The following is a 139,199-nucleotide window of genomic DNA, read 5'->3' as shown; positions in this document are numbered from 1 at the left end:
TCCCTGCCCTTCAGAGACCAGCCCCCCACAGATCTTGCCACCCCTGCCCCTCAGAGACCAGCCCCCACAGATCCAGCTCCAAGCCTGCCCAGAGACCAGACCCCTAGGGACACCTCTGCCCCACAGATACCAGCCCCCCCTCAACACCCCTCCACCCCACAGAGACCCAGAAGGGCATTGCCACCCCTGCCTCAACGAGACTAACTCTGGAGACGTCACCATCCCCAGCACACCTGGGGCTCCCTCACCTGCATTCCATCTATAACAACCAGCCACTGATGCTAAATCCTGGACCATGAAGCTGCCCCCCCTTGTCTGGGTGTGTCCCTGCACCATCCAAGAGAAACCCCTGGCCCTGCCCTAGCTCCTGGCTGGATGCCAGGCAGGCAAGAGGTCCCTGTGGAGGCAGCCCAGAGATGGGGACTCACTTCAGCAGCTGGGGGCTGACAAACACCAGAAGGTCGTGCACCACCTTGAAAGCCACAGATTTCAGGAGGTTCCCCGCAAAGGTTCTGATCAGGGCCTTGGCCAGCCAGGCTTTGGGGTAATCCCCGCTGGGGCCACCCACATCCTTCTTCTTCTTCCGCTTCGGTCGCTTCTCCTCCTAGACCGGAGCCAGCATGTGAGAAAGAGAGCTGGATCAGACAGGCATCCTGCCAGCCACCCCACCCTGGGTCAGACACCCCACAGGGTCCTCCCCCATAGCCAACACTCCATGGGCCCCCTGGATCAGACAACCCATACAGGGACCCTCTCCCAGCCCAGAGGTCCTTCCCCAGGTCAGGTGCCCCCACCCGCCCAGGGACCCTTCCCCGGGACAAGTACCCTGCACAGGTGTAAGGCCCAGTCCCGGATGGCAGGGAGGCAGCATGGGATGGTGGAAGCAATGGGTGCTCGGGAAGGGGTGGGAGAGCTTCAGGGGTTAGTGCTTCACATGCTCCCACCAGAGACTTGGGGCTGGTTCCCAGGGTTGGGAGGGAGGTGTGGGCAGCACAGAACCCCAGGGGAGAAGGGGCTTCACAGCCCTGTGCTTAGACCCTCAGCTCATGATGGAGCAGCACAGATGGTCCAGGGAGAGGGGAGCTGTGAAACAGGCCTGTGAGGAGCTGGTGAGGAGAGCAAACCGTAAGACATGTGGGGCCATCTATTGCAGGCTCCCTCCAACCCTCCTCACTCACATCATTGCAGAGTCAAAGCACCAATGGCCTGTGCCAGGGACACAGTGACCCAGCGCCAGAGCCCCAAGTCCAGCCCAGGGGGCAGCGAGGGAGTTACCAGCACCAGGATATCTTGGCTCTGAGCCTTGCCGAGTCCATTCCTGTGGTCTGGGGCTGCCTCACACAAGCTCCTCTTGCAGCGCCGTCTCTCCAGCTCCCGACGGGCCTTCCTCACCTCGGCCCGCATGTTCCTGTCAAACCTGCTTAAGATTTGCTGCGTTTTCATATTTTCTTTCAAGTCCCAGAGATCTTCCATCTCCAGGGGTTTGCGATAGCCCTTCAGAACCATCCTGTGGGGCAGGGAGAGCCTCTGGTCAGCAACACCTTCTCCTGCACACTACGGAAACGGGCCTCTCCTGTCCCTCACACCCAGCCCGGAACAGGCACAATGCCAACACTCGGGGTCACCGGGCGCTGGAAGCTGAGACAACAGTGTCCCAAGCAACCGAGCTGCCTCTGGGGTGCTGAACCTCACTGCAGTGCAAGCCAGGAGTGACTCATTTCACCTGCAATTCCTCCCACCCTGCGCCTCCTGCACCTGGCATACAGTGATACTCAGCAGAGTAAGAGAACAGGATCTGAGCAGAGCTTAGCCTCACACAAGGCCCTCCCTGCCATCCCAGCTGTCATAAATAGATAGTTAAGGGTTAATGTCTCTTTTACCTGCAAAGGGTTAACAAGTTCAGTGAACCTGGCTGACAACTGACCAGAGGACCAATCGGGGGACAAGATACTTTCAAATCTTGGTGGAGGGAAGTCTTTGTTTGTGCTTTTTGGATTGTTCTTTGTTCTCTCTTGGGATTAAGAGGAGCCAGACATGCAACCAGGTTTCTCCAATCTTTCTAAAACAGCTCTCATGTTCTAAATAGTAAGTACTAAATAGAAGGCGAATTAGTCTTTATTTTTGTTTTCTTGATTTGCAAATGTGTATTTTGCCGGAAGGATATTTTACCTCTGTTTGCTGTAACTTATACTTAGGCTAGGAGGGAGCGAGTCCCTCTGGTCTATGTAAAGCTGAGACCCTGTAAACATTTTGCCATCTTGATTTTACAGAGATAATTTTTACTTTTTCTGCCTTTAATTAAAAACTTTTCCTTTTAAGAACCTGATTGATTTTGTCCTTGTGTAAGACCCAAGGGGACTGGGTCTGAACTCACCAGGGAGTGATGGGGGAAGAGAAAGGGGCGGAAAAGGTTAATTCCTCTCTGTTTTAGGATCCAAGGCGTTTGGATCAGTGTACCTCTCAGGGAAAGTCTGGGAGGGGGAAGGGGAAGGGAAAGGTTAATTCCTCTCTGTTTTAGGATCCAAGGAGTTTGGATCAGTGTCTCTCTCAGGGAAAGTCTGGGAGGGGGAGAGAAGGAGGGGAAAAGGTTAATTCCTCTCTGTTTTAGGATCCAAGGAGTTTGGATCAGTGTATATCTCAGGGATCCCCAGGGAAGGATTTTAGGGGACAAAAAGTGTACCAAACACTATATTTTGGTTGGTGGCAGCGTTATCAGATCTAAGCTAGGAATTAAGTTTAGAGGGGTACATGCAGGTCCCCACTTTCTGGATGCTAAAGTTCAAAGTGGGAATCAGACCTTGACACCAGCCCTGGGCTTGCCACAACTCACACCGTTCTGCCGGGGCCCCTCAGTCCCAGCCTGCAACCCCCCACTGTTCCCGCCCTGCTTTGCCTACCTGCTGTACCAGCTAAAGGTGATAGAGCTCAGGAAGGAGGCTGTGACTTCTGGGTTCTAGGATACAAGGAAAGAAGAGAGTCTGTTCACCACAACTGTGTCTGTGGCAAGAGCTGACTCGTCTCCGCCTTCCAAGGTGGAATCGCGGGGGCCTCACATTGAGGCAAAGGGGATGGGCCACAGCGAGTCCCACAGAGCACATGGGGCAGTTCTGGCCAGTCCTGGGACCTGCACAGGCTGAAGGGCAGGGGTTGAGAGCCCTGTAGGGCTGAAGTGTAGGGACTATCTCCACCCGCCTGGCCCACACTGAGGCCTCACAGACACTGTCTCACGACCCTGGCCCCAAAGATGGGTGGAGATGGGATCCTGCTATGGAGCCCACGTGCCACCGACCAGCCTCTCTGTGCTGAGGCACCTTGTGGCATCCTCTCCCTCCCGCAGCCACCCGCAGGGTCTACAGTCTGTGCTCATCCCAAACCCAGACTGGGGCACAGAGCTCTCACCTTCTTGGCCATTTCCTCTGTTTCTGGGGCAACATCTGAGAAAGCAGAGATGATCAAAAGGAGGAGCTGGAGCCCATAGGAGATGAGGAAGAGGCTGAACCGTGGCAGGTCAGGAACCAGGCCCTGTGGGGAAGGAAATCCTTCAGGGATAACTGGTGGCACCTGCAAGCGAGGTACAGGCCCAGCCTGGACCCAGGGACGACCAGGAAAGTGAGTGGGGCTAAGGCTGCCGGAGCGTTTCCGCTCAATCCCTCACTTCAACTGCTCCTGAATTCCTGGAGCTGTCTCCTTTCAGCCCAGGCCTCTCTGGACATGACCCCCAGGGGCACACACTGGGGTGGGCAGAGCTGAAGCCCTATGGGAGGAGAGATAGGAGTGATTTCTCCTTTACCTCCACTCATGTTCCCCATAGGTGCTTGCTCACAGGGGGCTGCAGTGCCCCAAAAGCTGATGCTAGTTAACAGCCCACAAGGAAGGGGATTTTCCTGGGCCAGGCCCTGCCCTCTGGGAGAATGGGGAGTGTGAGGGATTTCCCAGGGGCCCTTGCACGTGGTCCCCGTTGCTCCTCACCAGCAGTGCCTTCCGGACCAGTGTCTGGAGCGCGAACACCCCACAGAGCAGGGAGACAATCCAGAAGAGGAAGAGTGGTCCAGAGTCCCTGCGCTGGTGGAAGCGCTGAGTGTCATGGAGCAGCAGAACCAGGCACTAGGGAGAGAGGGAACTGGGTCACAGCAGGGAGTGCAGGGAAGCTGGTGACAGAGGAACACAGGACAACGTAACCTGGGCAGGGGGTAGGACCCCAGAGGCTCATGACCTGGAGATTATACATGGGCCCCAGGAAGGCACAGATGCAGAATCGGGCTTCACAGTACTGGCTTTTATTTAAAAATGTGATCCAAGTGTAACTGATTGTGATGTTATCTGATTAAACTATGGAAAATCATGTAGATCATTGTTATATATGGAGATATACCTCTCTCATAGAGCTGGAAGGGAACCTTGAATGGTCATTGTGTCTAGCCCCTGCCTTCACTAGCAGGACCAAGTACTGATTTTGTCCCAGATCCCTAAATGGCCCCCTCAAAGGCTGAACTCACAACCTTGGGTTTAGGAGGCCTATGCTCAAACCACTGAGCTATCCCTCCCCCCAGTTGTTGCTACCACTGTTATATAACTGCAACAAACCTTGTACAAACTGTGGCATGTAAGATGTCTATGCAAAGGTTATGATTCGCTGAATACGATTACGCTATTTGTATGCATGTATCATTTTTGTATCTGAAGTAATGAGTATTGGCTCTATAACTCTATAACTGGATTCCTAGTGTGTTTGCTTCTGGGAAACACCAACAAGTGGCTCATCAAAAGGACACTTAACTCACAATGGAAGACGCCCATCTACACTGAATGGACTATCCTTCTGTTTGGGGTATAGGTAATGGCTTCTTCTGCGACTAAGAGAAATCAGGCATGGACATGTGACTTTCCCATGTGACTCCAAACTCCATCTTTTACCTGTAATTTTCCACTAGCTGTGCTGAGGGCTTTTTTAGAAACAATGGATTTTCCTCTACGTCGCAGAAGCTATAAAAGGCACTGGAAACATCTCCATTTTGCCTCTTGCCTCTGGCTAAGCAGGTACCGGTCCTTCAGGGACTCATCAAAGACTTAACCATCCATGCCCAGCATATGCCACAACGGCAGTATGCTTGCCATAAAAAAAAATGAAACTGTTAAAATGTCAATTGGCCGTGCATTCGGTCCAGGTGGTGGCGAGCCTTACCGGGGGGAATTCGGGTAATCCTTGTAAGGGCTTTAATCTCTCCCTTTATAAGAAACCTCAGTTTTGGACCGGAACCTTGTTGCACCCCTATAGTGGCCCTCATTAAGACTGAGGAGGGGTCCAGCGGGTGAAGGGGAAAAAGGTCGTATGTACGGCACCCCCAACTACAAGGAGAGCACCCTGTGGGGTTGTCATAAACAGATAGCTAAGGGTTAATGTCTCTTTCACCTGGAAAAAAATTAACCTGAAGCACCTGACCAGAGGACCAATCAGAAAACAGGATTTTTTTCAACTCTGGGTGGAGGGAAGTTTGTGTCTGAGTTCTTTGTCTTCTGCCTGAATCTCTCTCAGCTAGAGAAGGATTTTTCTATTTCCTGCTTTTCTAATCTTCTGTTTCCCAGTTGTAAGTACAAAGAGATCAAATAGTAAGTTATATGGTTTTTTTTTCTTTTGTATTTACATGTCTATAGTTGCTGGAGTGCTTTAAATTGTATTCTTTTGAATAAGGCTGTTTATTCATATTTCTTTTAAGCAATTGACCCTGTATTTGTCACCTTAATACAAAGAGACCATTTGTATGTATTTTTCTTTCTTTTTCATATAAAGCTTTCTTTTAAGACCTGTTGGAGTTTTTCTTTAGTGAGGAACTCCAGGGAATTGGGTCTGCAGCTAACCAGGGAATTGGTGGGAGGAAGAAGTCAGGGGAAAACCTGTGTGTGTTAGATGTACTAGCCTGACTTTGCATTCACTCTGGGTGAGGGGGGAAGAGAGATTGACTCTTGGTAATTCTGTTCTCCAGGCTGGGAACAGGGAGGGTGGAATCCCTCTGTTTAGATTCACGGAGGTTGCTTCTGTGTATCTCTCCAGGAACACCTGGAGGGGGGGGGGAAGGGAAAAGGTTTATTTCCCTTTGTTGTGAGACTCAAGGGATTTGGGTCTTGGGGTCCCCAGGGAAGGTTTTTTGGGGGACCAGAGTGCCCCAAAACACTCTAATTTTTTGGGTGGTGGCAGCAGTACCAGGTCCAAGCTGGTAACTAAGCTTGGAGGTTTTCATGCTAACCCCCATATTTTGGACGCTAAGGTCCAAATCTTGGACTAGGTTATTGACATGGTGGCAGCGGTGGGAAAGATAGAATCCAGAAGCCAGTAGGAATATTATATTTTTCTTTTCTCTGCTAGGGGCTTTTTAGCAGAGAGAAACAGTTTGGTTTTAAAAGGGAACCAGAAAGAATTTTTTTTCTCTGCTCTCTCTGGCAGCTGTGGCTTGCATATTAAGCAAGCAACCATTAAGAGACTGTTAAGGGTCTTTTGTCACAATAGCACTCCCATTAGGAGGCAAATACCAGCACTATATACATGCAAATAAAGTGGTTTTTCTGGTTTACTTTACATTGAAAAAAATTAGCTAGGAAGAAAGGGAAAAAGGCACTGTTGCTAGGCAGACCCCAGAAGGCAACAGAGACTGCAGTTCAGAAGATAAACACCGGAGGGCACCCCAACACAAGAAAACAGGAACCATGACTTCTAAGGCAAAAATGGAGGCCGAAGGACAAAGCAAAGAAGCAGAACACAGGCGACAACTGGAAAAAAGAGAAAAAGAGGTGGAGCTGAAAGAAAGAGAAGAACAGATCAAACAGGCAGCCCATAAAAGAGAACAAGACACCAAAAATGCAGCCCACCACAGAAAACTAGAAAAAGAAGAGGTGGCCCACCGCCGAGACATGGAAAAACAACAAAAAGAAAGTGAAAAAAAGGAAAAACAAAGAAAACATGAACTGGACTTAGCGCAAGCTGGGCTGCATGTGCCAGCCAATCCTAACAACCCTTCGCCAATTATTGTTCCACAGCACAGAAAATTTCCCACCTACAAGGCAGGTGATGACACCGAGGCCTTCTTGGAAAATTTTGAAAGAGCCTGTCTTGGGTACCGCATCCCTGAAGACCAGTACATGGTAGAATTGAGGCCACAGCTCAGTGGACCTTTAGCAAAGGTGGCAGCTGAAATGCCTAAGGAGAACATGAACGACTATAAACTTTTTCAAACCAAGGCCAGATACAGAATGGGGATAACCCCGGATCATGCCCGTCGGCGTTTCAGAACCCAAAAGTGGAAACCAGATGTGTCATTTCCCAAACACACCTACTACGTTGGGAAAAATTATGAGGCCTGGATATCAGGACACAATGTTAAAACCTTGGAAGAACTGCACCTCCTCATACAAATGGAGCAGTTCTTGGATGGTGTTCCTGAGGACATAACACGGTACATACAAGATGGAAAACCCAAAAATCTCGCTGAGGCGGGGGAGATTGGAGCCAGATGGATGGAAGTGGCAGAAAGCAAGAAAGCTACGGTCAAGGGGAACGAATACCCCAGGGGGCACACCGACCATAAACCCTACAACCGAGGACAGCCAAAGACCCCACATACAACCCAAGTAAAGCCACAGACGCCCTATTCTTCCACCTCACCAGTCTCCAGTAACTCACCTCGGCCCAGTGACCCATCAGATGGAAGATGCTTTAAGTGTAATGAACTGGGACATATCAAGGCCAACTGTCCAAAGAACGCCATCCGAGTGCAGTTCATTACACCACCATCACCCAAAAGATCCCCAGGCCCAGATGCCTCTCAAATACCCTTGGAGTGAAGGGAAAATTTGAGAGTGGGCAGAAACAAGGTTATTGCGTGGAGAGACACGGGAGCACAAGTGTCAGCTATCCACCAATCCTTCGTAGACCCCAAATTCATCAACCCAAAGGCCAAAGTGACAATTTACCCCTTCATGTCACAAGCTGTAGACTTGCCTACAGCTGAACTGCCTGTCCAGTACAAAGGCTGGTCAGGAATGTGGACTTTTGCAGTCTATGACAATTATCCTATCCCCATGCTACTGGGGGAAGACTTGGCCAACCAGGTGAAGCGGGCCAAGCGAGTGGGAATGGTTACACGTAGCCAAACCAGGCAAGCTTCCAGACCCATTCCTGTTCCTGAGCCGTCCACAGATGCCCCGTCTGTGTTACCAGAGATCCAGACAGAGGTAGTGGACCCGGATTCCATGCCAACCACTGAAACAGCCACAGCACCTCCAGTCCCAGGCCCAGAACTGGAACAGCAACCAGCACCAGCAAGTGCAACCACATCTTCAAACTCAACGCCAGAGGGCGCCAGCGAGCCAGAACTGGCAAAAGCAACAGACAGCCATACCCAAACGGCTCAGCCAGAGCCCGAAATACCCTCAGGTGCACCAGCGGAGAGCGGTTCACCAGCAACGGAAACAACCCCATCACCTACATCGCTTCCAGAGGGACCAAGCCCAAGTCCACAGTCTGAGGAAGAACTGGTGACCCCAGCCTCAAGGGAACAGTTCCAGACTGAGCAGGAAGCAGATGACAGCCTTCAGAAAGCTTGGGCGGTGGCACGGAGCACCCCACCGCCTCTCAGCTCTTCTAATCGATCCCGGTTTGTTATAGACCAAGGACTTTTATACAAGGAGATTCTTTCTGGTGAACACCGGGGAGAATGGCACCCGCAAAAACAGTTGGTGGTTCCAACTAAGTACCGGGGGAAGCTCTTAAGCTTAGCCCATGATCATCCCAGTGGCCATGCTGGGGTGAACAGAACCAAGGACCAGTTGGGGAAGTCCTTCCACTGGGAGGGGATGGGCAAGGACGTTGCCAAGTATGTCCGGTCTTGTGAGGTATGCCAAAGAGTGGGAAAACCCCAAGACCAGGTCAAGACCCCTCTCCAGCCACTCCCCATAACTGAGGTCCCATTTCAGTGAGTAGCTGTGGATATTCTGGGTCCTTTCCCAAAAAAGACACCCAGAGGAAAGCAGTACGTACTGACTTTAGTGGACTTTGCTACCCGATGGCCGGAAGCAGTAGCTCTAGGCAACACCAGGGCTAACACTGTGTGCCTGGCCCTGACAGACATCTTTGCCAGGGTAGGTTGGCCCTCCGACATCCTTACAGATTCAGGATCTAATTTCCTAGCAGGGACCATGGAAAAACTGTGGAAAACTCATGGGGTAAATCACTTGGTTGCCACCCCGTACCACCATCAAACCAATGGCCTGGTGGAAAGGTTTAATGGAACTTTGGGGGCCATGATACGTAAATTCGTCAACAAATACTCCAATAATTGGGACCTAGTGTTGCAGCAGTTGCTGTTTGCCTACAGGGCTGTACCACATCCCAGTTTAGGGTTTTCACCGTTTAAACTTGTGTATGGTCACGAAGTTAAGGGGCCATTACAGTTGGTAAAGCAGCAATGGGAGGGGTTTACGCCTTCTCCAGGAACTAACATTCTGAACTTTGTAAGCAACCTACAAAGCACCCTCCGACACTCTTTAGCCCTTGCTAAAGAAAACCTAAAGAATGCTCAGGAAGAGCAAAAGGCCTGGTATGACAGACACACCAGAGAACATTCCTTCAAGGTAGGAGACCAGGTTATGGTCTTGAAGGCGCAACAGGCCCATAAGATGGAAGCATCATGGGAAGGGCCATTCACGGTCCAAGAGCGGTGATTACAAAATAAAAGGAACCGGGAGGGGTTGGGGCTAGTTAAGGAACCCACCCTCCTTGCTAAATTGGTAGTGGAACAAAGCCTGTGCCCATGGAAAGAAACGGCTCAACAAAAAAACAAAAAATTTAAAAAAAAAATCAGGTCCAAACAAGCAGGCAGGCAACAAATAAAAACATAAAAAAACGGGTTAAAAGCCTTGAGGGCCTAGAGCCAAAAGTTAAAAAAAAAAAAAAAAAAAAAGTAAGTGCAAACAAGGATTTTAGGTCCCTAAAACAGGCCTTAAAATGGTAACATCTAAGTTAATCAAGGTGTCGTTTTAAAAAATAAGCAAATAATTAAAAAAAAAAGGTATTCAGTTAACTCTGTAAATGCTAAAAAACTAAGCGGTTCAAGGTTGTAAAAATGTTTTTTAAAAAAGTTATTGGTTTCTTTGCACCCATTCTGAAGGAAAAATGGGCCCTTTTCCAAAAAAAAAAAGTCTAAGAATAAGCCAGGCACAAAAACAATCTAATTTAAATCATTTGACTATCAACAATTTAGTCAAATTTGCTAAAAACACATAAGGGGTGTCTATTGGAACATAACTGTCCCCAAATAAATATAAATGTCATCTATGTACAGCTGTGTAAAAAGTAAAGCACTGTAAGGGGAATTTAAAAAAAATAAATAAATTGGTTTTGTTTTTAAATAATACCACTAAAATCCATTCAAATATTTCATTCAAAGTTTTAAAACCAAAAAATGTTTTTTGCCTGACACAGGTAACTAGTATTGTTTGGTATTTAGCATTTAACCCTTACGGGGTAACTCAACGCTTTACAAAATGTAAATGTTTTAAAATAAAGACCAAAGTTGTGGCTGCAGCAGGGCAGTCAAAGCCAAAAAAAATAAAATATATATACATACATTTGTTTTTTGGTAATAAAACAAATAAAAGCTATATTAAAAAAAAAAAAGAAAAACAGCGCCCCATACGAAGCCTTAAGGCGACTGTGTAATCAAACTGTCACTTTGCTAAGGGTACACAAAAATTCTGCAACCACAAAAAACCACCACCCAGCTACACCTTATGTAAAATTAATATGGCTAATGTTATAAAAAATAAATTATAAAAAAATGTGCATTTTCCCCAAAATATGTGCAGTGTATATAAAATTCAAAAATATACCATGGTACTTAATTAAAATCCTATTAGGGCTCCAAAGGGAGCCACAATAGGTTGTATTTTCCTTTTCAAATCACTGTGTGTTTGGGAAGCAGAAGTTAAAAGTTAAAAGTAATCAAAACTCTGGTGAAAGTCGATTGTGTCCCTTTTAAAACAAAGTCTCTAAGCTGCTAATAGCTTTAAATCCAAAAGAAAGCCAAAAAGCGTCTAATGCACATTACCTAACTAGTAAAGGTAAAAGACGTTCAAACCTGGCCTGCCTGTAAAACAAACACAAAAAAATATGGGGGTAATTCCTCTGTTTTGCCTGCAATCAGCAAGGGCATTTGTAAAAAATATATCTATATATTTTAAGTAGTAATCTGCCACCCTCCAAGGGGTAAAAACATGTTCTTTTGTCTTTCAAAAAATCAAAAAAAGCTCATACTAGCTGAAGAGCAACCCCAAATACCATAAATCTACTGTCACAATAAAAATTGTGTTTTGGGTTCCATGTTTTGTCTTGTTTTGTTTGTCTTGTTGCTAGCACTGTTGTGTATTAAAAAAAATACTGCAAAAAAACATCCTCAGGTAGTAGACACCATATGAGGGCAAATTGGTTTTAAAGCACAGATATGGAAAGTTAGCCCACTCCCCATATGGCACGTAAAATCCTTCTGGCTACTCCAGAGCTCAAGCCAGTGGGCTGGGGAGGGAGGGAAGCTATTAAACACCAGAGATTGTACCGAGTGGACTCCTCAAAAGTGGGTGTGCTTGTCCTGGCCTGTTGCTCCAAAGCCCTGTAGAAAAAACATTTCCCTAAAATCCTGCATGTGGGATACACTGAATAATAAAACCAAAGTACTGTATAATGGGCAATGTGCATGTGTTAATTCCAAAAAAAAAAGTGTTTAAAAAAAATGGTAGTGTTAGCAACCCACTAGTAAACAAATGTAAATGTAACGTAAGTACGGTGTTTACCAATAATCACATTTACTGTTTGCCACAACCAAGAAAGTCCTAGCTTTGCCCAGTTAAAAAAAAGCTATGTAAAACCCATAAAGGCCACTTTAAATTAAATAAAGGCCAAGTGTGTAAAAAAAATTGTTGTTAAAAACATATGAAACTAAACATCTGAAATTAAAAACAAGATAATGTTGCAAAAGCTAAAAAAAGCGGCCCACACCTTAAATGTTAAGTAAATGGGCCCATATCCCATTGTAAAACAACCTCTCTCCGGTAGTATACCAGCTTCAACTACCGGGCAAACTAAAATGGGCGCATGCCAATCAATTCAAAACAAGTTTCTTCCTAGGTTTCTGGTCATGGCATTGTGGGCCTCGGTTGTGGACCAGCCACCTGCCTGGACCATCCGGGTTTCCAGCTATCCATGGGATTATCTGGATAATTATAATTTTAAAAAGGGAGAATACCTCCAAAGGCTCTCCCTGGCTCAAGCAGCTAATGGGGCCCGAGCCACAGTGTGGCACAAGGCTGGAGGGGAGGTGCCTTGGAAATGGTGCATAATTGGAAAAGACAAAGAAGGGTCACAGCAAAATACATGGTGGGTGGCCCAAAACCTTCCCTGGATCCCAGGGGGACAAACCCTGTTTCTCCTGTGGCAGCCTGGAACGAAAGCAAAATAAAAGGCCCTTTGGCAAGTAACAACAATCCCTAATCCCTAAGCACAATATTGTTGTTGCAACCTCTTAAACCAAGCAAACAACATTGATGACAGAAGCCAGGAAGGGCTGTACCAGAATAACTAATAACTTTAAAAAAAAATTCTATGTGCCTCAGTTTCCCCAATATGTACACTTACGTTGTTCTTTTTTTCCTCCTTTTGCTTTGTTAACAGGACAAGGCAGAAAGAGCAAAAGCCCAGGGACACCTTGAACAGGAGTGGTGGAACTGCTCTTGCTGCTTCAGGCGTGCAAAATCCTTCATTGTAATGCAATGTTTTTCTGCATATTCTCCAGGGGCGGCCCCTGGCCGAGAGCCCCCGGTTCCCTGGCATATCCCTTCCAAATTGGGTCCCAGATGGGATTAACCCAAAAAAGCTCCATACCCCACCAGGCAGCCCCAAACGGGACAACGTTACGTCCCATCGCCCCAACAGCGGTGGTGGCAGATGTTACCTGCCACCTAATGAGAGGCAGCCACTCAACCGTGAATCTTCCTAAATGCCACCCTAAAAGCCTTAAACATTTACCTGCTCCTAACATGCTTTCAGGTCCCAGTCTTCCTGCATATTGTACCAGGGGCCACCCTCCAACTCACCCTCCTCAGGCATACACTGTCCTTGTCATCCCCACCTACCGGAAAAGGCAAACCATAGCGGGCTCCTTGTGGGATGGGGCTAATTCAGCAGTCAATATTTAAAATATTCAGCAGGGGGCCATAAAAAATAAGCAGTTAAGACAATTAAAAAAGGCCATAAAACTGGTCAAAAGTGTGGCTCTCACCCACCTGACAGTGGCCACCTCCGCCCTCAAACAAACTGCCAAATTGGCACTCCACATGCAGAATACCTTGCTAAAACTAATTAAAACCATAATTAAGGCAAAAAACCAACTAATATGGAATTCGGTGTGCTCCCAGCCCCAACAATATTTAACCCAACAAATTTGTAGCATGTGCATGCTATGTTGCTGGTAGGGCCGGCTCCAGCTTTTTTCCTGCCCCAAGCAGCGAAGCGAGGGGGAAAAAAACAGGCACAAAGGGCCCTAAACGACAACACCCCAAAAAACCCCAAAACTTAAAACCCTCCCAAGAGCCCAAGCAAGGCAAAAATTACAGCAGACCCTGGACAACCTGGGCCCAAAACAGAACTCCCATCCACCGTTCCCCCTCTTCTTACATTACACCCAGGGTTGGCCAGCCATGAGTAGAGCATGTGTGAGTATGAAAGTGGGTTAGGGCTTGGGGCACTAACACTTTCTTCCTTCCTCTAAGTAACATGAGAAAAACCCATCACTCTCCGCTGTTACTTTATTATTTTGTTAATAAAGCTTTAAAATTTAAACCCTTGGTGTGTTTCATCATCTCCTCTCCAGACAATCCTGTGGTCAGCATAATCACCTGACGCCTCAGGCAGATTGGTAACTGAAATCTGTCACAGAGTGCAGTGGTCTCAGCGCTTCTTTCCAGGTGGCCATGCCTGCTCCATGCACCAGGCGATCCCTAGTTTGGAGCAATGCCGAGCTGCTGGACCTTATCAGCATTTGGGGAGAGGAGGCAGTGCAGTCACAGCTGCGTTCCCGCCGTAGGAATTATGATACCTATGGACAAATTTCACGATGCACGACAGAAAGGGTCCATGACTGGGACACATTGCAGAGCAGAGTCAAAGTCAAGGAGCTGTGGAATGCCTACCACAAGGCACGGGAGGAAACTGCCGCTCCAGTGCTGTGCCCACGAGCTGTTGGTTCTATAAAGAGCTGGATGCAACACTCGGTGGTGACCCCACCTCCACTGCGAAGGCCTCTGTGGATACTTCGTTGGCTTGCATGCCAGTAGAGAGTGGACCAAGCCAGGAGGAGACAATCTTGGACAAAGAGGGGGAGGGGGACCTAGAGGCAGAGGATGACTTGGAGGTCAGAGGTACATGCAGTCAGGAGCTCTTTTCTACCCCGGAGGAGCCTAGCCAGTCACAGCAGTCAGATCTTGGCGAAGTGCAAACAGGAGAGGATGCCACTGGTAAGTGGCTTTGATTTTGGGAATTGCTGAAGCGAGTTGTTGGGGGCAGGAGGGTCTTGTCTCCCACCACATGCCTAGTCTGAGCAGCAGAACAGGCTGTTGATAGACTCTCTCACTTCACAGGAATCTCCCTCAGAGATCTCCAGGAAACTCTCCTGGAGATACTGGGCAATGGCAGAGCTGCTTTGTTTCTTGCCCCATTAATGGTAACTTTCCTGATGTTAGGCCTGAATAAAGATATAGCAGACAAAACCAGGTATGCCAACCTGACCAAAGTCAGGCTAACAGAGGTTTGTGGGTAATCCCTGAGTGGAAAACACTGAGAAGCAGCAGCATGTCTCACAAGCGCTGGGAAAAAGTGAGATAAGAGAGAAGCTGCATTCCTGGCATAGTACCAGATGTGCTGTGTTCGGGCAGCTCCTTCGAAGAACTGATAAGAGTCCTAGTTTCCCAGCCTCCTTGTTTTTGCTCCCTGGTTTTGTTCTTTGTTTGTTTTTAACTCCCCTACATTTCTAACTTTAGGCATGCATGTATACTAAAGGTGTCTAGTTTCTAGTTGTTAGAAGAAGGGGGTGGGTTGCTCCAGTGAATAATTTATGACGCGACGGAACTGTCTATATAGGCTTATACTAAGATGTAAAGAGCAGGCTGGTTCTCTCTGGAGACGAGCTGCTCTCTATTGATGCGTGCACTTGTCAATAAAGAGCTTTTGATCGGACCTTGCTGGTGTTGCCTGTCTCTCTCGCGGTCAGACAACGAACTTTGCCGCCTGGGTTAGAGTCCCTGACACTGAGATATATTCCATAATGATCACATCCTGTGGAAAGTGTGGGGACAGGAATGATTATCAGGCCCCCCTACAATGCTGGCTCTCCCGAAGTGCCCAAAAGCCACGTGCACAGTGTACAGCAGGATCCGAGGACAGTGATTTACCCTGTGGCTACTCACCATTTTGGGGGTCTTGTGGCTCATGTGTGCTTGCCTGGGGTCAGCCAGTCAGTGACAGGTGTGTGAGTACTGGCTGTGTTTTAAAGTACTGAAATAGTGTTTTCTGTGTTGCAAACAACACTGCTTCTGTAAAATGTTACATTTAAACTTCACAGAGATGACCTTGGGAGAACAGCCTCCCTCTTTGTTATCGGCAGCAGAATCATAGAATATCAAGGTTGAAAAGGACCTCAGGAGGTGTCTAGTCCAACACCCTGACCAAAGCAGGACCAATTCCCAACTAACTAAATCATCCTAGCCGGGCTGTGTCAAGCTGGGCCTTAAAAACCTCCAAGAAAGAAGATTCCACCACCTCCCTAGGTAACCCATTCCAGTGCTTCACCACTCTCTGAGTGAAATAGTGTTTCCTAATATCCAGCCTAAACCTCCCCCACTGCAACTGGAGACCATTGATCCTTGTTCTGTCATCTGCCACCATTGAGAACAGTTTAGATCCATCCTCTTTGGAACCCCCTTTCAGGTAGTTGAAAGCAGCTATCAAATCTCCCCTCATTCTCCTCTTCTGCAGACCAAATAATCCCAGTTCCCTTTGCCTCTCCTCATAAGTCATGCGCTCTAGCCCCCTAATCATTTTTGTTGCCCTCCGCTGGACTTCCCCTACAGTGATCTTCTGGTCAGGGAAGAAAGTCCGTGCTTGCAGGTTCTTGAACAGGCCAATGTTCTGAAAGATCCGTGTGTCATGCACCTTTCCAGACTAGCCTGCATTAATGTCTGTGAAACACCCACGATGATCCACAAGCCCCGGAGAGCCATTGAGAAATGACCTTTGTGATTAATGTACTCAGTGGCTAGGTGGTCTGCTGACAGAATTGGAATGTGCATGCCATCCATCGCCCCTCTGCAGTTAGGGAAGTCCATTTGTGCAAAGCCATTCACAATGTCACGCATGTTGCCCAGAGTCACGGTCTTTCGGAGCAGGAAGTGATTAATGGCCCTGCACACTTCCATCAACACGACTCCAACGGTCGACTTTCCCACTCCGAACTGGTTAGCAACTGATCGGCAGCAGTCTGGAGTAGCCAGCTTCCACGGTGCAATCGCCACGCACTTCTCCAGCGACAGAGCAGCTCTCATTCTTGTGTCCTTGCGCCGCAGGGCTGGTGCGAGCTCATCACACAGTCCCATGGAATGTGGCTTTCCTCATGTGAAAGTTCTGCAGCCACTGCTCATCATCCCAGACATGCAGCCCTATGCGAGCCCACCACTCAGTGCTTGTTTCCCGAGCCCAGAAGCGCCATTCCACTGTGGTCAGCACCTCTGTGAATGCCACAAGCAATGTCTGTCGCAGTTAGTATGTGTGGTGAGATCAATGTCGCACTCCTCTTGCCTTTGTAGTTTAAGGAATAACTCCACTGCCTCTTGTGATGTGTTGGTCAGAGTGAGCAACGTACTGGTCAGCAGCTCAGGATTCATTCCTGCAGCCCGAAGAGGCAGGGCAGGGCGCGCAGTACACAAACTGTTGAAAGATGGCGCCAAATGTGGACAGAAGCACAGGGATTGCTGGGATGTGAAGCAATGCATCACGGGGCATTGGGACAAGACCAGGATGCCCCGCGACCCCTTTCACCTTCCCATACGTCTTAGCGGCAAAAGAAAAAGAGGTGCTCTCTGGGATAGCTGCCCCGAGTGCACTGCTCTGAATAGCACTGCAAGTGCTGCAAGCATGAACACGCTATGGTGCAGGCACCTGTCAGTGTGAACACACAAGAGTGGTTTTCCTTCAGCGCCCTCTGAGCGGTGCTGTAACTTCGCAAGTGTAGACATGCCCTTAAGCCATCAGTTTATTCCATCACTGCTACAAGCTTGATCCAAGAACTTTGCAATTATTGTATGTATTTGATTTCTTTAACCAATGTTAACCCTCACCTTTCTTTCTTTTTATAAATAAACCTTTAGATTTTAGATAGTAAAGGATTGGCAACAGCATAATTATTGGGTAAGATCTGGGTGGTATATTGACCTAGGTGTGTGGCTGGTCCTTTGGGATCAGAAGAACCTTTTATTTGATAAAATTGGTTTTAAAGAACCACTCATCTTTAAGTCTAGTGTTTTTGGTTGTGATACAAGGACTGGAATGCCTAAGGAAACTCCTTTTCTGACTTCTTGTTAGCCAGTGTAGTGAAACAGACCTTTACTTTTGTTGCTGGTTTGGTATATCTTATGGGAGAATAACCACCAATTTTGGGATGTGGCGTCTGCCCTATTTCTCAGCAGTTTGTCTTGAATTTGGTATTCTCAGTTGTGACCGATGCTATGACCACTGCTGAGTGTGCAGTGAGCCTGGAACCATCACTCACCAGCCCTCCAGCTGAATGACAGGTTCGCTCTGGAACCTAAAGGTGCACATTGACATTTCTATATTAACTATTTCACTGCTGCCCGTGTTAGCAGACACAGCTAATGAGTGTGCTGCTCCCACAACCCACCTGTCCCCTAGGCTATGGCCCCGCTCTGCTAGGGAGTTTTCCTGAGATTCAGCCTAAACCTCTCTTTACTGTTTCCTCCCCTCACCCCAGCTCTGTCCCCTTGATGACCCAGCATGAATTCAGCTGGTGGCAGGCATGGCAGTCTCTTACCCATGTCACGGCGTACAGAGCAGGGTTCGTGTATTGGACAGCGGGGTTCCTGCTGGCAGGAGTCGGGTGGGGGTACTGGCCAAAGTCCTCTGCAAGCGTGAAGACCAGTTCAGCCACTGCTGTCAGTAAGAGCAATGTTGTCAGCGCCTGGGGAAGAGCAGCTGTTAGGAGTGACACTGGCCTTGTCCCTGCCTGTTGGGCTACTGGGGAACACCACCGCAGGGGTCTGTCAACACCACCGCAGGGGAGACAAAGGGTGTGATGGTGGAAGTGGTACCATGCCCACGGGCCCCACACCCCATTACATCCCTTCATCCCATGTGGGCTCAGTATTAACCCTCTAGTCCTGGGCGATTCCCAAGGTCCTGTTCCAGCTGTCTGGGTCCACATGCCCCGTTCCTCATCTGATCATGCCACTCTGACCTTATGAGCACAATACTCCCATACCCCACAAAGCCTCCCTACCCACTGTGCTCACCACCCTGCACTCCATTACGCCCCATTACATCCCTCCAGTCCCAGGTGTTCCCCACCCCATGCCCCATTAAACCACAGTACATCCCTCCAGCCCAGGGCATTTCTCCCCCCCGCCATGACCCATTACATCCCTCCAGCCCAGGGCATTCCCCACCCCACTCCAACTCTCCAGCCCCGGGCATTCCCCACCCCTGACCCCAATACACCGGATTACATCCCTCCACCCCTGGCCCCATTATCCCCCTGGTTCTGTAGGGCCATAGGATGCTGTACCTGCTTGGTGAGGTAGATTTTGGTTAGAGATGATTTCTTGGTCCTGGGTTTAAACATGGGAAGAAGCTGCCAAGGAGCCAAAAGCCAGAGAAAGCCCAGAGGGATCCAAACAAGCACAGTCTGTTCGAAGCAGAGCGGCAGGTCGGGCTGGGGCACAGCCAGTAAGGAAGCATTCTGGGCAGGGAAGAGACAACGAGAGCAGTCACACCACAAACTCACCAGCATCCCCTGGCCGGAGCACCACTCCACCTGCATGCACCCTACCATGCACCTCAGTGCCTTTCCCCCTACACACCTCAGCCTCTCCCTGCAGGCAACCTAAACCCAAAACACTGAGACCACCCTTCCCCCTTCACCTGCCCGACCCCTAACCGCCTCAGAGCATCCCTGCCCTAATCATGCACCCAGCCCCATATACCCCACAGCACCCCTCCCCCTTCACTGTTCAACCCCTAACCCTCCAGTGCATTCCTCCCCCTAAACACACATCCAACCCCATATACCCCACAGCACCCCTCCCTCTTCACCTGCCTGACCGCTAACTGCCTCAGCGCATCCCTTCCCTAATCATGCACCCAGCTCCATATACCCCACAGCACCTCTCCCTCTTCACCTGCCCGAGCCCTAACTGCCTTAGCACATCCCTCCCCTAATCATGCACCCAACCCCATATATCCCACGGCATCCCTCCCCCTTCACTTGTTCAACCCCTAACCCCCTCAGCACATCCCTCCCCCAAACACAAATCCAACTCCATATACCCCACAGCACCCCTCCCCCTTCACCTGCCCGACCCCTAACCCCCTCAGCACATCCCTCCCCCAAAAACACATCCAACTCCATATACTCCACAGCACCCCTCCCCCTTCACCTGCCTGACCCCTAACCGCCTCAGCGCATCCCTCCCCTAATCATGCACCCAGCCCCATATACCCCAGAGCACCTCTCCCCCTTCACTGTTCAACCCCTAACTGCCTCAGCACATCCCTCCCCTAATCACGCACCCAGCCCCATATACCCCACAGCACGCCTCCCTCTTCACCTGCCGACTCCTAATTGCCTCAGCGCATCCCTTCCCCTAAACACGCATCCGACTCCATATACCCCACAGCACCCCTCCCCCTTCACCTGCCCGACCCCTAACCCTCCAGTGCATCCCTCCCCCTAAACACACATCCAACCCCATATACCCCACAGCACCCTCCCCCTTCACCTCCCCGACCCCTAGCCCCTCAGAACACCCCTCCCCCAAACACACCCGACCCCAACCCATCAAAGCACCCCCTCCCCTTAAACAAACCCTGATCCCCAGAGCAACCAACCCCCTAAACAAACTCTGACCCCAAACCCCTCCCCTAAACACCCACTCAACTCCTAAGCCCTCAAGGCACCCCTCTCCATCAGGGCTGGCTCATCCCAAGCGGCGAAAAAAAAACCCAACAAACTATTGAGCTACCGCGGAAGTGCAGCCGAAGAGGAAGACAGAGTGAAGGACCCACTGCCGAATTGCCACAGAAGACTGAAGCAGACCAAGTGAGCTGCCGCCGAAGTGCCACTGACGGACTACCGCCCCTTTCTACTGGCTGCCCCAGGCACCTGCTTCCTTCGCTCATGCCTAGAGCTGGCCCTGCTCCCCCTAACATACACACGACCCCTATCCCCTCAGAGCACCCCTCCTACACACTTGTGCAATAAATATGAAATTCAAGAATTAGAGTTAACTTAAATTTGGTATGAAATAGATCTATGCTGTAAAGAAAGGGCCCTGAGTAGCAAGTAGAAGGAAGGCCTTGAAAATAATGAGTTGCCAGGCCAGAAGGAATGAAGTAGGGAGGACGTCTTGTTCAAAGAATAACTAATGAGATAAAAGGAAGTTTCTAAAAAGAAGCCTCTGGCTGATGGGGATGACTGTAGATTATTTTATATAAGAGAAAAGCAATCTCTCTTATAAGGAGCCAGCATGGCCCTTCCCAACACACTAGTGTTAAAGCCTGTGTGAGCCCAGAGAAACTGTGGGGCAGCAAGGAGGGAGGAAAGGCCTTGAGGAGAAAGGTGGTTGTAAATCTTGTCTGGATTAAAACTGGAGCCCTCGTCCCGCTGTGCAACCCCTGACCCCATCCATCCCCCGGAGCCCTCATCCCCATAGACACACACTCTGACCCCATCCGTCCCCTGGAGCCCTCGTCCCTCTGCTCACCCCCGACCCCATCCCCCACGGATCATTCATCCTCCTGCCCACCCCTGACCCCATCCCCCTGTGCACCCCCAACCACATCCCCCTGGAGCACTCGTCCTCCTGTGCAACCCTTGACACCATGGCCCCCAGAGCCCTCGTCCCCATAGACACACACCCTGACCCCATCCGTCCCCCGGAGCTCTCATCCCTCTGCTCACCCCCGACCCCATTCCCCCAGAGCATTCGTCCTCTTGCCCACCCCTGACCCCATCTCCTTGCGCACCCCCAACCCCATCCCCCGAGAGCACTCATCTCCCTGCACACTCCCGACCCCATCTCCCTGCACACCCCTGACCCCATCTCCCTGGAGCACTCGTCCCCCTACGCTCCCCTGACCCCATCCCACCCAGAGCATTCGTCCTCCTGTGCACCCCCAACCCCATCCCCCCAGAGCACTCGTCCCCCTGCGCACCCACTAACTCCATGCCCTTGTGCACCCCCAACCCCATCCCCCTGGAGCACTCATCCCTCTGCGCACCCCCTAACCCCATCCCCCCAGAACACTTGTCCCCCTGCGCACCCACTAACTCCATGCCCTTGTGCACCCTCAACCCCATCCCCCTGGAGCACTCGTCCCTCTGCGCACCCCCTAACCCCATCCCCCCAGTACACTCGCCCCCCTGCGCACCCCCTAACTCCATCCCCTAACCCCATCCCCCCGGAGCACTCATCCCCCTAAACACTCCCAACCCCATCCCCCCAGAGCACTCGTCCCCCTGCGCATCCCCTAACCCGCAGCACATCCTCCCTGGGTGCCAGCAGAGTCCCTCATACCCTGTAACACTGAGTTAAAACAACTGCCTCCCTCCCGGGAGCAGAAAGAGCACCTGGGATTGCGTCTCTCCTGTCTCCAGAGGGCAGCATGCAATGCCCCATGTCTCTGGACATAGTCTGGCAGGGGGTGAGCTCAGGTCACTGGCTGCTTTTCAGATTATGCTCATCTCACCGTTACCTTCCCCTTCCCGGCCTGGCTTGCCATGTGTGCACAGTGCCCAGCACACGACAGGGCCCTTTGGCACTGGCATTACACCCATGGGAAATAACGACTTTAACGCCAGAACCCTGACCTGGGCCATGCCCCCATCCACCAGGGTGCTTTGCCTCCGTAAGGACTGGGGGACCCCAGGCTTTGGCTTGTGTTTTCTGCTCTCCCCAGATATCCGCGTGCCCCTGCCGAGAGGGGTGAGGGCTCTGTGAGGACATGCAGCCACTTACCCAAAAGACGGAGCCACAGAACTCCTCCAGTGGCGCAGGCATGGCCCAGGCGTTTGGGGAGCTGACAGCTCCCTGCTCTTTGCTCGCTGCAGGGGCGTTAGACCTGAATGGCTGAGCAGGGTAAAAGATCCCAAACACCCCGAAGAGGGAGGATGAGATCAGATGGCAGGGCAGTTAATCATTAACTCTCTCTTGCTCTTGCACAACGTCCCAAATGGAGCCACGACCCAGGGTCCCCAGGGTACTCACAGAACTGTACAGGACCCCGGGCAGGCAGAGCCCAGCTGGGACCAGGCGGGCAGACCCCACCTGGGAGCCACAGGGAGCCCCAGGCAGGCAGACCCCACCTGGGAGCCACAGGGGGTCCCAGGCAGGCAGACCCCTGCTGGGAGCCCCAGGGAGCCCCGGGCAGGCAGACCCAGCTGGGACCAGGCGGGCAGACCCCACCTGGGAGCCACAGGGAGCCCCAGGCAGGCAGACCCCAGCTGGGAGCCACAGGGGGTCCCAGGCAGGCAGACCCCAGCTGGGAGCCCCAGGGAGCCCCGGGCAGGCAGACCCAGCTGGGACCAGGCGGGCAGACCCCAACTGGGAGCCCCAGGGGGCCCTGGGAGGGCAGACCCCAGCTGGGAGCCACACGGGGCCCCACAGATCAGCCATCTTAGCTCAGGGTACGTCTATGCTGCAGTTGAAAACCCTCGGCTGGCCAACAGCGTCAGCTGACTCGGGCTTGCAGGGCGTTTAATTGCCATGTAGACGCTCGGGCTGGAGCCTGGGTTCTAGGATTCTGCCAGGTGGGAAAGTCCCAGAACTCAGGCTGCAGCCTGAGCCCAAATGTCAACACCGCAATTCAACATCCCCTTAGCCTGATCCAGCTGACCAGTGCGGACACAGGCTCAGGGGACAGCCCAGGCTCAGAAATTCCAGCACATCCCAGCTGTGATCCATGGGACGCCCCAGGAAACAATCTCAGACTGATCTAGTGAAATCCTTGGCAACAGGAGGAAGACAAGTGTTGCCAAAGGGTAAGAAAATGCCCTACCCTTCAGGTGTCAGTCAGGAGGGTAAACCCCTCTGTGTGACCCCCCTAGCCTCATGGGCCCTGTTCATACTCTTGTGAGACCCCCCCCAGCTGAGAGCCCCATGGGCCCTGTTCACACCCTTCTGTGTGCCTCTCCTCGAGCTCCACGCACTCTGCTCAAACCCGTGTGCCCCCTCATCCCTGCTCACACCTGTGTGCCCTTCCCCAGCATGGCAGGGATTGAGCTGACAGCACTGGCCTATACCACCGGCTTGAAGGGGGCCTTTTGCTCCTTACAACATCAAATGGGGATATGGGGCAGGAGATGGACTTCTAGGCTTTACACTGGGATGGATGGTCCTCCAGAGCTCTCTCCATGCCTCAGGGGGATGGCGGATCATTCCTGGTGAGGCTGCTTGGATGCCAAACCGTAACCACTCAGCTAAGGGAGTACAGAGTCGGGAGGGCAGCAGGTAGGGGCACAAGAGAAGCTACACAACATATCTTCTAGATAAAAAATTGGACCTGCCCTTGCAGTTCCTCTCAAGGGGCAGCAGGTAGCGCAGGATCTTGTGAAAGGAGTGTGACGAAGTAGGACTGTTCTTAATATTTCCTCTGAATAATGGGTGGGTGCCTCAGTTTCCCCTATGCATTTCTTAAGTCTCCAGTGTGCATAAATGGCCGATACTCTGTTTCCTGCCAACAAGTGGCCGGGGCCCTTCCCCCCTGCAAGGGAATAGCTAAAGGTGAACAAAGAGATTAGGTAATCTCCTGGCCCAGGAAAGAGACAACGGCCAGAAAGGAGGGGCTGGAGGGGGTTTCAGTGGGGAGCTGGCTGGGGACGGGAAGTGAGGGCAGACATGGGGGTCTGGCTTGCTGGGCCCCAGAATGGACCCGGTTGAGGGGTCCGGTTCTTTGGACCTACAAGCTCTGTTTTAGACCATGTTCCTGTCATCTAATAAACCTCTGTTTTACTGGCTGGCTGAGAGTTACATCTGATTGCGAAGCGAAGTGGGGGTGCAGGACCCTCTGTCTTCCCCAGGACCCTGCCTGGGCGGACTCGCTGTGGGAAGCGCACGGAGGGGCAGAGGATGCTGAATGCTCCAAGGAGAGACCCAGGAGGTGAAGCCGTGTGAGCTTCTTGCCTTGAAGACAGTCTGCTCCAAGGGAGACGAGGCTCCCCAAAGTCCTGCCTGGCTTTGTGGGGAGCAGTTCCAGAGTATCGCCCGGAGACTCCCCGACAAGGAGCATATGTGGGATGCTGGAGCAAACTGAGATAAGCCAAGGGAAAATTTGTTGTCTCATTGCTTATGTAATTAGTAACTAGCTCAAGGTCAACAATGGTTCAATAGGTAATTGCACTGGCATTAGCCACGAGCCACTGGCAGAGATGCGGGTCCAATGTCCAGGGATGACAATGCAGAACTCTCACCAGTTAATTATTAGAGGCTTTGTTGATTAAATACCACCTTCATTTCATATACAACGTCAACTCCACCCCATGTTGTCGGGCCCTTTAACACAGGGCTTCTCAGCGCTGGGTCCGCCTGTCCCTGAGATCTCCCTGACAGAGTTGAGGAAGGCAGCAAGCTAGTCCCTGGTATTAGAAAGATTGAGAAACACACCGTGCAGGTACCAAAACATTTCTGATGGACACCCAGGAACCTGCACCCTTGTACACAGGGGAAAGCTAGAAAAAACAGCTGTTCATAGTGCAACAAAATCTCATCTGTAGTGTGGATTATGACCTCTCTTTGAGACCTGCAACACAGCCACTTTCCTCCTTGCTTGATCACCACGGACAACTCCACCAGCCTGCCCATAACTCAACCCTGTAACCTGGGCATCATCTTTAACTTAGCTCTCTCTCTAGAGCCTCACATCCAGGCTGTCTAAATCTTACCAATTCTTTCTGCGTGCCTTCTGTAAGGTCTGACCTTTCCCATCCATCCACACAGTGGAAGCTCTGCTCCAGCCTCTCATCTCACATCTTGATTATTGCACTATTCTTTTCTCCAGCCATGACAAATGCCATCTGCCCCCACTCAGATCCATTCAGAATGTGCTGCAAAGACCATTTTCCTTGCTCATGACTTTGACCACGCCGTCCCACTCTTTGTGTCCCTCCACTAGCTCCCCCTTCTCTAGTTCATCAAACAGAAGCTGCTTGTCTCCACTTTCAAGGCCCTTCCCCATCTCTCACTGGCTACTGAGAGGCTGCCTCCCACCTCCACCCTGCCAGTGGCTCCAGCCTCCATTGTCCATTTGTCACAAGCAAGCGCTTTTGCACTTTCCCCAGCTGCTGCCCCCCACCCCCCACAAGGGATGAGCTCCCCATAACCATCCACAAAGCCACCTCATTATTCTCCTTCCAATTCCTCCTTTGCTGGGACACCTACAAAATACTTGGCAACAATTAGGCAGTTTGTATGCTGAGGCCACAGCCTGGCCTGCTGACCGAGATTTCTTCACTGCTGAGGGCTCAGTTTCTCCATTGTGCAGCCAATGATTTTAGTTTATTGTTCATTTATTGTGTGATTATGATTAACTAACATGTTATGTCATATAGTCATTGTATGCTAAAGAGAGCTAAGTTGTAGGATTATAGAAGTATAAGATTGGTCAGTAGTTAGAAGGGATAATTATGTATTCAGTATCTAAGTAAGTACTGCTGAAACGCAAGGCCTACAGGCTGAGCCTGTCAGATGTCAGCTTAGCCATACTAGGCCATAGACTTGAGAAATGCTGGACATAAGTAAGTTACCAAAGAATGGCCCTGTGCTACAAGATTATGGGAAAAGATGCACCAAGGGTAATATTGCAAAAAATTAACAGTAAGAGTAATTTTTTGCTTACAAGATCCTACACACGCCCTAATGGCAGGGTACACAATGTGTCCAAACACTAATGAGGTATAGCCAGAATCACCTTATAAAAGAGGGTGCCTAGAGTGAGACAATTGAGCTCCCTATGGGAACCATCCCTCTACTGAGGATCAATCCATGAGAGACCCATCAGACCCTAACACTACCTAGGAGGATGTGACTATAACTATATTTGTAACTTGTGCATAGGTCTCTATAGAATTTCTATCTGCTTGGGTAACCATAATTTTGCAGGTAACTTTAATAAAACTTTGTAAGAGACATGTACTGGTAAATGTGTGTGTGGTCACTACCCTTGGTCTTTATGTGTCCCTAGAGACTCTAAATCTGAAGCAAGTAGCAGAGGTGACTTTCACTCTGTTAAGCTTGAAACTGTAGCCACCAGAGCAGAACCCACGGTGATGTAATACCACATTACTAAATTCATTTTAAATAAAATAAAAGGCTACAATTTGTTCTTTGTACTAACTCCAGGATTTCTTCAATTGATTTCCCTGTGGTTTTCTTTAAGAAAAGGGGATGAGACCTGAGCTTTCAGTTTATGAGGCTGACAAGCTTAGTCAGCAGAACCTGTGTTGTTTGAGTTCTAGAGATAGTTCTCAGTTCAATGTCTCCTGAACTCCTCTGCCAACCTTAGCCACGGATTGCTAAATCAGCCTGAAAGCGAGAGTCCTGAATTCAAAGGACCTTAACTCTGAATGAAATCATTTCCTTGTGCTGACTGCATCTTGGGCAGATTCCACGGTACATAACTCCTTTGCAAGCACATGTCATATGACTCACCGTAGCAGATACCCTTCACATTGGATAGCATGACACAGACCATCAAGCCTCTCTGACAGTGACACGGGAGTGGCTGCAGGGTGTTTATTTAACAATCACTGGTGGCAGTGCACAATTTAGTTACCCTGTTAGCTAAGGTCCCCCCTCCCAATTGCTGCTGAATGGTTTATGCCACTACAACAGTCAGGAACGGGTCCTTGATTTAAAAAAAAAGAAGCCAGTTTAAGCCTCCAGTCCAGGGAGAGTGTCCAGGTGAAGCCAATGAAGAGACTGCAGGTTCCTTTATAGTATCCACTTCCTTGACAGCCCTTGTGAGACTGAAGCCAGAGCCCATCTGTCCAGACTGGCAGGGAGGATCCCAGGGTCTGCGCGCTCCTATCCCACACTCAGCACTTGCCCTCTACAGGATGTTCTTTGCAATAGCGTTCAGGGTCCTCACTTTAGCCACATCTGCTACCTTTAGGGAATATTCGGAGACAGAGACAGAGGCTCCCATGGCAACACTGCTGTTTCTGTCAGGAAAACCAACAGGTGACTGATTACTGTCTGGAATGTGGAACAACTGGGAGAAAGGATATCCCAGGCAAAGGAAAGGGTCTTAGCTCTAGGCAAGAGGCACCAGCATTAAAAGAATATAGTACAGATCTTCTAGAAACATGTCTCATAAAGATGCACCCCCACAGCACAGGTCTCATGCGCCCAAGAGCCAAGGCAGCTCCATTCACATGCCCCAGCACGCTAATGCCAGGAATCATGCTCCCAGCAGCTGAGCACAGGGCACCTTGACATGCACAGGACTCGCCCCCCCCAACGCTCAGTGCAGCTGGATTCACGTGCCCCAGAACACCAGTGCCAGGAGTCACATATCCAGCACCTCACCCAAAGCACAATTCTCACACCCTGAGGCATCAGCAGGATCAGGGAGTTTTCAGTGTAATTCACAGACTCACCAGTGCCAGAGCAGAAAAGCTGTGGGAGGAACAAACCAGACTGTAACTCCACCCTGGCTTAGTGCAGAGACAACCTCTTACCTGAACTTCATTCCCGAGTCCCGAGCTGAGCGAGCAGAGCAGTGAAACTCAGGTGCACCAGAGCCCTCAAGAATCCTCTGCAGGTTCCTCTCTGTTATACCACCCCCTAGTGGAAAGAATACATTCATACATCACATTCGAGCAGGACAATCCTCAGCATTATCACCCAGTGGCTAGCCCCTAAGACCAGACCCAGCCTGGACAAGAAAGGGAAACAGCCCCACAGAGGCACAGGAGGCTGGATGAGGCACTGCTGGGGACCCCTGGCTGATCCAGAGAGTATCCCCAGACCTCACAGAATGTGGCGGCTGTACAGGGCTTCACTGCCCACAGCAGGTAGCAGGACTGGTGGCCTTTACGCTCCCTGGAGGGAGGGTGAGGCAGCAGAATGGCTCAAAACTGAAACATGGATATTCTGCACCTGGGCATGTGCATAAGACTGGGATCCCGGAGCCAGGGACAGATTCAGCCCCCGGTACATACATAAAGTTGCAGCAGAGTCATTACCTGGCACCACCACAATCCTGCCCTTAGCCTGAAAAGGAGCAGAGTGACAGGTGTTAATGCTCTTGCCCACTCCAGCTTGACACACAGGAGAGCCATGGTACTTGCATGCACCCCATCCAGACACAGCCTATCACGTGGGGGATCTTGGAGTAGCATGAGCTATTCATACTCACACATCTCGGGACATGCCCAGTCATGGAGCTCACAGCATAGTCCCCAAGACACATTAGAGGAAACCACTGACCCTGTGATTCTGCGGGACTTGTTTAATTCCTCAGCCTGGTGCCTCCAGTGCGACTCATGCTGGAAACTCCTCCAGCTCTTCTGAAACTCGGCCCCGAGACACTTACAGGCTGGCTCAAGGCCTGGCCTACTTAATATGCTCCAGCCCAGGAACCTCAGAGACCCTGGGACATTGCAGCCACTTCTTGCAAGAGCCCTCTGAACTCCAATAACTTACAAGCCAACCAATAATACACTTGTGTGTGCATATCAGTGTGCATGCACATGTGTGTGTACAGGTACATATGTATGAGTATTGTGTGTGCCTGCAGTGTGTCTGTGTGCACATGCATGCCTGTCTTTACTATGTCCTCAGACTTAGCTCTTTGTGGTGTTGGAATTAAGTCTGCCAGACTGCAGATCCCCCTAAACACACCAACCAGGAAACAAGCAGTTAAATCATTCAACACCCCAGCTAAACTCTGCTCATCAGTCCCCTTGCCAGCCTCAGCTGTCCCTTGCCTTCTGCCACTCCTAGCCCAGACAGCTCCCTCCTCAACCCACGCAATCAACCCCAGGGCACTCCAGCCTGCTCCCAACAGTAACATTCATAAACCGTCACACTGGGCTGCCTTCCATCTGACAGTCCCACTGCCAGGCCATCTCACACCCTCCAGAGAGGCACTTCATGATTTTATGTACGTCTTGGACAGAAAAACATGCAGATGAGCCGGCCTCATTAAAGCCACATCTCAGAGCATCTGTATCCCTGGGATCCTGTCAACATCTCCCCCGCTTCACTCTCCTCGTCCTGCACCTTTCTTACTCCCATTTGTTGCATTTCATTTTAAACGGGATTTTGAGCTTTTGTGTGTGTTGCTTAGCATGACAGGGCTCAGGCCCTGATCCCCCAGGGGGCCTCCAGTGTTACCGCAATACAAATATGGTGCGAAGAACAACAGATACAGGTGCTGTCACGCTAACAGGGAGAGCAAGTTAGAGATGAGGCCCCCCCCCCGTGAGGTCACCCCATCTGTAGCCTGTGAGCAAGAGCAGCCCAAGTGGCCTACCTGTTGGCAGATGCAGATCTCTGCCACGGGGGGCCTCACAGCTCAAACCCACAAAGCCCTGATGTGCACCTGGGGCCAGTGCAGAAGCCGGAGCAGATGGGGTAGGTGCTCGCAGCCACAGACTCCCCTAGGGGCCACTGTTCATGCCAGCTAGCTCTCCAGGGCAGCCCTCCTAGAGCAGTGAGCGGTCAGGGTAACAGAGCAATAGCAGAGACAGAAGGGGGGAGAGGGCGCACCTGTTCTGTGAGTCTCTTTATTAAGGGTAACCCCTCCAGTGCTGAGCTGTCACAACCGCTGGTCAGCACCCGCTCGAATCCCAGGGACACCAGGGTCTCCAAGGCCACAAGAGGATCATGGACCATGTCGAAGGCTGCAAGACCAAACAAAGTAGCTCAGAGACACCATGATGGCAGGCTACAGCACTGAGTCCCACCCCTCAGCCAGCTCACCAGCCAAGTGGGGTGGATATATCCGGGGCATAGAATCAAAGGCCTCCCTCACAATTGGCGACCCCTGCACAGGGGCTTGGCATGCATGGTCCCCACCCCCGGGCAGTGGCATGGCCATAGAGCCTGAAAGCCTCAGAGTCCCGGGCAGGCGCATGGCCACAGAGCCTGGGCCCTCAGCGTCCCGGGCAGGGGCACAGCCACAGAGCCTGGGCCCTCAGAGCCCCGGGCAGGGGCACAGCCACAGAGCCTGGGCCCTCAGAGCCCCGGGCACGGGTACGGCCATAGAGCCTGGCCAGCTCCATCACAGCGGGACAGCACAGACAACAACTCACCTCGGTGGAAGGTGACTGGCAAGGGACGACAAACAGCTGCAAAGAGAAGAGTTCACGTGGTCAGTGCAGATCTCGCTGTGTGAGAAGAGGCTGCTGCATCAGAGTGGGGTCCTTTTCCCTTCCCAACTGCTGAAAGATTGGCCAAAAACAACTCCTGGACCATCTTTGGAGAGCCCAGCAGGAAGCATAGCCAAGCTGGAGAGGTGAGATGGCAGTTTCCTCCACTAGCCTTTGGAGAGGCCCAGGCTACCTAAGCTCAGGCACGGTTCGTATATTTATGGGCCTTTTAAAGTCTCCATGTGTTTTCTGTGAAGCTCCTTGTGTATGAACTGCCCTGCAGCCCCGGGAAGGGCTGAGACAATGGCCCATCTGTGCGGCTGAGCACTGCAATCCTAAATTCCACTCCCTATTGCGTACTGTGCTTTAGGCTCACGGAAGACGGGGCTACGCATCACAGAAAGAGCCCGAATGGGAGACTAGCACAGGGTGCTCCGCATCGCAATGGCGGAATGGCCGACCGGATTGCCAGCTTTTGTGTAGCTGACAGAGCATCCATCAATGGCCCTGAGAACAGTGATAAACTGGGTTTATGCCTAGAGTCCCTGTATACCCAGCCCCACTCATGGTGTGCATTAAGGAGAAAGGATCAACCCGGTGGGGTGGAAGGCCTGGGAAACCAGGGGAACAAACTTGTCACTGGCAAGAGTGTTTCCAAGTGTCCGATGGGAGTACCCAGCCATATCGCAGCTCCTTTGTCTGAGACAGTGAAAGGAACCAGCATTCCAGGAGGGCATAGCTGAGTCCATATTCCCTCAGATACACACTGCTGCCACCCGTGTGAACGACCCGGTGATTGCTGGGACCGGGGTGGGTGCTTCTCCCATGTCTGTCCAGACTCGCTCTGGACGACAAATTCTTTGCCTCCAGTTAGTGGGTCTCCAGTCCCACCATGGAAGCATCAAAACTTTATTCCATTTATGAGCAAGGGTGAAAGTAAAATACAGCTCTTCCTGGTACGGGTCCCACTCTGCCCCCCAAGGGGCGGGCCTCAGACAGAAGGGGCGGGGCCAGGGTGGAAGTAAGTTACATTTCTTATCCCTACAGTCCAAACACAAGCAACCCACCTCCCCTACGTACTTCATGGATCTCTCCCATTGCATGACTTAGATATAGAAAATAAAGCAACTATTACTACTACCACCAGCACTGTCTGTAATAAAATTTTACTATTGGAATAAGCCTGAAAAACTGAAAACTCACTGTCACATTTTTCCCTTGTCCTTCCTCCTCCTCCTCCAGCCAGGCTGCCCGACGTGGCTAGGCTCCACGTTCCCCTGACCCCCACACTCAGCAGGGGCTGCAGGGGCTCCCCTCTAGCTTGTAGCCAGCAGCAGGGTGACTGGCTGAGGGAGAAGCCTCCCCAGGTAGCCTGCTGCCTGCATAAGAACAGTTTAAACTTAGCCGTTCATGGTCTGAACCATGGGATTCGGGGCTATTTCTGGCATCCTTGTTAATTTCACTCATGGTGGTTGTATCATAGATTTGAACTTGGAAATGATTCCTGATTTTGATTGTATTTTTTGTGTATTATATTATTGAAGATCGCCTCATCCAGGGGGTAGAAAAGAACTGCCCCAGCTTTGGTCACCCCTCACCCCCAACAACCGTGAGTGAAATTAACAAGGATGCCAGAAATAGCCCCGAATCCCATGGTTCAGACCATGGCGTGAACAGTGAAGTTTAAACTGTTCCTATGCAGGCAGCAGGCTACCAGGGGAGGCTTCTCCCTCAGCCAGTCCCTCGCTCCCTGCTACAAGCTAGGGGGAGCCCCTGCAGCGTGGGAGGGATGGGGGAACGCAGAGCCTAGCTGAGTTGGGCAGCCTGGCTGGAGGAGGAGAGGGAGAGAAACAACAAACAAATGTGACAGTGAGTTTTCCCTTTCCAAGCTTTTATTGGCTTTGAGTTTGAACTTTTTGTTATTTAGCCAAAAGAGGTGAAAGTGAGCCAGTTCTGAATGCTCCACTTATTTGCCGGTACACTACTGCACCTTTTTTTTTTTCCACCAGTACTCTGTACTGGGCCATACTAACTTACTTTCACCTTTGTTTATGAGTAACGTCAGCAGCTGCTTTCAAGGGCTGATCTTTACCCTGGCTGTTAGGCAAGGAGCTGCCTACATCACCCTTATCTTTTGATTCACAGGGAGGGACTCTCGCTCCTTTCACAGACAGCTTCCTCTGCAGGGACTATTTCTAGGCAGTCAGAAAGGAGTCTGCTCTCCCATCACACAGGTGGGGGAAGGGTCAGGATCAAAGCTATGTGGGAAGCCAGAGAGTTAACCCCTCTGAGCTCTCCGCTGCTTTTCCACCACTTCCACAGCCCTCCACTGCAGACTGCTCCTGCTCCTTCGTTTCCTTAGGCTGTCCCCAGGAGGTTCAGCTGGCACTCAGCACCAATGGACCAGAGCTGGTCATTTTCCTGACAAAGCTCAAGCTGTGTCCTCTGTTGACTATACCAGCCCCTGCAGACCATCCCATGTCACATAGGGTGCAGAGTCCTGGACAGAGCCCTCTCCTCTCACTGCACCTTTCCAAGGGAGGATCCTTTCCTCCCTTGGCTCAGAAGGCGTTCGGGTCTTTCACAGCCCAGCCGCTCCAGGCAACGCCAGCTGTACCGACTTTCTGCATTTTTTCATTTCTCCTTTTTTGCCCTGTTTTTCTCAGCTATTTTGGAAGACAGAAAAATTCAGAGCGAGATCTGGCCAGCTGGTAGGCAGAAGGCCAAGACAAGCACTTCCTGGGCATCTTTACCAAGGTTTCTGAGCTAGCTCTGTTCTCAACCACAAATAGGAAAGGAAAGTATGGGGGGAATTTTCTAGCCATAAAATACACTGGTCTCTCCTGCATGTACCCTGCATGAGCCTCTTCCTCCCTTACCACCTCACCTCACCCAAGACTGCGTTTCATGCTGGGAAGTCCTGGGGCAGCCGTGCTGTCTGTCTGCAAAGCGCTCACCCACAATGCTGTGGAGTAGATGGCAGCATGAAACCAGGAGAGGCTGGAGTGAGGGGGCCAGACCCCAGCCAGCTATCACTAGCCAGAGCAACCTACACGGCATCTTCCAGCATCACCAGGTCAGACAGCACCAAGCTGCCACCATCAGTCAGAGCGAACCCCATAACTGGGGCCCTCCTTACCCAGCAGGGCTGTGCAGAGCTCTGTGTCGATGCGCCCGTCCTCAGTCAGGGCCCCAAACACCAGCCCATCGGCCCCATGCAGCTTGGCTAGGCGGATATCAGCCTTCATCACTTCCAACTCCCGGTCGGAGTAGAGGAAATCCCCCCCCCGAGGGCGGATCATCACAAACACTGGGACCCGCACACACTGCTTCACCACCTGCAGGAGCCCTGCTGGGACAGACAGAGACAGCTCAGCATGGGGACAAGCAGGGCAGACACCTACCCTCCCCGCTGCAGAGGCCTCCCAGCCCTCACTTCTGTCCAGCAGGAGAGCCTCACCTGGGGTTCAGAGATGGGAAGGGACCTTTGACCCCCAGTATCCTGGAGCATGGGAATTAGGCAGGAATCCCTGGGCCCCCGTGTCAGTAGGGCAGAGGAGAATAAAGGAAAGCAGGAGTGAAGAGCTAGCTGGATGGAAGTAAGGTGCTGAAGGGATGGGGATGCAACTTCCATGGGTTGGGCCAGCTGAAGAGCTGGGAGGCTCCCTGACAAATCCAGGACACGTGGGGCCTGCTCCCTGCACTGAGCCCTGGAGGGTACAGCAGCCACTGAACCCCATGGACACTGGCAAAATTTGGGCACACTGGACAGGAGGCTTCAGAGAATGCACAAATTGGCTCTGATCTCAGAGCAGTCGCAGCCTGAGTCTTTCTGCAGGATTGGCCCTGAGCCCACTGAATGCTGCCCCAGTACGTATTTCATTGGTGCAGTTGCAAGGCAGTAGTCCTGATGACCCTGTATGAGCAAAATGCCCTTGGGCACTCACCCATACTGGGCGTGGTTCCTCCTTCCATCAGCCCAGCACACAGCTCGATCCGGCCAGCACCTGGGACAAGAGAACGAGTAATAGTCGCTAGGTTAGGGCACAAACCATCCCTCTGGACTACTGAGAAGGCCACATGGACCAAGGAAGGGAACTGGGGCTTATGGAAAAGGGCCACTGGGAGACAGAAAAATGGGACCTACAGCCTGCAGAGTCAGGACACTAGAACAACAGGCCCCTGCCCTCCCATTAGGGTGATACACCTGGAGGCCAGAGCACTGTGCCAAAGGGGAGAGTCACCTGCCCTTCTCTCTGCCTCACACCACCTGTGACGGGATTCCCTGGGGTGCAGCCTGGGACTGTGGGACCGCTGTGCCCCTCTGACTCTCTCCAGCCTGGGTCGTCTCTCACAAAGCCTTGCTAGTGATCAGCAGCAAACCCCTCCAGGTGCTGCGATCACTCAGCACAAATGGATGTGGAGCCCCACACCTAGCTACACTGCATGAATGCTCCCAGAGCCACTCAGGAATCACACAGAGAAAGACACCGGCTGAATCCCCCCAGCTCCCAACACTGCCTCAGGAATATACAGTCCTGCGCTGCTCGAGAGAGCAGTGCAAATTTATTAGTTGGTTCACCACTTCATCAATGGAAAGTGGACATACACCAGCCTTTGCATATCTGAGAAGATTTGCCACCCAGTTCAGGCAAACTCACTAGTAAAAATAAACAGTTAAACAAATGTACTGACTATAAAATATAGATTTTAAGTAACTATAAGTGTTAGGCAAAGAGTAAGAGTTAGTTACCAAAAGAAATAAAATATAAGCATGCAGTCTACACTCTCAACCCTACTAGACAGAGCAACAACTAGACTAAGCAGTTTTTCTCAACCCACTGTGTATTGCAGTCCTTAACATACAGATTTGTCCCTTAAATCTGGGCCAGTCTCCTCTGCTGGAGTCTTCAGTCTTCTTCTCGGGAAACATTGGCAGAGTTACAGCGCCAGCAGTTACAGCGCCGCTCAGAGAGCACCGAAGGGAAATTGCTATTGTGTGTTCACATTGTTAGCTGCCTGCACGACAGCATGTTCACACTTTGGACACTTGCAGCAGTATTCAGAGTGGTGTACTCTGGGTAGCTACCTCACAGAGCATCTCTTCCTCTTCTGCTGCTAAGAGCTGTGGGAAGGCAGAGGGAGTTGAGGGGCATCCTGTGTCCTTCCCAATTGGGTGACCAGATGTCCCGATTTTACAGGGACAGTCCTGATTTTTGGGTCTTTTTCTTATATAGGCTCCTATTACCCCCCACCCCCATCCCAATTTTTCACATTTGCTGTCTGGTCACTCTATGTCCCAATGCCCCATGATGCACTGCTTTGCTTCCCAGCAATCCCTGTGCTTCTGTCCGCATTTGGCATCATCTTTCAATAGTTTGTGTACTGTACGCTCTGCCTCTTCAGTCTGCAGGAATGGATCCCACACTGTTGACCAGTATGCTGCTTGCTCTGACTAACAAGTCATGAGTGGTAGTGGTGTACAAAGGCAAGAGGAGTGCAACATTGATCTCGCCATGTGTAGTAGCTACAACACAAGATTGCTTGTGGCATTCACGGAGGTGCTGACCACGGTGGAACGCCACTTTTGGACTCAGGAAACAAGCACTGAGTGGCGGGATCACATTGTCATGCATGTCTGGGATGACAAGTAGTGACTGCAGAACTTTCGGAGGAGTAAAGCCACATTCACAGGATTGTGTAATGAGCTCGCCCCAGCCCTGCAGCGCAAGGACACGAGAATGAGAGCTAACATGTTATTGGAGAAGCGCGTGGCGATTGCACTGTGGAAGCTGGCTACTCTGGACTGCTACTGATCAGTCGCTAACCAGCTTGGAGTGGGAAAGTCAACCATTAGACTCGTGTTGATGGACGTGTGCAGAGCCATTAATCACATCCTGCTCTAGACAATGTGCATAACATTGTGGATGGCTTTGCACAAATGTGCTTCCCTAACTGCGGAGGGGTGATAGATGAGAAGCATATTCCAATTCTGGCACCAGACCACCTAGCCACTGAGTATATTAATCAAAAGGGGTATTTCTCAATGGTTCTCCAGGCGCTTGTGGATCACTGTAGGCATTTCATGGACATTAACACAGGATGGTCCAGAAAGGTGCATGACACATGCATCTTTCGGAACACTGGCCTGTTCAAGAAGCTGCAAGCAGGGACTTTATTACCTGACCAGAAGATCACAGTAGGGGAAGTCGAAATGCCCATTTTGATCCCAGGAGACCCCGCCTACTCCTTAATGCCGTGGCTTATGAAGCCATACATAGGGCACCTTGACAGAAGCAAGGAGCGGTTCAACAACAGGCTTAGCAAGTGCAGAATGTCTGTTGAGTGCGCTTTTGGCCATTTAAAGGCCCGCTGGCACTGCCTGTATGGGAAGCTGGACATGGCCAATGACAGTATTCCTATGCTTATAGCTGCATGCTGTACGCTCCATAATATTTGTGAAGGGAAGGGTGAAAGCTTCACTCAGGGCTGGACCGCTGAGGCTCAGTGCCTGGAGACTGAATTTGACCAGCTAGAGACCAGGGCTATTAGAGGGGCATAGCGCGGGGCCATAAGAATCAGGGATGCCTTGAGGCAGCAATTTGAAGCAGGAAGCCATTAATATTTGTTGCTATGCTTGGGAGTGCAGTGCGTGTAATGCTAGGAAGGGATTGTGATTAGTGCAGATGATGCACTATGGTGTAAGAAAATTGCCTGTTGCTTTGCAGGGCTCTGTTTGCTTTCAATTAATGGATTAAAGATTGCTTTCAAACCCAAACAATTATTTTATTAAAAAACAACAACCGGAGGAGAGACACAACCAAAAAGAACACATCAGCACTGAGGAGGATGGGGTAAGGGAGGGTCCCAGGAGATGGGGTCCCGAGGCGGTTAAAGGTTTGTGTATGTCCAGGTATCATATCCAACCTTCTCCTTTGGAGCACAGTGCAGCAGGTACAGTACTTCATCACGGCTAACCTGCAGAGGGATGGGTGTTGAGTGCAGTGGGTACTGGGAGTCCACAGGGCTGAACTGTGACAGGGCAGGAGTGGAATGCAGTGAGTACAGACTGGAGCCAGGAGGCTGATAAGAGTGTGTTGGTGGTGTCAGGGGGATACAGTGGAAAGAGTTTTGCGACAGTGGCTGCAGGGGAGGGTGGGTGCGGAGCTGCTTGGTTTGCAGTGCTAGCAGTGCCTGGAGCGTGTCTGCTTGGTGCTCCATAATGTTAAAGAGCTGCTCAGTGGCTTAGTTATGGCCTGCCGCGTTCTCCTTTCAGTCCCTCTTCTTGCTGTCCCTCCCCTCCTTCAATTCCTGTTTCTTAGCGGTGGAGTGCATCGTGACATCACGCAGAAAGTCCTCCTTAGTTCTTCATGGCCGCTTTCTTATTCTGTGCAGCCGTTCAGCCAGAGATAACAAAGAGGGGGGCTGGGCTCCCAACGTCATATCTGTGAAGCCAAAATGAAACATTTTACAGAAGCAGGATTGTTTGCAACACACAGAGCACTGATTCAGTGATTTAAAACACAGCCACTATTCACATACCTGTCACTGATTGGCTGACCCCAGGCAAGGACACATGAGCCACAAGACCCCCAAACTGGCGAGTAACCACAGGGGCAGGGGAAACCAGTGTTCCAGGACCGTACTGTACGCTGGGCACGTGGCTCTTGGGGAGAGCCATCACTGTAGGGGGGACGTGAGGCCTTATAACCATTCCTGTCCCCACATTTTCCACAGGCTGTGATCATTATGGAAGACAGCTTGCTGCTGAGGGTGAGCAGGGACTCAAGGGAGGGTCTTCTCCAAGACTGTGGCTTCCGTCCTGGCCCTTATGCAGCTTGCCTGTGTGCAGCAATGGCGTCCCAGTCCCGTTCCCCCCCCACCTCCTCATTCCAGTGATGGCAGAGTGGTGCAGGAAATTTACCCTTAATGGGGCAAAAAACAAAGCAGCTCTGCCAAAGAACCTGCAGTAGCGGATTGCCCAGTATCTCCATGAGAGTTTCCTGGAGATCTCTGAGACTGATTCCTGTGAAGTGAGGGAGTCAATCAACACCCTGTTCCACTGCTCAGACTAGGCATGTGGTGGTATGTGCATCATACAGAGACAAGCCTGCTTTCTGCAACTCTCCTGCCCCCAACAACTAGCTTCAGCGATTCCCAAAATCAAAGCCACTTACCAGGGGCCTCCTCTCCTGTTTGCGCTTTGCCAAGCTCTGACAGCTGTGACCGGCTAGCCTCCTCTGGAGTACAGAAGAACTCCGGGCTGCATGCACCACTGATCTCTGAGCTGTCTTCTGCCTCTGGGTCCCCCTCCACATCCTTGTCTAAGATTTCCTCCTCCTGGCTCAGTCCGCTCTTGACTGGCAAGTGAGCCACCGAAGTATCCACAGTGGCCTTCGCAATGGAGGTGGAGTCGCCACCAAGTATTGCGTCCAGCTCTTTGTAGAACCAGCAGCTTGTGGGTGCAGCACTGGAGCAGCGGTTTGCCTCCTGCACCTTGTGGTAGGCGTTCCACAGCTCCTTCACTTTGACCCTGCACTACAGTGTGTCCCGGTCATGGCCCCTTTCTGTCATGCATCGTGAAATCTGTCCGTAGGTATCATAATTCCTACGGCTGGAGCGCAGCTGGGGGTCAGCCTCCTCTCCCCAAATGCCAATAAGGTCCATCAGCTCATCATTGCTCCAAGTGAGGGATTGCCTGGTGCGTGGAGCAGGCATTGTCACCTGGAAAGATGCACTGAGACCACTCCATGCACCACCGAGCAAACAGGAAGGGGACTTTCAACATTCTCAAGGAATTTACGGGGTGGGGATGACAGTTGGTCACTTGAGGGTAGGGCAGTAGAGTTCACACCGATGATCAGAGAGGCGAGAACCAGCATTGTGGGACACCCCCCGGAAGCCAATCACAATGCTGTAATCAACCAGGGTGTCTACACTGGCACCGCGGCACTCAAACCCCGGCGTAAAAAGCTGTACGCTTCTCATCGGGGTGGTTTTACAGCGCTGATACTGTGCAGTTTCTGAGCACTAAGTGGCGTGGCAGTGTGAACTCCTCGGGAGTTACAACGCAGAAAGCTGCTTTACTGCACAGAAACTTGCCAATGTAGACAAGGCTTCAGTGTCTTTGTTGCTTGCAGCATAGGTGGGGCCAGGAGAAAAGACGAAACATGGGCCTGCTCTGTTCTGTTTTATACCCTCAGTCCCATGTGCTTGGGGAACACACAAGTCCAGGCATGTCTGAGGGGCATTGCTGAGTCTCCAGGCAAGGTTGAGCAACTCCCCTGGTGTGGCCTCATGCAGGGAGTCATTGAATTGTAGCTCCCTTGCTGGACAATCGCTGTTGATGGGTTGTTTGACACCCCCCCCCCCCCCCCCCCGAGCGTTGGTTACTTTCCTTGCTGTTGTCTCTGAGGAGCTAATACCTGTCTGATTCCCCAACTTACAGCATGTTTTACTGACAACCATACAACACAATTCACATAACTTCATGTGTGTTAATGACATACATATATGGATAGAACAATGACTTTCAGCAGATCATAACCTTTCCCGACACCTCACACGGCCTGCTTTATATGCAAAATCACAATTATATATAAATGAGGAATATGGGGATTACAGGGTGCTCCCCCAAGGTACAGAATGTCACACCACCACCTAGCACTGTGCTTGGACCTGGGTCATTGTCTCCTGGAGATCTTGTATCTAACTATTGGGCCAGCCCTGATTAGCTTGTGAAGGCTGATGCACACATTGACTAACATACCTTAGCTGCAGATTTCTAGTAGTAACCATTCATAAATTCTAAGGCTAATCTGACCTTCTGTATCACACAGAAGTTCCCAGAAATAATTCCTGTTTGAACTAGAGCAGAAAAACATCCAATCTTGATTTAAAAATGGACAGTGATGGAGAATCCAGTCCGGATTTGTCTAGCTTCATCTTCCAGCCATTGGATCGTGTCATACCTTTGTCTGCTAGCTTGAAGGGCCCATTATTAAATATTTGTTTCCTGTGTTCAAGTCATCCCTTCACCTTCTCTTTGTTAAGCTAAACAGATTCAGCTTCTTGTGTCTGTCACTATCAGGCAGGTTTTCTAATCCTTTAATCATTCTTGTGTCTATCCCCTGAACCATCTCCAATTTATAAACATCCTTCTTGAGTTGCGGGCACCAGAACTGGACACACTATCCCATGCTCTATGTCTGCTCCGTACAGTTATATTAGACTATGAGCTCCTTGGGGCAGGAACCATGTCTTTCTCGATGGTCTGTATAATAAAGCTGAGGCCCCTGAGTGCTCAGCTGATAACACTGAGAATCCCTCTTTCAGGAGAAGCCTTGGCACCATACAGGCTGTTGCATTCTACCCCGGTCAGGTTTTATTACACTGAGGACAGGTCAAGTTCCAGCTGTTCCCCTCTTCCTTACCTCCTCTCTCTGCATTCACAGCAGACTCCACTGAGTCAACGCACACTTCCATGAGAAAGCCATCACCCATTCCTAGGAAGAAAACACAGGAGCGGTCAAGGAGGCAGTCTTAGGGGGTAGGGTTTGGCTCAGGGATTCTCTCAGCTCCAGCCCTGGAAACCAGTCCTCCCCTCTTCAGTCTCCTGCCCCACGTGGGGTTTCCAGTTGGCCCAACTTGATCCCTCTCCTGATCTCCTACTCTGTCCAGTCTCCAAACCCTTCTCATATTCACATTTCCCATTTCTAACATACACTCCTGGTTGGGCTTTGACCACACCTGCCTGTAGCTATTTTTGGTCCTGAATCCCCACTCTGTAATGTCAAAGAACATAAGAACGGCCATACTGGCTCAGACCAATGGTCCATCTAGCCCAGTATCCTGTCTTCCGACCAGGTGCTTCGGAGGGAATGAACAGAACAGGGCAATTATCTACTGATCTATCCCCTCTCGTCTAGTCCCAGCTTCTGCCAGTTGGATGTTTAGGGATACCCAGAGCATGGAGTTCTATCCTTGACCATTTTGGCTAATAGCCAGTGATGGGCCTATCCTCCATGAATTTATATAATTCTTTTTTGAACCCACTTATACTTTTGGCTGTCACAATAGCAACTAATTCCAAACGTCGACTGTGTATTTTGCGAAGAAATACTTCCTTTTGTTTGAACCTGCTGCCTATTAATTTCATCAGGTGATATCTAGTTCTTGTATTATGTGATGGGATAAATAACACTTTCCTATTCACCTTCTCCACACCAGTCATGATTTTATAGACTTCTATCATATTCCCCCTTAGTCGTCTCTTTTCTCAGATGAACAGTGTCAGTCTTTTTAAGAGCAGCAAAGAATCCTGTGGCACCTTATAGACTAACAGACGTTTTGGAGCATGAGCTTTCGTGGGTGAATATCCACTTCGTTGGATGCACAAAGTCTTTTTAATTTCTCCTTGTACAGAAGCTGTTCCATACCCTTAATCGTTTTTGTTGCCTTTCTCTGTACTTTCTTCAATTCTAATATATCCTTTTTGAGATGAAGCGACTAGAATTGCATGCGGTATTCAAGGTGTGGGCATACCACGGAATTATATAGCAACATGATGATATTTTCTGTTTTATTATCTATCCCTTTCCTAATGGTTCCCAACATTCTGTTCGCTTTTTTGACTGCCACTGCACACTAAGTGGATGTTTTCAGAGACCCATCAAGGGGGAAGGACAGCTCAGTGGTTTGAACATTGGCCTGCTAAACCCAAGATTGTGAGTTCAGTCCTTAAGGGGACCACTTGGGGATCTGGGGCAGAAACAGCATTTGGTCCTGCTAGCGAAGGTAGGGACCTGGACCTGATGACCTTTCAGGGTCCCTTCCAGCTCTACAAGATAGGCGTATCTCTATATATTATAGTATTATCCACAATGACTCCAAGATCTCTTTTCTGAGAAGTAACAGCTAATTTAGACCTCATCATTTTGTATGTATAGTTGGGATCATGTGTTCCAATGTGCATTACTTTGGACTTATCAACACTGAATTTCATCTGCCATTTTGTTGCCCAGTCACCCAGTTTTGAGAGAACCCTTTGTAGCTCTTTGCAGTCAGTTTGGACTTAACTATCTGGAGTAGTTTTGTATCATCTGCCAATTTTGCCATCTCACTGTTTACCCCTTTTCCAGATCATTTATGAACATGTTGAACAGCACTGGTCCCAGTACACATCCTTCGGGGAGTGTGCTATTTAGCTCTCTCCATTTTGACAACTGACCTAACCTATCCTTTTGTTTCCTATCTTTTAAACAGTTATTGACCCATGAAAGGACCTTCCCTCTTATCCAATGACAGCTTACTTTGTTTAAGAGCCTTTTGTGAGGGACATTGTCAAAAGCTTTCTGAAAATCTAAGTACACTATATCCACTGGATCACCCTTGTCCACATGCTTGTTGACCCCCTCAAAGAATTCTAACAGATTGGTGAGGCATGATTTTTCTGAGTTCTAGGATAAGCGAGCCAAAACTAAAGGCCTTCCCCTTTTACTGAGGGGGTGGAACCACAAAGCACAGGCCACAACTGAATTTGGGAACAATTGCAAAAATACGAATGGGAGTGCAGGTGATGGTTTGGACACCAGGACTCCAGATACGGGCACCAAGCAAAGAACACCAGACACTGCCCACTCTTCCTGAAAGGAGCCTAATGGCTGGTCTATACTAGAAAATTAAATCAACTCAGCTAAGTCGCTCAGGTGTGTGAAAAAGCGACACTCCAGAGTGACATAGTTAAGCTGACCTAAATCCCCATGTAGACAGCACTAGGTCAATGGAAGAATTCTTCTGTTGACCTAGCTGCTGCCGCTTGGGGAGGTAGATTACCTATGCCGATGGGCGAACCCCTCCTGTAGGGATAGGTAATGTCCACATTGAAGAACTGCAGCTGCACTGCTGTAGCATTTCAAGTGCAGACAAGGCCAAGGAGTCACCGGACATTGCCAAGAGACACTCTGCTCGGAGATGTGATATGATAAGGGAACAGGAGACAGGTCCCACAGTCAGAGAGCACCTGCCATTGAGCTTTATCCTGGTCTGGTGGCTGGCCACCGTGGCCAGTGCCAGGAGGAGGCTGATGAGAGTCTCGCATCTTGGTGGGGTCATGGATGGAGTGTTAGAGAATACACAAGTGAGGGGAAAAGTGTAGCCAGAATCCCAGTTCACGGTTCTGGAGGAGCTCCAAGAGGGGCTGTAGCCTGACACCCTTGACATAGGTGTGCACCAGGCCTTTGTATCATCTAAAGAGTAAGTGCAGCCCCACCTACTCCCTCTGAAATTTGTTGGCATGAAAGCTACAAAAGCATGAGTCTGGCACCTGACCCCTGTGCTGCATAGGCTGCCTATTCCCTTGCTCTTCTGTAAACAAGTCTCCTTTCCCTGCACCTCCCTCAGGCGCTTCTACACAACGCCTCTGGTTCATCTCGTTCCACACTCTGTCACGCTTTTTCACACTTGCTACCTGCCCCCCCCAAGTCTGGAATCACAGGGACGGCTCCCAACCCAGGCTCGCTTATAGCGAGCTGTGGTTTCTACTGCACTCGGTGCGTGTTTTTCCAGCGGGGGTCTCCAGCCCCGCTGCAGCACAAAGCAGTCCCGCCTCGCCCAGAGGCAGCAGGACCCAGCGCAGGGAGACGCTTAGCGGGCCCGCCCTGCTTCCCCCGGGCAGAAAGGCAGAGCGGGACGCGCCAGGCCCACGACGGACCCCAGCCACAGGCACGACGCGCAGCCCCAGCGTCCAGCCCGCGCCTCCTGCCAGGTGCTGGGAGCCGCAGTGACTCCGAAGCGGCGCCACCCCGGTTCACACGCAGCCATGGCCGGCCCGGTTCCCGCCCCGCAGGCTACGGGCGCGGAGCTGATCCCAGCCCATCCGGGGCTCCGCCCACGGCTCTGCCAGATCCTCGCCAGCATTTCCGGTGCCAGCTCCGCCCGCTCACCCGCATTTCCGGCCCCCGAGCCCTGCTTCCGGTCCCGTCTCTCCATATCCACTTCACCCTCCGCCCCGCTGACTCCGGAGGCGGTGGAACTGTCTAGGCCTGGTCACGTGTCCGGAAGGAAGCCCCGCCCCGGATCATGTGACCCCGCCCTCCCGGTGATCGGGCCCCGCCCCCCTCGGACTCGCGCTCACCTGTCCTCAGTGCGCGCGAGGCGCTCCCTGCTCTCGGTCACGTGCTGAATTGTCATGGTGACGGCTAATAGGTCCGGAAATGCTGGCTTTGTTTCCGGGTCAGATGTCAGGGTACTGTTTCCGGTTGTGCTCGTGATGCTGCGGGCAGCGCTGGGGGGTGCGCGGGTCCTCCTGCTCCCTCGCCGTGGGGGCTCAGGGGCCCAGGTAACTTAGGGAGGCGGCGCAGCTGCCCTCCCCCCCGGGGGGCCCCGCGCCCCATTCCCCGGGCCGCCCGGCTGCGCTCATCCCCAGCGGGGCCGGCCCGGGCCCGGGCCCGGGCCCGGCCGCACTGACCCCCTCTCTCCCCGCAGCGATGTCTCCGGTGGCGGCAGCCGCAGCAGCGGCGCGCGGTGTCGGAAGCCGCCGCCCATCCCGGAGCGGTGGCCCCGCCTGTGCCCGGCTCGGCCGCGGAGCGGCTCGTGGGGCGCTGGCTGCTGGTGTGCAGCGGCACGGTGGCCGGAGCTGTTGTGCTGGGAGGCGTGACCAGGTGAGAGCGGCCGGCGGCACCTGCCTGTCCCTGCCCAACCGGCGCTGCCCCAGGCCGTGCCTCGGGCCCTACACAGACCCTGCCTGCCTTGCGCCCCTATTGTCCCTGCAGCAGCTGCCTTCTGGCCAGGCCCCTCGTCCCCTCTCCGAAGAATGCAAAAGTTTAACGGGTTACCCTATGAGCTTGATGCTTATCCGTCCCAGCTGCCGGCCCCACACAGAGCTCTAGGGACCCTTGGGGCGAGCAGCTGGGACCCCAGGGGCGGGCAGCGGAGCCCCACCTAAAACATGGGGATGCTACAGCTCCCCCCCCCCCCCCGCACTCTGGTTCATTGGGTACATGGTGGTTGTTTTTACAGTTATTTACATCCTTACCTCTCATCCACACAAAGTGCTGCTGAAAATGCTATCGATCTACTTCCAGCCCACCTTCAGCTTCCTGCATTGCCATCTCTTTTCCCTGTGTGCCCCATTAACCTGCTTTTCTTAAGGGCCCCTCATCCCGACCAGAACCCTGATCTTGTCCTTTGCAGCAATACCTTTCATTGACTGCCTTCCATTACACCTTTATGTCGTCGTCCTGCTCCCACCTCCAAGTATTTTTCCCACACTTCCCTGAGTACCCGGGTTTTCCATACTGACCTGCTTCTCCAAAGCTCCATGCTTTTCTCTAAATTCCTGCACCTTTTTTGACATTTCCTCTCTCTGCAGATGTGTTAAGGAATTGAGAGATTATCAGACCACTGACTGCATCCAGGCAAACAACTGAGTGAAGGAACTTTAACAAGTCAGGCGCTTAAAATTCACTGTTCTCACACTGCCTTTTCTTTGGCACCCATTTCCCTCTCCCTTATTTGTATGTTGTCTGTTTAGATCGTAAGCAATCTGTGGGGAGAACCTTGTTTTCATACCTGTCTGTACACCACTATGCAGCTGGTGCCGTACAAACAATAAGTACCCCTAATCTTGTCTGAACTGTTTTGAATCTACAACACTCTATTGTATGTGGCTGATGATTTATTTCTTCACCCCAAAATTAGTCATCTTACTGGTCCCTTTCCTTCATCAGTAAGCTCATCCACTCCTTAATTATGGTCTTCCTATAGGGACAGGAGGCTTCTGTCACAGACCTGCCTTTTTCTTCCCCCATCTCCCTTCTGTGATCATCTCTGTAGGAGCAATTAATTTTTATTGCAGCCTCATTCTTCCTCTGTGCAGGGCTAAATGGTGTCAGTTATGAGGCCAACATCTTTCCCACTAGATAGGGGGGTGCAGCAAGGCAGATCTTCTCTACATTGCATTGTCTCCAACTTCAGTTTGTTGTACCCACCTCTGGCTAGTATGTGCCTGATAACATTTTTTGGCCTAGTTCATAGTGTCCTTCCTCCCCATCACCTTTGCTGCTGAGGAGTGGCTGCAGTTCATTGGGGGAAATGCTGTCAGTGCTCTCCTTATTTTGGTTAAGGAGTGAGTGAGTCACATCTGTGTGTGTGTGTCTGTCCCTCCTAGGCTAACAGAGTCTGGGCTCTCCATGGTCGACTGGCACCTGGTGAGGGAGATGAAGCCCCCACAGACACAGCAGGAATGGGAGGCTGAGTTCCAAAAATACCAGCAGTTCCCAGAATTTAAAATGTAAGTGCTGCAGGTTCCAGGCAGAAGGACTGAGATGGCACAGGGAATCCTCCCTTTTGTTTTCACAGAGCCCAGACTGACTGTGAGTCAGCAGCACAAGGCTCTTTCTTTCTATGGGAATGGACTAGCTCCAACAAGGGGCACTCAATACATAGCTAACAAGGATCCAAAGGTGGCTTTGGTGTTCATCTTCCCTGGCTATCCCTGTTCTCTCCACGGTGAAGAAAATCCTTGTGAAATTGGGAGCGTGAAGGCAGCCACTGTTCGATGCCAGGGAGTTTCTTGCTTATTCTTCTGCTCTGCCTTTTCCAACAGCCTGAATCATGACATGACATTGAGAGAGTTCAAGTTCATCTGGTACATGGAGTATTCGCACCGCATGTGGGGTCGGGTTGTAGGTTTGGCCTATGTTCTTCCTGCTGTCTACTTCTGGAGAAAAGGCTGGCTCAGCTCCTCCATGAAGGGGTGTGTCCTTGCCCTCTGTGGGCTTGTCTGCTTCCAGGTAAGGGAGCTGCAGCTGCTGGGATATGTATCATTGGCTTTGGGGGCTTCTGGGGGATGATGATGTGCAGTGGTGTTGCCTGACTGTAAGTGTTTCTTGAGTGGTGGGCTGAGACTATGGCTTCTGTGAAGGCTTTGGCTGGTGGTACTGATGGTGGAAGCATGGTTATTGTACAGCTAACACCTGTATGATGTTTAAGGTCAGTGCTGGAACAGATAACTCCCTCTTGCTCCCTTTATCATGGTGAAATTGACATGAACATGGGTTCTTTGTTTCTCCCAGCTGAGGCTATGAAAGGGGACTGGGTTTTGCCCCTCAGTAGCTCTCATGTTATCTCTTTGGTCCTTTGACAGGGTCTGCTAGGCTGGTACATGGTGAAAAGTGGATTGGAAGAGAAGCCAGATTCTCATGACATCCCCCGAGTCAGTCAGTATCGTCTAGCAGCACATCTAGGCTCTGCATTAGTTCTGTACTGTGCCAGCCTGTGGAGTGGATTGTCCTTGCTGCTCCCACAACACAAAGTAAGCGGTCCATGCATAGTATATGGGGAGTGCAGGACTGCAGTGCTGGTGCAAGAATCTGGGGGATGGATAGGTAGTTGGGGTTCCAAGGCTGCTTGGAATATCTTTGTTTTAATGAGGAGCTTAAAGGAGTAGGGAGGGTGAAAGGTAATAGCACAGCCCTCACATTTCTGCTTTTGGCTTATCTTTGATCTGACAAAGTACATTGCAAAACACTGTGGCGTAGAATGAGTAACCATGGAATAATTTCCTTCAGCATCCCAGTCCATCCTGATTGCCAGTGATGCCTCACCGTATCTTGCCCCCAGCACTCTTTCACTCAGACATGTGGCTAACAGAAGATATTTCTGAGTTCTTTGGCTTAGACACTTTGCTCCATTAAGGAGGAAGTCAAGAAAAGGCATTGGGGTATCCCCAGAGTCAGAATATTTGGCCCGGGAAGCAGGGGATTGCCCTGCATCAGGATTGGATCAAGTGCCGGGGCACTGTTTGAGTAATTTTCTGCTGGCCCCATTGGTTTCTGTAGGGTTAAAGATTTCACAAGTAAAGAAAAGGCTAGTTTTGGTAGTTGCAAAGAACCACCTGAGTGGGACTCTGCTGAGCTGCTGTTACTGACAAGAAGCTGTGAGGATACTTAACATGGGGAAATAGATTCAATGTGTGTAATGGCTCAGCCATTCCCAGTCTCTATTTAAGAATAAGTTGATTGTATCTAGTTTGCATATCAATTCAAGTTCAGCAGTTTCTTGTTGGAGTCTGTTTTTGAAGCTTTTCTATTGCAAAATTGCCACCTTTAAATCTGTTACTGAATGGCCAGAGAGGCTGAAGTGTTCTCCTACTGGTTTTTAAATATTATGATTCCAGATTTAAAGTGGCAATTTTGCAACAGAAAAGCTTCAGAAACAGACTCCAGTGAGAAACTGCTGAACTTGAATTGATATGCAAACTAGACACTATCAATTTAGGCTTAAATAGAGACTGGGAATGGCTAAGCCATTACACACATTGAATCTATTTCCCCATGTTAAGTATCTTGTCAAACTGTCTTAAATGGGGTATCTTGATTATAACTACAAAAGTTTTTTTTTCCTCCTGCTGACAACAGTTCATCTTAATTAATTAGTCTCTTAGAGTTGGTTGGCCAACTCCCATCTTTTCATGTTCTGTGTGTGTGTGTATATATATATAATTTATCCTCACTATGTGTTCCATTCTATGCGTCCAAAGAAGTGGGCCGTAGCCCACAGAAGCTTATGCTCAAATACATTTGTTAGTCTCTAAGGTGCCACAAGTACTCCTGTTCTCTTTTAATCACAGGAATTTCCCCTTTGACATGTTGGCTGCATTCACAAGTGACCTCACCCTTTTTGTTTCTGCGCTGGGGGAGATTTCCTCACCTGGTGCAGCCAGCTCATCCCACCAGGAGCATCAGTGCCCAGTCTCTTGCAAGGCCCCTGGGGAGTTGGTTTCTATAGCCCTTTCTGTGGCTTGTGTTTTACAGTTACCTGAAACCTATCAGCTTCTCCGTCTGAGACGATTTGCTCATGGGACAACAGGTCTTATCTTCCTCACTGCTCTCTCAGGTAAGGGCCTCTCTCATTGTGAGGCTGCCTCCTTTGTGACCCTGCCTGCCCTATCACTCTCCTGAGGGGGTGGACTGTACCAGATCCCCAAGAAGTTTCATGTCCAATGAGGGTTTAGCTCCTTGCACATGTATAGGTACTTTTGAATTGCCCTTGATGGTCCCAGATGGAGCAGCTGGAACATCTCCTGCAGGGCAGACTGTGTAACAGAGCATCACTGTCTGATCACCAATGTGTTGCTGTAGGAGAAGGAATACAAAACCAGGTTGCCCTGTCCTCAAGCCCAACTCCAAGCTTGCCTAACTCTAGAGGCTAGTCTGGTGTATCTAGGGTGACCAGACAGCAAGTGTGAAAAATTGGGACAGGGTGGGGGGTAATAGGAGCCTATATAAGAAAAAGACCCCAAAATCGGGACTGTCCCTATAAAATCGGGACATCTGGTCACCCTAGGTATATCCCCTGCTTTGTCCCTGGTATGCTAGTACCTAACTCTCTTGTCTGGAATTACAGGTGCCTTTGTGGCCGGACTGGATGCAGGCCTTGTGTACAACTCCTTCCCCAAGATGGGGGAGCGCTGGATCCCAGACGATCTCCTCTCTTTCTCCCCAGTGCTGAAGAACATCTTTGAGAATCCCACTACGGTGCAGTTTAATCACAGGATTTTGGTAAGTGCCACTCAGCCTCTTCTGGGGACCATGCCATCCTGTCATAGCTTTCCCTTGATTGGTCTCCTAAAGTCAGATGGATCACTCTCAGGCTGCCTCCCACAGTGAACAGGGGTGAACTTCAGGGCATCATATTCCTGGGAACTCATTACCTTCAAAAGGAGGAAGCATGGTCTCTTAGCTGGCATGAGTCTCCTCTTTATCTGTGAGGTAGACTTGTTTGCTGGGGGAGTGGTGGTCTTACTTCCGCACCTGGCTTCCCTCCAGAAGGGACATGTTGGGAACAAAAGAGCTCGTCCCACTGTGTGCCTCAGTTTCCCCAATCTGTAAATGGGGGCTAAAGATGCCAAGCTCCTTCGTAAAGTGTTCTGAGAACCCTGGACAAAATAAAATTCGGATATGAGTAAAGAATTGGATATTGTACATCAGGGAACCCTTTACTTAAATGCCTTAACACTCAGAATGCTGTACAACTGCAAAGCTCTGTGCAAATAAGAACTTAAGAATGGCCGTACTGGGTCAGACCAAAGGTCCATCCAGCCCAATATCCTGTCTACCGACAGTGGCCAATGCCAGGTGCCCCAGAGGGAGTAAACCTGACAGGTAATGATCAAGTGATCTCTCGCCTGCCATCCATCACCACCCTCTGACAAACACAGGCTAGGGACACCATTCCTTATCCAGCCTGGCTAATAGCCATTTATGGACTTAACCACCATGAATTTATCCAGTTCTCTTTTAAACGGTGTTATAGTCCTAGCTTTTACAACCTCCTCAGGTAAGGAGTTCCACAAGTTGACTGTGCGCTGTGTGAAGAAGAACTTTCTTTTATTTGTTTTAAACCTGCTGTTTGTTAATTTTATTTGGTGACCCCGAGTTCTTGTGTTATGGGAATAAGTAAATAACTTTTCCTTACCCACTTTCTCCACATCACTCATGATTTTATAGACCTCTATCATATTCCCTCTTAGTCTCCTCTTTTCCAAGCTGAAGACTCCTAGCCTATTTAATCTTTCCTCATATGGGACCCTCTCCAAACCCCTAATCGTTTTAGTTGCCCTTCTCTGAACCTTTTCTAGTGCCAGTATATCTTTTTTGAGATGAGGAGACCACATATGTACGCAGTATTCGAGATGTGGGCATACCGTTGATTTATATGAGGGAAATAATATATTTTCCATCTTATTCTCTGTCCCTTTTTTAATGATTCCCTAACATCCTGTTTGCTTTTTTGACCACCTCTGCACACTACGTGGACATCTTCAGAGAACTATCCATGATGACGCCAAGATCTTTTTCCTGATTAGTTGTAGCTAAATTAGCCCCCATCTTATTGTATGTATAGTTGGGGTTATTTTTTCCAATGTGCATTACTTTACATTTATCCACATTAAATTTCATTTGCCATTTTGTTGCCCAATCACTTCGTTTTGTGAGATCTTTTTGAAGTTCTTCACAGTCTGCTTTGGTCTTGACTATCTTGAGCAGTTTAGTATCATCTGTAAACTTTGCCACCTCACTGTTTACCCCTTTCTCCAGATCATTTATGAATAAGTTGAATAGGATTGGTCCGAGGACTGACCCTTGGGGAACACCACTAGTTACCCCTCTCCATTCTGAAAATTTACTATTTATTCCTACCCTTTGTTCCCTGTCTTAACCAGTTCTCAATCCATGAAAGGACCTTCCCTTTTATCCCATGACAGCTTAATTTTCGTAAGAGCCTTTGGTGAGGGACCTTGTCAAAGGCTTTCTGGAAATCTAAGTACACTATGTCCACTGGATCCCCCTTGTCCACATGTTTGTTGACCCCTTCAAATAACTCTTAATAGATTATTAAGACACGATTTCCCTTTACAGAAACCATGTTGACTATTGCTCAACAGTTCATGTTTTTCTCTGTGTCTGACAATTTTATTCTTAACTATTGTTTCGACTAATTTGCCCGGTACTAATGTTAGACTTACTGGTCTGTAATTGCCGGGATCACCTCTGGAGCTCTTTTTTAAATATTGGTGTTACATTAGCTAACTTCCAGTCATTGGGTACCGAAGCTGATTTAAAGGACAGGTTACAAACCTTAGTTAATAGTTCCGCAACTTCATATTTGAGTTCTTTCAGAACTCTTGGGTGAATGCCATCTGGTCCCGGAGACTTGTTAATGTTAAGTTTATCAGTTAATTCCAAAACCTCCTCTAGTGACACTTCAATCTGTGACAGTTCCTCAGATTTGTCACCTACAAAAGCCAGTCAGGTTTGGGAATCTCCCTAACATCCTCAGCCGTGAAGACTGAAGCAGAGAATCCATTTAGTTTCTCTGCAATGACTTTATCGTCTTTAAGCGCTCCTTTTGTATTTCGATCATCAAGGGGCCCCACTGGTTGTTTAGCAGGCTTCCTGCTTCTGATGTACTTAAAAAACGTTTTTATTACCTTTGGAGTTTTTGGCTAGCTGTTCTTCAAACTCTTCTTTGGCTTTTCTTATTACACTCTTGCACTTAATTTGGCAGTGTTTATGCTCCTTTCTATTTGCCTCACTAGGATTTGACTTCCAGTTTTTAAAGGAAGAATTTCCTTTTATTTGTTTTAAACCTGCTGCCCATTAATTTCATTTGGTGGCCCCTAGTTCTTATATTATGAGAACAAGTAAAAATTTTGTCCTTATTCACTTTCTCCACACCACTCATGATTTTGTATACCTCTATCATAACCCCTGTTAGTCTCCTCTCTTCCAAGCTGAAAAGTCCTAGCCTCTTTAATTTCTCCTCATGTGAAACCCGTTCCAAACCCCTAATCGTTTGTTTCCCTTCTCTGAACCTTTTCTAGTGCCAGTATATCTTTTTTGAGATGAGGCGACCACATCTGTACGCAGTACTCAATGATTCCTAACATCCCTTTTGCTTTTTTGACTGCCACTGCATACCACATGGATGTCTTCAGAGAACTATTCATGATGACGCCAAGATATTTTTCCTGATTAGTTGTAGCTAAATTAGCCCCATCATATTGTATATATAATTGGGGTTATTTTTCCCAATGTGCATTACTTTACATTTATCCACATTACATTTCATGTGCCATTTTGTTGCCCAATCACTTAGTTTTGTGAGATCTTCTTGAAGTTCTTCAGTCTGCTTTGGTCTTAACTATCTTGAGCAGTTTAGTATCATCTGCGAACTTTGCCATTAACTCAGCTAGCTTGTGCAAGCTCATGTGAACGTTTCTAGTATCTGCGATGTCATGGACTGATCCGCAGTTGAGACCACAGACTGAGGGGAATACAGGTGAGTGCCGTGAGTTGGGATGGGTGTTGTGGGGTGACACACTGGTCAGAGTTCGGTCTGGTGTTACTGAACACCTTCACTGACGATGTGCTTTAGGTGGCATCTGACATTAGCTAATAATGTGTGAAATGTAACGGTTCCCCATCCCCATAAAACGTCATCAGTGGAAAATGCAGCTAAACAAGCGTGTGATGATCTCCTTCCAGCCCCCATGTTAGCTGTAGTGTGGGGTTTCTTCCTGCCAACTCTTCCCACACCCACTTCCCTCAAGTAACTGCTAGCTTCTTTCATCTCTAGGGGATCACCTCAGTCACTGCCATCACAGCACTCTATCTTCTCTCTCGGAAGATCCCCCTACCACGCAGGACCAAGATTGCTGTGGCCTCTTTAATGGCTGTGGCATATATGCAGGTACTGTCTCCTCTTCTCTCCTAGCACTAAGCTGTTGTGTCACATTCATCAGAAGTACCTTTAGGTACCCAGAGCTGGCATGTGGAACTGCAAAGTCCATGGGAAATTGAAGTGTGGCAGTAGCTATGGGGTGGAGGCTGCACAGGTCCAGGTGCCTGTGGCACAGTCTGTGCTATATGTGAGGATGGGGAGTCTGGGTCTTGACTTCTTTTTTTCTGGAGCCTCTCCCTCTCCCAGTGGGTAGGGTTGTGATTGGGAATGTGGGGGTTGCTGGAAATGTATTGACAGGCATACCTGGTAGAGTGCTTTAAAACATCAATGTTGAATCAGCTGTTGCTCTTCTCACTCCCGGGTGCTTCTCAACAGGTGGGCCTGGGCATCAGCACCCTTCTACTGTATGTCCCAACTCCTCTGGCTGCCACTCACCAGTCGGGATCCCTGGCACTGCTCACTGTGGCTCTGTGGCTTATGAATGAACTACGTCGGGTCCCAAAGTAGCCTGTCTTCAACTGGGCTCTGCAAGGACGTCTAGTTCTTTTCCCCACTGCATTGATGTAGATGCTCTGGCTGATTGCTTTCCTCTGTGGTGACTTGCTGGGGTTCGAAGGGGCTCTGAGTGGGGAGTTCTGCAAGCCTGAATTTAGACTGACCAGACTGACTGTTCTGTTTACTGGGAGAAATGCTTGACTGTAAGATCATGTGCACTTTTGATTGTAAACTTTGTAATGTAAATTAATTTGTTTTTTAAGCTGCTTGTCTTTGGCTGGTCCCTGGATCATTGGTCTGGGAAGTGAGGGATGGAGTGGGATGAAACTCCTCTGTGGTGGCAGCTGTTACATGCTGTGGTATCTTAGGTCTTGTCTACACTACATGGTTTTGTCGACAGAAGTCAGCTTTCGTCAACAAAGCAGTGGAGGGTGTACGCACTACAACGCTCCTTCTGCAGACAAAATAAAACCACCTCGATGAAAGGTGTAGAGCTTTCTGTGGCAAGGTTATATTGACAGTGTCAGTGTAGACACTGCGCTTGTAAATAGCCTCGAAGAGGTGTCCCACAATGCCCTTGCTGACTGCTCTGGTCAGCAATTTGAATTCTGCTGCCCTGCACCCAGGTACACAGGATCTGCCCCTCCCCCTTTAAAGGGCCAGAAAATTTTGAAATTTCACTTCCGGTTTGCTCGGTGTGAAGAGCTCACATCGCATCTTCCCAGCTGCCCATGGCAGCTCCACGCAGCAAACGCTCTCTCGCTCAGAGCACAGCTGAGTTGTTGGATCTGCAGGCACTGTGGGGAGAGGAGGCCGTGCAGTCCCAGCTCCGTTTCAGCTGTGGGAACAGGCAGATTTCTCATGGCATGTTGAATAACGGCTATGAAGGGAACACAGAACAGTGCCATGGGAAGATAAAGGAGTTGAGGCAGGTGTACCAGAAGGCAAGGGAGTCAAACTGTTGCTCTGGTGCAGTGCCAAAGACATGCTCCTTCTATAAGGAACTGGACGCCATCCTCGGCAGCAACCTCACCTCCGCCAAGAGCCCTGTGGATGCTTCAGTGGGGCTGGAGACAGCAGACTTAACCCCAAAGTCATGGATGAGAGGAGGTTAAGTTGGAGGATGACGTGGAGCACACGGCAGGGTCTTCTGCTGGTGCAGTGAATCAGGACCTCTTATCCACTCCAGAGGGTCTAGCCCATCACAGCAGTCCATCTCTGGCGTGTATGATGCAGAAGAGGAGAGCCCTGGTAAGTGATCTTTTTGTGTTGATGATGCTCAGTTACATGAGGTAAGAGCTGACCTTTACTCTGTATATTTTAGAAGTGGAAGAAGGGATAGAAATGTACAAGACTAGCGGTGTTTGCATGTGCTTCACATTCCCCTATGCAGCTAAGCAGTGCCACAGAACTGTGTCTTAACGCACACTGAGATTTCACGTGAATCCTCCAGAGTTTTCTCTAGGAGATTTTCCTGGAGGTACTCTCGAATCCTCTGCCAAAGGTTTCTTGGCAGAGCTGCTTTGTTCCTTCTCATGTCATAGGAAACTTTCCCGTGCCAATCAGCAATCACTTGTGCCAGGGACCAAAGCGGCACAAAGGGACCTAGTCTGAAGCTGCAGGCATGCAGGAGATGTACCCTTGCATACCCTTTGGAGTGAGAGAGTGGCTTCAGAGACCCACACCTATGGAAAATGTCAGAATTTACAATATTGTCCTTAGCTGCCTGCAGTGATCACCTTAAAAACCACCTAAACCTTTTGCCCCATCTTGAGCCCCATCTCCCGGGCAAAACTCACTATGTTTAGGGCATTTGCTAAGCTGTGTGCTTGCCAAGGGACAGTGAGAAACTGATTTGTATTTAAAAAGAGATGTATTTTAGGATAATTATTTAATGCTGTGTGTGCACTAACAATCATGCTTCCGTTTGCTTCTTGTGCTTCTGCAGATGTGGTCTTCAAGGGAACCCCTTACACAATGGTGCAGGGCCTCCGCCAGATGAGGAAGTGACTAAGGAGGACACGTTTCGAGAGGTGCTCCAATCCTCAGCTGCTGAAAAACACAGGGCATGGAGAGAGACTTTAAAGGAAAAATTTAAAATAGGCAGGAGAGAAAGGAGAGCCAGGAGCAAATTTTACTAGGCCAAATGCGGATGATAAAAGTGATGAGAGCAGCAAAAGGAGATGTTGAGGTCCCTAATCACACTGCAGGCAGAACACATGCATGCTCAGCCTCCCCTGTAGCCGATACAGAAGTGCTTTCCATATCCTCCCCAAACTCCTCCCACACATTCCTTGCAATTCCTGGTTCATCTCGGTATCCTGTTCACTCCATCCCTTTGGACAACTTCTGGAATGACTTACAGACAGCTATAAGAGCCTATACTGCCCTTTTTGTTTGTGTTGGTAATTGGTATTTAATAAAAACATACTCTCTGTAGGATAGCCAATGTTTGTCTTCTACACATGGTAGTTGCTGCTGGAATACATGCACCATGGCAATTTGATCAGTTATCAGTGATCTGGATGATGGGATTAATTACACCCTCAGCAAGTTCGCAGATGACACTAAGCTAGGGGGAGAGGTAGATAAGCTGGATGGTAGGGATAGGGTCCAGAGTGACCTAGACAAATTGGAGGATTGAGCCAAAAGAAATCTGCTGAGGTTCAACAAGGACAAGTACAGAGTCCTGCATTTAGGAAGGAAGAATCCCATGCACCGTTTCAGGCTTGGAACTGACTGTCTAAGCAGCAGTTCTGCAGAAAAAGACCTGGGGATTACAGTGGATGAGAAGCTGGATATGAGTCAGCAATGTGCCCTTGTCGCCAAGAAGGCCAATGGCATATTGGGCTGCATTAGTAGGAGCATTGCCAGCAGATCAAGGGAAGTGATTATTCCCCTCTATTTGGCACCGGTGAGGCCACACCTGGTGTATTGTGTCCAGTTTTGGTCCCCCACTACAGAAGTGATGTGGACAAATTGGAGAGAGTCCAGCGAAGGGCAACGAAAATGATCAGAGTGGCTTCCACACAGCAATGCCATATGCTTCACCACTACAAGGGCACCTCTTATTTTGGTATTCTTGTGCCAATGTGCTGGGACGAGCTCTGCACAAAGTTCCGGGAAGGTGGCTTTCCACATCTGAAAATTCTGCAGTCACTGCTTGTCATCCTAGACCTGCATAACAATGCAATGCTACTACTCAGTGCTTGTGTCCTAAGACCAAAAGCGACGGTACACTGTGTGCAGCTGTTCTGGAAATGCTAAAAGTAATCTGATGTTTCTTTCCATGGAACACAGCTGGTCAGGCAACTCTGATTTCCATTCAGTTTAGGATGTCATGAGATATTACATGTCCATCTGTGATGTGTTCATAACAGTGACTGTTGAAAAATGCAATAAGGCAGTTGAGAGCCCATGGAATGATAGGATGGGAAAAATTGCATCATGGGATGTTGTACCTGCACCCATGCTGCACTGCAATCCACTGTCTTCCCACAACTCCTAGCTGCAGAAGATGGGAAGCAGCACAGTGGGATAGCTACCTACAGTGCACTGCTCTCACCATTGATGCTAGAGCAGTTCTCAAACTTTTGTACTAGTGACCCCTTTCACATAGTAAGCCTCTGTGTGCGACCCCCCCTATAAATTAAAAACACTTTTTAATATATTTAACACCATTATAAATGCTGGATGCAAAGTGGGATTTGGGGTAGGGGATGACAGCTTATGACCCCCCATATAATAACCTCATGACCCCCGAGGGGTCCTGACCCTCAGTTTGAGAACCCCTGTGCTAGAGCCCCAAGTGGATGGGCTCTGCCAGCGGAGTGCTGTGTGAACATGCCCAAGCAATGTAATTATACCAGTTTTTGCTTGTCGGCAGAGCTTGCTCTGCCAAGGCCTCAGGGTATGTCTACACTACGGGATTATTCCAATTTTACAGAAACTGGTATTTGGAAACAGATTGTATAAAGTTGAGTGCACATGGCCACACTAAGCACATTAATTCAGCGGTGTGCATCCATGTACCGAGGCTAGCGTCGATTTCTGGAGTGTTGCACTGTGGGTAGCTATCCCATAGCTATCCCACAGTTCCCGCAGTCTCCCCTGACCATTGGAATTCTGGGCTGAGATCCCAATGCATGACGGGGCAAAAACAGTGTTGCGGGTGATTCTGGGTAAATGTCGTCAGTCAGTCCTCCGTGAAAGCAACGGCAGACAATCATTTCATGCCCTTTTCCCTGGATTGCCCTGGCAGATGCCATAGCACGGCAACCATGGAGCCCGTTTAGCCTTTTTTCACTGTCACCGTATGTCTACTGGATGCTGCTGACAGACGCGGTACTGCAGTGCTACACAGCAGCATCCCCTTACCTTTTGCAAGTTACCATACGATGGTTACCAGCCCTACAGTAGCGTCTGCTGCTTTGGACATTGGCAATGATGGTTACCAGTCCTATTGTACCATCTGCTGCTGTCATGGGTGCCCCTGGCTGGCCTCACTGAGGTCGGCCGGGGGCACATGGACAAAAATGGGAATGACTCCCCAGGTCATTCCCTTCTTTACGTTTTGTCTAAAGGTAGAGTCAGTCCTGCCTAGAATATCGGGCAAGCCTACTAAAGAACCAGAGAGGCAAAAGGCTGCTCCGGGTCAGAGCCCCAGACATCCCGCAGAAATGAACTGCATGCCATTCTAGGGGTGCCCCTGCAACAACCCCACCCGTTGCTTCTCTCCTCCCCTACCCTTCCTGGGCTACCATGGCAGTTATCCCCCCATTTGTGTGATGATGCAATAAAGAATGCATGAATAAGAAACACTGACTTTATTGAGATAAAACGGGGGGGAGGCAGCCTCCAGCTGCTGTGACATTCCAGGCAGGACTGAATCTCCATTAGACATTAAAGGGGGGCGGGGGGAAGAGTGCAGCCTCCAGCTGCTATGATATTCCAGGCAGGACTGAATCTCCAGGATAGAAAGCTTAAAGAACGGAATGACCAGGAGTCATTCCCATTTTTGCCCAGGCACCCCCGGCTGACCTCACTGAGGCCAGCCAGGAGCACTCACGGAAAGATGAGGATGGCTACCAAGCCTATTTCACCGTCTGCCATCAGGAAGGGAAGGGGAGCGGATGCTGCTGTTCAGCGCTGCAGCACCACGTCTACCAGCAGCATCCAGTAGACATACGGTGACATTGAAAAAAAGCGAGAAACAATTTTTTTCCCTTTTCTTTCACGGGGGAGGGAGGGAGATTGACAACATATACCCTGAACCACCCACGACAATGTTTTTGACCCTTCAGGCATTGGGAGCTCAGCCAAGAATGCAAATGGTTTTTGGAGACTGCGGGATAGCTCGAATCCTCAGTCCCCCCTCCCTCCCTCCATGAGTGTCCATTTGATTCTTTGGCTTCCTGTTACGTTTGTCATGCAGCACTGTGTTGAGTGCCTGCTGTGGCCTCTGTCTATCATAGCCTTGGAGATTTTTTCAAATGCTTTGGCATTTCGTCTTTTGGAACGGCGTTTTGATAGAACAGATTCATCTCCCCATGCAGAGATCAGCTTCAGGATCTCCCGGATGGTCCATACTGGAGCTCTTTCTCAATTCTGGGACTGCATGGTTGCCTGTGCGGATTGGCGCTCCATGCTGGGCAAACAGGAAATGAAATTCAAAAGTTTGCGGGGCTTTTCCTGGCTACCTGACCAGTGCATCTGAGTTCAGATTGCTGTCCAGAGCGGTCACAATGGTGCCCTGTGGGATAGCGCTCGGAGGCCAATACCGTTGAATTGCGACCACACTAACCCTAATCCGAAATCGCAATACCGATTTGAGCGCTACACCCCTCACTGGGGAGGAGTACAGAGATTGATATTAAGAGCCTTTTATATCGATAAACAGGGCTTTGTTGTGTACCCGGGTGAAGGATTAATGCGGTTTAACGCTGCTAAATTCGATAGAAACGCCTAGTGTAGACCAGCCTCAGTCTCTTGCTCTTAGCGCTGCGGAAAGACCCACTCCCCACTGCAGCCAGTGTAAGTGCGGTGGCCTCTGCCTGAGGCTGCAGCCAGCCTGATACCGGGGCTGACAGGTCTGAGCAGCCCCAGCCTCCGCCAGCGGTGAAACCAACCCTTCGGGCGCTACAGGTGGGCGCTAGCCGCCCCCTGCCGGAGGCAGGTCCCAGCGCTCCCCGGAACACGACTGCCGTGCAACGTGCACCTGCTGCTGCGGCCCCGCCGGGGCGCGGGCTCAGCCGGCCCCCGGAGCCCCGGACCAGAGCCGGCACTGCGCACGCGCTGTCAGCGAGCCCCGCCCCCCGGCGGTAGCAGCAGGGAGTCCCCCAGAGCCGACACTGCGCACGCGCTGTCAGCGAGCCCCGCCCCCCGGCGGGAGCAGCAGGGAGTCCCCCAGAGCCGACACTGCGCATGCGCTGTCAGCGAGCCTCGCCGGGGAGGGCGGACGCGCAGGCCCTCACGCCGTTTCCCCCTAGCGGCCGGCTCAGGCTACCGCAGCCCCGCGCTCACGTCACCGTCCGCTGGCCGGCAAGTGGCCAATGGAGGCGGCCGCGTGGGCGGGGCGCCCGGGCTAACTCGGAGTGGTCTCCGACTGCGCCAATAGGCGGGAGCGAGCGGCTGCGGGGGCCAATGGGTCTCGAGGGGGCGGGGCCGCGGCTCGCTACGGGGGCCGTGCTGGTGGGTGGAGGAGACTCGCTTCGCTCGCCCGGCCGCCATGACCGAGCACAGCTTCGCGCTACCGCTGATCCTCTTCTCCGCCTTCTGGGGCCTCGTGGGCGTCGCCGCGCCCTGGTTCGTGCCCAAGGGGCCCAACCGCGGGTAAGAGCCCGGGGCCGCCGCCGTCGCGAGACCCCGCCCGCGCGCCCGCCCGCCGCTAACCGGCCTCTCTCTCCGCAGGGTCACCATCACCATGCTGGTCACGGGCGCCGTGTGCTGCTACCTCTTGTGAGTGCGGGCGGGGCCGGAGGGGGCGCGGGCGCGGGCGCGGGCCCCGCTGGGAGTTGTGCCAGTCCCGCGCTCGGCGCTGCTGGGTGCGTCGGCCCCTCGCCTGGCTCGGGGTGTCCCCCCCCCCCGCCCCGGGCTCCAGGGGACTGCCCAGCCCCGTGACGGAAACGCCGTAACGCTCCCCCGGGCCCCTGTCTCGAGCCCTCAGCCTTGGCTGAAGAGATGGAGACCCCAGCACGTCCCTCGGGAGGCGGTTCCAGTGGCTGCTCACCCTGTCCCTTAAAAACTTAATCTGAATCCTAAACTTTCTAATCTGGCTGTGCCTGGCCCCAGCGACCAGCCGCTGACTTGCTCTGTCTCGCTCCGCTAATAGATGAGCCTGTTAGTACCTGGTATCTTTTGCTAAAGAAGGTTCTTTTACACGGTAATCAGCTCTCCTCTCCATCTTAGTTTTGATAAACTAAACCGGGTGAACTAGCAACATCTGCCCTTCAAAGGCTTTTGTGCCCTCTACAGTTTTTCAAGATCCTTTTTTCAGTATGAACACTAGAACTGGACTCTGTTCCAGTGCTAGCCTTCGCCAACGCCTGTCTCACCTCTGTGCTCCTACTCCCCAGTTCTGACATCTGCAGAATGCTTTAGCCCTTTTGGCCACAGTATGGCAGGGGAGTTCACATCGAGTTGCTTGACCACTGTGACCTCCTAAATTTATTGGAGTTTCTGCTTTCTGGAATACAGACCTGCGTTCTGTAGGGCAGTGTTGGAATTATTTATTATTTACCTCAGGCATTATCACGATACTTATTTCACCAGAAATTACTTTTATTAAATCCAAAGCCTGAATGGCATTTATACAGTTGCTCTAAACATGCCTAAATAGTAAGCAGTTTACTATGTCAAGACAGTAACAAAACATGTATAAGATACTTACAAGCACGATAAGCCCAAGGATGCTCGGATCCATACTGCTCGGTTCCAACATGGTCAGGCAGGTATTAGCAATGAATCCTTTAAGTATTCACTTTTTATACCCTTCGGCAAACAAGTGATGTCATGGCCAAGCACTGACTTTAGCTGAAAACCAATTGGAGACAGTTTACCCTTATTTCCAGTCTTAATCCAGATAGCATTTGCAACCACCTTTCTCCCCAAGGCCTTTCCACCCTCCTTGCTGCCCAACAGTTTAGTCAAGAACTGAATGTTTATCTGAATGAAGTAGAACTGCTCTATCTAGATGGGACCTTAGATCGCACACTGAGTTACCAGGCCCACCTGAAGAAGACAACTGCTAAAATTAAGACGCACAACAGTCTTCTTAGCAAACTGGCAGGTTCGTCATGGGATGCTCAAGCTCCAGCTTCGGGGATGTCAGCTCTTGCCATCTCGTTTTTGGTAGCGGAGTACCGCGCACCAGTTTGTAGTTGATCATCACACACCAATCTGGCAGATACACAGTTACGTGCTGTCATGCATATCATCTCCAGCATCCTGCATCCGACTCTATTCCCATGGCTTCCAGTTCTGAGCAATATTGCTCTTCCTCATATCAGACGAGAGGTTGCCACTGGCAAGTTACTAGAGAAAGTACACGCCAACTCAAGCCTGCTACTGCACAATGACTTTTTTAAACCACCAGCTGCATGTTTGCAGTCACATCACCCATTATGTTCTCATCTGCCATGCCAGGATGTTAGGGTGGGAACACTCTGGCGAGAGGAATGGATATCTGTTATAATACCTAACCAGTCCCTCCTTGGCAATCCCACAATTTGCCTGACTGCGTTTGAACTGCCTTGTCGCCAATGGTCCCTAGTGAACAGGTTCCGGAATGGGCAAGGTCTCTGTGCAGCCAACCAGTATCGCTGGGCCTTTGTGACAGCCCTTTGTGCAGCTGCGGTGCAACACAGACGATGATAGACAGTCGATGAATGCCTGGTGACTAGGTTCAGCAATGGCCTAGAAGAATTGCATCATGCCACAGAAGATCCCTTTGCTTGGCTAGACAACTATGCACACTCTAAATAAGTAACCTGGGTTCACATAGTCTTTACTTTTAAGATAACACTGGTATGGGTTGGGAAGGGCCATGTTGGCCCATTTTAAGACACGTTGTTTGTCTTATTTAAAATCATCTGTTGTCACCCCTATCACCAGAGGTTTCTTTTTAGAAACATGCCCTGATCTCATCAGTTATTCTTTGAACCAGACGTCCTCCCTACTTCTTCTGCCCCTATAACGCTTGGTTTCTTTTACCTGCTAGTTAGGGCCTTTCTTACAACGCATTTCTTTAACCAAACTTAAGCTCACTTTAATTCTCTGGTTTTATATTTATTCTACATGATGGCCTGCAGACCTTTTACCTAGAGGTGTGACCTTGCATTTGGCTGCATTAACATACAAGTTGTTTGGGCCCAGTTTATCAAGTGATCCGGATCGCTCTAGGTGACTGTCCTCTCCTAATCATTATTTACCATTCTGCCAATCTTAGTGTCTTCTGCAGATTTATCAGCAGTGCTTTTATATTTACTTGCATGCTGTTGATAAAAACATTGAATGTTGTCCGGCCTAGAACTGGATCCTCAGAACTCTGCTAGGAACACCTCCATTTGATGATGATTCCCCATTGACAACTGCCTGTTCAGAATTGTCAGTCAGTTTTTAATCCATTTAATGTGTACTCTACAGATACTGTATAGTACTAATTTTTTAATCAGAATGTCATGTGTACTAAGTCAAACACCTTACAGACATCTAAGTATATTACAACTACATGGTTACCTTTATCCATCAAACTTGTAATCTCATCAAAGAATGAAGTTGAGTTTGTTTGACAAGACCTGTTTTCCATAGAACCATGTTGACTGGCATTAATTATATATATTCCCATCCTTTAATTCTTTATTGATTTGAGGTGGTATCAGCATTTCCATTAGCTTGCCTGTGACTGATGTCAAGATAACCAGCCTGCAATTACTAGGTAATCCCACTTGCCCTTTTGGCACAATAGCGCTCTTCTGGAATTTCCCTGATATTGCAAAACTTACTAAAATGAACGTCAGTGGGGCAGAGAAAACAGAAATATTGATTGAACACTTCTGCCTCTTACTATCTCATTGAGTAAAGGGCCTGAACCATTGTTACGATTTCTTTTATTGCCAATGTACCTTCTTCGTGCCAGCCATGGACTTTTTCTTGCAGTCTTCAACTTCCCTTATACATTTTTACACTTCATAACTAATTTATATCAATTGCTGTATTTCCTCCTATCTCCTAGTGTGTTTATATAAATTTCTAATATCTTGTCTTTGCATTCCCACTGAACCAGAATACGCTTTTGGCCGAAGTTGCCCACTTCATTGATTATGGAATGTGGGGTTTTGGGCCATCTAAGAAGCTCTTCATAAAGAAACTCCTAATTTTTATTCACATTTTTCTGTCTAAAATTTTCCTCCCAATCAACTTCACTCATAATTTTCTTCAGGTTTGGGAAATTAGACAGACAGATTAAAAATTACCAGTTGGGACTGTCCTCTGTCTATACTGAATGTAATCAAATCATGATCCCTTGTCCCCTAGGCAACCACCAACTTCCAGTCCAAATATTAATCAATCTTTATCCATCCTAATGAGGTTCAAAGTAGTTACCTCATGTTGGAAGCAATACATCTTTGTGTTAGAAAATAGTAAGTTTTAGAAACTAGGTTTTGCTTATGCTGGAGGGCTCATGGAGCCAGATCGCCCACATAGCAGTCCCCTTGCAAAAACAGTTTTCCCACACACACACCTTACACACATGTGCCTAAGGAGTAACTTAACCTGTTCTCTGGTTTGATTCAATATTCTGTAACAGACCCCACCAGTACACCATCCTGGGCTTTGTAAGTTAGCACATGGATCCATAGAATCATAGTGATTCTGAGTTATCAATAACAGTGTCTTTAAGGTAGAGTGTCATTTCTCCCACACCCCTCTTTTAGCCACTCCATCCTTTATAAGAGGTTGTAACCAGTGACTTTAACATTCCAGTCATGTGAATTGACCCACAGGGTCTCAGTAATACCAGCCATAGCAAGGCCTGGTCTACACTTAAAATTTAGATTGGTGTAGCTGTGGTGCTCAGGGGTGTGAAAAATTCACACCTGAGTACCATAACTATGCTACCTAACCCCCAGAATAGACATGGCTGGGTTGCTGGCAGAATGCTTCTGGCAGCCTAGCTACTGCTTCCTGGGGAGGTGGAGTTCCTACAGTGATGGGGAAAACCCCTTGTTTCTGTGGGAAGTATCTCCACTATGGTGTTACCACACTGTAGCTAGGCTGCTCTAGTGCCCTTAGTGTACAAGCCTGTAATTTCCAATTCCTCTCGCTTCTTACCCAGATGCCTAGCACATTTCTTCGCTCTTTGCCACCTTGAAGTTGAACCACACATGCCCTCTTACTAGCCTCCCTTTGGGGTGTTCCGTAGTGCCTGGCAGCTCCTGCTGGTCTCCGCGGAGGAAGAGTCACTCCCTGTCTGTTCTTTGCAGCTGGCTCATAGCCATCTTGGCTCAGGCAAACCCACTGTTTGGGCCCCAGCTGAAGAATGAGACCATCTGGTATGTGCGCTTCCTGTGGGAGTGACCTGTTGCCAGCCCAGAAGCTACCAGGAAGGAGATGAGATCAGCACCCATATATCATGGTGAATGGAGCCTCCTGTGGGACAAACTACCTGGGCTTGGGGAGTTGTGGGTTTGTGGTATAGGGCCCTCCCTTGACCTGCTACCCTGGCTTGGTTTGAGGTGGGGGCAAGAGTTACTTTACAGAAATGAACTTGTGCAAGCTGGGGTGCTTTACTCTGCAGCTGCCTGGGCAGTTTCCGGTTGGGTTTGGTTTCTGTAGGTGGCTCCTTGGGAAGGTGGTTTGCTGCTGCCTGTTAGTGCTCTGTTCTGGAGCCAAACAGAGGATCCCTGGGTTCAGCCAGGAGAGGGCCTTTCTCCCCTGTAAGTGGGTCCCCCTCTCCCTGGGGTGGCTCTTTTGGGTCCCCTTCACAGGAAAGAGTTTGGCACTAAACATCTCCCTGTTGTTCTCTCTCAGCTCCTTCTGAAATCCAGATGTTGCCCCATCCTCTGCACCCTCCAGTGCTGTCCTGCCAGACCCTGCCAGAGTTGGACCCCAGGTCAGACCAGCTGCAGCAGCACACCTGAGCCACTGCATTGAGGAACCAGAAAGCAAAGGGCCACCTGTGCAGCCCTGTCTGAGGCATGACCCCTACCCCAAGATGGGCCCTGAGGAGTAGGGGTTCCCCAGGTGCTGTAGAGGGAAGTCCCCACCTCCTTAGCAATGGAGATGTTCTGAAGTGGCCGGTTGAGCTCTGTGGTTCCCTAGGAATTGGTTGGTGCTGAAGACAACCCCTACCCCTTTGCTTAAAGGACCGATACAAGGACCCCTGACATGCTGCTCATCAAGGATGGGAGCAGCACCAGTTGCCTCTGTTTAGTCGTTAAAGCCGGGAGTGGAGACTTGAGTTTAACCTCATGATTCCTGTTGCATGAAATCCTGCCCCCAAATCAAACCAGCCGTAGAATCTTAGGCCTCTTCTGGCCCTGGCAGCCCCTATCCTCTGGGCCTGTGCATGTGAGAACCAGAACCCGAGGTATCCTCTAGATACTGAGCCCCCTCAGGGTGATACCTGGGCCCCTGGAGCAGCATGCCTGCTTTCAAGCTAGGTTCTGACTGGTGGCCATTGCTTACTATTTCTGGGAGGGTGTATCCTGGGGAATAGGATGCTGATGTGGGGAAGGGAGTGCTCTGCTAGAAGTCATGGTGAGTGGGCAGGTCAGGGTGGGACTCTCCTGTGTCAGTTTAGAGGGAGAGGACTCCTCTTTCACTCCCCCAAGACTCTTAGAGATCCTAGTCCTGGAGCTGGTGCTACAGACACCAGGATCTTCTCTGCTCAGAGTTCCCACTCCCACCCCTCTTGTGTGTTCTGGTTGTGGGGCAGGTGCTGACAATCTGGGCAATGTCCTGGCCTCCCCTTCCCTTCCCCATATTTATTGGTTAACCACAGTGTATTTATTTGTCTTGTTTGGTGTTTCAAATTGTGTTGTGAAAATAAATGTTTTTCTAGTGACTCTGGCAGCAACAGCTCTAGACTCATAGACTTTAGGGTCAGAAGGGACCAATGTGATCATCTAGCCCAACCCCCTGCACAAAGCAGGCCACAGAACCCTACCCATCCACTTCTATAACAAACTACTAACCTATGTCTGAGTTATTGAAGTCTTCAAATTGTGGTTTGAAGACCTCAAGCTGCAGAGAATCCACCAGCAAGTGACCCAGGCCCCACGCTGCAGAGGAAGGCGAAAAACCTCCAGGGCCTCTGCCAATCTGCCCTGGAGGAAAATTCCTTCCCGACCCCAAATATGGCGATCAGCTAAACCCTGAGCACGTGGGCAAGACTCACCAGCCAGCACTCAGGAAAGAATTCTCTGCAGTAACTCAGATCCCATCCCATCCAACATCCCATCACCGACCACTGGGCATACTTATCTGCTGATAATCAAAGATCAATTGCCAAAATTAAGCTATCCCATCATACCATCACTTCCATAAACTTATCAAGCTTTGTCTTAAAGCCAGATATGTCTTTTGCCCCCATTACTCCCCTTGGAAGGCTGTTCCAGAACTTCACTCCTCTAATGGTTAGAAACCTTGGTCTAATTTCAAGTCTAAACTTCCTAGTGTCCAGTTTATACCCATTCGTTCTTGTGTCTACATTGGTACTAAGCTTAAATAATTCCTCTCCCTCCCTAATATTAATCCCTCTGATATATTTATAAAGCAAGCATATCCCCCCTCAACCTTCTTTAGCTTAGGCTAAACAAGCCAAGCTCTTTGAGTCTCCTTTCATATGACAGGTTTTCCATTCCTCGAATCATCCTAGTAGCCCGTCTCTGAACCTGTTCCAGTTTGAATTCATCCTTCTTAAACATGGGAGACCAGAACTGCACACAGTATTCCAGATGAGGTCTCACTAGTGCCTTATATAACGGTACTAACACCTCCTTATCTTTGCTGGAAATACCTCGCCTGATGCATCCTAAAACCGCATTAGCTTTTTTAACGGCCATATCACATTGGCGGCTCAGTCATCCTGTGATCAACCAATTCTCCAAGGTCCTTCTCCTCCTCTGTTGTTTCCAACTGATGTGTCCCCAGTTTATAACTAAAATTATTATTAATCCCTAAATGCATGACCTTGCACTTTTCACTATTAAATTTCATCCTATTACTATTACTCCAGTTTACAAGGTCATCCAGATCTTCCTGTATGATATCCCGGTCCTTCTCTGTGTTAGCAATACCTCCCAGCTTTGTGTCATCTGCAAACTTTATTAGCACATTCCTGCTTTTTGTGCCAAGGTCAGAAATAAAAAGGTTAAATAAGATTGGTCCCAAAACCGATCCGTGAGGAACTCCACTAGTAACCTCCTTCCAGCCTGACAGTTCACCTTTCAGTACGACCCGTTGTAGTCTCCCCTTTAACCAGTTCCTTATCCACCTTTCAATTTTCATATTCATCCCCATCTTTTCCAATTTGACTAATAATTCCCCATTCATGTGTCAAATGTCTTACTGAAATTGAGGTAAATTAGATCTACTGCATTTCCTTTTGTCTAAATAATCTGTCAGCTTCTAAAAGAAGGAGATCAGGTTGGTTTGGCACGATCTACCTTTAGTAAAACCATGTTGTATTTTGTCCCAATTACCATTGACCTCAATGTCCTTAACTACTTTCTCCTTCAAAATTTTTTCCAAGACCTTACATACTACAGATGTCAAACTAATAGGCCTATAGTTACTCAGATCACTTTTTTTCCCGTTCTTAAAGATAGGAACTTTATTAGCACAGCTCTAGTCTCCCTTGCCACTGCTACAAGGTCCAGGAAAAGCCCTAGGTGGAGCATCTCTTCCTTCCCCTACCCACTAAGCTGACCTTGCTGCAGGGGAGAAGAAATGTGGGCCTTGCTTGTACTTGGAACAGTTTCAGGGAGAATGCAGAACATACTCCACTCCACCCTTCTCTCTACTTCTGAGTAACATGATGCTGTTTCGGTGTGTAGCCTTGGTCTTCTCAGAACTGCATGTGTTGGAGGCAGTATCAGCTGTGAGCACACAGTTGTGTCTCAGGCCTACTTTGATCTAGTAATAACAATGGGTGTGTGATTTTAGTAACCCCAGTTCTGGTGCAGGCCCCTGCCTGTGCCTGGCTGGGTTAGGGAGGGTAAAGGGGGAGAGCAGATATCCCTCCTAGCTGGACACCTGGTGGCAAGGCTTTGTGCTGTTCTCAGGAGGTTGGTGGAACACTGCAGGGCCTGCCCCTGGGTGTCAGTAGTTCATGCAGGTGCCCTCTGCAGTGATTATGTCAGTAGGTGCAACCTGGATCAGAGCTACTCCTGCTGTACTGAGCACCTGGGGCAACAGGTGTTGATAACTGTAAAGGTCTGATGTGTGACACAGCATCTGTGACTGGGTGAAGCTTCCACCTAGGGGGCTCTTCCCACCGAGAGCATGGAGGGGAAGAGCACCTGCAGCAGAGACCACAGTGAGTGCTGACATGATCAGCAAGAGCTTGTTACCAGCATAGACACGGACAAAGAGGCTGTCATGGGTGGCTTATGGATCATTTATTGCTCTAGTAACTGGAGTAGGTGGGGTTCAAGTAATCCAAGTGCATTCAACAGTGGAGGCAGGGCCCAGCCCAAGGAGGGGAGGCCTTATGGGAATTTCCAGGAGGCAGGGGGCTGTGAGACCACTTGTGTCTAAAGGCCCCTCCCTCAACCTTGTGGGAGGGAACCACTGGACCAAGAATCCAAATGAATACAGGGGCTAACTAAGGAATAACAGGGAGGGGAGCTCCAGATGGACGCACTGAGCAGAGAACCCCAGACAGCCCCCACTGCTCCTCAAACCTGTCTAAGGAGCTAGGGGGTGCCACACAGAGGAACTCTGCCTGGATGCATGAGACCAGGGAGGACCAGAAATAGGTCCCAATCACAGAGCACCCCCTCATCCAGTATCCTCCTCCTCATGGTGTATATGGCCACTTTGTCCAGGGCCAGGAGGAGGTCTCAGTATCCCTGGTAGGGTGTGAGACCAGTGTGGCATAGAGGCGGACCCACAGGGGTTCCTCACCTTCTCTACAGGTGGTATAGTCCCACCACTTCATATCAGGGCAGGACATGAGGGTCTGGAAGTGAAACATGTGGAGCATAAGCAGGTATAGTTGTTTCCTTGGCATAGTTTGAAAACAAACCAGTTGCAGGGTGTGCAGCCAGCTTAGATTATGGAGGCTGCAAACCCTTGCCTGCTTACCTGCACCACAAAGGGGTCTGTGCAGGGCCTGGAGGCTGAAGACATGGATCGGGCTATGGAGGCAGACCAGGCCCTGTCCTCCCTCCTCCAGCGGAAGACTCAGAACCCTGCAGAAACCCAGTGCAGTTCTGACCAGAAGAATTCCAGAGCTACCCTCAAGCCAGGCTACAGCAGGGGTTCCATGGCCACATTGAGCCAGCACTGACTCGGGGAGGGAGTACTGTCCTTGGCAGGGAAAGTGATTTGGCAGCAAATCAGTGTGGGATAGGGTTGGAATGAGGAAGGCCCCTGCCCACCCATGGACAAACACTGCCTCCCCTTCCAGAGAACAAGCTAGTAGCCCTTCAAGTCCCGTTGCTGGGGCCAGTGTCTTATCAGCCCCTACAAGACATCAAATGTAATCCAACTGAGGTAGCAGAGCGCCCCTCCCTAGGGTGAGAGCTGCTGGGATGCAGCAGTTGGGCTGTGCACCTCTTTACCCAACAGATGGGCTGGAGGGAGGCTTAAAGCCCTGAGGCCAGGATGGGGGCTTAGAGAGAGGATGTTCATTCAAATAGCTTCTGGTGGTAGAAACCCAATTCAGCACAGAATTATGAAGTTTCCAAGTGCTTCCCCCTGTCTGAAATCAAGAAACCGCATGGCTCAGACTGGGGCATTATGCCCTATGGACCATAGGATACCCCACTATTTGGGAACAGGACACGTCAATGGAAACAGACTCACTGCTGCTCAGCCCTTTTGGTGGGGTCAAACCCCTCTCCTTCTGTGAAGATAGGATGAGGGACTCTGGCCCTTTGACCATGACAGGCCAAGCTGTCACAGCAACTCCCTGGAGCCAGGGAGCATGTCATGCTTGCTGGCTAACTCCAGCCAATCCTCCAACTGCTGCAGGCACAGCCTGAACATAGAGCCAGGGCCAAGGTCCCAGGTCCCAGTCCTGTCTCCTTGGAGAGAAAAACTGAGCAAAGGCTGCAGCCTGTCTGTGAAGACAGGAGGGGCAGGGGCTCTTCTATGTCCACAACGGGGGCAAAGGACAGAGACTTAGGGGTCCGGGATCCCTGCTCTGTGGCAGGCAGAAGCTGGCTTAGCCGACTAAGTCCTTTAGGATTGACTTTTCAGAGGGTGTGAGCTTTTCAGAGCTGTGCTTGTTGGTCCCTCAAGTGTCTAGTCATCCTCTGAATCCTACCACCTCTAGGCCTCACTGATATCTTGGCGCAGTGAGTTCCATAAGTTTGCAGGACAGCAGATGAGAGGAAATGCTACAACGGTGCTGCCTTTACACTTCCCTGAGTAGGAAGTGCTAGCTCTGCCTTGCTGATGCCACCTCTCAGTGGGTGTCACCTCTCTTGCCTCCAGGCTTTTGCATTTGTCAGAAATACAAGCACCAGAGCCACGTCCTGTGCTGCTTAGGACCTGTCAGACTCTGGTTCTGGCTCTAAGAGGAGGAGGAGATGATGGACCTCCTGACAGGAGACTCTGGGCACTTGCCATCCAGCCTAGGTTCCAGTTCAGATGCTGGAACTGGAACCTAGAAGCAGGTTGAATTGTGGCTCAGACAGATTCTTGGGCTGTAGCAGGGTTAGGGTCCCAGTTCCTGGCCTGGCAACAGCACCACCTCATCCAGCCACAGCAGGTTGAGTGGAGCTGAGCGCAGCTGGCATCTGTGAATGCGACGCAGCCGCAGTAGGTAGAGGATAATGGCCAGCAGCACCACCAGAATGCAGACGAAGAAGAGATAGTGATTGTAAACGAAGGAGAGGCGGAGCCAGGGGCTGTGGGCCTGCCGGCTGCTCTCCTGCCGGAGATCCCTAGGTAGGGAGGAAAGAGAAGGGAAGAGGTCAGCACCCACCACTGAAGAATTGACATGAAAGGTGGCAATGCAGCACATGCACCTTGGCTTACTCCCTGCACTTACAGTGCCCCCTGCTGGGAAAGATCAGGCTCTCCCCTTACAGCCAGGGCCTTTTCCTTGTTCCCTGCAGTGCCACTGCTGGGACTGGAGTAGCCAGGAGCTTGTGCTGGTGCGCGACTACAAGGTGGAACAATCTTCCGAGGGTCGTGGAGGATTCTCCTTCACGGACAATTTTTAAATGAAGATGGGATGTTTTTCTAAAAGCTCTGCTCTAGGAGTTTCTGTAGGGACGTTATCTGGCCTGTACCATACAGGTCAGATGAGATGATCGCAATGGTCCTTGGAATCTATGAATCCCCTCAGACAATGTCCTGCCCCTCTGCAGGCCAGACACTGGGGACAGCCCCTGGCCTCCCACCTCAAATTTGCTTTACCTGAGTGGCAGAAACCGTGTTTTATAGAGAATGGCTCCCAGGGTCCACTGCACCTCACGGTCGTACACCAGCTGGGCCGTGTGCAGGCTGGAGTAATCCAGGGGAAAGTGGAAGCCCTCATGAAGGACTTGGTACATCCAGGCCGATTTAAAGCACTGATACCTACAGACAGAACACATGGGACAATCGGCCAGATACCAGGGCCTCCTGCTTCTGAGAGCCCCAGGTGCTAGACACACACTGACCGGAGCTCCAGCTGTGCTCACGGTGAGGGGAAGCTCCTTACTTGACCCGATGCTGGTCCGCATGTGGTGAGTACAGGCCCTCTTGGAACCGTTCAGTCAGCACTGACCAGCTCAGGCCGCAGTAATCCTGGGGCAGCAAGGGAGAGAGAGAGCACTGTCAGTGGAGACTGGTACCCCTCGCTGGGAGGCAGAGGGCAGCACCAGTGACACTGGGCACAACGTAACACCAGCACTCTCCTCCAACATAGCAAATAGAATCACAGAAATGTACAGCTGGAAGGGACTTCAAGTCTGTCCCCCTGCACTGAAGCAGGGCCAAGTAGCATCCCTGACAGGTGTTTGTCCAGCCTGTTCTTAGACACCTCCAGTGATGGGGATTCCACAACCACCCTTGGAAGCCTAGTCCAGAGCTTAACAACCCTGATAATTAGAAAGGTTTTCCTAATACCGGATCTAAATCCCCCTTGCTGCACATGAAAGCCCGTTACTTCTTGCCCTACCTTCAGTGGACATGGAGAACAATTGATCTCCACTGTCTCTATAACAGCCCTTAACACCACACCCCCCCCTCATTCTTCTTTTCTCAAGACTAAACATACCTAGCTATTTTACCCTTTCCTCACAGGTCAGACTTTCTAAATGTCATTTTTGTTGCTCCCCTCTGGACTCCCTCCACTTCATCCACATCTTTCCTCAAGCATAGTGCCCAGGATTGGACACAGTGCTCCAGCTGAGACTTCACCAGCGCCAAATAAAGCAGGACAATTATCTCCCGTGTCTTACATATAACACTCGTGTTAATACACCTCAGATTGAGATAAGCCTTTTTGCAACTGCATATTGATTCTCAATCTGCGATCCACTCTAACCCCCAAATCCTTGTCAGCAGTACTGCCATCTAGCCAGTCAGTCCCCATTTTGTGGTTGTGCATTTCAATTTTCCTTCCTAAATGAAGCACTTTGCACTTACTTAGTGAATTTCATCTTGTTGAATTCAGACCAATTCTCCACTTTGTCAGAGGCGTTTTGAATTCTAATCCTGTCCTCCAAAGTGCCAGCAACCTCCTCCCAGTTTGGTGTCATTTGCACATTTTATAAGCACACTTTCCGCTCCCAGTCATTAATGAAAATTTTAAATAGCACCAGACCAAGGGCAGACCCCACTAGACACGTACGCCCATCCAGTTTGACAGCAAACACAGTCTTTCAACCAGTTGTGTGCCACAGTAATATTATCTACACCACATTTCCCTAGTTTATGAGACTGCACCAGAAGGCTCACTAAAAACCAAGAAATCCCATCTATTGCTTCCCCCATCCACTAGGGCAGGGACCCTGTCAGGGAAGGATCCCCATGGGAGCTAGAGAAGGGTCAGGGTGGTACACGTGAATCTGGCCGCAAAGTAACATGCTCATCTCCCAGCACAGCAAATCCCATCCCCTGGGTCAGGGTGGTGCTCACCTGGGCAGCACGGGTGAAGCTGGGTGCATGGTAGTGGCCCCCGAGACGCAGCACATCCTCAGTACAGTAGAAGAATTCAGAGAAGCCATAGAACTCGCTGTTGTTGAAGTCAATGGGCGCCTGGTAAGTGTGGGTCAGGGAGGCCTGGCTGACGTTGACCCCTGCCAGCAGAGGGTGCAGCAACTGCGCACAGGCCTGCCAGTCTCCTTGCCCTCGGACATGCAGGGTCTGGCCACCCCTTTGTGCTGTGTCCTTGAGTCCCACAGGCAGGCAGGGATCCAGAAAGGGTGTCTCGGCGCTTGTTCCCGTCTGCTGGGACTGCAGCCTGGAACGAGAGCCAGGGAAGAGACTGATTAACCTGGGGGGGCGCGGAACTCTGCACTGACAGCTATGCCCCCTGTCCCAGCCACTGGAAATACCCCTCTGAGTGCTGAGTCTCCCCCTGCGAAGAGCAACACCCCCCGCTGGGCACACCCCAGCAAGCGCAGCCCACCGCTGCACACCCTACCCACCTGACAAGCACACGCTGCCTTTGGGCGCGCACACAGCTGCCAAAGGGACACCCTGCCCACCCAATGGGAGGACACAGCCCCAGGCCTCAGCAGCAGAAACAGGGTTACTGGCACTAGACTATCCATGAAGCTCTGGCAGGGAGGTTTGCTCTGGGCATTGAGTGTCTCTGGCCCTGGCTACAACTCCACATGGCATTCCAAGACCGGGGCTAGAGAAATGGAGAGCAGGAGAGAAACGTCGGAGAGAGAGAGACTGGATCAGCGTGGAGGGGGAGAAGACTTGCTGACATGGGCTCCTGCAGCTGGGTCATCACACTGGGGGATGTGGGAGAGGCCAGGCTGAGGGAGGGGAGGAACTGAGGCACAACAGACTCCAGGGTGCAGTGGGTACTGGGAAGGGCAGCACTGTGCTCTGGCCACGTGTGGTCATACAGCTGCACTAGCTGCTGCCTCTTCGTCCATCTGCCTGAACCTGCTGCAGAATCTCCCCCTGACTGGCACAAGCCAACACCCCCTCCAGTCCGCAAAGCTGTGTGGAGGGCCCTGGTGCCATCCAAGCCCACGGTGGGGTCCAGAGAGAGGCTGGCATGGGCTGCAAGGAGGCACTGCCCACACAGCAGGGAGGCACATGGCATCAATCCCAGGAGAGGATGGGCAGGAGAGCTGAGGCATCAGCTGGCTGGAGGGAGCTCAACACCATACCACCACCCTCAGGGAGATCCCATGCAACAGGAGAGCATCCCATGAGAACAGGTAGGTACCCTGGGTGAGCACTGAGGAGTCCCCCAAACAGATAAAAACAAGGGCAGAGAACCCTGGGCATGCCCCTCCAGCTGGAGCTGAGATTCCCTCCCATGAGCCCAGGGCTGATCTCCAGGGGAGTGCCTAGAACCCAGCCCCCGCACAGGCTGGGCTGGCCCTGCAGAGCCAATGGTTGTTAGCACGAGCCAACAGAACCCTGACTGCCCATGTGCTGGCTCCCGCATACTCAGAGACAGCAGGACCTCCAGCTCCGATGCAGACCCATGGGGGATAGCCCTGCAGACTAAGGGGGGCCATTTTAAAGCAGTCATCTTACACCATCACCCTTTAGGCTTCTGCAGAGCGTGCTGAGATTAGACCTCACACAGGTCACCCTCCTGTTATGGGCCCTACAGCTTCAGGGGCTGGGATGTCTGAGGAACTCCCCTCTGCAGGCAGGTGCCAGTGGGGGTCTGCTGAGCCTGGGGCAGCGTTACCTGTTGTGCGCGCGGGTCTGGTTCAGCACAAGGTCCTCGTAGCGCTGCCGTGCGAAGTTGCCCCCAAAGCCCAGGAAGGTGCTGACGTAGACACGGTACACATGCTCCGTGTGCTGGACGTCGCAGCCCAGGTTGAACTCAGCCAGCCGGCTCTTGGCAGCCTCCTCCTAGGGCAGAGAGGGGTGAGCAGCAGGGCCAAGCCTGGGGACTGCAAGGGCTGCTTTCCTGCCCTGGTGGCAAGATACGCACCTGCTGTGGGGAGGAGAAGGTCTCCATGCTGGGCACCTCGTAGGCGATTTGCAGAGAGGCACCACCCATGTCCAGGATCCCCACTGTCCGCTTCCGTACCAGGGACTCCGCCTGACCCCCCAGGGCCACAGTGATCATCGCATCCTCCTCTGCGTCCCACAAGAGTAGGTTAGCAGGACCCTGGGACCAAAGTGCCCAGGGCAGCCTCCTGCCCTGCACCCCCCCGACAGGGTCCCAGGAACCGACCTCACAGGGCAGCCTCCCTGCCCCCTCAGCCCCCAGGTCAGGGCCTTGGGAATCAAACTGTGTGGGGGACAGGGATGGGGCAGGATCCCATCTGGTTGCTACCTAATGCAGGGAGCTCCACAAAGTGGAATAAATGGCTGACGGCAACTAAAGAGATCTCGCCATCCCTGCAAGCCTCTGCTCCTACAACATCCTGAGATACTAACTCCAAACACTATGCCATCCCATCTTTACTGTCCTGCCCCCTCCCCCTCCCATCTCTCTCATCGCTGCCCCACCCCCTACTGACTCCCAGCTCTCTACTACCTCACTCTCCCCACCCGACTGGGGCTCAGGGACTCTTCCTCTTCTGCAGTGGGGGTCTGGTGCCTTGGAGCAGGGGCTATTAAAGTGCCAGACCCTGCTTTTCTCTGGGTGCTGGATCAACTCCAGCAGAGCTCCACCTGCCCCAGCCCCACAAGCTAGAGAGAGACGCAGGCACTGGCTGGACTCACCCTCCTCGTGATCGAATCTCCCCAGGACAAAGTTGATCCCAATCCAGGCATAGACCCCTGAGGGGGAGACACAAATCAGTGTGTTAGGCAAAGTGCCCGCAGCAGCCAGGATGCTCTTGGAATCTGCAGTTTCTGAACTGCAGAAGGACCAGCACTCAGGGGGTTCTTTCAGCATCTGACAGGACAGTTCCATCAGGCCTAAGGGAGCACAGTGCCCAGCCGACTGGTGAGTCTGCATTATCAGTTCAGTGGCCAGGAATAGTGTGTACAAAGACCCATTGTCTTCGCCCTGCCTATGCTGTCTGGCCTCAGAGCGAGACCTTCTGAGAACATGCACTGGGGCTCCCACAACACCTGTGCAGCACTGATCCCCACTCTGGCATCCAGCCCTTCCTCCCATACAAACAATAATTAGCACCACCTGCTCGCAGAACCACACTCCGCAGGAGGGAGCAGCCAAGCCACTTCTTACAGGCATCTGGGTCAATAGTGGCTGCAGTGAAATCTCATCTCCCCCAAGCTCCCTACTCATAACACATACAGGTATTAGAGGAGCTAGGTACTGTTACCTTCCTGCTTCCCTGAGATCACTTCAGCTTGCGACTCGGAGAAGAGAAAATCAAACTCCAGGGGCACGTTCCTCACCAAGTCCTCCAGGATCGCAGCCTGCTGTCTGCAGACGGTATAGGAGACAGGCAGTGAGTGTTCCAGTCCCCACAGCACAAGCATTCCCCCACTGCCCACAGGGAACACAGCGAGCATCCTGCCCAACAGCTGCCTCTCCTTCCCTTTGGGTCAGGGCACAATGAATCCCCCTCAATATACCCATTCTGGTTTGGAGCCGAGGGGTTGGGATTTCAGCTACTTCATTTGAGACTGAAATGTTGTCCCTCATCACAAAGGCGGCAATGACTCCAACACCCCCATCCACACCCTTCCAGGATTCCTGAAGCCAATCCTCTATTCCCACACACTGAGCTCCCCAAGTCATCCCCTCTGCCCCCAGCATACCTGCTGGCTAGTCTCAGAGCAGCATGCTCCTTTCTCCCTTGCGTGTGGCACCAGGGTTCTCTCAGGAATTCCCTGCCCTCCTTGCCTCGCCAAGTGACTAGGTGCCCCCAATGCCAGTGGAACCCAGTGACACAAGCAAGGTGCAATGGGGAGCACTCACCTCTCAGGCAGCAGCCTCATGCCTGCCGTGCACAGGATGTAGAGCGGAGTCTCCTTGTGCTTCTTTACCGGCACATGAGCTGCAGCGAAGCTGAGCAGCGGGCGCATGTAGTGACTGGCTTGCTCAGGAGTTGTTGCCAGCACAGAGATCCCTGCACGGGGAAAGGGGAAACAAGTACGAAATCAGTATCACATACACGCATAGAAAGGCAGCCTAGAATTGCCGCTCTGGGAGCATAGCTCTGCCACTCAGCCACAGGGCAGGGACTAGGAGCATGTAAACTGCCCCTTGGTCTGAGGGAGGCGAAGGGGCGAGATCACTGCCCCAGACTACAGAGTGGACGAGCTCCTTCACCTGCATGGCCTTCACCAGCCCTGTCCTCACCTGCATGAAAGGAAAAGCAAGCGATCAGTCCCCAACCCTTGCAATAGGGGCTCACGTGGGGAAGAATGGGGCACAGACCTGGCTTGATTTTCTTGACAACAGGCTGGCTGTTCTGGTCTCTCATCTGCTTGACGTCCAAAAGGTCATGAGGATTCCCATTGTGCGGTGGCCAGAAATACACAAAGACCCGGGAGCCACTGCTACCACAATCAATGACAATCCCATAATTCAGCGTTGAGTCCTCCGTGTCTGTAGCTTGCAGGTCTCCCACCCGTGCCAGGTACCTGGGACGGCAGAAGAGGGAGGATCAGCCCAATAGGCAGGAGGAGCAGAGGGCCACTCCAGGCACAGCCCCATGGCAACATGGGCATGGCCAAGGTCAGTCTAGCATGAGTGCTGGGAGCCAGCCCATTCCACACAACACTGCCTTGCAATAACGTGTAGCGCTCTGCCTCCTTAAGGGTGAGGCCTGGATGGGCCTTACACAGGGAGGGAGAATGGAGAGCAGATGGGACGAGACAGCAAGGACTCAGTTCCACCCGGGGTGCACTGGGAGGGATCCCGTGCAGTCAGGGCAGTTGTAATGCTGGGAAAATTCCACTCACAGCGTCTGTAGCTGGGCAGGCTCCTCAGACACCAGCCCCCACCACCCCAGCAGCCAGGAGAGGTGTCTACCAGCTCTCCTCTCTTCAGGTCTGAGTGCTTCCATCAACCATTAGCCATCAGCCACAGGGGGGCTGGAGGCTACGAGACTACAAAGGGGACTGAATATCGGGGTCAGAACATCAACCAGTCATTGTAAGAGTCAGGGAGGAGTCACCCCACAGACACATACACCTGTCAGACAAGGGCACCGTGGGGGCTTGGCCGTGGCGGATGGCAGAGTCCGGGGACATGAACTTACCAGCGAAGCCTAGGAGGGCTTCGCCCCCGCACAGTGTCTGGTCTGTCCTTCCAGAGGCCATAGGGCAGACTGATGGGGCCTTCTCTCCTCATTAGCCCACTCTGTAGGCTCTGCTGATGCTGCACAAAGCACTTGCCCTCCGAGCTCTGCTTCCAAAGTGGCAAGAAAGCTCCAGACTCCCTCAGGGCACTGAGGAGCTCTTCTGGATCCTCAGGGCAGGAGATCAATATGGCTGATTGAGCCTTTCCCTCACAGGCCCCCCACCGGCTGCACATTCAGCTGGGCCTGTTGGCTGAGTCAGCGCAATGCTAACTGCCCGCACGCAGGCAGGCAGGGCAGAACCAGGGGCTACAGCTTCACTTTTCCATTAGTAAAAGGCCTAACAGAATTAGGATGCCCTGGCTCAGCACCATTACCCAGCCCAGAGCATCCGCTTCCACGAGGCTCCGATGACCCCCAGGCTATAATACGACAATAAACAACCTCAACTCAATTACAGGGGCACCGGGGACATCCCTGCTCTTCCCTGAGCCCCAGAAGCTGGTGCGGAAAGTGGAACTGCCTAGCACAGAGCTGGCGCCTCACTGGCCCTGTGCTTCTGAGGTAATTGTGTTACAGCCAGAGCCCTCAGCACTCTGACAAGGGAGGGGAAAATTACTGACCTTGTGATCCTGCGTCCCTGGAGATGCTGCTCCAGCAGGACTCACTCTGGCCTCTCAGCCCTGCCATGCAAGACCCCTGGAGCTCCCCCAGAGCTTACGGGCAGCAATAGCACAGCAGTTTCATGTCAGTCACATGTCACTCCCTCCCAAACTTTCCACAGTCCCTCCATTATGCAGGACACACAATTCCCAGAAAAAACAGCCAAATCAAGAGGCTCAACGTCCAGTGAGGCACGAAAACTAATGGGCTGGGAAAAGAGACACCCCTTCCACCTGGGGGTGGCAGAAAGGAGCATCCTGATGGATAAGCTCTTCAGAAAAGCAAACCAAGGCCCCAGTCTTGTCACTACCTCAGCACTGGCAGAGCCGTGCCTGACTGGCCATTTCCCCTTCTCTACAGATTCCATCTGTGCAGGATTCTCCCTCCGGGGGCATAAGGAGCTCAAGGGATGCTCCAACCAGACAGAGAAGTTGCAGTGAGAAGCAACGGCCACAGGAGGGGTTTCTTTAATCCACATGTAGAAACACTGACCCAGAAAGGACCAAATCCCTTCTTACAAGGGCAGCTCCAGACAACATTCAACACACAGGAGCAGCAGCAATTAGGGACGCAGCCCTATGCAAATGGTTGGCCAGCTGCGAATATAGGGCTCCCCAAGAGAGAACAAAGCTTTTCCTGGGGGCAGGAGAGTTTGGCCTCTGTCTTGGAAATGAGTTCTGTAGGATGGAGGGGCTCAAACAGGACTCCTTCTTGATAGCCAGTGCAAGCACTGACACTTGGGGACGTCGGGGAGAGGACCACAGAGCAGCCCATCACATAGCTGTGATGGAGACACCCCTGAGACAAGCTGATGCAGCAACCTAGTGTTGCCTTCTAGTTTCAGGCCAGCCAAGTGACAGATGCAATGTGACATGCAGTCTGACATCCTTAGCACTCTTGGGAACAGCACTGTCCACTGCATTGGTGCCTGAAGAAAGAAGAAGTTGGGTAGACTTGCTGAAGGATTTAGTCCACTCCAAGTAGAGTACCAAGGGTCTTTTAACTTTAAATTCCATCATCATCTTGGAGAAGAACTGTGGGTGAATGCAAAGCACCACACTTCCCTTGCTGGATGCTACCCGTCAGGTTATGGGGAAAGATACAGGACTCAAGACCAAGGGTCACCCAGAGAGAAGTAAACTGCATAACGTTTCTGTCATCTGTGCCGTTCTTCAAAGGTTGGACAGAAAAGGGCTAAGTGGCTGGGAGGTCCAACACGTGCACCTTCATCCTCACTAGCACAACTTCCTCGGGGGGTTCAGGCAAAGAGTGAAAGCAGGGCACAGAGCTCCCTATCCTAGTGCAATGTTTTGGTTTCTCTGAACAATTTACTATGAGCTGTTGTCTATAAACAGAGGGGGACATATTGTGTGTAAGCAGCTTCTGGGCAGTCTGAGAAATTTAATTTCCTTACTTTTTATTGTAAATCCCCCTTTCTGAAGTCTATTGTCCCAACCCTCTCTCCCCTGAGGATGCTAAACTTGATATTGTTGTCAAGACCGCCTAGTAGATCAACTGTGCCTCCTTCTTAAATCAGCTGTTGCACGTTCCTCAGGACTAAGATCAGAATAACCTCTCTCCCTGTGTGCTCTAGAACTAGTGGTTTCAAGAAGCAGTTGTTTCAGGTGTCAAGAAATGGCTTCTCTAAACCTTGTCCTGCTGAGACATGTCACTAGCTTATACCAAGTCACACATTATTACTGTTTTCATTAGACTTTGATCCCTCTCCACTTTGTGCATTCAGTCTCCAGTCTCTGGGCAGAAGGCTGCTAACCCGACATATAATCTCATTCTTATGGGTTAGGATTTGTAGCCATACAGATCCTCCTATGTGGTCCTCTCCCCTCAAAAATTCTCTTGCTAGATTCTACAGAATCTTCTCTGTGTCCTGGTCTGCTGCCCTGCCTTCATGGCATAATCTATCCTGCCTGCATAATCTAATCCATAGCCAAGTCACACAGTGTTCCACTGATCTGTCATTTCACCACGTTTCTGAAATGCCTGTGATGCCAAGCTTCTCTTCCCTTGCCAGGCACAGCAAAGAGACTCCAGCCCAGGGCTCACTCACCTCTCAAACTGCTTGTCTGGGTGGGGAGAGGAGCCCCAACGGCGCAGATCTGTGGCTGCCATAAGCAGCAGGAGACAGACTCCAAGAAAGAGTCCCAGAAGGGCCAGTCGCTGACGGGGACACAGGCTCACCAGGGGCACAGTGAAATGCCATGATGCAGGGCACAGGCAGGAAATGCTGATTCTGAAAGAGGACAGAAGGGAGCAGTGAGAGCACAAGAAGCCAGCAGGTACCTGGAGGATCCTACAGGGCCCTCAAGCCCACACACCCTCCTACTCGCTTACCAGGAATGTCCCCAGGCCCTCCTTCATAGGTGCAGATGCACTGTCCAGCCTGTCACTGGCTCCCACAGTGTGCTTGGCACTGTCCACACCCTAAGGCGGCAGGAAGGGGTGTATAATACACTGGGGTGTGATGGTCTGTCAGTTATACATTATGCTAGTGTATGGATTTGGGGGTTGGTTTGTTTTTTAAATACCCAGATTTCTCCTCTGCCTCCTCCTTCCACCCCATACACACCAATTAAGATCATAAGAATGGCCACACTGAGTCAGACCAAAGGTCCATCTAGCCCAGTGTCCTGTCTACCGACAGTGTCCAATGCCAGGTGCCCCAGAGGGAGTGAACCTAACAGGCAATGATCAAGTGATCTCTCTCCTGCCATCCATCTCCATCCTCTGATGAACAGAGGCTAGAGACACCATTCCTTACCCATCCTGGCTAATAGCCATTTATGGACTTAACCACCATGAATTTATCCAGTTCCCTTTTAAACATTGTTATAGTCCCAGCCTTCACAACCTCCTCAGGTGAGGAGTTCCACAGGCTGACTGGGCACTCTGTGAAGAAGAACTTCCCTTTATTTGTTTTAAACCTGCTGCCCCTTCATTTAATTTGGTGGCTCCTAGTTCTTATAAATAACTTTTCCTTATTCACTTTCTCCTCACCACTCATGATTTAAGGGGGGATATAACAGAGGGATGTAAAGTCTCCTCTTTGCCAAGCTGAAAAGTTCTAGCCTCTTTAATCTCTCCTCACATGAGACCTGTTCCAAACCCCTAATCATTTTAGTTGCCCTTCTCTGAACCTTTCTAGTGCCAGTATATCTTTTCTGAGATGAGGAGACCACGTCTGTACACAGTATTCGAGATGTGGGCGTGCCATGGATTTATATAAGGGCAATAATATATTCTCAATCTTATTCTCTATCCCCTTTTTAATGACTCCTAACATCCTGTTTGCTTTTTCGACTGCCGCTCCAAGATCTCTTTCCTGATTAGTTGTAGCTAAATTAGCCCCCATCATATTGTATGTATAGTTGGGGTTATTTTTTCCAATGTGCATTACTTTACATTTATCCACATTAAATTTCATTTGCCATTTTGTTGCCCCATCACTTAGTTTTGTGAGATCTTTTTGAAGTTCTTCACAATCTGCTTTGGTCTTAACTATCTTGAGCAGTTTAGTATCATCTGCAAACTTTGCCACCTCACCTTTTACCCCTTTCTCCAGATCATTTATGAATAAGCTGAATAGGATTGGTCCTAGGACTGACACTTGGGGAACACCACTAGTTACCCCTTGTGATGGAGTAGGGTCTATCTGTGTGGGGGATGGGAGAGTAGGGGATGTCTTTAGGTGAGGGACAGTATCTTTAAGCCTGTAACCTGAGCCAGGTAGGGGGGAGGGGGTTAGCACCTTGGCCTGGGAAGCTGGACAAAGGAATTGGCCGGCTGGAGGAGGGGTAGTTCAGTTTCGGTTTTGGGCTGGATGATGGGAATTCAGGGGATCCTAGGCTGGACCCAGGCACCCTGAAACTCCAGAAGGACTCGATTGAGGGGTCCCGACTGTGCCTGCAAACTCTGCTGTAACCTGTGTTCCTGTTGTCCAATAAACCTTCTGTTTTACTGGCTGGCTGAGAGGCACTGTGGGTCCCAGGAAGAGGGGTGCAGGACCAGACACCCCCACACTACATGACACCCCTCTCCATTCTGAAAATGTACTATTTATTCCTACCCTTTGTTCCCTGTCTTAACCAGTTCTCAGTCCATGAAAGGACCTTCCCTTTCATCCCGACAGCTTAATTTACATAAGAGCCTTTGGTGAAGGACCTTGTCAAAGGCTTTCTGGAAATCTAAGTACACTATGTCCACTGCATCTCCACTTCTTCCCCCATCCCACTCTGCAGCCTCTCCAGCAATGCCCTCCAGTCTCCCTTCCCCCCCACCCCAGCATTGGATCCTTACTACCCTTGACATGAGCTGAGGTAGTGGGACAGTACCATGACTATAGTTAAGGCTGAGACTAACTTATTGTTTATAGTAGCTAAATTTCCTAAAAGTGTTCTAAAATCCAAATGCTGACTTGGATGTTCTTGAAATTTGGGGCTGGGGTAAGGATAGCAACCCAAATGGGAGGACATTGGAGCAAGGGCTGCCCAAGACACAGATGCCCTTTCCCTTCCCCCCCAGAAAAACATGTGATATCAAAATTTTACAGTTTTCATAATATTTTGGTGCATCTGGGGTTCAAACTATGGCTCTGACTCTCCCCAGCCTGCTATCACCTGCTCAGGATTGATCATAGCTTTTGTCAAACACCTACTACCCCTTTGGGGAAACAATATTTTTAAAACTATTCAGGGAGAAAAACTGGACTTACAATGTGGCTTGAGCAAAACCAACTAGCTAGAGAAAGTCATTTGTGTCTTTGAAGCAGGACTAGGCTCTTGCAAGTCAGAGTGTTTGCAGATATTCTGACAACAGAGTAAGTGGGTGGTCACTGACCCGAAGCAGCACCCACACACTGCCAGTTTGAGTCCTGCCTTTGCAGCTCTCGGAGACTGTGTTCAGCACATTAGCTGCTCCTTGCCTGTGTTCTGCATAGGTGTTTTCTGGAAGTTTTGCTTAAGAGCAACACTTCTGGTTTAAGAGTTAATATTTCAAAGTGCTCTAAAATATATGTGCAGACTCTGATTTTACTCTAGAAGTACTGTTAAGGAAAATAGCATTAAGGAAATTGCTGGAAGATGGAGACTGTAGTCAGTAGCAGCATTAGTGTAATATAATCCTACTCCACGTTCTTCATCCATTTTCTGAACAGGACAGAGTGCTGATTGCTCATTACAGCCATCTGTAACCCACGCAAACCGGCTCCCACAGCCTCTCCCCCCCGGCCTCTCGGTACTCATGACTGGAGAAATGTTAGCTGGTTACTTAACCTTGAAATGTGTGTTAACTACTTATGCTAAACAATCTGTTCCATTTTGTATTTAGCTGTGACACCCTGAGTACATTTCCCAGTCCTGAAGAAGAGCTCCATGTAAGCTCTTGTCATAAACAGATAGCTAAGGGTTAATGTCTCTTTCACCTGGAAAGGGGTAACAAAAAACACCTGACCAGAGGACCAATCAGGAAACAAGACTTTTTCAAATCTGGGTGGAGGGAAGTTTTGGGTGTGAGTTCTTTGTCTTGTGTCTGTGCCCTCTCGGCTCAGAGTGATTTTTCTACCTCCAGGTTTTCTAATCTTCTGTTTCCAAGTTGTAAGTACAAGGATAGTGAGACAATAGGTTTATATTGTTTTTTTTGTATTTACATGTGTGCAGTTGCTGGAGTGTTTTGGAGTGTATTCTTTTTGGATAAGGCTGTTTATTCATTTTTCTTTTAAGCAATTGACCCTGTATATTGTCAACTTGATACAGAGCCTATTTTTAATGTCCTTTTTTCTTTCTTTTTATATAAAGCTTTCTTTTTAAGACCTGTTGGAGTTTTTCCTTTAGTGGGGACTCCAGGGAATTGAGTCTGCAGCTCACCAGGGAATTGGTGGGAGGAAGAAGTCAAGGGGAAAATCTCTTTGTGTTAGATTTACTAAGCCTGACTTTGCATACCCTCTGGGTGAGGGGGGGAGAGAGATTAGCTCTCTCGGTACTTGTGTTTCCAGGACTGGAAGCAGGGAATCTCCTAGGGTCGTCCAGGGAGGGGAGCCTGGGAGGAAGTAACAAGGAAACAAGGGGAGGGGGGTATTTCCCTTTGTTGTGAGACTCAAGGAATCTGAGTCTGGGGGTCCCCCAGGGAAGGTTTTGGGGAGACCAGAGTGAGCTAAGCACTGTATAAATCCCTGGCTGGTGGCAGCTTTACCAGGTCCAAGCTGGTAACTAAGCTTGGAGGTTTTCATGCTAACACCCATATTTTGGACGCTAAGGTCCAGATCTGGGAAGAAATGTTATGGCAGCTCTCTCTCACCAACAGAAGTTGGACTAACAAAAGACACCCCCACCTCTATAACATCCTGGGACCAACAGGACTACAACAATACCACACACAACTTTCTATATATGCAGCCACAACCCAAGGGATCCCACCTATCAATTTCACCCCTCAAAGTGCTGTAGCCCCTACGAAAAGGGGGTCAAAAGAAACGTCAGACACCAGAAAAAATTAGTCACCTGGCCCTTTTTAAGTTTCGGCAAACTTCAGGGATGTCCCTCCCCCGGCCTGCTACAGACAAACCGGGCAGTGCGCACACGGCAGGAGGCAGAACGGTCCAGTGGTTAGGACACTAGGCTAGGACTTGGGTTCAAGTCTCTGCTCTGTGTGACCGGCCAAGTCACTTGGCCTCAGCTCACCACCTGTAGCACGCGGCCCTGCCTCCCACGGGAGCTGCAGAGCGGGCGGCTCTCGGCAGCTCCCTGGACGGGGAACAGCGGCAGGACCCGGCGCAGTAACGCCCGGACTCCGCCGGGCCCAGGACAGAGCTGGGGCGGCCGCGCTGCGCTGCCGTGGCCCTGAGCTGCCCCGGGGCCATGGCGGCACGTAACCTGCCCGCCGGCTTGGGGCGGCCCCGGCCCGCGCCTCTCACCGCCGCACTCACCTGGCCATGGGCCCCGCCCTCGGACTGGGCAGCGGCACGTCACCTCCCGGCCCCGCGGGCCTGGCCAGGGCCTCCCCCGGGCTGGGCCGCCCCCGCCATCAGCGCCGAGCGGGTGGGTCACGGGCCGGGCTGAGCCAGTGGCGGGCAGTTCCGCGGGCACCGCGCCCCGGCCGCTCCCGAGCGTTTCTCCCCCAGCCGCGCCGCAAGCTGCGCCCGGCACAGCTGCAGCCGTAGCCACGTCACCAGGGCGACAGCAGGCAACCAATGAGGCCCACATGAAGGGAGGGGGTGGGCTCCCTAAGTTTCGCCGTCTGAATGGATACTGTTTCCAACGCCCAATCGGTGCCCGTCCTGAGACGGAACCCCGCCCCACAGCAAGAGGCGCCAATCAGAATGAAAGGGACTCCGCGTTGCCCCCGCCGGCAGAACTCAACGTTTCCTTTTACGTCACGGTCGTGGCCAATCAGACACCGAGTCTCTGATCTGTCGCTCCCTCTTTCGCGCATGTCCCCGGAGTGCGGTCCAATCGCAGAGGCCGCAGTGTGAGTCTGCCCCTTTGGGCGGGGTCATTTGCAGATACGCGCTCAATTTTGGGCCTTAGCCAATCGCGGGATCAGCTAACGCAGATCCCTCTGCCTCCCCGGGGCGTCACCATCATGAAAGAACCAATCAGGGGCTATCAAACTAATAACACGCCCGTTGGAACTCGAAGCAAGAGCCAATCAAGACCCGGGATTCTGAGTAGCAGCCAAAAAACCCAATAGCCGCTCCTCTGCCATGATAATTGCGATTTTGAGGGAAAGGAGGAACCAATAAAGCTCGAAGGGGACAAAAGGTCAAAGATCGGCTGCCCAATAGGCTCTTCAGATGGACGGGAGAAAAGGATTAGTTGGCCAATAGGCTCTGTGGATGGGCGGGGCTGAAGACATTACTGGCTAGTAGGCGTTGTGGATGACTGTGCCGTTGAGAGCGACTGCCCAATGGGTACTGGGCATGTATGGAGGTTAGCGCACGGCTAACCAATAGGTATTGTCGGTAGGCGGGCGGATGGCGAGACTGTCCAATAGAGGTTGCCGATGGGCGGGGCGTACCTTGTGCTGGCCAATAGCCGCTGAGGGGGCGTGGCAGGCTGAGCGGGCGCCTCCGGCCGTTCGCGGCCCGTAGCTGATACGGCGGCTCCCGGAGCTGGATCGGAGGCCCCGGCCGGCACCATGGAGCTAGGGGCGGGCGCGGGGACGGGCGCGGGCCCCGGGGGCGGGACGGAGCCGGGCCGCATCCTGCTGCTGCTGCTGGGCGGGGGCCATGGCTGGGCCCGGCGGGGCGGGGCGGAGGCCGAGCCCGGGCCCGGGGGCTCCGAGGCGGCGCGGAGGCCGGAGCCCGGCTCTGACCCTGACTACGAGGCGCTGCCGCAGGGCGCCGCGGTCTCCACCCACATGCTGGCCGGGGCCGTGGCGGGGGTGCTGGAGCACTGCGTGATGTACCCCATCGACTGCGTCAAGGTGAGGGGCCGGGCCGGGACCCTTCTCCCGGGACCGGCCCTTAGCCTGGCCCGGCGTCCCGCCTGGGCTCTGCTGCCCGACCGGGGGGGGACAGGCCCCTTCTGGCTGGCCCGGCGTCCCGCCTGGCGCTGCAGCCCGACCGGGGGGGGGACAGGTCCCTTCTGGCTGGCCCGGCGTCCCGCCTGGGCTCTGCTGCCCGACCCGGGGGGACAGGCCCCTTCTGCCTGGCCCGGCGTCCCGCCTGGGCTCTGCTGCCCGACCGGGGGGGACAGGCCCCTTCTGGCTGGCCCGGCGTCCCGCCTGGGCTCAGCTGCCCGACCCGGGGGGACAGGCCCCTTCTGGCTGGCCCGGCGTCCCGCCTGGGCTCAGCTGCCCGACCCGGGGGGACAGGCCCCTTCTGGCTGGCCCGGCGTCCCGCCTGGGCTCAGCTGCCCGACCCGGGGGGACAGGCCCCTTCTGGCTGGCCCGGCGTCCCGCCTGGGCTCAGCTGCCCGACCCGGGGGGACAGGCCCCTTCTGGCTGGCCCGGCGTCCCGCCTGGGCTCAGCTGCCCGACCCGGGGGGACAGGCCCCTTCTGGCTGGCCCGGCGTCCCGCCTGGGCTCAGCTGCCCGACCCGGGGGGACAGGCCCCTTCTGGCTGGCCCGGCGTCCCGCCTGGGCTCAGCTGCCCGACCCGGGGGGACAGGCCCCTTCTGGCTGGCCCGGCGTCCCGCCTGGGCTCAGCTGCCCGACCCGGGGGGACAGGCCCCTTCTGGCTGACCGGGCGTCCCGCCTGGCGCTGCAGCCCGACCCGGGGGGACAGGCCCCTTCTGGCTGACCCAGCGTCCCGCCTGGCGCTGCAGCCCGACCCGGGGGGACAGGCCCCTTCTGCCTGGTCTGGCGTCCCGCCTGGGCGCTGCAGCCCGACCCGGGGGGACAGGCCCCTTCTGGCTGACCGGGCGTCCCGCCTGGCGCTGCAGCCCGACCCGGGGGGACAGGCCCCTTCTGGCTGACCCGGCGTCCCGCCTGGCGCTGCTGTCAGGGCTCTCCAGCCCATCCCCGAGCGGCATGAGGAGAACCGGGTACCGGGGCTGGGCTGTCCACAGGGTCATTCAGTGCGTGTAACACCTGTTTCTTGCTACACTTTCAGACGCGGATGCAGAGTTTGCAGCCGGAGCCTGCTGCCCGCTATCGGAACGTGCTCGAGGCCCTGTGGCGGATCGTGCAGACAGAGGGTTTCTGGAGGCCGATGCGGGGCATGAACATCACGGCCACTGGGGCCGGCCCTGCCCATGCCTTGTATTTCGCCTGCTATGAAAAGTTAAAAAAGACATTGAGTGATGTTATCCATGCTGGGGGCAATAGCCATGTGGCCAATGGTATTGATCCTTCCTGCACCGCTTCCCTGCACCACCATCCCTGAGGGGCTAGAGCAGATGAGGGCAGCTTTGCTGGCTGGGGCAGTAAAGTCAAGGGCAGGGGCAGCCCCAGAAGCCAGGTCTCCTGTGCCCCCCCAGGATTATTCAGTAGAGATCAGTCTGATTGTCAGAGCGGTTTCTGTCCCCTGCCTGGTTACCATCTCCCAAACACTGCCCTGACCTATACCTGCATAACTCTATACCAGCCCTACTGGAGAGCTCTCTGTCCACTCCTCTGCACTGGCTGTAAGGCAGGCAAGGGCTGTGCAGCAGTGGCTACGGTGAATCAAGGGGAGAGTATGAGTGGTACTAGAGGTGCTTACTACTGTTTAGACCTATTCATGGGACCAGATGCAGCAATGGGGAAAATAAATGTGGCCCAGCTAATGGGAGGGGGGAGCAGGGTGTGTGTGTGTTAGTTCTTTGGGCAGTCAGGAATAGGGGCTGAGTAGGGGCCAGGGCTTCCTCTGTGGCTCTCCAAGGTGCTGTAATGTCACTGATTTCCTCATCCAGCCCAGGACACGGTTTCCTTGGTGATGCTGTGCCAGGGTGATGGTGGCCAACGGCCAGAGAGTCGTGACTGGTAGTAGCGGCCAGGGCTGATGCTTAGTGCGGTGGGCTTAAAGCATTAGACATGCTGCACTTAGGCTGGTCTGCTCAAAATGGAGCAGATGTCCTAAGCAATGTCCTCTCTCCAGTCACTAGCTGGCCGCCCATCTGTGCAGTGCTCTGGTTCCACATCATCCTTCCCTACCAGTCCCAGCGCTGGGCAAGGGGAAGTGCTGTACTCGTGCCTGCACCTGTTCTTAGACCTGTCTGAGATGTTCCCAGGTATCTGGCTTTGAGGAACAGGTTAGTGGGGCTGAGAGCTGGCCAACACCTGCCCCCTGCTCACAGCAACACCTGTGGATGGGAGCTGCCTGCGGGACTCCCCCTCATCTCTAGCTGGGATTGACTGCAGCATTGTGGGTAGGTAGAGTGGAGCAGGGTTCAGGATACAACCCTCAGCGTTCCCGTGCCTCATTCCCAGTGGAGCTTTTGACTTTCTCTGGTTCCCCATGCTGCTGTGCTTGAACAGATTTGGGACTCATTGGACCTGCCTTGGAGGGTGTATTTCACCCTGGTGGATACATAGGGATCCTGACTATGGAGTGGTTTCTCACTCTGGGACACAGTGAGGCAGGGTCCCTGTGAGTCTGTTTGCATCTTCTCTCTAGTAGGTGCTGGGATTAAGTGAGGCCTAGTTGTCTCCATAAGGACCTGGCAGATTATTGCACTTCCCCTCAATTTGTGGGTTCTGAAGCTAGGGGTTCCTGGCATCTGGCCCTCTTCTTGGGCAGGATGTGGTGGCTGCATTAGAAATTTACCAATCTTCTCCTTTCTGGTAGTGGAGCCCTGGCAGTGGGTGTGTCTCCCTCTTCTCTGGCGAGGGGCTCTGGAGCTCAGTGGAGCCTCAGGTCTCTCGTCTTCTCCTCCCCTCACATGTGTCAGTTCTTGTTTTACAGGTGCAGCGGGGTGTGTAGCAACATTGCTCCATGATGCAGCTATGAACCCTGTGGAAGGTAATGATGACCCCGTGCCTACTGCAGGGGAGGCTTGGTAGGCAGGGGTGAGGATGTGTGTTGCTTCCTCTGTGAGGGAGCTGATTTCATAACTGTGCTGTGCTCCTGTCTGTGCCACCAGGGGGCGCTCTCCTCATTCTGTCCTAACTAGGGAGAGTCCTGCAGAGAGCAACATCCCCAGCCTAGGGCCCAGGCCTGGGTAGCTAGTTCAGTGGTATCCATTTAAGGAGTTGGATTAGCCAGAAGGTTTCTATTCTAGGAAAAAGGAGCCAGCCTCAGCATGGGGAATCTAGGGGCAGTGAGTGAGGGAGCTTTGAACCCTTCCCCCCAAGGGGCTTGTCATGAGGATCAGCAGAAAAAGTGACAGCTCTAGTTAGCGGATCTGAATTCAGAATACCAGTGATTTGGGCTGTGGTGAGTGCAGTTCTCACCTGGGCCCACCTGTGCTGAGGGTGTGAGTGCTGGGAGAAATTGCTCTGTGGAAGCAACCTTCCCTCAAGGTCCTGAATCCGCTTTGCAGGGCGTTCCTAGGAGAGCCTTCGCAAACCCAGGGTTGTGAGTTCAATCCTTGAGGGGGCCATTTGGGGATTGGTCCTGCTTTGAGCAGGAGGTTGGACTAGATGATCTCCTGAGGTCCCTTCCAACCCTAATAATCTATTATTATTAACTGCATACTTGCAGCCAAATGCCTCGTGAGTCTGAGTGCACCTGCAGAGGCAAAGAGCTGGGCTTGCCCATTGCTTGGATGTTACTCCCCAAGAACATGCAGGTGCTTTTGGCTCAGTACAAGACATTCCCTCCCTGTGGTGGGACTGATCCCTATTCTCCACACTTGGGTGTGCTCTGGCTCTTTCTGCAGGACGTGGGGTGGTAGGCCTGGTGTCCCGCCAAAATTCCAGCTGTGTTGTTTGCGTTCTGTCTCCTAAATCCCCCTGCTGTCGCAGTCAGAGAGTTTTCTGCTCTGCTGTGTAGAGCTGGAGTTTGGCTCTTGAACAGCTGCTGTTTTCCACTTGGAAGTGATCAGGGCTGTGGCTGTAGATGAGCGCATGTATCTGCTGGCTGAATTAGTGAAATGCTTGGGGATATTCTGGGATGGAAGATTCTGTAGAAATGCATGGATGTGCCCAGATGCTGCAATCCATCTGAGAGACGGACTGATGTTCTCTGACTGCCTCATAGGTCTGTAACAATGGAGGGAGGGATTGGTCTCCCCCAAGGAAAGACGTAGATGCTTGGTGCTGAGTTCAATGTGCGAATGCTGACTGAAGTGAAGTGTAGCAGCCCTTGGGTGTGCAGCCAGATACTAATACAGGGAGGTAGCTGGCACCCAGCAAAGAGCTGTTCTAGCTAGATTCCTGGCTGGGTGTGGGGCTGCTGGGAGATACTGATCTTGAACCAGGGTTTTTCTGGTCTTAGTTGTCAGTGGTCTCTGAAGCCAGTGAGAATAGAAACCAGGGAGCTCCCTAGCCCATACTCATCCTTTCTCTCTCTCGTTATCCCCTCGATGGCTTGGCCACTGAACGCTGTCGCTGACTGCTTGCTGCTGCCATCTGCCCCAAGTGATCAAGCAGAGGATGCAGATGTACAACTCACCGTACCAGCGGGTGACGGACTGTGTGCGGGCCGTATGGCGCAACGAAGGGGCCAGGGCCTTCTACCGCAGCTATACAACCCAGCTCACCATGAACATCCCCTTCCAAGCCATCCACTTCATGACTTACGAGTTTCTGCAAGAGCAGCTCAACCCCCAAAGACAGTATAACCCTGGCTCCCATGTGGTCTCAGGGGCGTGCGCAGGTGCTGTGGCCGCTGCTGCTACCACGCCATTGGACGTTTGCAAAACGCTGCTCAACACCCAGGAGTCCCTGGCCTTGAACTCCAACATCAGTGGACATATCACAGGCATGGCCAATGCCTTCAGGACGGTGTACCGAGTGGGCGGTGTGACCGCCTACTTCCGTGGGGTACAGGCCCGGGTCATTTACCAGATGCCCTCCACAGCTATTGCTTGGTCTGTGTACGAGTTTTTCAAATACATCCTCACCAAGCGCCAGGAGGAGCGCCGGTCTGGGAAGTGAGTCAGAGCTTGGCCCTGCTCTGGGCCCACATAATCTCCCCTCCCTGCCTCTGCCTCTCGGTGTCGCCCTTTGGTTTGGTTTGTGCTGGAGATGGGGACGCAGGAAAGCCCTTGGGTTCTGGCAAGGTCATCTCTTGCCTGGGGCTGCTGCAGCTCTGCTCAGACAGCACAGCCTGCCCCTGTCCCCAGAACCCTTGAGTGATGTCATCCCGGAAGCTACAGCCCAGGTTACCTGCCCTTGAATTTCCACTAGGAGTTGTGTTCCTGCTCTTCCCCTACCAAATCTCCTTGAACCTAAAGCTTTATCTCTCTGGAGATAACAAACACCATGACCCACCACTGTCAAGTCAAAGCTCAGGTGCTCAGGAAAGGTCCTTGCCGTTGCCTGGAGTGCCAGGGGCTGTTGCCTGGAGTGCCAGGGGCTATTGGCTGGTTTCTGGCTCGGGGAAGTGTAAGCTTAGCCGTTGTCTAGCAGCACGCACACACAGGTGCACACCTGACACCAACCACCCTGTTGCCAGCTGGCAGGAAGGATTGCCTGGGAGGGGAGTTCATAGATTTGTGGTTGTTCCTACTCTTGGCACTTCCAATAAAGAATTCTGCTTTATTGACATGTCCTTTGTTACTCTTGTAAAGCCCAGCTCCTGGGGTCTGGCTTGGGGCCTTTCAACAGCTCTTCAGCCAGTGTTATGCAGTTGTACAGGCTGTGGATGGTGCTTTCATCTTGCATGATGGGGAGATGTAACTAACTCTGCTGAGCTGCTGAAAGCTCCCCGCCTGGAGCTGGTAGGGGGGAGAATGTAGCAGGGGAGTTGGGAAATGGGCAGGGTGGTGGTGAATGAGGGGCGATGGGGAAATGGCAGCAAAGGAAGGGAGACTGGGCTGGCTGATGATCCCTATTTGGAGAAGTGGGACCAGGCAGCGGTCAGTGGGATATATGGGGTGAGAAGCTCTCAAGGTATGGCCCTCGATATGGAATTGTTCCAGAGCTCTAGGCAGGCTGGGTTCCTACAGATTGTGGAGTAAAGGGAGGAGGGGGTAGGTGTAGGGGAAGGGCCTCTGCCTGCTAGTCGAGGAGGAGTGGGAGCCTTGACTGCCCTCTAGAGAAGGTGAGAGGGACCCTGGTGCTCAGGGCTGTGGATGGGTTATTTATTGGGGGGAGGGGGGGGGGCTGTGTCAGGGGTGTCAGGCCCCATGACCTGTTGCTCAGCAGCTGGCATGGATCATGAAAAGGTTTGGGGAAGGCTGCCTGGGATTTTTCTGGGCTACAAGACTGATCTTCCACCAGCTGCTCTGCATGAGTGTCTGTAGGGTGGGGTGTGGCTGAAATACAGATGCTCTCCTGACAGTTCACCTGCACCAGGAAGGTCAGCAAGGCGCGTGGGTGAGATGGGGAGGATGTGAATCAGAGCAGTGGGTGGTATTTTGGGGGCTCTTGGCTTCATGCAGGCTAGTGCTGGAGAGGACTGGAGCTACAGCCCATAACTCAATTGCAGTGCTCTTGTCAATGTTCCAGGAGGGGGCTGCAGTTTCCTGCCCATGGAGAGATGAGCCAGTCGCTGGGCCTTTGGCTGAGCCAATGTATGTTACACATCACCTCTGGGGCTGTCTCCTGTGCCGGCACAGATATGGACATAGGGCTGATCCAAAACTCATGGAAATAAATGGAAAGTCTTGAATGGCCTTTGGGTCAAAGCCTTCTTGGTGAACAAGTCTCTTGCATCTTAACTTCACTGATACTCTGGGCCCTAAATACCTTCCTGCTGCCCTCTTTGTTCTGCATGCAGTGCTGGGAAGACGGCTGGCTCTGTTTGCCATGGGAATGTAGGAATTGCTGTATTGGACCAGAGCAATGAGCCAGCTAATCCAGTGCCCTGTCTCTGGCAGGGACCAGTCCTAGGTACTTCTTGCACTGACATGCAGGGGTAGGCGAGCATGGGTTCCTCTGCCTGCAGGGAAAATGTCCTCGTGAATCCTGATAGGTTGTTTCTTGCCTGTGAATGGCTGGATTGCTCCCCCAATTATTTTATTATAACTTCTGGATCTTCTCAAGAATTATCAAATCCTTTTCTTAATCCTCCAAAGCTCTTGACCTCAATGGTCTCATGCAGCAGCAAGTTTCACCGGCCAATGGTGTGTTGCATGGAAAAGTATTTCTCCGCTCTGATTTTTTTCCATAGGCCTTGTGGCCTTACAAACAATGGACCTGTTGGTGACTGGAGGGAAGAGCTGCTTGAGAGCTCCAGGTGGCCGGGGGCTCCTAGGGAAGGGTGCTCTCTGCTTGTCTGTTGGAGGGTGGGGGAAGGGACTGAATGGGCTGGCCTCATTTGCATTCCCTTTACGTGGCCGTCTGGGCCACATTGGTTAACTGCCTCTAAGCTTTGAGTTTGGGGCAATCCAGTGGCATTGATGCTTTTGGGAAAAGAAGGGACAAAACACTGACCCAAGGGTGCCTGGAGTCACCCTGCCCATGGCTGCAGTGAGGCCCAGTTGGGTAAGGGAGCTTGGCAACTCAGGTGGCAAAGGGGAGGGGTGGGACAAACGGGTAGGTGGTGTGAAGTGCACGTTTTCAGTGACACTGGTTTCTTTCAGAGAAGCGGATGTGGCTTTGCTTTAGCTGCTTGGGCAGAACAGATGTGGTGAATGCTGCGCTGCAGGGGATGGTGTATTTGAAGATAAAACCACAGTGTGTGGCAGGCTGTGTGCAGCCCTTCTCAGCAGGGCCAGTGCAAGGATATTTTGTGCCCTAGGCGAAACTTCCACCTTGCGCCCCCCTTGCGGCAGCTCCCCACCCCCCCGCCCCAGCTCATCCCTGCTCTGCGCACGAGCACCCCTAGCACGCCATGGCTGCTTCACTTCTCCTGCTTCCCAGGCTTGCGGTGCCAATCAGCTTAGGCGCCATAAGTCTGGGAGGCAGGAGAAGTGAAGCAGCCATGGTGTTCTAGGGGAGGAGGCGGGGCAGGAGTGAGCTGGGGCGGGGAGTTCCCCTGCCTGCCGCCCCCCCCCCCCACTCACTTGCTCCTCCCTGCGCTCCCCTGCCCCAGCTCCCTCCATCTAAATTCCGGCGGTGGCTGAAGATCTGGTCGCCACAGTCGCTGCCGAAGAAAATGGCGCCCCCCCAAATCCCAGTGCCCTAGGCAACCGCCTAGGTCGCCTAAATGGTTGCACTGGCCCTGCTTCTCAGCCAGTAATTAAAGCTGAAGTTGTTTCAGATGAGTCGTGGGGTACAGTCCCATGAGCAGCATGGGCCTGGGAGGATCCTTGGACTTCTCCAATTCAGGACAATAAACTAGGACTGGGGAGCAATGGAGGAGGGAAGTAGTAGAAGACACCTGCCACTCATAAATGCCAGAGGAGGACTGAGGTTGGGACTGTTAAGATACCCAGGGCATGGGGGAGTCAACGCACAGAGCAAAAAAGAGTTCTGTGGCACCTAATAGACTAACAGACGTATTGGAGCATGAGCTTTTGTGGGTGAATGCCCACTTCATTGGATGCATGTAGTGGAAATTTCCAGGGGCAGGTATAAATATGCAAGTAAGAATCAGTCTGGAGATAACAAGATTAGTTCAATCAAGGAGGGTGAGGCCCTCTTCTAGCAGTTGAGGTGTGAAAACCAGGGAAAGAGAAACTGCTTTTGTAATTGGCAAGTCATTCACAGTCTTTGTTTAATCCTGAGCAGATGGTATCAAATTTGCAATGAACTGAACAGAATTTGTTAATTGCAGGTTTTCCCGAATTCACTCCAGTGTCCTGCTCCCACCTTGTCCCCCCCAGTATGGTTCTCTTTGTTTCAAATCTCTGGAATCGATGCTGGTGAGTGAGGAAGTATTATTCACCAAAGGTACCCAGGGTAGTATTGTTTTTGTTTCCCTTTTTGTTGCCAACACCTCCTGGCAGAAGGGCTACACCCCTTTGCTGTGGACCTCTGTCTCCAAGTCCATTGTCAGGTGTGATGGGGCAAGGCTAGATGGCTACAGTAAAGTACTGAGAAACAGGTATGTTAGCCCCAGGCTAAACAAATCCTTGGACCCTGGTGACCAAATGGCAGTTGCTCCAGGTTAATCAAGGCACCTGGGGCCAATTAAGATCTTTCTAGAAGGTAGTGGAGATAGCTACTTTAATTAGAACACCTGCAGCCAATCAAGGCATGCTAATCAGGGCACCTGGGTTTTAAAAAGGAGATCACTCCAGGCAGGAAGGAGCCAGAGGAGCAGCGGCGGCGGCGGCGGCGGCGTGGTGTGTGAGGAGCTGAGTGAGAGAGTGTACTGCTGGAGGATTGAGGAGGACAAGCATTATCAGACACCAGGAGGAACGTCCTGTGGTGAGGATAAAGGTGTTTGGAGGAGGCCATGGGGAAGTAGCCTAGGGAGTTGTAGCTGTCATGCAGCTGTTACAGGAGGCACTATAGACAGCTGTGATCCATGGGGCCCTGGGCTGGAACCCGGAGTAGAGGGCAGGCCCGGGTTCCCCCCTAAACCTCCCAACTCCTGATCAGACACAGGAGGAGCTGACCCAGACTATGGGCTCTACAAGAGGGGAAGATCACTGAGGTGAGCAAATCTGCCAATAAGCGCAGGACCCACCAAGGTAGAGGAGGAACTTTGTCACACAGCGCAGGGCATAGGGTTTCAGAGGGAGGGTCTGCTTCCTTTTCACCATCTGGCAGCGCAGGTTGCCTGTAGGAGCAGTGCTGGACTAATGGAATCTGACAGTGTAACAACTACTGCTTTTTCACTAGGAGCCAGAAGCTGAGGTGGGACCTTTATTAGAGTTGTTGGGCAGGAATTGCACAAATCTTTGGCTGTTCCACTTGGTGGATGTCTCTGATTCTTAAGGGTTGCACCTGGGACCCTTGGGTACCAATTTGGACTTTCTCTGCAGTGGTTCTCATTGGCTAGTCTGGATCTGTTAGAACTGTCCAAACCCAGACTGTTCTGCAGGGAACATAAGAACGGCCGTACTGGGTCAGTCCAAAGGTCCATCTAGCCCAGTATCCTGTCTGCTGACAGTGGCCAATGCCAGGTGCCCCAGAGGGAGTGAACCTAACAGGCAAAGATCAAGTGATCTCTTGCCTGCCATCCATCACCACCCTCTGACAAACAGAGGCTAGGGACACCATTCCTTACCCAGCCTGGCTAATAGGCATTAATGAACTTAACCACTATGAATGTATCCAGTTCTCTTTTAAACACTGTTATAGTCCCAGCCTTCACAACCTCCTCAGGTAAGGAGTTCCACAAGTTGACTGTGCGCTGTGTGACGAAGAACTTCTTCTTTTTTGTTTGTTTTAAACCTGCTACCTGTTAATTTCATTTGGTGACCTCTAGTTCTCGTATTATGGGAATAAGTAAATAACTTTTCCTTATCCACTTTCTCCACATCACTCATGATTTTATATACCTCTCTCATATCCCCCCTTAGTCTCCTCTTTTCCAAGCTGAAAAGTCCTAGCCTCTTTAATCTCTCCTCATATGGGACCCTTTCCAAATTTTAGTTGCCCTTCTCTGAACCTTTTCTAGTGCCAGTATCTCTTTTTTGAGATGAGGAGACCACATCTGTACACAGTATTCGAGATGTGAGCGTACCATCAATTTATATAAGGGCAAAAATATATTTTCAGTCTCATTCTCTATCTTCTTTTTAATGATTCCTAACATTCTGTTTGCTTTTTTGACCACCTCCGCACACTGCATGGACATCTTCGGAGAACTATCCACAATGACTCCAAGATCTTTTTCCTGATTTGTTGTAGCTAAATTAGCCCACATCTTATTGTATGAATAGTTGGGGTTATTTTTTCCAATGTGCATTACTTTACATATATCCACATTAAATTTCATTTGCCATTTTATTGCCCAATCACTTCATTTTGTGAGATCTTTTTTTAAGTTCTTCACAGTCTGCTTTGGTCTTAACTATCTTAAGCAGTTTAGTATCATCTGTAAACTTTGCCACCTCACTGTTTACCCCTTTCTCCAGATCATTTATGAATAAATTGAATAGGATTGGTCCTAGGACTGACCCTAGAGGAACACCATTAGTTACCCCTCTCCATTCTGAGAATTTACCATTAATTCCTACTCTTTGTTCCCTGTCTTTTAACCTTTTCTCAATCCATGAAAGGACCTTCCCTCTTATCCCATGATAACTTAATTTACGTAAGAGCCTTTGGTGAAGGAGCTTGTCAAAGGCTTTCTGGAAATCTAAGTACACTATGTCCACTGGATCCCCCTTGTCCACATGTTTGTTTGACCCCCTCAAAGAACTCTAATAGATTAGTAAGACATGATTTCCCTTTACAGAAACCATGTTGACTTTTGCCCAACAATTTATGATGTTCTATGTGTCTGACAGTTTTATTCTTTACTATTGTTTCGACTGATTTGCCTGGTACCGACATTAGACTTACCGGTCTGTAATTGCCGGGATCACCTCTAGAGCCCTTTTTAAATATTGGCATTACATTATCTATCCTCCAGTCATTGGGAGATTATGGCAAAGCTCCAGGGCTGTGCTCTCCGAGGCTGGGGGCTATCTATTTATTTCAAAATGTGTGCACTGGCTGTCTGATTTATCCCTCTCCTTCCCTCTTCATATGTTGCTTGTCATGTCAGGTTGTGAATTCTTGGTAGAGACTGTCTCCCACTACATGTAGGTCCCACATGGCACATAGTGGGAGCAACCAGAACACCAATAACTGATCATTTTAAGAACTGATTCCTTGTGACTTGCCAGGGCCAGTAATGCTGGTGAGACCAGGACAAATGCTTTCAGGACCAGTCAGGTGTTGGCTGCAGAGTTTTGTCCTGGCCTTTGCACATGCTGCTCCCCCTGCCTTTCTCTGTGCACTTCAGAGGGGTTTCTGGAATTTCATCCCTGCTCTCTCAGCCCCAAACCTTCACAACTTGACTACTGAGGCATGGCTGCCTCTTGCACTGGGGTGAATGAACTGGTGCAGTGTGGAATGGTGCACTGCATCCACACAGCTTTCCCTGCAGATATGGAAGAGCCTGTGGCTTATTGCACATATCCCACAATGCCCTGCAGCTATCCCACATTGCCACACACAACATGACTCCCTGGAGGAAGTGCTTAGCATCTATGGTATCTAATGTCTATTAACATCTGTTCATAGTTTCAGCTTGTTCCAATGGATTCTTTGAATGGGTCTGTCCTGCATGGGCTGTGACAGACAGACAATCTGCTGTAATATCCTGAATAAACCTTACGTAAGAGTGAGAAACTTTAAGGACTTTAAACCTAGGATTAGCATCGATGCCTCTGGGGTCCATTGTATTAAATGTGCAATTGTGTACATGCTATTGTGGCATTGTATGTGCCTTCTCTCATAGGGGAGAGGGATGCAAATGTACTTCCTCCTTTAGTAACCCTATGTTACCACCCTCCTGGACAGAGATGCATGTACTGGTTTAAACCAGATTCTCCTGGGACCAACAGACACAGAAAGGATTTTTTCATGAATAGCCTGGTTTTAAACTGGCTCAGGACCATGTTTCTGATCCAGCAAATGTACCAGATCCTGGTCCACGAAGGCCCCAGTCCTTAGTGTACAGTTGGAAGGACTGAGCCTACTGAGGCCTCATAAGACTGAGCACTTATTCTGAGCTGGAGCTGTGATTGAATTTGTGACCACAAAGAACCACAATTTGTCTATCCTAATGACCAGCTAGGGAAGGATGGTCCAGGTTCTCAGCAGACCTCCAGCGCATTGGCAGATGGGGAGAGTCTTGGAGCCAGTGCCCTGGAGGGAAGCAGGAACGAGGCTGATGAAGGCTGCACCTTGTTCCATCCAGGCCAAGCACCCCAGTGCAACCAGAGCAGTGGACAATCCAATGGCTGGAGCAGGAGAGGGTGCCTGGAACTCCAGCGGCGCTCAGACCAGGAAAGGCGGCATAAGTATGAGAGAGAAGAGAAGGAGAACCAGCAGAACAACATAAGAACATCAGATTGGCCAGAGTGGGTCAGACCAAAGGTCCATCTAGCCCAGTATCCTGTCGGCTGACAGTGACCAATGCCAGATGTCCCAGAGGGAGTGAACAGAACAGGGAATCATCAAGTGATCCATTCCCTGTCGCCCATTTCCAGCTTCTGGAAAACACAGGCTATCCCTAGTCATAAAACGGGGATACCATCATCCCCGTTACCTCACAGAGATGTCGTGAAAATAAATTCATTAATATTTGTGAAGTGTTCAGATACTATAGTGCGAGTACTAACATTGGGATGAGTGAGTTTGTTTGGCTGTTTGTGTTTTTCTTTTTCTTTCGGGTTATTTCAGTTCAGGGTCAATTGGGATTGTGTGTTTGGGGACAGCTTGAGCCGGTGTTCGCTTGATCAGCCTCCTGGTCATCCTCCCTGTAGGGAGGCGCCCTGGCTCCACGCTGTGCCTGAGAGGGATGAGCCAGAACAGGTGCCTCAGTGGGCGGAGCCGCCACCGCCACCTGTCCACGCCCCCCGGAAGTCAAGGGGCGGGACAGGAAGTATAAAAGCCTGGCCCCAGCGCTCAGTTGACCGCAGGCTGCTGGAGAGGACAGATGCTGGTGCCCGAGCTCCCGCTGGGCCCAGCCTGCCCTGTGCTCACTACCCGAAGGAACGCTGGCCTGAGCTTCCCCGTGCCCGGTATCCCGAGGAACCCATGGTCTGGGACCCGCCGGACGACGCCGGCGAAGGACAGCTAGCTAGAGAGGGGGAGACTGGAAGTGGCCCGGGGGAAGCCAACCCCAGTCTGGCTCCAGGGGACCCTAAACCAATGTCAGTGTGTTGCAGCCAGGATCCCCCACTGACGGCAGCGAACCCTTGCCGCTGCCAGGGCCCCGGGCTGGGACGCAGCGGAGTGGGAGGGCCTGCGTCCCCCCTGCCACCCTTCCAAGGGTGGCAGACTCCCCCTCCCCCTGGCCGGAGGAAGCCTCTTGTGCTGCCTAACTTACTGTTCAGCCCCTGCTTGAGGGTCTGACCCTTACCTGGGTTTGTTGCCCTGCCCTGAGCCAGGGCTTGGGCTTTACAGACCGCTACTGTTCCCTTGTTGCTCAGCCCCTGCTGAAAGGCCTGAGCTGGAACTGTGTGCTGCCCCGCCCTGCCCAAGGGCCTGGGCTTATATATTGTTGACTTGTATTCGCTCAGCCCTGCTGGAGGCCTGAGCTGTGAGCTGCTTACGGCCCTGTCCCACCCAAGGGCCGGGCTTATGTACTGTATTGCTCAGCCCTGCAGAAAGGTCTGAGCCCGAACTGCTTATAGGCTCTGTACTTGCTCAGCCCTTGTTGAAGGGCCCTGAGCCTGAACTGCTTGTTGCCCCCGCTCCAGGGCCGGGCTTATAGACCCTGTGTCATCTTAGCCCCTGCTGAAGGGCTAGGACTCTGAATTGCTTAGAGACTATTTGTTTGCTCAGCCCCTGCTGACGGGTCTGGCCCCTGCATGGACTGCTGCCTGTAGGGAGGCGCCCTGGCTCCCCGCCATGCCTGAGAGGGATGAGCCCCAGCACCGGACCCTTACACTCCCCCTGTGTGATTTAACGAGCAGGTAGGGCTGACCTAGGAGGGAAGGCCTTAAAAGCCAGAAGCTAAGTGAACAAGGGGAGCTAGAGAGAGGGAGTTTGTAGGAGGGAGTCATAATATTATCATTGTGGTTAGGAAGGACTGTATCACCTGTGCCAATACTGCTCCTGTCTCCTCTGCCTGCACCTGTATCCAGACAGAACCTAACCATGGATGTCTATCCAGATCCTGGTATGGAATTGCAGAGACTGTGACCTGCATTTCCCACTCACAGAAAGCCAGGGTGGGGGGACCATCCAGTGTGAGAGGTGCCTGCTGATGGAATCTCTCAGGAAGCAGGTGGCAGAGCTACAGGAGGAGGTGGCTGGGCTGAGAAGCATCCCTGCACATGAGGAACTCATTGATGGTTTTCACAGGGAGACTTCCATGGCTGAGGGTGCTACCCAGCTACAGAGGACTGCTCTCATGCCCCTGGAGGAGGAGGCTATGGCTCTGTCCCAGGGAGGACACTGGCTGCTGGTGACTTCCGGCAGCAGGCAGTGCTCCACATCTACTCCCAGCCCACCCACCATGGTGATGGAAAACCAATATGCTGCCCTGGCAACGAGTGATGAGGAATCACCCCCAAAGATGGAGGAGGAAAAGCCATGTAACCTCAAGGCTGGGAGGTTCGCAGCCACCACTCCCAGGAGGAAACATAGGGTAGTTGTGGTTGGAGATTCTCTTTTGAGAGGGACAGAGGCACCTTGACATGGCATCCGAGGAGGCATGATGCCTGCTAGAGGCCCATATCCAAGACGTTACAGAGCAATTGTTGAGGCTCATCCAGCCCTCTGACTACTACCCCATGCTACTCATCCATGTAGGCACTAATGATACTGCGAGGTATGACCCTTAGCAGATCAGAAGTCACTACAGGGCTCTGGGAGAAGGGTGAAGGAATTTGGAGTGCAGGTGGTGTTCTCTTTGATCCTTTCGGGATCGCAGCCTGGACAGAGAGAGATTTATCTTGGAGGTAAATGCCTGGCCGCAAGGATGGTGTTGCCAGGAGGGTTTTGGCTTCCTTGACCATGGGATGCTATTCCAGGAAGAAGGATTGCTAAGCAGAGATGGGGTTCACCTATTGAGGAAGGAGAAAAGCATATTTGGATACAGCCTGACTAACCTAGTGAGGAGGGCTTTAAACTAGGTTCAGTGGGGGCAGGTGACCAAAGCCCATGGGTAAGTAAAAAACATGGAGACGGGTCAGAATCTGGGGGGCTGTTATAGCAGAAATAAAGGAGAGACAAGATAGAACTGGGGGGGAAATCAAATTGGTATCTTAGATGTCTGTATACTAATGTGAGAAATATGGGGAATAAGCAGAACTCAAAATGCTAGTAAATAAACACAACTATGACATAGTTGACATCACAGAGACTTGGGATAATACACATGACTGGAATATTGGTATAGAAGGATATAGGTTGCTCAGGAAGGACAGGCAGGGAAAAAAGGGAAGATGTGTTGCCTTGTACGTTAAAAATGTACATACTTGGACTGAGGTTGAGATAGAAATAAGAGACAGACTTGTCGAAACTCTCTGGGTAAGGATAAAAGGGATAAAAAACAAGGGTGATGTCATGGTAGGGGTCTACTACAGACCACCTGACCAGGAAGAAGAGGTGGATGAGGCTTTCTTTTAAACAACTAACAAAATCATCCAAAGCACAAGACTTGGTGGTGATGGGGGACTTCAGCTACCCAGACATCTGTTGGGACAATAACACAGCAGGGCACAGATTCTCCAACAAGTTCTTGGAATGTATTGGAGACAATTTTTTATTTCAGAAGATGGAGAAAGCTACTAGGGGGAGGCTGTTCTAGATCTGATTTTGACAAATAGGGAAGAACTGGTTGAGAATTTGAAAATGGAAGGCAGGTTGGGTGAAAGTGATCATGAAATAGAGTTCATGATTCTAAGGAATGGTAGGAGGGAGAACAGCACAATAAAGACAATGTATTTCAAGGCGGCAGACATTAGCAAACTCAAGGAGTTGGTGGGTCAGATCCCATGGGAAGGAAGTCTAAGGGGGGAAAAACAATAGAAGACAGTTGGCAGTTTTTCAGAGACATTATTAAGGGCACGAGCAAACTATCCCACTGTGTAGGAAAGATAGGAAGTCTGGCAAGAGACCACCCTGGCTTAACCAGGAGATCTTCAATGATCTAAAACTCAGAAAAGAGTCCTGCAAAAAGTGGAAACTTGGTCAAATTACAAAGGATTAATACAAACAAATACAAGTATGTAGGGACAAAATTGGAAAAGCCAAGGCACAAAACAAGATCAAACTAACTAGGGACATAAGAGAACAAAAAAAATTTCTACAAATACATTAGAAGCAAGAGGAAGAAGGACAGAGTAGGTCCATTATTCAATGTGGGGGAAAGACAATAACAGAAAATGCGGAAATGGTAGAGGTGTTTTATGACGTCTTTGTTTTGGTTTTCACCAAGAAGATTGGTGGCAATTGGACGTCTAACATAGTGAATGCCAGTGAAAATGAGGTAGCATCAGAGTCTAAAATAGGTAAAGAACAAGTAAAAATTGCTTAGACAAGTTAGATGTATTCAATCACCAGGGCCTGATGAAATGAATCCTAGAATATTCAAGGAGCTGACTGAGGAGATATCTGAGCCATTAGCAATTATCTTTGAAAAGTCATGGAAGATGGGAGACATTCTAGAAGACTGGAAAAGAGCAAATCTAGTGCCCATCTATAAAAAGGGAAACAAGGACAACCCAGGGAATTACAGACCAGTCAGCTTAACTCCTGTACCCGAAAAGATAATGGAGCAAATAATTAAACAATCAATTTGGAAACGTCTAGATGATGATGATAAGGTGATAAATTACAGTCAGCATGGATTTGTCAAGAACCAAATTGTGTCAAACCAACCTGATAGCTTTCTTTGGCAGGGTAACAAGCCTTGCAGATGGGGGCGGGGGGGGGGGAAGTGGTAGATGTGGTATATCTTGACTTTAATAAGGCTTTTGATACTGTCTTGCATGACCTACTCATAAACAAACTAGGGAAATACAACCTAGACGGAGCTACTATAAGGTGGGTGCATAACTGGTTGGAAAATCATTCCCAGAGAATAGTTTTCAGTGGTTCACAGTCATGCTGGAAGGGCATCACAAGTGGGGTCCCACAGGGATTGGTTCTGGGTCCAGTTCTGTTCAATATCTTCATCACTGACTTAAATAATGGCATAGAGCAGAGGTTCTCAAACTGTGGTCCATGGACTTCCAGTGGTCTGTGAGCTCCATTCAGGTGGTCCACAGATAGTTCCCTCTCAGGTGCATACCTAATTAGTGGAGTCAAGCCATGACCATGTAACCTGGAGTAATAGAAATGGGATGATATTTAATAGTGCAAGGTCATGCATTTAGGGACTAACAACAAAAAGTTTTGCTATAAGCTGGGGACTTTTCAGATGGAAGTGACAATGGAGGAGAAAGAGCTGGGGGTATTGGTTGATCACAGGATGACAATGAGCCATCAATGTGATGCTGCTGTGAAAAAGGCTAATGCAGTCCTAGAATGTATCAGGTGAGGTATTTCCAGTAGAGACAGGGAAGTGTTAGTACCATTATATAAGGCACTGGTGAGGCCTCATCTGGAATACTGTGTGCAGTTCTGGTCTCCCATGTTTAAGAAAGATGAATTCAAACTGGAACAGGTTCAGAGAAGGGCTACTAGGATGATCTGAGGAGTGGAAAACTTACCTTATGAGAGGAGAATCAAAGATCTTGACTTGTTTAGCCTAACCAAACAAAGGCTGAGGGGAGATATTATTGCTCTCTATAAATACATTGGAGGGAGATAAATAAGTTATTTAAGTTAAGCACCAATGTGGACCCCTGGACAAATGGTTATAAACTGACCATCAACAAGTTTAGGCTTGAAATTAGGTGAAGGTTTGTAATCATCACAGGAATGAAGTTCTGGAGCAGCCTTCCAAAGGGAGCAGTGGGGACAGAAAACGTAACTGGCTCCAAAACTGAGCTTGATAAGTTTATGGAGGGGATATGACATGACAGGACTGCCTGCAGTGGAGTGTGGCCCATCAGTGACTGCCTGTAGCAAAAATTCCCAATGGCTGAGATGGGGAGGGCTCTGAGTTACTACAGAGAATTCTGTCCCAGGTGTCTGCCTGGTGGGTCTTGCCCATGTACTCAGGATCTAGCTGATCACCATATTTGGGGTCAGGAAAGAATTTTTCCCTGGGTCAGATTGGCAGAGACTCTGGGGATTTTTTTGCCTTCTGCTGCAGCATACGGCAAGGGGACACTTAGAGGTTTAAACTAATGTAACTGGTGAATTCTCTATAACTTGAAATCTAAGTCATGGTTTGAGGACTTCAGTAACAAAGCCAGCGGTTATGGATCTATTACAGGAGTGGATGGGGGAGGTTCTCTGGCCTGCGAGGTGCAGGAGGTCAGACTAGATTATCACAATGGTGGTGTCTGACTTTAGTAAGAGTATATGAGCAAGAATATACTTTACAACTTTAAACCCAACCAGTGTCCCATAAGTGACTTGCCATGAGATGTCAGAACATGTTAGTATTAGAGCTGAGTGGGTCTAATATTTATTTAATTTTCTTTCTTGATATAGGAACTAGATACAATGCTCCTATTAGGTAATTGCTAAGTTATCTGCAAAAAACAGGAGAATTTTCAGTTGCCTAAGTAGCCCCTGGAATCATGGTCAAAGTTGCGCTCCCCTCCCCCCAAATCTGAAATGGTGCCCTGTGGGCAGGCATGGAATTGTCCCCTCCATGTGGCCCCAGTGGCCTGACTGGAGCCGCCTCCCCACCCCGCCCTCCAACTATAGAAGTCAAACTATGTCTATGTTTAAAGCTATAGTAAAAACATAATTATCAGACACTCATGCACAAAATATGCTGGGAAAGAGTCAACCTGGTTTTGTAAAGGGGAAATCATGCCTCACCAATCTGTTAGAATTTTTGAGGGGGTCAACAAACATGTGAAGAGGGGAGACCCAGTGGCTATAGTGTACTTAGACTTTCAGAAAGTCTTTGACAGGATTCCTCACCAAAGGTTCATAAGCAAAGTAGGCAGTCATGGGACAAGAGGGAAAGGGCTTTGCATAGATCAGTAACTGGTTAAAAGATAGGACACAAGAGGTAGGAATAAATAGTCAGTTTTCACAGTGGATCTTACTGGGACCATAGTCATAAATGATCTGGAAAAATAGGTAAACAGGAAGGTGGCAAAGTTTACAGACAATAAAAAACTACTCAAGATAGTTAAATCCAAAGCAGACTGTGAAGAGTTACAAAGGGATCTCCCAAAACTGGGTGACTGGGCAACAAAATGGCAGCTGAAATTCAATGTTGATAAATGCAAAGTAATGCACATGGGAAAGCTATCTCAACTATACATGTCAAATGATGGGATCTAAATTAGCTGTTAACTCTCAAATAAGAAATCTTAGAGCTCAATGTGCAACAGCAGTCAAAAACAATAACAGAATGTTAGGAACCATCAGGAAAGGGATAGATAAAGTCATGATGCCACTATAGAAATTCATGGTACATCCACACCTTCAATCTGGTGTTGCCCCATCTCAAAAAGCTCTATTAGAATTGGAAAAGGTTCAGAAAATGGCAATAAAATGATTAGGGGCATGGAACAACTTCCACAGGAGGAGAGATTAAAAAGACTTGGACTGCTAATCTTAGAAACGAGTAAGGGGAGATATGATAGGGGTTTATTAAATCATGAAGAGTGTCAAGAAAGTGAATAAGGGAGTTCTATTTACCCCTTAGTTTAGCACAAGAACCAGGATCCCACTGAAATTAATAGGCAACATGTTTTAAACAAACAAAAGGAAGTACTACTTCTTCTGACATCAGGAATCATAACATTCAAAAACCAGAAGGAGAACACTTTAACCTGTCTGGTTACTCAATAACAGACCTGAGGGTGGCAATTTTGCAACAGAAACGCCTCAAAAACAGACTCCAACAAGAAACCGCTGAACTTGAATTAATATGCAAACTAGATACAATCAACTTAGGCTTGAATAGAGACTGGGAATGGCTGAGCCATTACAAACATTGAATCTATCTCCCCATGTACGTATTCTCACACTTCTTATCAAACTGTCTGTGCTGGGCTATCTTGATTATCACTTCAAAAGTTTTTTCTCTTACTTAATTGGCCTCTCAGAGTTGGTAAGACAACTCCCACCTTTTCATGCTCTCTGTATGTGTGCCTATATATATATATATATATATATATATTAATCTCCTCAAGATATGTTCCATTCTATGCATCTGAAGAAGTGGGCTGTAGCCCACAAAAGCTTATGCCCAAATAAATTTGTTAGTCTCTAAGGTGCCACAAGTACTCCTGTTCTTTCTTCATATGATGCATAGTCAACCTGTGCAACTCATTGCCAGGGGATGTTGTGAAGGCCAAAAGTATGAGCGGGGGTTCAGAAAAGAACTAGATAAGTTCATGGAGGATAGGTTGTCACAGAGATCCCAGGTGATGCTCTGGAACTGCTCCCCACAAAGCCAGGCAGGACTTTGGGGAGCCTCCTCTCCCTTGGAGCAGACTTGTTCAGGGCAAGCAGCTCACATGGCTTCACATCCTGGGTCTCTCCTTGGAGCATTCAGCATCCTCTGCCCCTCCATGCGCTTTCTACAGTGAGTCCGCCCAGCGGGGTCCTGGGAAAGCCACAGGGTCCTGCACCCCTACTTTGCAGTCAGACGTGACTCTCAGGCAGCCAGTAAAACAGAGGTTTATTTGATGACAGGAACAGGGTCTAAAACAGAGGTACAGCGAACTGGACCCCTCGGCCGGGTCCATTCTGGGGGTCAGTGAGTCAGACCCCCACGTCTGCACTTCACTCCTCATACCCAGGCAGTTCCAGACTAACAGCTCCCTCCAGCCCCTCCTCCTCTGCTCAGCCCCTTTCCCAGGCTAGGAGGTTACCTGACCTCTTTGTCTCCAACTCCTTCAGCTGGCACCTTTGCAGGGGAGGGGCCCAGGCTATCAGTTGCTAGGAGACAGAGCATCAGGCATTTAGGTGCACTGGCCCTTTGCTCTGCCAGATACTTAAGAACTGCCTAGGGGACACTGAGGCACCAACACAGTGTTCAGAGAAAACATTAAGAACATTCCCAGTTCGTCTCACAGGTCCATCAGTGGCTATTAGCCAGGATGGGTAGGGATGCAACCTTATGCTTTGAGTGGACTAAACCTCTCAGTGCCAGCATCTGGGACTGGACAACAGGGCATGGATCACTCAATAAATTGCCCTGCTCTGTTCATTCCCTCTGAAGCACCTGGCATCGGCCACTGTCAGAAGACAGGATACTGGGCTAGATGGACCATTGGTCTGAGCCAGCGTGGCTGTTCTTATGAAAGCTCAGCACCATAGGTTCTAAAGAGGAAAACTTATGCAGGTTGTCAGACAACTCTGTACAGATTTTTAACAGTGGAATGGTGGTTTGCTAGCAAAATGTTTATCTGAACAGAGGAAATGTAACTGTGAAAAGTAATGGCAAAACCACCATGTAGGGAATAGACCCACCCAGGCAATAAGTCAATGGGTTTCCCAAGGGAGCAGATCAGCACTCTAGTTACACCGAGTTCTGCAGGGGGAAAGGTGACAGACTGACACTCTCTTTCATCCTGGGGTGAGGGGTGTGATGGGGAGCTCAGGGCTGATTCCCTTTCACCCCAGCTGCAGGGTCCCTGCAGGGCTGATGGATTTCTGTAGGGGTCCTGCTCAGCCATCCTGGCTTGGTGCCCTGGGGCACAGCTGCGCTCACTCTCCTGGCTTAGTGAGATGAGAGTCAGGTTCGCACCTGGCCTAGCTAGTTCTAACCCATGCCTGCAGGAGCTCTGGGCCATGCCAGGAAACTCCAAACAAGGCTGGAGAAGATCAGGTGCTGACAACTTGCACAAACACCCTAAGTCTTATAACAACAAACCTGGGGATGCTAATTCCCCCCACAAAGCTAGCTGCTGTCAAAGGCAGATCTCTGGGAGCCTGGAGTCCAGCCCTGCACCTGAGGCAGAGGCAGACAGGTGTGCTGGAGCCCCCATACCTCCCAACACTGCTTGCAATGGAACTGAGGGAGGGGGCTTAGGAAACATGGCTAGAGAAAGGGAACTGAGCCCCACCCACAGCCTCTGGGGACCTTGGACTGCACCTTCCCCTTGCACAGGGCACCTGGTCCTGCAGAGCATTTCCCCAGACAGTGCTACAAGAGCGTCTTCTCAGCATCACCTGCCAGAAGCATTCACACAACCCAAGTCAGGCTCCAAGAGCATGAGAGTGGCTCAAAAGTCATGAGATTTGTAAGGAAATGGGTTCTTAACAGCCAAGATTCCAGGAGCTGGGGCTGTAAGAAATACACCAAGACAAGAGTTGGCAACGTTGCTTCTCCTCCACCCAGGAGAGAGAAACTGGAGCAACAGGAAAGACTGGGCGAGACAAGTGGAGGATTAATGGGCAGTGAATTAGGCATGCGTTTGCCATGTGATATGACAGCAGTAAACCAGCACGATTCCATTTGTGCATGGAGGGCCTCATAGGCCAGAGCAGGGATGGTGAGGTCTCTCGCCAAGCAGCAGAGCCTAAGCATCTGCATTCAGTTCTGGGTACCAGGTTACTGGTAAACTGGAGGGAAAAGCATGAAAATGACGGGGGCTCAAGGAAGAGATTAACATTCAGCCTGTCTGAGATAGACACTGTTCCAGGATGTAAACACAAAGGGGCAGAGTGGTTATGTAGAGTGACTCCAGCGTGTGTAACTAGGAGAGATGGGCCATATCCAGGTGTGGAACCATCTCCCAGGGGAGGAGTGGGAGCCCCATTGATTGGCTCACACAAAACTGGACTGGACAATCCAGCAGAAAATGTCCTATAGGAATGTGGGACCAGTCCTGCCCTGGGAAGATAGGCTGCCTGGTTTCCTAGGGCTTTGCCAGCTCATGCCTCGCTTACTTCACTTGATTTTTAGTATTGCTAAGTGCAGCTAACATCAGATTAAGCAGAATCCACTGGACTGGCCAGTGCCCTTGCTCTGGACCAGTTGTGATTGGCTAGGCCTGGACCCGCTGGCTTTCATTGGAACCTGAATAAGATGTTTTCCCCACAGAGACACTCCCCAGTACAGAGATGCTGCCAATTTAGACATACCTCCACCTATTTCTTTTTTCTCAAACCTGTTTCCTGTTTTTCACAGTTGATCTGGGCCCTAACTCCGTCTCTATGAGCTGAGAAAGGTGGGAGCTGCAAAAGAAGCCTGGCTCAGCACAGCCATGGGATCAGAGGGACCTAGAGAAACGCTTTCCCTCACCAAGCATCTTACAGGGATACCAAACCTACTGTACCCAGAGGAACACGGCTTTCCAGGAACAGATCCCACTGGGGCTGGTGCTGGAGCCCTTGCCGTGCAGGGAAGTGGTCGGACCAGGTGCTTTATGCGCTGGGGCCAGTGCCTGAGTGGAGAGTCAGGCTTTGCCTGCTGTTATCATGGCCTCAGTCCAGAAGGTTCCTCTTTGGATCGCAAGGTTCCTCTTTGGCCATCAGGTTCTCTGAGGCTCGGCTGCCCTCCTGGCTGGAGGTGGCTTTTCCTGAGGCTTCCTTGGGGAGCGAGTCGCTGTGTGCATTCAGGATGCAGAGCTCAGTGGCTCCTTTCCTCTGCCCCCTTGTCCTGGTGCAGAGTGTCACTGTCGGCTGCTGTAGACACCACGGTGAGCTCCGGTAGCCATGCCTGGGCAAAGCCTGGAGCCTGGGGTAGGAGAATTAGCTGATGGGATGAGAGGGCTCTTGGCTATGCCTGAGGAGATCGGTTCCTGAGGGTCTGTAGCAAAGCTGGGAGATGGAAAAGTGAAGCCGCTGTCTGTGTCAGGGTCCTGGGGAACAGGTCACGGAGCATGGCCTGTCCCTGGCTGCCCTCACACGAACCAAGGACACTGATGCCGGCAAGCCAGTCAGGGCTTGAGAGGAGTCACTCTAGAGAAGGACCTGCATGTGAAACAGAGGCCAGGATTAGAAGTTGCTTAGCGAGCAGATGACAAGGCGAGTCCGTTTGCTACCAGCCTGTACTCACTACTGGGTCAGATGACTGTGCAGTGAGGGTGGAGCTGGAGTTTCCTGCCCCCGCGGTGTAAGGCTGAGGCCTTTTCCTGCAGCCATACTAGAAGAGCAGCTGCTATGAGCAAAGAAACAAAGTCACATTCTCACATTCCATCTAAATGACATTAAAGCAATGTAACATCGGGCTGTTAAGGACGGTCCTATCCTAATAGCACCCACCATCCCCAGACAGAGAAACAGAGCTTAAAATGGTTAAAGAAAACTTAATTTGACAGCATCCTGTCTGGCAAAGAATCACTTATCAGCAGTTGTGACTGTAAAATAAATGCATCTATTGTTTTGCCTTTATGGCCCCATACTCTGTTTGTCTGTATGGTCTCTAAGGGCTGCCTGGGGAGCAGGGGGGCAAGTGGGACAATTTGTCCCGGGCCCCAAAGGGGCCCCCACAAGAATGTCGGAGGCTCTCTCCCGCCTCTGCCTTCCCGCATCCCCTGGCGCCTCAGCGCACCACGTCCAGGAGCGGCCCTGGACAGAGCTAAAGTGGCCTGGCTACAACGGGGCCTGAGCTCCTCCTGCTCAGAGCTGCATGATTAGGGGGTGGGACGCCAAGCTCCAGGCCGAGTGGCAGGAGCTCAGGTCCCGTAGAGCCAGGCCGCTACAGCGCTGTCCAGGGCCGCTCCTGGATGTGGCACGCTGAGGCTCCGGGAGAGGGGGAAGGTGGGGGTAAGCGGCATGGTAAGTGGGCTGGGGCAAGGGGGGTTGGATAAGGGTCAGGGAGTCCCAGGGACAGTCAGGGCATGGGGGGGGGGCAGCCAGGGGATGGGGGGGTTGGAGCGTGGGCTTTCCAGGGGTCTGTCAGGACTCGGGTGGGGGGGGAGGTGGATAGGGGTCGGGGCAGTCAGGGGACAGGGAGCAGGGTGGGTTTGTTGGAGGGGGTCCCAGGGTGGTGGTTGGTGGGGTTTCAAGGGGGTGGTCAGGAGACAAGGAGCAGGATGGGTCAGGGATTCTGAAGGGGACAGTTGAGGGGCAGGAAGTGGGTGGGGGTCGGATAGGGGGCAGGGCCATACTGTTTGGGGGGGCACAGTCTTCCCTACCCTAAAGCTCATTCAGCAGTTTGAGGCTTGCAGACAGCAATTTAACACAGAAGATATTATCTTTTCCCTTAGGGCTACCATCCCTTTCACTTCTCAAATGCCAAATTATAGTCTACATTTAATTTCTGTGCCATAGGGAGATTCATGTCAGGGGAGAGTAGCTTCATTTAAAATGAGCCATTTAAGATTAATAGTGATAGAGCAAAGGGGGAGGGATCACATGAGAAGAGCAATATTCTACAACGTCTACCTCCTTCCCAACCCTATTAAGGGAAACCTCCTTCCCCTGCTGTGACGTTATTGATATAATCTGGGACCATATAGAACATGGTTGCAACCAAGGTCCTGTAGTGGCACCAGATCTTATGTAAAGGGGGTCATATATGGTGTCTAAGACCAGGTTATGGGTTGCTGGTCATGATTATGCTGTCTGTCTGTCTGTATAATTTTTTAGTTGAAGTTATGAATATTGGCTCTATCCTGTCTGTATTTCAAACTTGTGCTATGCTTTGAGGTGACACCCCAGACAAGTTGGTGTTAGCTCTGCCTAGCCTGCTTGATGGCCCATTAAGGACCATCAGCTACGCAATTGACCCATTGAGAGGAGGCAGATACGCCTTGTACTCAGCAAAGTATGCAGGGACTTGCCCATGTGACTCCAGCCTCCATTTTGCTGTAATTTTTCACAGTAAGAACAAAGCGGTTCTTACACCTGGAAAAGCCTATATAAGGCTGATGCCTCATCTCCATCTTGTCTTCAATCCTGCTTCTTACCTGTGGAGGGACTTTGCTACAAACTGAAGCTCTGCACAAAGGACTGATGACCCATCCCAGAGGGAGATGTACTCCAGAGACTTGATTTGAACCTGCAGTTTACTCCATCACTGCTACAAGCCTGAACTAAGAACTTTGCCATTACTGTGTGTAATTGATTCCATTTAACCAATTCTAGCTCTCATCTCTATCTTTTCCCCTTTATGAATAAACCTTTAGATTTTAGATTCTAGAGGATTGGCAACAGCATGATTTGTGGGTAAGATCTGATGTGTATATTGACCTGGGACTGGGGCTTGATTCTTTGGGATCGAGAGAACTTTTTTCTTTTATTGGGGTGTTGGTTTTTATAACCATTCATCCCCAGGATGGGTGTCACTGGTGGTGATACTTGGAGACTGGAGTGTCTAAGAAAATTGCTTGTGTGACGTGGTTAGCCAGTGGGGTAAAACCAAAGTCCTTTTTGTCTGACTGGTTTGGTTTGCCTTAGAGGTGGAAAAAATCCAGCCTAGGGCTGTAACTTCCCTGTTTAAGCAATTAGTCCTGAATTGGCACACTCAGTTGGGTCCCGCCAGAACTGCATTGTCACACCGGCATTCCCCGAGGCTCCAGAGGGGTTATTTCAGTGGTTCTCAAACTTTCATACTGGTGACCCCTTTCACATAGCAAACCTCTGAGTGCGACCCCCCCCTTATAAATTAAAAACACTTTTTTATATATTTAACACTATTATAAATGCTGGAGGCAAAGCGGGGTTTGATGTGAAGGCTGATAGCTTCCAACCCCCAGTAATAACCTCGTGACCCTCTGAGGTGTCCTGACCCCCAGTTTGAGACTCCCTGGGTTAATTTAATTTTAGCACCCTGTGTCCATTCACATGCATGTGCTATTTTGAGCATTTCAGTTTTCACAACATAGGCTCATCCCAGATTCTGGAACAAACTCAAATGCTCAGTTCATGGAGTATGTACGTAAACTATACTAAAGACAAACCCACAGTGGGGCACGAAACAAACCTGCCTGCCGGCCAGCCGGAACAGCGAAGGGAAGAAAAAACAAGAAAACAAAAAGAAAAAAAATCCCTGCAGGGCGGCGGTAGCGTGGCTGCAGGGGGACTCCCAGCCCTGCAGACCCCGGGCAGCGGTGTGCACACCCCAGCTGGGGGAGGGGAGAGAAGGGGACTCCAGGGCTTCCTTAAGCGAGGTGCTCGCCATGCGGCCCCTCCCTCCGGGGGGCAGGCAGAGGAGGATGCGGGCTGCGTGCCGGGCTTGCCGCAAACCTGGCACCGCTCCCAGCAGCTCCCCTCCTCCACACCACCGCCCCCTACAGGGCGGCAGGAGCAGAAAACCAAAGAAAAAAACCTGCAGGGGTGGCAGAAGCAGCGAAGCACAGAAAAAAAAAATGGATTGGGCGGAAGCCGCCTCTTGGAATCTGCCACCCCAAGCAGCAGCTTGCTCAGCTGGTGCCTGGAGCCGACCCTGTTCCAGACACCCATCATGGGCTGGGAGGGACTCAGGAAAAATCCTCTCTCCTGCCCCTCTGGTCTCCCTGCTCTGCTGAGGTTAACCGTTGACACAGATCACCGGCTCCTGGCCAGAGGCACTGCAACAGGACTGGCTCTAGAGCTGTGGTGGGGAGGTCACAGGCATCGGCTGCCTTTCCTGCCGCTACTGAGATGGTCTCTTCAGCCTGAAAGCTGTGCTCTCGGGGTGCACAGAGCATGAGGAGCAGGGAATTCAAGGGCCTGAGACACCCAGAGGCTGGTGGGGCCTGTTGTACCCACCTGGGAGACGGCCGGGGTAACGTTCGTGCGCCTGGGATTGGGAAGGGGGCTGCTCACTCCCACCCGGCCTGTGTGGATGGAGCTCAGCTGGGAAGGTGAAATAAGATCAACTTCAGAAGGTAAAATTCTCTGGAGACTCTGAACTCTCCAGCTTGCCCTGAATCTCGTGCTGAGCAGCTGGAGCCCAGAACTTTTCCAGCCAGCTGTCAGGCCAAGCGGGAAACTCCCTGGGCTGGGCCTGAGTGGGGGGACATGGAGAAGTGGAGGCAGCTATGCCCAGCCAAAAAACTTTGTTGCAATAAATCTGCACTGGGAAAAGATCCTAGAGGGAAACTTTTAAGGTCAAGCAACCCCTCTAGCAGGGTTTAGATGGTGCAGGGGCAGGGCTGCCTTGTGACGGGAACTGGCTCCCCCGGGAGAGGGGGAGCATTTCTCTGGAGTCCATTCTAGCATTCCTTTGTGCTGTAGTGAGTTCCTTGTTTCCCGTGGTCTTGGCGGTGCCAGGAATCTGGATAGTTCGCTGCCTCTCTCTCTCTCTCTCAGGACGGCATTATTGTGCATTGTTCACACTGATCTGGCCTTTCCTCACCACCCTCCCATCAGCCGCTTGGAGGGCTGTACCTTCACGTTTCCTCCTTCACTTCTTCCTCGCCCTGCACCGATTCCCTGCATTGAAGCTGTCCTGTGGGAAAGGCGGCAGCTGAGGAGCTCTCTCATTAATGCTGACAGCTCTCAGAGGGCAGGGAAGGGAAACCCCAAGTCTGGATAAGCTCAGTGGAGAAGTTTCCATTGCTCAGCAGCTCCTACATCTGTTCCTCTTGTCACTGAAATCAACCAGCTGGTGCAGCCCGGCTCAGCACGGTGAAGTGCCCAGCAGCAGGGCTGGTGGGGAGCCATCCTCTGGGCACAATGACGCCTAATGGCTCTTCTAGGCACAGCCCTGCAGGCGAGGGAGTCACAGGACAGCAAGCCTGAAGAGAGGTGGAGACGGGGACTCTAGGCTGTTCCCAGACACAAATGTGGTTTATTAACCCACCTCCAGACTAACCACTGAAAACCAAATGAAATGCAACAGGCCCAGGCTGCAGGGCATGCGATGGGTGATAATGGTCCCTGGGCCACCCCTGCGACCCCTGGGGAAGGAGATAAGCAGTGGAATGCAATTTTCTGTGGGCCTCACAGAACAGTGGGAATGGAGGAACATAGGGCTGGTCAGGCTGGCTTAGAGCCATGGTCCATCTAGCCCAGTTTCCTCTCTCTGGCAGTGGCCAGTCCCAGGAGAAGGGGTAAGATCCTCACATTAGGCAGATGTGGGATCATCAGGCCCCCACGGAGTGCTCATCCTGACCTTGAATAGTGAGCAATTATTTTAAACCCTGAAGCATGAGGATTTATTTCCCCAAACTCTTTGTTTCGTATTTACTACAACAACTCTGTTTGCAGTGGTGGTGTCACTGTCCCGGTCCAGGATATTAGAGAGACGAGGCTGGGGGAGCTGGGAAGAGATAATATCTTTTATTAGCCGCTTTCTGTTGGTGAGGGAGACAAGTGTTTGAGCTACATGGAGCTCTTCCTCAGGAAGCTTGTCTCTCTCACCAACAGAAGTTGAGCTAATAACAAATATTCCCTCACCCACCTTGTCTGTCTACAACAACTTGGGACACTCTTGATAGCCTTTGTGACGTTCCCCTGGTGTTATCTGGACCGGTGATCTGCTAGATCACTCCAATCCTTGACTCCGGGAGCCAGCCTGACCCTGCTTTGCTGTGGGAACCCCACTCCTGGGCTGTTCACCCACAGCCTCTGGCATGTAAGATGCTGCTTGGATTGTGCAACCGAATGACACTAGCCAATATCTCTGGTCCCGGACACAACCCTGGGAACCTCCGTCTTGCAGTGTCCAGTTGTGCCCGCTGGACGCTACAAGCTTATATGAGTTTGTCAATTTAACAAAGAAATTGATATGCACCAGGCTTGTTATCCCAAGGGGAGTCTCTGATACGCTTCAAACCAAACGCACTGCTCCAGGTAGAGTAAACCAACAAATGTATTAACTGTAAAGATAGATTTTAAGTGATTATAAGTCAAAGCACAACAAGTCTGATTTGGTCAAATTAAATAAAAGCAAGACACATTCTAAGCTGATCTTAACACTTTCAGTACCCTTACAAACTTAGATGCTTCTCACCACAGGCTACCTGGTTGCCCTTCAGTCAGGCTCTTCCCCTTGATCAGTCGCTTGGTGATGGTGTCTCTAGATGGAGGTGGAAAAGAGAGGAGGTGCATGGCAAACGTCTCTTCCTTTTATCATTTTCTTTCTTCCCTCTTGGCTTTGCCCCTCCACCCCTTCAGGGTCAGGTGAGCATTACCTCGTCTTAGTCCCCAACTGACCAAGGGAAGGAGGGTGACTCACTCAAGAGTCCAACAGATCCTTTTTTTGCTGCCTAGGCCAGTGTCCTTTGTTCCTGTGAGACTGGGCTGGCTTTGTCCTATACATGCCCCGATGAGGTGTGAACTGCCCCTGTGTTTTGGGAGAGTTTTGCCTGGGCTTGTTTTAAGCTATGAGAAGACATTTTCAGCATCATAACTATTATACATTAAATTACAACCTATAACATCACTATAACAACGATTGGTGCATCATGAACCTTCCAAAGACACCTGATTTGACAAACTTTGCATTGGATACCACACAGTCATATTATAAGGATGAACAAGGGGGTGCAGAGTGTTCCCCCAAGGTACAGAGTGTCAAAGCTTTATACATGTTCAATGCTTTTCTGAAACTTGTTAAATTCTTGGCCTCAGTGACTTCCTGTGACAGTGAGTTCCAGAGTTGAATGATACATTGTGTGAAAAAATCAGTTTAAAATGTGCCACTTTGTTAATGTAATTAAATGTCCCTTTGTTCTTGTGTTAGGAGATGGGGAGAACAGCAGCTCCCGATCTACTTCCTGTATCCCAGTCATCACTACAGTGGCACATCAGCAACGCTATAGCTAAGTTTGCTTGGATGGTTGTTTAAAGGTCAGTCTTTCTAAGTCCTCTAAAATTGATATGCTTAGTCAGAGTTATCTGAAATTTGGGATGCCTCAGGCAGGTGCAGGTGAGAGTTTATGCCCAACTTGGACTCATTGGTTTTGGAGATATAAGCCCTGAAAAAAATTGCCATTTTAAAAAACATCTTTAGGTGAGGGATATTTTTGTGACAGAGTGAGACTGTTCTTAATGTCTTCTCTGAATACTGTGTGGGTGCCTCAGTTTCCCCTATGCATTTCTTAAGTCTCTAGTGTGCATAAATGGCCAACACTCTGTATCCTGGCAACAAATGACTGGGGCCTTTCCCCCCTGCAAGGGGATAGCTAAAGGTGAACAAAGAGATCAGGTGACCTCCTGGCCTGGGCAAGAGACAAAGGCCAGAAAGTGGGGCGGAGGGGATTTCAGTTGGGAGATGGCTGGGGATGGGATGTGAGGGTAGACAGGGTTGTCTGGCTTGCTGGGCCCCAGAATGGACCCGGCTGAGGGGTCCCATTCTAAGTACCTACAAGCTGTTTTAGACCGTGTTCCTGTCGTCTAATAAACCTCTGTGTTACTGGCTGGCTAAGAGTCATGTCTGACTGCAAAGTGGGGGTGCAGGACCCTCTGTCTTCCCCAGGACCCTGCCTGGGCGGACTCGCTGTTGGAAGTGCATGGAGGGGCAAATGCTGAATGCTCCAAGGAGAGACCCAGGAGGTGAAGCCGTGTGAGCTTCTTGCCCTGCAGACAGTCTGCTCCAAGGGAGAGGAGGCTCCCCAGAGTCCTGCCTGGCTTTGTGGGGAGCAGTTCCAGAGTATCGCCCTGGGAGTCCGTGACAATTTCGTACTGAGGTAGAGCTCAAACTCTTGATGAGCTCTGGGTCAACATGTGGCTGTTGAGTTTTACCCACAGCTGTGCCTGGCGCTCACTAAAGCTTTAGGGGCCCCACCCTGAGAACAGTAAGAAAAGTAAGCATGTTGACGCTGCTGAAGGCAGTGTTACTGTAGCCATGTCAGTCTCAGGGTATTAGAAACATAAGGGAGGGAGGAAATGTCTTTTATTGGAGCAGCTTCTGTGGGTGAGGGAGACGAGCGTTGGAGCTCCACGAAGCTCTTCCTCGGGAAGAGCGCGTGTCTCCTCACCCGCAGAAGTTGGTCCAGTAAAAGGTTTGCCCCCCTCACCCCCATCTCTCTTGTTTTCACACTGCACACACGCTGCCTCAGAAAACGGCTGGAGGGGTTTCATTCTCGCCATTTTATATGCTTTAAAGCTTGACTCCTATAAGTGCTCTAAAATTTGAATGATTAATCAGATTGCTTTGAAATTTGGTGGGCCTCATGGGAGTGAAGGGTAACCATAGTGATCCAAATTCGGGGTCACTTGATCAAGGGGTTTCTGAGCTATTGTCCCCCCAGAATGGTTTTCTTCTGCTGCCTTATACTGTTAAACTGAGAGGTACTGACTCTGCGTGGATGAATCACAGACCCTGTTAAGTTTGATGACTGCAAATTCACCCTTCAATTAACATAATTAAGGGTAAATTAATAAATCACAGGCAGGGATGGCTCAAGGCACCAGCGCAGGAAGCAGGTGCTTGGGGCAGCCAATGGAGAGGGGCGGCACGTCCAGGTCTTCGGCAGCAATTCGGCGGCGGGTCCCTCAGTCCCTCTTGGAGGGAAGGACCAGCTGCCGAATTGCCACCAAAGAATGAAGCAGCAGAGCAGTAGAGCTGTCGCTGAAGTGCTGCCAATCACGGCTTTATCTTGTTTTTTTTCCTTCAGCACTTGGGGCAGCAAAACAGCTGGAGCCAGCCCTGATCACAAGCCCTCACCTGAAACAGAAGGAGTTGTGGACTAGTGGCAGGAGGTTGCTACAATTTGTGAATCCTAGGTGGCAATTTTATTTTGGGGGGAATGTAATCAAAGTATCTGGGGGGGACATAGTCATGTGAATGCTTCTTGGAAGGAAGGGGCATTGGGGGTGGAGTAGGGGGGAACATGGAGAAGAGAGGTTGGGGCTGCAGCAAGGGGGTTATAGGAAGGGGTAAAAAGGGATGGATGGTAGGGGAGGCAAGAGAGGTTGGGGGTTCAGGTATGGGAGACATGGCAACCCTCCAGCTCTGCCAATGCACCCCAACTACTTGCCATCCAACCCCCTGCTACCCCCAGCTCTGCCAGTGCACTCGCCTTCATCGTTGAGTACAGCTGCACCTGACACCGAAGACGCCTGCTTTACCTGGAGTACATGCAGATAATAAATGCCTAGACTGCTCTCATATCCCTGCTTGCTGCCAACAGTAATAAAACCTCGTGCCCTCCTCATGTATAGGATAAACTCCTCTGCAATGAAATGATGCACATATGCAGCTCTTCACAGAGGGGACAAAGCATATCATGTGACACACCTCAAAGGAATCCACCCATGTCCTCCTAGCACAAACACACCTTTACCAAGCAGGGCCCCCTACTGCCTCCATCATTTACTGTAGGGGCACCTCACACACTGATGGCACCAGGAGTGAATGCACTAATTATCCTTGACTGTTGCCAGCGCCAGGAGAAAAGAGGGAAGTAGAGTGACCAGACAGCAATTGGGAAAAATCAGGACAGGGGTGAGGGGGTACTAACTAGGTGCCTATGTAAGATCGAGGTGTCCGGGTGAATCGCTACCACCTGCTCACAGTGTGAGGGAGTCTTGCCTGTGCCCAGCAGGGGAAGTTCTCCCAAAAATACTGGTTGCAGGCAACACATGCTCTGCCCCAAGCTACCACAAAATTTGCTCTTTCCCACTCCAGGTGAGCAGCTAATACACCCCACTATATTGCACTGGAGCACCCAGCCCCTTGTCGTCTGGACACCTGCAGCAATGACATGTTTTTCGAGCTCATGCAGTCCTCCCGCAGTGACAGGGCACAGCTTAATGCATGGAGGCATTCAGTGGCAGAGGCCATGAAAGGACATGATGAAGCATCTATTGGGGGAGCAAACGGACATGATGATGGAGCATCTGTTGGAGCTGCAGGAAAGCCAACAAGAGCACAGACCCCCGCTGCATCCACTGTATAACCACCTACCCTCCCCCCCATGTTCCATAGCCTCCTCACCCAGACACCCAAGAATGCAGGAAGGCGGTGGGGGGGAAGGAGGCTGCAGGTACCCAGCCACTCCAATGCAGAGGATGGCCAAAGCAAAGAAGGCTATCGTTCAAATAATTTGATTTTTAGTGTGGCTACAATAAGCAATGTGGCCTTGTCCTTCCCTCCTCCTCAACCTCACCCAGGCTGCCGTGTCCATTATCTCATTTTTTTTAATTAATAAAGAAAGAATGCATAGTTTCAAAATAATAGTTACTTTATTTCCAAGCGGGGAAGGTGGTTGGCTTACAGGGAATTAAAATCAACAAAGAGGGTGGGTTTGCATCGAGGAGAAACACATACAATTGTCACACCAAAGCCTGGCCAGTCATGAAACTGGTTTTCCAAGCCTCTCTGATGTGCAGCACACCTTGCTGTGCTCTTCTCATAGCCCTGGTGTCTGGCACAAAACGATTGTCTGCCATTGCTTTCACGGAGGGAGGGGGGACTGATGAAATGCACTCCAAACCACCCGCGACAATGTTTTTTGTCCTATCAGACATTGGGAGCTTAACCCAGAATTCCAATGGGCAGTGGAGACTGCGGGATCTGTGGGATAGCTACCCACAGTGCACCGCTCTGTAAGTCGATGCTAGCCGCGGTAGTGAGGACACACTCCACTGACTTAATGCACTTAGTGTGGACATACGCAATCGCCTGTATAGAATCGATTTCTAAAAATCGACTTCTATAAAATCGACCTAATTTCATAGTGTAGACATACCCTTAGCTGCCAGCTTTGTAAAGTAACAAAAACCCGGCTTCTCAATCTCTCTTCAGAGGAGGGTTTTCCAGGCCGTGAATCGTTCTTGTCACCTTTTTGCCTTTAATTTGTCCATTTCCTCTGTGCTGGCTGAGCAGTGCTGCACGCAGGATCCAGATGCAGTGACATGCAGTAAAGGGGCACCTCAGCCCCTCTCACACAGGCTGTTCTGGCTGGGTTGGTTCCTCCCTCAGGCTCCCGCCTCTGTTGTTCTGTGTTTAAGGAGCGTTTTTAGCATGTTGCCGGGTACAGACGTAAGCCTGACTGGTCTGTCACACCTGGGTCGCACCTACAGCCGTTTTAGAGCTCAGTACAACGTTTGCTACCCTTCGATACTCTGGGACAGCGGCTGGTTTTTATAAGCTTGCACATTTTTGCTGGGAGCTCAGTCACTTACCCTGAGGTCCCTTCACAATCCTTGGTGCAACCAGATGGGCCTGGGGATTTATTGCTTCTGAATTTACCTGTTTGCTCCAGGTCCACTGCTTCTAACATGTCAGTCCCTGACAGTATCTCATTGCTCTAACCAGGAGAGAACAGCTGTGGGGTAGGTGTCTCCCTGGCACCCTCTGGGGTGAGCTTTAAAAAGCTTCCACTGGTCTGAAGTCAGTAATGCACCTGCTCAGTAATGCTGGTGGCTGGGAGCCTGTCACCCTGCTGCTCTGGGCACTGCAATGGCTCTCCAGTGACTGCGGAGTTGGGTTCATGGCAGCATTTCCCAGCTTTAGGGCCAGCCACGGAAATGGCCCAAACTCGCTAAGGGAGCTGAGAGCCCCCTCTTTCCACGGTGCTGGGAGAGGGATGGACAGAGTGCCAGAATCCGAGGGTACGCTGGGGATGAGGGACAGAGCTTGCTAGAATGCAGGAGGTGAGAACGGATCCCAGTGCTTCCAGTGCAAAGGGGGCCCCCCCCCTCCCCTGCCCTCCTTCAGCCTGGCTTCCTCTACAACAATAGCAAAGAAAAAGAAAGTTGAAGAGGGCAAGCTAGCCTGCAGGCAGGAAGTGTGAGGACACCGTGGTGATCAGTGCGGTCAGCTGCCACCAGCTGACCTGGCCTGAAACGTGTCTGCCCCTGGCAGCACTAGGTGCTAGGCCCTCACACTGGGCTCATTCACATGCTCTAACTGGGGCCTTTGGCAGGGCAGACTGAGCCACAGACAGACAGGAAGTTCAAGGGGGAGGTTCTGCAGAAGCCCTGCGCTTTACTCCCCTTCCTCACAGGCACAGGGAGATCAGACTTGGGAGACCCCTCGCACACAGACACACCTGTATGCAGAGGGAACACTCCCACCCGTGGACAGACGCCCACCCCCTAACTCCCGCTTGCAGGGATGGGGGAGAAGTGACAAGAGCTGACTCTGCAGTAGGAAGTGCCCCCTCTCCCCCACACATGCAGCAGCTCTGGGATTTCTCAGGGCTCTGTCAGACCCCAATAAAGTTATACAAGTTCTCATGACCCCAGCAGTGTCTGCGTCTGTGCTAAATGCTTGAGTTTGGAGCTGTCTGGACGCAGAACAGACATTTCCATTTGGGGGGCTCCAAGGAGCCACTTTATGATTCCATGAGGCTGACGAGGTTCGAAAAGCTACTGGCTTTCTTGGTACCAGCCACTCCTACTCCCCAGTGCTGTGTGCCTGTCACATGTCATGTGTCATGTCAACAGGAGAGGAAGATAGTGAAATAGAGCTACAACACTGGAGTAGGAACCTGAAGCAACTCAGAGAACTTAGCTTTATTTGTACTGCAGGAGGCCCCAGAGGCTGGGTGCTGTTCTCATTGTATTTGGGTTTGGTTAGCCCCATGTTAGAGTTCAGCTTCTTTTTTTCAAGCTGTTCTCATAGAATCATAGAAGATAAGGCTTGGAAGGGACCTCAGGAGGTATCTAGTCCAACCCCCTGCTCAAAGCAGGACCAACACCAATTAAATCATCCCAGCCAGGGCTTTGTCAAGCCTGACCTTAAAAACCATTATGGATGGAGATTCCACCACCTCCCTAGGGAACCCATTCCATTGCCTTATCACCCTCCTAGTGAAATAGTGTTTCCTAATATCCAACCTAGACCTTCCCCACTGCAAATTGAGACTATTGCTCCTTGTTCTGTCATCTGCCGCCATTGAGAATAGCTGAGCTCCATCCTCTTTGGAACCCCGCTTCAGGTAGTTGAAAGCAGCTATCAAATCCCCCCTCACTCTTCTCTTCTGCAGACTAAACAATCCTAGTTCCCTCAGCCTCTCCTCATAAGTCATGTGCTCTAGCCCTGTAATCATTTTTGTTGCCCTCTGCTGACTCTCTCCAATTTGTCCACATCTCTTCTGTAGTGGGGGGGTCCAAAACTGGACACAATACTCCAGATGTGGCCTCCCCAGTGACTAATAGAGGGGAATAACCACTACCCTTGATCTGCTGGCAATGCTCCTACTAATGCAGCCCAATATGCCATTAACCTTCTAGGCAATGAGGGCACATTACTGACTCATATCCAGCTTCTCATCCACTGTATTCCCCAGTTTCCTTTCTTCAGAACTACTGTGACGCTCTGTACCTCGAGGGGACACCCTACTGCCCCCATGTTCATCTTTATAAAATGATTGGGTGGTATCCAATGCAAAGTTTGTCACGTCAGGTGTCTTCGAAGCTCATGATGCACCTTACATAGTTGTTACAGTAATGTTATAGTGAGGTTATAGGTTATAATTTCATGTATATAGTTATGAGGCTGAAAATGTATCCTCATGGCTTAAAACAAGCCCAGGCAAAATTCTCCAAGAACAGAAGGGCATGTTTTAACCTCATCAGGGCATGGATGGGACAAACCCAGCCCAGCCTCACAGAAAAAATGGACACTGGCTTAGGCAGCAACAAAAGAATCTGTTAGACCTTTGAAAGAGTCACTCCCCTTCCTTTGGGCAGTTTGGGACTGCAATGAAGTAATGCTCACCTGACTCTGAAGGGTCAGGGGGACAAAACCAGGATAAAAGGGAGAGACATTTTGCCATGTTCTCTCTCTCTCTCCCACCTCCATCTACAGACATCACCACCAAGCAACTGAAGCACTGATCAAAGGGGAGAGCCTGGCTGAAGGGCAACCAGCCAACCTGTGGTGAGAATCATCTAAGTTTGTAAGGGCACTGAAAGTGTTAAGACCAGCTTAGACTGTGTTTTGCTTTTATTTCATTTGACCGAATCCAACTTGTTGCGCTTTGACTTATAAACATTTAAAATCTATCTTTATAGCTAATAAATATGTTTATTTCTTCTACCCAAAGTGTTTGGTTTGAAGTGTGTCAGAGGCTCCTCTTGGGATAACAAGCCTGGCACATATCAATTTCTTTATTAAATTGATGAACTCATATAAGCTTGCAGCGTCCAGCAGGCCTAACAGGACACTGCAAGATGGAGGTTCCCAGGGTTGTGTCTGGGAATGGAGATATTAGCTAGTGTCATTCACTTGCAAGTAACTGGGAGCAGTTTACATGCCAGAGGCTGTGTGTGACCAGCCCAGGAGTGGGGGTTCTCCCAGCAGAGCAGAGTCAGGCTGGCTCCTGGAGTCAAGGATTGGAGAGGCCTAGCAGATCACCCAGCCAGATAACACGAGGGGAACATCACAGTGGTGCAGCGAACAAGGGTGTATGCACAGCTTGTTACTGCAAGTGAAGTTCACACTTTAAGCACTGATATTTGTGATTTTAAATGAGTCTTAAGTTCAGTGAAAGCAGCAAAGAATCCTGTGGCACCGTATGGACTAACAGACATATTGGAGCATGAGCTTTCGTGGGTGAATACCCACTTCGTCGGATGCAAGTGCAGTGGGTAAGGACAGTCAGGAGGAGGTCACAGTTTTGTTATTCTCTGCTTGCTTATTTCAGGAAAGGGAATTAAGAATAGAAAAGCAGGAAAATGAGTGAAAGCAGTGAAGCAATTGTGAAGTTGGAGCTTTTTAGGCTGCAGATTGCAGAAAAGGAGAGGGAGCACCAGAGATTACTGCAACTGAAAGAACTGGAGATAAAAGAAAAAGAGTCAGCCAGGGAGGAAGCTGCACACAGAAGGGCTACGGAAGAAAAAGAGAGAGAGAGAGAAGAAAGAGAAAGAATAAGAGAGGGAGAAGAAAAAGAAAGAGAAAGAGATCGAAAACACCAACTGGACCTGCTAGAGAAGCAGAACCAGAACCCCCCCAATCCCGACAACTCCCATCACTCCAAAAATCCACAAGCGGGAACACTTATGTCCTGCATACTGTGTGGATGATGATATTGCTGAATATCTGACTACCTTCGAAAGGCTGTGTGTAATAACAGAACAATGATCTCAAGTTGCAGTGAGGGAGGTGTAGGTTGTATATTAGGAAAAACTTTTTTACTAGGAGGGTGGTGAAGCACTGGAATGGTTTATCTAGGGAGGTGGTGGAATCTCCTTCCTTAGAGGTTTTTAACGTCAGGCTTGACAAAGCCCTGGCTGGGATGATTTAGTTTGTGTTGGTCCTGCTTTGAGCAGGGAGTTGGACTAGATACCTCCTGAGGTCCCTTCCAACCCTGATATTCTATGATTCTATGAATACATGAAATCCCTGATGATAAGAGAGTTCCTATCCTGATTTCAAAATTAACTGGTAAAGCTTGAAATGTATTCAATAGAATGCCTATTGAAGATGCTTTAGACTATTGTAAATTTAAAGATACTGTTTTCTGAAGTTTTCAGATTACCCCTGAAACATATAGAGTTAAATTTAGGAATCTTAAGAGGGATATTGGGATCAGGGCCGGCGCTTCCATTTAGGCGACCTAGGCGGTCGCCTAGGGAGCCAGGATTTGGAAGGGTGGCAGACTGCTCCGGTGAATCTCCTGCAGGCATGCCTGCGGAGGGTCCGCTGGTCCCGCGGCTCCGGTGGAGCATCTGCAGGCACGCCTGCAGCAGGTCCACCGGAGCCGCAGGACCGGTGAGCTGGGCCTGTGCCTAGGGCACCAAAAACCCTGGTGCCGCTCCTGATTGGGATGAGTAATGGAGAATATGTAAACAAAATGAAAGATTTGTTAGGAAAATGGGTGAGAGGCAAAGAAGTGTCAAGTTTTGAGCGAATGTTGGATCTTGTTGCTCAAGAGCATTTCCTGGGCATGCATAAGGCTGATGTAAAGCAGTGTCTATGGGATAAAGATGTAAAGTCTGTGGATGAGGTGGCTTTTTTAGCTGATGTCTTCGAACAGAATCAGGCATCTACTGAGGGCAGGCCACAGAAAGAGGGATTTAAAACTGGTGAGAAGGGAGGATCCCATTTTGCCCCTGGAAAGAGAGAAGGAGGTTAGGAACCTAAACTCTCTCTTACCCAAAAACATTCCTCTAACCCTCATCCCAAATCTCCTGTGAAAACAGAAGAGCCCAAAAGGTGCTATCAGTGTAATTCCACTGATCACCTGAGAGAAATAAATGCCCTGTGCTAGGCGGAAGCAGGCAAACCATAGCTCATGCTAGTTCTGTTGTCCTCAACACAGAAATCTCCCAAGCAATTGAAACGTATCCCATTGGTTCTGGGAGGTTAGCCTCTGCAGAACCAGATATGGAGCACGTTCAGGCTGTCCAAACTGATGGCAGGGAATACTTGAGGCAGAGGGATACAGGGTCCCAAAGGCAAGTATGTTGCCTGGCCAAATGGCAGATTGTGGGGGTGGGCGAAAGCAGATTCCTCCTATCACTAGCTAAAATCCTTGTGGTGTGGAAAGGTTTGGGAAGTGTTTTGACTGGGGGGCGGGGTAATGGACCACCTCCTATTTGACCTGCTCCTTGGCAATGATTTTTTCCATGTCGCTCAGGTTAAAGTATTTGCCTGCAGCAGGAGGGAGTGTTATACTGGGACCCCCGAGGGAAAGGGTCAGGTGTCAGGAGCTGCTGAAAGAATGGGAGAGAGTCTCCTTCATTCTTCTGAAACTGGGGGAAGGCACATGTTTCCAGGTAGGAGGCTGGTTGAGGACCAACTCCTGAACTGCAGCTGGAGGCAGCACCACATCAGGAAGGGATGGGGATGTGATGCCTGCCAGGGAGAGAACTGTCCAGGTTGATAGCTGCCAGCTGGTCACAGCTGAACCAGAGACAAACCCAGCTCTAGGGAGCAGAGAGCAATGTGTCCCAGAGGAGAGCCCAGAGAAGGGGCAGGGGATCTCAGAAACCACTGAGCTGGGTGAGGATTCCTGTGACTCTAACATAGGGAAGCAGGGTGCTTCCAAGTGTGGGAGGGGCTGAGACTAGCTCCTTTCCAGCAGAAGGCAACATGCCCTCTGGCGCAGGGATGGGAGAGGTGTTGTCAGGAATTAAGGAAACTGTCCCAGTTGTTAGCTGGCAGAGTTCTGCAGCTGAACAAAAGCCAGAACCCTTCTTAGGCAGCACAAGGAAATGTGTCATAGGAGGGGAGCCAGAGGAGGAAACTTGGGAAGGAACAGTGGGGGCACAGGAATGTCTCCTCACCAGTCACTTGGGGCAGGATGCCCAGGACACTAAGGGTATGGCTACACGTGCAGCTGTACAGTGCTTCCGCGGCAGCGCTGTAAAATGCGAGTGTGGTTGCGGGGCCAGCGCTGGGAGAGAGCTCTCCCAGCACTCCAGATACTCCACCTCCCCATGGGGATTATCTTACAGATCTGGGATCCGCGCTCCCAGCGCTGGGGCACTGTTTACACTGGCGCTTTGCAGCGCTGTAACTTGCTGCCCTCTGGGGGATGTTTCTTCACACCCCTGAGCGAGAAAGTTGCAGCGCTGTAAAGCACCAGCGTAGCCAAGGCCTGAGTGAGCATCTGTGCACCCAGGCACTCAGTCTGTCCCAGGCTTTGAGAAGGAATTGTGTAACTTACCTCCTGGCGGGGAGCAGGCACACAGCTGACTTACCAGGGACAGAGAAAGGGGTGGCAGAGGCCCCAATCTAAGTCCTGGTTTTTCAGGATGCTATTTCTGAGAAGTTTTTGGGAAGTAACTGTGTCTCTTTACACCAAGATGCAGATCCAATGCTTGTGACAGCAGAGGAGTTTGAGACCAACTCCTGCCAGCTGCAATTGGCAGGAAATTGCCAGGTGGATTGGACAGGCCTAACAGATCACTGGTCCAGATAACACCAGAGGAGAACGTCACAACTGCTGCTTAGACAGTCGATCCCCAGCCTGTAGGGGCATGGGATTCTCCCATCCTAAGTGCAGGACGCTGCACTTGTCCTTGTTGAACCTCATCAGATTTCTTTTAGCCCAATCCTCCAATTTGTCTAGGTCCTTCTGGATCCTGTCCCTACCCTCCAGTGTATCTACCTCTCCCCCCAGCTTAGTGTCATCTGTGAACTTGCTGAGGGTGCAATCCATGCCATCATCCAGATAATTAATGAAGATGTTGAACAAAACCGGCCCCAGGACTGACCCTTGGGGCTCTCTGCTTGATACCGGCTGCCAACTAGACATGGAGCCATTGATCACTACCCGTTGAGCCTGACAATCTAGCCAGCTTTCTATCCACCTTATAGTTCATTCATCCAGCCCATACTTCTTTAACTTGTTGGCAGGATACCTTGGAAGACTGTATCAAAAGCTTTGCTAAAGTCAAGATATATCACGTCCACCGCTTTCCCCACATCCACAGAGCCGGTTATCTCATTATAGAAGGCAATCAGGTTGGTCAGGCATGACTTGCCCTTGGTGAATCTGTATTGACTGTTCCTGATCACCTTCCTTTCCTCCAAGTGCTTCAAAATAGTTTCCTTGAGGACCTGCTCCATGATTTGTCCAGAGACTGAGGGGTGGCTGACCAGTCTTTAGTTCCCTGCGTTCTCTTTCTTCCCTGTTTAAAAGACGGGCACTATATTTGCCTTTTTTCCAATCAGCCAGTACCTCCCCCAATTGCCATGAGTTTTCAAAGATAATGGCCAATGGCTCTGCACTCACATCAGCCAATTCCCTCAGCACCCTCGGATGCACTGCATCCGGAACCATGGACATGTGCACGTCCAGCTTTTCTAAACAGTCTTTAACCTGTTCTTTCACTGAGGGCTGCTCACCTCCTCCCCATACTGTGCTGCCCAGCACAGCAATGTGGGAGCTGACCTTGTCAGTGAAAAACAAATAGGGTAACCAGGTGTCCTGATTTTATAGAGACAGTCCTGGAATTTGGGGCTTTTTTTTATATGGGCTCCTATTACCCCCCACCCCCATCCTGATTTTTCACACTTGCTATCTGGTCACCCTAAGACCAAGGCAAAAAAAGCATTGAGTGCTTTAGCTTTTTCCACATCATCTGTCACTAGCTTACCTGCCCCATTCAGCAAGGGGCCCACACTTTCCCTGTCCTTTTTCTTGTTGCTAACATACCTGTAGAAACCCTTCTTGTTACTCTTCACATCCCCTGCTAGCTGCAATGCCAGTTCTGTTTTGGCCTTCCTGATTACACCCCTGCATGCTTGATCAATATTTTTATACTCCTTCCTAGTCATCTGTCCAAGTTTCCACTTCTTGTAAGCTTCCCTTTTGTGTTTAAACTCATCAAAGATTTCACTGTTAAGCCAAGCTGGTCGCCTGCCATATTTGCTATTTCTGCACATCGGGATGGTTTGTTCCTGCACTCTCAATAAGGCTTCCTTAAAATACAGCCCGTTGTCTTGGACTCCTTTCATTTAATACAGTTGTGTGGAGAGCCCAGGACTGGAATAGCATGGGGGTGTTGGAGAACGGGACTCAGGGGCATCAGCAGAGTTCAGAACTGGGCTAGCAGGGGGCTGCAGGTCAGGGCTCAAGAGCATCAGCAGAGCTGGTGGGGCGGCGAGGCAGCCAGGACTGGCCTAGAGGCTTGGGAGTTAGGAGCATTGATAGATTGTCCCTGAATTTAACTCCCCTCTCATGAGTGCTGAATGCAGCCATTTTAAAGGGGCCCTAGAGCCAAGACGGCTCTGTGTTTACTGTGACACTGAAGACTGGATTGGGGCTGAGGCAGATTTTTGTTTTAAATTAGGCTGTTCCATGGATTTTTCCTTGGAAGAGACCAAACCAGTCCCCCACCGTGGGCGAGTTCTGAAGCTGATTAGCTCAGCACAGCTTGTCTGTTCTGGTTCTTACACCTCACGCATTGCCCTGGGCTCCAGCTTTCACCCCAGGTGGGGGCCTGAAGAAATGCTGCACTCAGCGTGTCTAGGAGAAGATGGCCCAGATATGCTGATATGAGAGATGCACTGCCCCTCTAAATACACCGGTCAGCTGGCTTCATGGAAGGGTCCGTCTTGTTGAGAACTCAGGTGCTAGGAGGAAGCAAATACCTGTAGTCCCTCCCCTGGCACCCTTTGGAGTCATTGACACCTGTGTGAAGTCACTGGTCACCAGCCTGATTGCCACAGAGTGTGGGGAAGTCAGGGCCCTGCACCCCCCACTTCTTGCGATTCACTGGGACTCTCAACCGGCCAGTAAAACAGAAGGTTTATTAGAGGACAGGAACACAGTCCCAAGCGGAGCACGTAGGCACAACCAGGACCCCTCAATCAAGCTCTTCTGGGGGTTCAGGGAGCTTAGACCCCTGCTTGGGGTTTCCTGTGTTGCACCCCCCAGCCCAAGACTGAAAACAAAATCTCCTCCAGCAGCTCTCTGCCCCCTCCCCCCAGCTCCTCCTCTCCTTTGTTCAGTCTCCCAGCCAGGTGTCACTTCTCCCAACCCCCCTCCCGGCTCAGGTTACAGCTCCGGTAGCTTCCTTCCAGGGAAGTTCCCCATCTCCAATGTAACCCCCCAGCGACACTCCCAGGTCAAATCCGCCCTGCTCCCTGCTCCGTCACACTGATTCACTAGCTTTCACACGCACTTTGCACTAGTGTAAATGGCCACATAAGGCCCCAGGTACAGTAGTGGAGAATTGGGCCCATTGTTTCTGCCAGTGAGGAAACAGCTCCCCCTGGTGACAATGACGCAGTAGTTAGGCAGGTGCTCAGCTTTGAAACCCAGCCCAGCCTAGCACTAATTATTGCACTGAAAGGAGGCTGCTAAGACCATCAGGCCTTTGAGGCAGGCGCTGTCTGGGTTTGCGGCTTGTTCAGGGCCGAGCACGTCCTCAGTACTGAGTGGTTAATAAAATCATTATTCACCATGACACCCGTCCAGGTTTCCACCCCAGGGCTGAGTAAGGGGCTTGTCACATCACTTGCACAGGGTATTAAAGCCTAGAGCACAGCAAGGGAGCAGACATAGGGATGAGCACAGAGGCAGGGGCAAGGGTGGGAGCCCTGAAGGTGCTTAGGCACTGGAACTCCAGACTTGGTGCTAAGTCTCAGGTTTAGACACGGAAGTGCCACTCAACCCGGATTTATTACTCACTTCCCTTCCCATCCCACTTGGAGCACAGCCACGTTTGAGATTCTGGCCTGCAGAGGGACTAGGTCATCGCAATGACAAAAAAACTGACCTGCTCCTTTTGAAGGCAGCTGCACAGTGCCTCCTTCAGGGAGGGCCCAGGGACTCCAACGGGGGTGCAATGAGGGTGCCAGCACCCACCTTGCAGGTCAGCTCCCAACGTGACCTATGGCAGGAGGCTACGAGGAAGGGGACCGTTCCTATTATGCACTTCGCTGGACAATGCCCTAGGGTTGGGGAGTGGGAGGCCTGTACCCCATTAGGGGTCAGCCCCCTTCCTGCTTGTTGGTGTGTGTGTGACCCATTCAGTGCCCCTCCCCTCATTGGTCAGCCTGAACCAGACTCTGGACCCTGGGCCCAGCTGGAGGCTGCTGGCGGAGCTGCGTTTTCATTGACACGGGACCCTGCTGCTCCCCAGGGTCTGTTCCCTGGGGAGCAGCGCCTGGGCTCACAGGGGAAAGCAGGAGCGCCCTGGCCCAGGAGCATCAGAGCAGCTTAACAGCGTGGATCGGATCCCAGTGGGGCCAGGGGTCGCTGCAAAGTGCACTCTTGGCACCAGACGGCGCTGTGCGGGTCCCCTTGGCTGCCAGCAGGTGGCCCTGGCTCCCTGTGAGCTGAATTGGCTCATGCTTGATTTCAGTCTGACCTGGGTCCCTTCCAGCTCCGCCTCGAGGGGGCTCTGCCCAGTGGTTCCAGCAAGCCAGGGGGTGTGGGCTTGGCTGTCCAGGGGTGCAGGCACCCTGGACTTCACGGGTGAATTACAGCCCCAGGTATCCCCCGAGAGAGGAGCTACCCCAGACGGCAGCAGGAGCAGGGTGTGGAGGGGGAAGATTTGCTTGGCATCAAGGACGCAAAGCAGGGTGGAGAGTTCACCTGGCCATAGCAGCCCTTCCAGGAGAGGGTCCAGCCATATGCTGTGTGACCCCAGGGCTGCAGTGTCTGCCTGAGCCTGCAGACAGCCTGGAACAACGGCTCCGAAAGGACAGAACTCCCAGCTGCCTGCGTGCTCATGCTCAAGGGCTAGGGGGATCCTGGTCAGTATTAACTATTTCACTGCTGGTAATTGTAGCAGACTGGATGGGGTAGGACTGTGGGAATTGCCAAGGGAAGGACGGGGATAGGTGCAGCAGCAGGTAAGAGAGGAAGAAGGATGGGGAAGGAAAGCAAACCAGGGCAGAACTAGCGGTGGCCCAAGGCAGCAGACTGCCCCACTGGGGGACGCTGAAGGGGAGAATAAGGCCTTGGGGGACAAAACAGCTAAAGGCTGGATTCTCCCCTTGGGTTTTGTGTGAACTCCTGTTGGCATTGCTGGGAACGTTGCTGAGGATGGAGGAAAGTCCAGAGCCACAGTCTGTTCCCTGATCTGTAGGCCATCATCGAATGTGGAATTGTCTCAGCCCAAATTTGAGCCCCTGCCCCAGGCCTAGTGTCTCCTCTCCCTCTTGTTTGCTTCAGGTCATTGTACTGTTTTTCGACCAGTGTGTTTAAGTTTGAGCCCTGTCTAAAATCCATCAGCACCTTCCCTCTCTGGCTCCCAAACATTAGAGCCTGTCACTCTTTCAGGAACAAACACAAAACATGACCTTTGCCCTTTGAGTCCCTCTCTCTGCACCCCCCCTCCTCTACCTCTGCAGTCTAATCCCTTTCTGGGCTATACTGAATCATGGGTCTTGCTGGGATCATGCAGAAGCCAGCGCCACAAATTAATTACATGTTGACTTTTAAAAGTGTTGTCTTGTGTAGACCTTTAATAATGTGCTGCCTTTCCTAAGTGCCCCCGTACTTTTGGGGCAAGGTGAGTAGGAGACGGACTGGCTTGCTCTTATTTAGACTTGCACTCATTTCCTTCTGCCATGGCTCTTCTTCCCAGATAGCTGGTCCACCCTTCACTCTGCAAATGGCCTTTCCTCATATCTAGCTGCTACTGTTTGTTCCTCCTCTAGATTTTTTTCCTTTCTGAGTTGAGGTCACCAGCTGAGGACAAACATCCTATAAGGGTCAGACCAATGGTCCATCTAGCCCACTATCCTGTCTCTGTCAGTGGCCAGGGCCAGGTGCTTCAGAGAGAATGAACAGAACAGGTCAATTTCATGTGATCCATCCCCTGTATCAGTCCCAACTCCTGGCAGTCAAAGGTTTAGGGCACACAGAGTATGTGTGTGTGCAGGAGCACTGTGGAGATTTCCATATTATTTTCTGTCCCCTTGTTAGTCCAGTCTGCACCTAAGCACTCTGACCACTGCTCTGCATTGAGCAGTCACCTTCACACACCCAGTCCGGACCACTCTGAAGAGTCTATTCTCTGTGAGGGCTACAGCTCATTCTGCACCCAGCATGGGAGTTAAACCAGTCCCAATAGGCCTTGCCTGGCACTTGTTTTCAGTTAATTTAATGTGTCCAGTTACTTAATTTGGGGCTAGAGTTGGCCCTCACGTGGCCCACTGCCCCAGACCCTAGTGGGCCTGCACAGGTGTGCATGAGGTTGGAGTTTGCCCCCTGGCTGAGTCTCTCCAAATCTCACAATCCTCCCTGGTTTTCACTAACCACATTAACAAAGTGTGCCTCCTTGCTATAGACCTGCCTTGCCAGGTGGCTAGGGAATATGGCAAGCACCCCCACGGCTAGTGGTGGTGATGTGAGATGCTGTCTCCCAGGGGATGGTGCATGGGACTGGGCATCTGGAGTCTATTCCAAGCTCTGCTACTGAGCTGCCATGTGACCATGGGCAAGTCACTTCCCCTCTCTGGGCCTGTTTTCCCTCCTTCACGTTGTCTGTTTAGACTGAAAGCTCTTTAGGGCAGATACTGTCACTTCCAGTGTGGCACCAGAGGTCCCAGTCTTGGTTGACACCTCTAGGTGCTATTCAGGGAGAGAAATAATTGATTTCTCTGCACATACCTGGAGGCTGGGGATGGTACACTGAGCTGGGTGCCAGAAGACCCATCGGCTCTAACCCCTACGTGACTAGCCACAGAAGCCCAGGTACTATCTTCTAAACCCCAGGGACAGAATCCAGGATTCCTCTTCTCCAATAGCTTCCTGCTGTCTGGCCAGTAGCTGTGTAACTCACTAGCTGGGGGTGTGTTCCTATCCCCTCCTCGTAACCAGCCCACCTAAAAGAAAAATTACTTCTTCGGTCAAGTGGTACGGAGAAGGCGCTGTGGAGCTAAGGGGCCAGAATTCAACTCTCCCTACAGGCTGGATCTATTTATTTTCACTGGTTTTCTTTAAAAACAAAAACCAAATCAAACCTGGTTTAATTCACACAGGGAGCAAATGTCCCTTAAAACGGGTTGACAGCTAAAATCGGCACTTGTCGGTTCGGCGTGGAGCAGCCAGATCAGACCCAGGTGGTCGCCTTTTGAGTCATGTGTCAAAGTTTGATGTCTTGTTCCATGGCCCCCCAGCCTTTTGTTACCCATCGCTTCTGCACAACCCAGCCTGAGGATCTCTAGTTACCGGCTCCGGGGCCAGGGGACCTGTCAGCAGAAGCTGGAGCAGGCAGGGCTGAGCTGTACCTAGCCTGTGGCTGAGGTGGGGAAACCACGGCGAGGGGCAAGTTGCAGACCTGTGCGAGGCAGCCGGCCCGCTCCTGTGTGGCTGCCAGGACCTGAGCTGGCAGCTGGGATGCACAGAACCACCTGGCTCCCTGGCTCCACCCGCTACCTCTGGCCCGGGGGGTCCCTCCTCTATGCCCACCCGGGACCCCTTCTCCTGCCCCCAGCGCCTTTGCCCTCCTCCTGCCTTGGGATGGGCATGGGGAACAGTTCCAGCAAGACGGGCCCTTCCCAGAGCCCCCAGCCCTCTCCCGGCTTCTCTGTGGGTGGCCCCAGCCCAGGGTTGCTTCCAGCCAGTGGCTGTTCCCGGCCAGCCCGGAGCCCGCGGGGACTCCCCAGGCCGGCATCTCTGGCCTGGGCCGAGCCGAGCCATGCCAGGGCCCAGCCCATGCCCCGACAGCCGCAGGAAGGAGAAACTGCCTGGGATGGCTCCTGGCATGAGGACCCTCAGAGGGTGCGCAACTAAAAATCCACCTGAACCCCTTCTTATCTGTGGTGACCCTCCCCCACCCAGTCCCACCCCCCTGCCCACAGCACCCCTCACATCGACCCATCCCCCAGCGCCACCCGCGGACCCACCGCCCCATCCCCCTTAGTCCCCCGACATCACGTTCCCCCACAGCCAGCCCCCAACACCACTCACAGAACTCCACCCACAACCCGACATCCAGCCCCCTGCTCCTAACCCCCCAAACCGACCCTCCGCCAGCCCATTTCCGCAGCCCGCCGTTCGGACCACCTGCCCCTACCCCAGACACTTTCTCTGCTGCTCACACTCACCCCCACCCTCCCCACACACTGATTCCCCGGTAGGAATCCCAGCACCCCCGAGCTTTCCCGTCACCCTAACAGCTGCCCAGCCCTCTGCAGCCACCTCTGCATCTCCCCCGGCCCCAGCCCGCACTCGGAGCAGGACCCTCTATGCCCGGCCCCCCGCACCCTCTCCCCACCTCGGGGCACCAGCTGTGCTCCGAG

The 139,199-nt window shown here is 51.0% G+C and overlaps 6 protein-coding genes and 1 long non-coding RNA gene across 17 annotated transcripts in view; 3 read left to right on the top strand and 4 right to left on the bottom strand.

Moving 5' to 3' along the window:
• The window catches only part of ABCC2 (ATP binding cassette subfamily C member 2), a 529,482-nt gene extending 506,887 nt beyond the window's left edge, over positions 1–22,595 (bottom strand). For 3 of the 4 annotated variants that reach the window (XR_007775107.1, XM_050958759.1, XM_050958758.1), the window contains exons 1-8: positions 22,339–22,595; positions 18,888–19,061; positions 18,138–18,284; positions 3,970–4,104; positions 3,400–3,522; positions 2,898–2,953; positions 1,276–1,507; positions 429–604 (exon numbers count right to left, since the gene is read on the bottom strand). Coding sequence is in view for 3 of the 4 variants with exons in the window: in XM_050958759.1 (XP_050814716.1) it covers positions 429–604; positions 1,276–1,507; positions 2,898–2,953; positions 3,400–3,522; positions 3,970–4,104; positions 18,138–18,284; positions 18,888–19,061; positions 22,339–22,380 (1,085 nt within the window). In the remaining variant the exon portion in view is untranslated. Of the gene's footprint in view, positions 1–428; positions 605–1,275; positions 1,508–2,897; positions 2,954–3,399; positions 3,523–3,969; positions 4,105–18,137; positions 18,285–18,887; positions 19,062–22,338 lie in introns of those variants that run through there. The other variant, XM_050958760.1, reaches the window with a different exon arrangement.
• Positions 22,596–27,094: 4,499 nt separating this feature from the next.
• CUTC (cutC copper transporter) lies at positions 27,095–44,759 on the bottom strand. Of its 2 annotated transcripts, none has more exons than XM_050958830.1 (9): positions 44,636–44,759; positions 41,126–41,197; positions 34,640–34,699; positions 33,832–34,044; positions 30,636–30,671; positions 30,091–30,224; positions 28,563–28,590; positions 28,056–28,161; positions 27,095–27,536 (listed from the first exon to the last, which is right to left on the bottom strand). In XM_050958830.1, exons 1-9 carry the CDS (start codon positions 44,679–44,681, stop codon positions 27,425–27,427), a joined length of 807 nt encoding a protein of 268 aa, XP_050814787.1. In that variant the 5' UTR covers positions 44,682–44,759; the 3' UTR covers positions 27,095–27,424. The 2 variants fall into 2 exon arrangements, with proteins under 2 accessions (XP_050814787.1, XP_050814788.1); XM_050958831.1 differs by having other exon boundaries at positions 33,832–34,041.
• Positions 37,454–41,119, bottom strand: LOC127053702 (uncharacterized). Its single transcript, XR_007775110.1, has 2 exons — positions 38,870–41,119; positions 37,454–38,137 (listed from the first exon to the last, which is right to left on the bottom strand). It is a non-coding gene; the product is annotated as an uncharacterized LOC127053702 (long non-coding RNA).
• A 106-nt stretch (positions 44,760–44,865) lies between the features above and the next one.
• On the top strand, positions 44,866–54,696 carry LOC127053688 (cytochrome c oxidase assembly protein COX15 homolog). Of its 2 annotated transcripts, XM_050958818.1 has the most exons (9): positions 44,866–45,030; positions 45,177–45,352; positions 46,861–46,983; positions 47,299–47,485; positions 47,839–48,006; positions 49,508–49,589; positions 50,100–50,254; positions 53,835–53,948; positions 54,315–54,696. In XM_050958818.1, the coding sequence occupies exons 1-9, from the start codon at positions 44,881–44,883 to the stop codon at positions 54,444–54,446; spliced, it is 1,287 nt and encodes a 428-aa protein (XP_050814775.1). In that variant the 5' UTR covers positions 44,866–44,880; the 3' UTR covers positions 54,447–54,696. The 2 variants fall into 2 exon arrangements, with proteins under 2 accessions (XP_050814775.1, XP_050814776.1); XM_050958819.1 differs by lacking the exons at positions 44,866–45,030; positions 46,861–46,983.
• A 6,416-nt stretch (positions 54,697–61,112) lies between these two features.
• On the top strand, positions 61,113–67,500 carry ATP6V0E2 (ATPase H+ transporting V0 subunit e2). The gene is made up of 4 exons (XM_050958832.1): positions 61,113–61,265; positions 61,344–61,391; positions 65,918–66,069; positions 66,465–67,500. Exons 1-3 carry the CDS (start codon positions 61,162–61,164, stop codon positions 66,009–66,011), a joined length of 246 nt encoding a protein of 81 aa, XP_050814789.1. The 5' UTR covers positions 61,113–61,161; the 3' UTR covers positions 66,012–66,069; positions 66,465–67,500.
• Positions 67,501–70,038: 2,538 nt separating this feature from the next.
• On the bottom strand, positions 70,039–87,760 carry ENTPD7 (ectonucleoside triphosphate diphosphohydrolase 7). 6 transcript variants are annotated; one of them, XM_050958809.1, is made up of 13 exons: positions 87,576–87,760; positions 82,707–82,889; positions 79,111–79,316; positions 79,003–79,032; positions 78,649–78,799; positions 78,047–78,150; positions 77,478–77,534; positions 76,738–76,886; positions 76,489–76,655; positions 74,739–75,063; positions 73,318–73,403; positions 73,032–73,193; positions 70,039–72,553 (listed from the first exon to the last, which is right to left on the bottom strand). In XM_050958809.1, exons 1-13 carry the CDS (start codon positions 87,581–87,583, stop codon positions 72,325–72,327), a joined length of 1,857 nt encoding a protein of 618 aa, XP_050814766.1. In that variant the 5' UTR covers positions 87,584–87,760; the 3' UTR covers positions 70,039–72,324. The 6 variants fall into 6 exon arrangements, 5 of the variants coding, with proteins under 5 accessions (XP_050814766.1, XP_050814764.1, XP_050814767.1 ...); XM_050958807.1 differs by lacking the exon at positions 87,576–87,760 and adding an exon at positions 79,937–81,566 and having other exon boundaries at positions 82,707–82,788; XM_050958810.1 differs by lacking the exon at positions 79,003–79,032 and having other exon boundaries at positions 87,576–87,758.
• A 950-nt stretch (positions 87,761–88,710) lies between these two features.
• On the top strand, positions 88,711–94,196 carry SLC25A28 (solute carrier family 25 member 28). The gene is made up of 4 exons (XM_050958828.1): positions 88,711–89,074; positions 90,204–90,432; positions 91,977–92,033; positions 93,594–94,196. Exons 1-4 carry the CDS (start codon positions 88,787–88,789, stop codon positions 94,109–94,111), a joined length of 1,092 nt encoding a protein of 363 aa, XP_050814785.1. The 5' UTR covers positions 88,711–88,786; the 3' UTR covers positions 94,112–94,196.
• The last annotated feature ends 45,003 nt before the right edge of the window (positions 94,197–139,199 follow it).

Source organism: Gopherus flavomarginatus, chromosome 6, assembly GCF_025201925.1.
Source record: "Gopherus flavomarginatus isolate rGopFla2 chromosome 6, rGopFla2.mat.asm, whole genome shotgun sequence".
Taxonomy (NCBI): Eukaryota; Metazoa; Chordata; order Testudines; family Testudinidae; genus Gopherus; species Gopherus flavomarginatus.
The sequence above is the reverse complement of the archived record's forward strand: the minus strand, read 5'-3'. Positions and strand labels throughout refer to the sequence as shown.

What these genes read in the sequence shown, in the direction of transcription:
- LOC127053688 (XM_050958818.1), top strand. Translation starts at nt 44,881, where the DNA reads ATGGTGACGGCTAATAGGTCCGGAAATGCTGGCTTTGTTTCCGGGTCA. An exon ending in GTGGGGGCTCAGGGGCCCAG is followed by an intron (nt 45,031 to 45,176) that starts GTAACTTAGGGA and finishes CTCTCCCCGCAG; the next exon opens with CGATGTCTCCGGTGGCGGCA. An exon ending in CAGTTCCCAGAATTTAAAAT is followed by an intron (nt 46,984 to 47,298) that starts GTAAGTGCTGCA and finishes CTTTTCCAACAG; the next exon opens with CCTGAATCATGACATGACAT.
- SLC25A28 (XM_050958828.1), top strand. Translation starts at nt 88,787, where the DNA reads ATGGAGCTAGGGGCGGGCGCGGGGACGGGCGCGGGCCCCGGGGGCGGG. An exon ending in ACCCCATCGACTGCGTCAAG is followed by an intron (nt 89,075 to 90,203) that starts GTGAGGGGCCGG and finishes CTACACTTTCAG; the next exon opens with ACGCGGATGCAGAGTTTGCA. An exon ending in CAATAGCCATGTGGCCAATG is followed by an intron (nt 90,433 to 91,976) that starts GTATTGATCCTT and finishes CTTGTTTTACAG; the next exon opens with GTGCAGCGGGGTGTGTAGCA.
- ENTPD7 (XM_050958806.1), bottom strand. Translation starts at nt 80,211, where the DNA reads ATGTGCAGCCGGTGGGGGGCCTGTGAGGGAAAGGCTCAATCAGCCATA. An exon ending in AGCCCTCCTAGGCTTCGCTG is followed by an intron (nt 79,317 to 79,936) that starts GTAAGTTCATGT and finishes CTGCCGTCCCAG; the next exon opens with GTACCTGGCACGGGTGGGAG. An exon ending in GGCTGGTGAAGGCCATGCAG is followed by an intron (nt 78,800 to 79,002) that starts GTGAAGGAGCTC and finishes TTCCCCGTGCAG; the next exon opens with GGATCTCTGTGCTGGCAACA.
- CUTC (XM_050958830.1), bottom strand. Translation starts at nt 44,681, where the DNA reads ATGGAGAGACGGGACCGGAAGCAGGGCTCGGGGGCCGGAAATGCGG. An exon ending in AGGAACCACGCCCAGTATGG is followed by an intron (nt 34,045 to 34,639) that starts GTGAGTGCCCAA and finishes TGTCTGTCCCAG; the next exon opens with CAGGGCTCCTGCAGGTGGTG. An exon ending in GCCAGTCACCTTCCACCGAG is followed by an intron (nt 30,225 to 30,635) that starts GTGAGTTGTTGT and finishes TTGGTCTTGCAG; the next exon opens with CCTTCGACATGGTCCATGAT.
- ATP6V0E2 (XM_050958832.1), top strand. Translation starts at nt 61,162, where the DNA reads ATGACCGAGCACAGCTTCGCGCTACCGCTGATCCTCTTCTCCGCCTTC. An exon ending in CCCAAGGGGCCCAACCGCGG is followed by an intron (nt 61,266 to 61,343) that starts GTAAGAGCCCGG and finishes CTCTCTCCGCAG; the next exon opens with GGTCACCATCACCATGCTGG. An exon ending in GCCGTGTGCTGCTACCTCTT is followed by an intron (nt 61,392 to 65,917) that starts GTGAGTGCGGGC and finishes TGTTCTTTGCAG; the next exon opens with CTGGCTCATAGCCATCTTGG.